This window comes from Urocitellus parryii, chromosome Y (genome assembly GCF_045843805.1).
Source record: "Urocitellus parryii isolate mUroPar1 chromosome Y, mUroPar1.hap1, whole genome shotgun sequence".
Classification (NCBI taxonomy): Eukaryota; Metazoa; Chordata; class Mammalia; order Rodentia; family Sciuridae; genus Urocitellus; species Urocitellus parryii.
Genome location: NC_135548.1, coordinates 12806398 through 12950576, shown reverse-complemented (window position 1 = coordinate 12950576; position 144179 = coordinate 12806398).

Below are 144179 nucleotides of genomic sequence, written 5' to 3'. Positions count from 1 at the left end.
TTTTTCCTTAAAATAAAAACATAGCTCCTTGTTTCTGGAAAACACATAAACTCTCTTCCATAATTCAATGCTGTGTATCCACTATACAAAAATGTGAATGTGATGCATCCATGTTGATGTGAGAATAAATATTGAGAGATGGAACATACATAAACTGTGGTACAGTGGGCATGTGTGTTGCATGTGTTTTACATGTGTGTTTAATCCAGGATGTGGAAAAGTGTTCATTAATTTATAAAACATCAAGCACACCTTGGAATAGTCACCTACATTAGTGTAAGTGTAAATGATTAATATTCTCGGAATGAAAACAAACTTACCAAATGTTTTTATTGCTCATGTTTAAGTACAGGGAAATTATATTTCAAAATCACAAATATTCTTTTTTTAACTTCTCTTTGAATGGGTATCTCAAAATTATGAATAATTTATCAAAACCAGCTAAATTTTATTTTTTATTAATATGTTTAGATTAGGTAACAATGTGGTGTCAATTCCATATTGCTATAAATACACAGTACATAATTACATTGTTACATATTCATAAGTATAAAAAATGTACTTCCCATCTTTGGAACAAGAAAGCCAATTGAATATTCTCATGATATTATTGTAAAATTTCTAGTTAACTTTTTGGAGAGAATTTGTAGAATGGTTTAACAATAAAACCTAATGAATAAATTTTTAGATAAGTGATGTTAATCAGAAAAGAAGTGGCATAAGATTTGAACAATGAAAGATCACTCTGAAAATTAGAGAATTAATTAAAAATTCTGAAGTACCAGCTCTTAATTTCCTTTATTTATAAATAATGATATTTAATGTTTGCAATTAGATTATTTGTATTATTTGTCTCCAGAGGCTTGAGGAAAAAATTGTCAGCAATTGATACAAATTATTTCTACTTTTGTGTGTATGTAATTCTCTAATGGGGTCACTCTGTTTGAGTGGAATTGCTCTAGCATGTGAAATGTCAGAACATATTTATGAAAGTGGAATTACAGACAGACTCAGTAACAACTGAATCCCTTGCCTTTTTTTATTACTTTTTTTTTAATTGTGGAACCAACTTCATGTTAATACCTCTTTATTTGTACTTATTTTAAGCAGTAGTAAAGTTATTTTTTCTTCCAATTATTTTCTATTTCCAAATAATTTTATGTAAGCACAAATATGGTCATCTAGTACATGCTATTTTGATTTTATTTTTAGTGAAGATTATGGGATTATTTTGTTGGCTCCCCCTCTTACCTTCTCTCCCTATTCTATGCTTAAATTCCTCCTCTACCACCATGGGTAGATATTGTACCCACCCTCCTTTATACAAAATTTAAATAACTACAAGAACAAAAACACATGTTCTGATTCTAAAGGGAAGTACATTATATTCATCTAATATAGTGAATTTATTTTCAAAATTAAGCCCATTTGGTAATCATTTTTTTTGTTTCTATCCATTTTTCTGTATTTTACATATTTTACATTATAACTCAAAATTATATTTGTTGTGTTAATAAGTGATAAGGGTCTCAACATTTACATTTAAAAAAAATTTGGAGAGGTCATACAATGAATTGGACTGCTTCTATCTTTTCACAGGATCTGATGCATTGTAAATAAAATGGAGATTATAGCTCCTTTAAGGGTTGTATCAGTCTCATCTGTGAACCCATCTGGTCTTAATGACTTTTTCAGTGGTACATATTTAATCTCTTTCCCAGTCCTCACTCTAGTAACAAAGCTCCTCAAGTAGTCTAATTCTTTTTGGATTAATATCAGAAACTGAATCAGAAACCATCCATTTTCTGTAAGCTTTTAGGTCTGTTGCCATCAATGAGTACAGTATTTTTCTCTTACTTCTGCTTTGTCTTTGTACTTATTTCTCTGTTCTTATTCAAAATAAATCTGTTTAGTTCCCCTCCTTTTGTTTCAATTAATGGGGCTTGCAAAGTCCTTAATCTTACAAACCCAATCTTAGGTCTCCTGCATCCTTTCTCCTGTTGTCTTATTTCTATTCCATTAATTTTAAGTTTCACCTTACTAATTCTTCCATCGTGTTTATTTTGTAAATCTGTAGTTCTCTCTCTAATTGCTTCTATTTGTGTTAAGTTCTATTTTGCCATCTTTCTTATTTAATAGTGAAAACATTTCAGACCATCAGTATTACTCTCAGTACAGCTTTCACTGAGTCTCAGAGTTTGTGGGAGGGGTGGAGAGTGTCAGCCTATTCATTACTTTCCTGCTGGTGATTTCCTTTTGCTCCAAGGGCAATTTAATCTTGTTGCTGTTAAATTTCCAAGTAAAGATGTTGTTTTGTGTGAACCCTATCTTTTAAAAAGTTCTTAAATTTTTCTCTGTGGCCAACCCTATGATGGGTTTGTAAAAACATCCCAAAAAGGCAAAAAACACACAGATATCCACATGGACATATACACACATGTTCTGTATGTAGAGATTAAGTCAAATTATCTATTTATTTTCCCTTATTCTTTATACTTTAAGTATGTTATATCTTTTCAATTACCAGTGAATTTTTCCCTAGTATATTTTATTTAGGTAATATTCAGGCATAAAAGTGGCAGGCTATTTGGTGAATGCAATATATTATTTTTTAACCTTTACTTATTTATTTTTATATGGTGCTGAGGAGTGAGCCCAGTACCTCACATGGCTAGGCAAATGCTCTGAGCTACAAACCCAACCCCTAAATCCAGTATTTTTAAAGGTAAATCACTCATATTAAGTTTCTATTGAAAATAACATTGTAATTTCCGTTTTCTTTTTGTTTGCATTTACATATTTTCAAGTTTGTTTGATCAATTTTTTAAAAACACACAGACAAGTGTTTTTTGTATTTTAATCTAATAAGGCAGTGCAAGATATTAACAGGAAAAAAAAACCACATCTTTGTTTGTTTTTCTAATGACTGGTTTATGCAGTTTTATTTTTCCCTCTTACTAGATTTTCTACTGTTCTTTTTTTTTTTTTTGAAAGCAAGAGAATATTTCCCCAGAAATACGCAGTGATTCTCAAATCCTTATACCACTCCTGCTCTATCTCCTCCCTATTCCACAACTTCAGCCAGAAGAGACCAGAAGATTATGTTAGTTGTGTCTTGCCCATCACTATTTCCCATCTCTCTACAAATGCAACAATGGGATTATTTTTATCTTAGTACCACATTGAATTTACCCAACACCCAGATTTTCTTGGATGTGGTAGTATATCATGCTATGTACCAATATTAGAGTTTCCTTCATAGTACACACTACCATTTCACTTTTTTTATTTATTACTTAGACTATATATTCTTAGAACACATATCATCGTGCATACCTGTGAGTAGCAAAGTATAATATAAATCTAATTTTTGCTGTTTTGTTTTGTGACCAACTTGTCTCTTCTTGAATGTTTCTATCAACTTTTCTGTCTACTTTTATAATTCAGTAACTTTCATCTACTATATCCAAGTTTTCTTATTTATCTTGTCTAAATTGTAATTAGCTCCTTCAACCTGCAGATTCAAATATTTCTTTATTTCAGGAAATCTTTTTCTATCCTTTGTTTAATTAATGCATCTCCTTCATTAGTCTGTTTTCCTGTTTCTGGAATGTCTACTATTTCTATGTTATATATTCAGTTCATATCATTATCTTTTAACTCAAAACTTCTTTCTCCTTATATTTTTCTCTGTGTGTTGTTATATACACTCCATGTGAACTTCCAGTCAATTCCTTCTCCTCCCCCGGTTCACCTTGCAGTTATTTAGTTACAGTAATGAACAGCTAACACAGAACTACACAGGAAATTTCTGTAACCTGGAATTTGATTGTCCCTTAAATGTCTTTAATATTTTAAATGATGTAAATTAAAATTATACATTTTAATTTTTCAGGGTAGGTAATTCATTAATTAGAGGAATATTGCTCAGAAAAATATTTTGTTGCTTTCTTTGAATTTCAGAATTTTTTGGTCATGAAGGCAAGTTCTGACAGTATATCTTGGGAAACTATTTTAATTCTTATAATGGGTGAGAATGAATACAGTCTCAAAATAATGGAAATCTAATGGATAAACTAAGGGGTCAACCATCCAGCTGAAGGAACCACCATACTTAATTTTAATTCTATAGATATAAGACTGGGCTTATATCTATAGAATTAAAATTGTAGCTGTTTTTTGCATATTACTTTGCTTCTTCTTCAATTAATAATATCTTTTGAAACTGTTAATCCTTCACTTTTTCAAATACCAGGCTTCAGATAAAAGGAAAAAAATATTTTCTTTTTTTGCATAAAATTAAGATAAAATTTCAACCCAAAAGGAGTTTTATCTCCATTTTCTAGTTTTAATTTTTTAAAAAATACCTGTGTTTTATTAGACTATAGGTCAGGTTTATTATCCTACATTTCCTTCTTCTGGTTTTGTTCCTTCTTCCAAGTATCTTAAATGGCTGTGGGAATGTAAGGAGTTGTTGCCTCTTGATCATACATGAGAATTCATCTTCCCCTAATTCTGATGTTCCTAATCAGCAGTATTTATGATGCAAGAACAAGAAAGAAAATAGAGATAGAACAATATGACTTATGAGGTCAAACCACTTGCATAGCCAGTGATTAATGGAAATCATCAAGTTGTTCTTTGCAGACAATGTACAAATTGGAGATAAAACACAGTACTTGCAATAGTAGTGCCTGGATCAGTGGAAATCCCTGAATATCAACTGTGAATATTGTTATTATTGCAGCTGACATTTATTGGAAACTTATTATGTGCCAAGCACTGTATTAAGTGCTTTGTGTTTTCCTTCTTTATAACCTTATGAAGCCAGTTGATAATTTAATTTGCATTTCTTTTGCAGAGGAAGCAAGTTTATCTAGTTTAGGAACTGTGAAACTGGTTTCGAACCTGGCTATTCTGAAACCTGCTCCTTTCTCAAGGCAACATGCCATATTTTCCCATTATTTTCATCAAAGTCATCAATAATAAATATAGTATAATTGAAAATTTGTGATTTTCATTCTATTACTTTTCAATTGCATGACCATACAATTTTACAGTAAGGAACCTGAAAGAATAACTCTGGTATTCCTTGTGATTTAAAGTTATATGGCCCTGGAGGGAGGAATGAGAACAGGTACATTATCATATCAAAAGAATAAAAAATAGTTTAATAAATAATTATTATAAGTTGTCTTCCACCCAAATAAACTGTTAATTTTGCACACCCATGAGAATCCTACTAAGAATCAACTCCTAAAATTTTCTAGATGAGAATTTTAAATGACAAACAAATTAGCATGCCATATCCCTTGTTAAATTTTCTCCCTCTTCTCCTCAAATTCAAATATGTGTTCAAAGGTAAGTTTGAGTGTGCACATATTTAAATACATATGTGCATATGAACATACACATACATATGCATACACATATGAAACTAGATGAATAATGAATGCATTGATCAAAGTTCAATGATTTCATGAATATTCTAAAATTGACAATGATTTTAAGGAGGACTTTCTTTTTAGATTTTTTGATTTAATAATAGATATCTGTGACATGAAGGGATTTTTGAATACTTTATCACTAGCAAGTTATTATTTACATAAGGGTTTAGAATACTTCACGTATATATTTATTTTCAATCTAATTAACTTAGCTTATTTTTTTGGGGGGAGCACCAGGGATAAAACCAGGGGTGCTTAACCACCAAGCCACATCCCCAGCTCTTTTTAATATTTTATTAGAGACAGGGTCTCACTGAGTTGTTCAGAGCCTTGCAAAATTGCTCAGGCTGAGTTTGAACTCAAGATCCTCTTGTCTCAGCCTTCCAAATCGCTGGGTTTACAGGAGTGTGCCACCATGCCCAAGCAGTTCAATTGTTTTTATCTTAATTATGGACACTTTTGAATAATGACAGTGGGAATTTTCACTCACAAATACTTTCTTCTTTGGTGATTGATCTTCTTTTTCTTTTATGAATGATAGCACTAAAAAGAGTAATTTGCAAATAGTAATTTGAATTTTCTTTTGGATTATGCTCAGTGACTAAAGTGACTTTTTTCTTATGTACTTGCCTCTATGGCATTTAAGATCTGTTACCTGACTTCAAGTCTCCCTTTTATATAAATTACACCAGGTTTTATTTGCAGCTGCTTGAATTGCTTCATTTTCATCTAAATCATTTTCTGACATCCTTAGCAAAATGTGTGCCAAATTCAACTTGGATTATCCAACTACGAACAATCTCTCTCCCTCTCTCTCTCTCTCTCTCTCTCTCTCTCTCTCTCTCTCTCTCTTTCTCTCCCCCCCTTCTCATTCTCTCAGTTTTCACTCAGTTGATCTCATCAGGGGATTAATTCACTGAGTGAGTTAAGACTATCATAACTTAATTATTTCTCCTCTAAACCATCCTTCATTGTTTCACACTTGAGTTTTGGGGGCAACTTACATCCAAACCATAACAGTGCCTCAATTTTTATTACAACTAAAAACCTAATAATCATCACATATGTGAGGAAAGCTGCAACGTTAAAAACAGATAAAAAAAAAACATATAGGTAGAAAAATGGATTTAGAGGGAGCAGATAAAAAGTCGGAAATAGAATGAACATTTTTTAATAAAGTTGTTAAAGTTTATTTTCAAAGTTAGAGCAGTAGTTACTAAATGAGATAAAGAAAACAGGAAGATATAAAATGTTTAACAACAAAGAACTATTGAGAATTTAAAATAGAATAATGAAAAATTTGAAAAGAATATCTTACCTGGAAAGCATTAAAATTTTCCAAGAAAACAGAAAAAAAATTATATAGAGAAAAAGTGAGAGAAAGATAAGAAAATTAGATTATCAGTTTAAGATGTTCATTATTATGCCACTATCACTTACAAAACAAGAGAAAATAGGTATGTATATGTGTGTGCACTAGTGTGTATGTATGTGTATTTGTGTCTGTGTGTGTGTGTATTGTCATGTGGAACTCAGTGGAAATGACTAACAAATTTTATAGGAAATAATTTTTTTAGAGCTGAAAGATGACAGTCATATTGATGATGATCATCAAGCCTCTAGTATCATGATTGGAAAATTAGCCTTACTATGGTACATTATTGTCAAATTTCAAACTAAACAATAGAGAAAATTCCTTATGTTTCCAGATGAACAAAAGACATAAGGGAGACAGTTCTCCTCTTTAATAGTAAGGGAAAAGGTACTTCATAGTATTTCAAACTGCAAAATCAAGAAGTAGTAGTTTAAGCACATTATTTAGAAAAATGGTGTGAAAGAGTCAGCCCATGTTGAAAGCAGGTACTAGATTATGGCAGCTGAACATTGCTAAACTTAAAGTATTACATACTAGACACAGGGGAATGAAGGGAAGGGAGGGGAATGGGAATAAGAAAGATAGTAGAATGAATCAAACATAAGTTTCCTATGCTCATATATGAATGCACCACCAGTGAAACTCCACTTCATGTACAACCACAAGAAATGGGATCTTAATCAGAATAAGTTATACTCCATGTATGTATAGTATGTCAAAATACACTCTACTGTCATGTATATCTAAAAAGAACTAAACTTTAAAAAAAAAAGAAGTTAAGGATTGCTTTATCTTTTAAACTTGAACCCTGTAAGCAGATACATTAGGATGCTTCATAGCAATCTTTTGCTTTCTTCTAGCTATTAGGCTTATCATTTACTTTTTGAATGCCTGAATGTCATGGGTTTTGCTCCAGATTCTTGAAGCGCCAGTGGTAGAAATCCTTGTATGAAGCAAGTACTCAGACTAAACTTCAAGAGGTGATAAATAATAAACAGTGTGACATTAAGTTCAGTATTTCAGATGCTAAGTATATTTAATGTAATTCCTTTGCTACCACAGCAAGCTCTTTTAAGTTTCAGAGAAGTGTTATGAAGAGGTTATTGAAAGTTTTTTCTTTTTCTCTCTATGTATTGTGTTATCTATTTTTGAATGAATCTACTGAGGAAATTTTGAAGCAAACTATAAAATTGTTCTGATAAATCACAAATATGCTTTAATAGACAAATAGAACTTTTCTAAAGTTTTTTTGAACTCATAAAAGTACTGCCTTTTGAAACATCTAGTAGAAAGCTATTTTAGTTATATGTGAACTTGATGATTAAAATATCCTTGCCTCCCCTGACTAGCAAGAGTTTTAGAATATAAACATTTTTTTTTCTTTGAAAAGTGACATATTTTCTGTAATGAAATTTTATAATAAAAGAAGAATGAGATATTTAATTAATTCATTTGTGTGATTTTAAAAAAAAGGAAATAAGCAGACCTAGAAATCAAACTAGATAACACCAATATGTTTTGGCAAAAGTGGGAACAAATTAATGTTTCAAAATTTAAGTCCTGGACTTTTTTGTCCTATACAAAAATATTATTAATTTTATGTCTCAACTCAAACAAAGGACCATGCAAGAAAAAAATATGGATCTAAGAATTTTAAAATATTCCTCTCAAATTTCAAGCACGAATGATAATTAAGTGGTTATATGTCCATATACTTAATAATCTGAATAAAATTAGAAATTCTAGTATTTATGCTACCATTATGGCAAAAGTTTAAGAGCAAATGCTAATTCTGACATTGTATAAATCTAGTATTTTCTTCATAGGTCATTTTTAACACTTATCCCTAGAATTGTAAAATATAGAGAATTATAGAATTTAAAGAAATTTTAAGTTAGCTGACCCAATATTACTGCAAGAGGAAATTATTTTATTCATCATTGCATGTACGTGGATTTCCAAATAATAATTAAATGAGTGTGTCCTTCAGGTTTAACTATCAGATACACCATTTTTTAGAATCATTTAATAATTAATATTGTGATAAATAACAGTTACTTAATAATTCCTAAAGCTCATTTGATCTTATTTACATACTTTGTTTATTCTCTGTGGACATTGAAAAATAAATCCACACTTTTTAAACAATAGCCCTTAAAATGAGTTTCTTTCAGTGCTTAAATTAATGGAGAACATTCATACCTCTCATAAACATATTTCTAAATGAAACATTTTCAGATACTTTAGTCATTAACCTGTACCATTTTCTGTAGCCTAGGGATACTTGTGACCATTCTGATTATCATTTATTTTAAAGCTTACATTTATGTGAATTTTTTAATTTGTTGAAACTGATAAATCTAATATTCCCCACAAATCTAGTATTAATTCCCTTCTCAGAAACTGAACACCATGTAATTACTATCAATTAAAACTGTGTTTGTGTTTGGCTTATTAGAATATTTCAAATCAGTCTATTTATATACTATCCAGTCTTTCTAACATAGCTTTATTTGTCTTTCATAAAAATATTTACTTTAGTACGACTTGTACATAACGAATGCTAACTGATTTGCAGAAGTCTTAGTTTCTGTATAAAATGTGGTGTTATTGACTAACAGTATTCCTTTAAATGTCAATTTTGGTTATCACATAATTTCTAAACTAGTTCCTTCATAAAGTATTTCTAGATCATTTTGATAACCTTATCTGAAATATTGTTAGAGCTCATGACAATAAATGGATATATATGTGTTATATATATATAACACATATACACACATATATGTATAAAATAAGTCACCAAGCTGTTCTTTAGGGCATAATTTTTAGTCTCTTGTGTAACATATGGACTCTCTCAAGGACCAGATGTTGGCAACCCACTAGTCTTTCTCCTATTGAATAATTCACATTCAAGTTTAAAACTCAGTTCATAATCAATCTCACAAAGCCAGATTTGGTCTTCTTATTGTAGATTAGCTGCATCAATTTATCTTCTCCTGTAGTGATGTCCTTAAGACAATGTATAGTTATTCTGTTTGGGTGATTCTCTCTTCGACTGAATTGGTTCTATGAGATCAGAGACCAAAACTTTTCAATCTTATAATACAAGGGATGATATAAAGTTCTGGTAAAATAGTTGTTTAATAAACAAATAAGTGAATGGATATTTGGATGAATGGATGGATGAAAAAAGGTTTTTTAAATGTTTAACAAAATTGAATATCTTTAAAGAATATTAACTATGTATACCTTATAGTCATTTAAACTTTGCAAATGAAGACTTAAAGATAAATGTGTTTCATCTAGAAATATATATGAATGATATGGATATTTTCAATTAAATCTTATAAATTCAAACACTTGTTTATAGTATATGAAGTCTAGAATTAAAATGGCATACATAACATGGTCAGACTCCTTAGGTATTAGGAAAGATAATAGAATGAAACAAACATTATTACTGGGTGTATATATGTGATGACACAACCAATATGATTCTGCAACATGGACACTCAGAAAAATGAGAAATTATATTCCATCTATGTATGATATATCAAAGGGCATAAATGCGTTCTACTGTCATGTATGACTGATTAAAACAAATATAATTTTTTTAAAAAAAAAGAGCTGACCTATTCATATATTTGTCTTGAAGAATGAAAACAATAGCAATATTTTTAAAAGATATTTTTAGGACATCTTTCACAAAAATCAAAGACTTGCATTCATAAGCAATTGTACTTAAATATAACAATTGTGTTTTAAAAATTACATAGTGCAATGAATTTGTTAAAATGTACCCATGTAACAATTGTTCCATAATGTATCATAATACCAGTATGCCAAAGTGTACTCACCACCACTATCCCAAATGTTCTTTCTTTATTAAGGAGGAGTGATAAGCTCAATATACCTAACTGGTTTCATACAGAAACTCCAGTGATTTAACAAGTATAGTAGGGGTAACTTAATGAGACAAATGACTTCTTCAATAACCACTTTATTTTATTTATTATTTATTTTATTCATTTATTACTTTGGGGATTTGAACCCAGTGTTTTGTGCATGATAGGCAAGCATTTACAGTGAGTCGCATCCCTGGACCTTTATTTTACTTGTTAATAGGTCATAACCTTTTCAATCACCAGCACCTTTTTTTCAAATTTCTTAGCTTACTATTGTAATATCTAACTGTATGTTTTATCATAGTTTATATGCAATTTCAATAGGGATACTTGAAAGTTAAAAGGGACAATATCTTTCATTTCAAGTACATTCTTTGACACTTCTGATGCCAGAAGTACCAGAAAGTGATTCCATGTTTTTAGAATGCATTTCAATTTTTATCTATGCTAAACAATGGAGCAGGTTTTTTAGCATGGAAAATAAACTCACTTTAAACACCTGAAAGTATCAACTAATAACTGGGATACAGCTTTTGGATGTGGTTTATCTCTAGTAAATTTCTCACTTAACTTTGATAACTTTGCTCCACTCAAACAGTGCACATGTGGATACTCATCAATGTTTCTTGCATTTTAACCTCCCTTTGAGTGTTGATTTTTTCTGTTTCTCCCATACAAAATCATTTGTGTTCACATACTTATGAAAATGGTTAAAACAACATACATATGAAGTATATGAAATAAAGCATAAAAGCACATCCCTGCCTACATACATTAATTTATCTTGTGTACTGCTACAGTTTCCCTCTCTCTCTCTCTCTTTCTACCCCTCCCACTTCCTCAGTTCCCACCCTAAAAGGGATGGATTTTATTCTGTTCTTTTTTCTATACACTTCAATATATCATTATATTTTGTTCTATTCAAAAATATATTGTTCTCCATTACAGTTTCCTTATAAATACACCTTGATGAATACCTCAAATCTGTTCATGAAAACTCACCATTCATTTTAGTATTTCCTCATTATTATTATTATTTTAATTTCATTATATGCCTTTTCTGCTGTTCTTCCTATAGACCATGCTTTCTTGTTGATAATATTATTTGTCTTTTTTGTTTCAACTAATTGTCTTTGTTTCATTTTGTCTCATATTTTGAAATTGTGACCCATTTTTCATTCTCAAGTTAAGAACCTTGTTTTTATTCTCTAAATGGTATCATTATTTAATAGTCATAAACTTTCCTGTTAATTTCTAAAGTTAATTGGACTCTCCATTTTCCATAGTCACAATCAAAGTGTACTTTTCCTGCTCACTCTTATTGCACAGATTTGGACCTGGGTTCACCCTTTGAGTGATGAATTTTTCTGTTTCTCCCATACAAAATCATTTGTGTTCACATCCTTTTAAAATGCTAGTATGACAGAGAATAGGACACTATGTTGAAACCAATTATTTTTTCTCAGATTTGAAGAAAGTTTGACATTACCTGTGGTGTCCTTGTTGCTGAGGAAAATTCTTATAATTCTGAAGCAAATCTGATTGCTCTTTCTTTGTCACATTCCTAGTTTTAAATTTATCTTTTTCCCAGGTCATTATATTCTTAGAAATTTTCTAAGTCTTATGTTTTGGTTAATATCTCATTTTCAAGCCTCACATGTTTGAAAATATCTTCCCATTGTTTTATACTTTAACTCCTCATGTGGCTATGAAATTTATTAAACACCATTTTCCTATTAAACAATTTAAAAATTCAGTTGTGATATAGTGTATAGTAACAGTTGGTGATACTTTTTTTTTCTTGCTGACACTCTTTGCAATTTATTTGCTTAAATGATAGTAGAGCCATTTTATATTCTGATTCAGATTTCCTCCAAATATGCCCAGTTTTGGCTGTCTTTATATTTACTTTGCTTTTACATAATGAGTTTTTATAATTTTTCAAACATAGTCTCCTCTTTTTCAGTCCACTAAATTTTTCTTACATCAAATAGTCTATATTATTGCTTCTCTTCCATTTTTTTTTTGTAACACCTATGAGTCTGGAGTTACAGGAATTGTCTATCCATTGTCATATGTAGTTAGTATTTCTCAATATTTTCATTATTTTTTCCTTTTGCCTCTAACCTCAGAGAACATTTGTTAAATATACCAATTATTATATTGTTTTGATTATGTGAAGTATATTTTTTACTCTCCACAGCCATTTAATTTTTTAAACACTATTTCTGTCTTTCATTTTCTACCCCTTAGAGGTATTCCTGCAATATTTGTATACACACATCCTACTGAAGAAAATACTAAGTGACAGAAATTAAAATTAAGTGATTTATTAATAGCATACTTAGCAGTCTTTTACTTTGGAGTTGACACTGCTTTGATATTGTAGAATATATTATTTTTTTATAATTTTATATGTTTTATTCTTATTGTTTGCTTGCATTTATGTCTATATCTAGAGGGAAACAAACTCCATTTGTAATATAAGACATCAATCAGTTCTATTTAATTTTCATTTACGGGATAGCTTTTTCTTTCCTATTGACATATAATGACATATCTATCATGTATCATGGATCTTTCTGAGTTCTCTCAGTGTGTTTTTAATTAATTTCAGAGTTATAGCTAGTGTTTTAAATACTGTAGCTTAGTTTCATTAACAAAATCTCTTATCTCTCATAGTGATTACTTACATCTTGTTCCCTTTCCAATTTGATTTTAATATTGGATGTTTATTCAGCCAAAGAAATTTCATCATCAGATGTGAAAATTTTGTAGAAAATATCTATTGGAATTATGAATGGAAATGGATGGATGCCATAGAATAATTTTTAATAGTTAATGCCTTTGCAATAATTTTAGGATATATTTGTGGCAATATTAATATAAAAATTTCAATGTGCAAGGTCCTTTTTAATATGTTTCCACACACATATGTATTTATTTAATACTCATAAAAACATGATGAGGTCGTTTTTTTTATTGTCTCCATTTTATAGACTGGAAAACAGACCAAGAGTGTCAATCATCTTGCCCCATGTCACACAGTTAGTAATTCAAATAGTAATTTAAACCAAATTGTCTGGCTTTGCAGCCAGAGCTTTGATGGTGATAGTACTATGCTCTCCTGGCTCTTAATTTCCCTTCCTAATATCCTATTAAAGGCATTTTTTAAATTTAACTTTGTAGGAGCAGAGTTTTTTTTTTTCTCCTTTTTTTCCCCTTCATTAGTTCTCCATCCTTGGCAGCTAGCATAGTTTGTTGCACGTATTAGACACCCAATAAATATTTTGTAGAATTAATTTCAAATGTGAAAAACTATAGTATTTTTAAAAACCTGAAAAGATGAACTACATAGAACTTTTTAGATTCACTTTTCTATTAATTTTATCTTGCCACTGTATCTATAAATGATGTAATATCTTTACAGTCTATCCAATCATCTGTCATTTACACATTTTCAAAGTATTATACATTTCTTCCTGACACTTTGAAGATAATACTCTCACATCCTGCTAAATGCAATAAATAAAAACCTAAACAAACATTTTTCATACTTTAGGTGTGAATTATGAAGAACTGAAAGGTTTGCATGTGTTTCCTCAATACAAATTCCTAATGTTAGGACTTTTACAGACAATTATTGCATTCCTCTACTGATTGCCATGTAAACTTTGGTAATGTTGAAATGAAAGGCATTTTGTTTGTTTTTTCTCAATCCAACATAAATACTTGTTAATTTGCCTTTTCAGGTAAAGAATATACTATCTCCCAATCTAATAGCTCTGATCCATTTCTTTTTCTCCATTTATTTTTTGTTATGATAACTTTAGTCTAGAAGCATCTTATACATAGATCCTCACCCTAACTGATTTAATCCTAGAACGATTCATTGACATAGTCAGTAATATACATCTTACCTGTAAGAGATCCAAGATTTTCTTGGGATCATTAAATAACTACCCAGATTTTCACTTATTCTTAATCTTGGAAAATTCTTAATCTTCAGAGGGTAGCAGGTCACTTTATGTTTTGCTAAGTTTCTACTTTTTTTAACCACTAAAACACATTATAATGTTTTATTTTTATTTTCTTTATCCTCTATTGTTTTTAATCCATTTAAAAAGCTATGTAAAGATGTTTCTTCCTGATTACAATGTGGAAAACACCATTATATATTTGATCTTCCTACAAGGACCAAAATTAAGAGGGAGGCATGCTCACTGCAGTGTTCTGAATACCAGGAATGGTGCTGTGGTTTGGATATGATTCATCCACCAGAGAGTCATTTGTTGGAAATTTATGTGCCAAGGTTGAGAGGTGATGAAGTCTTTTAAGAGGTGGGGCAGAATGTGAAGTAATTAGATGGTAAGGGCACCACTCCCAGAAAGTATTAATGTAGTTTTCATAGGACACAGTTGTTTCTTTAAAAAAATATGTGTTCCAAAGAAAAATACTTGCCCTTTCTGATATCTTGCTTTCTCATGGTATGACATCTCTCCTACATGTGCTGCTCTTGTACATGCTCTTACCAAGTGATGCCTTATGTGGTCTGCCATGTTGTGACACAGCAAAAGGCCCTCAGTAGGGACAGAACCAATGAGGTCATATGATCCTGGACTTTCAGGCCCTACAACTATGAGCTAGGTTAACGTCTTTTTTTCCATAAAAGAACCTAGCTTCAGAAATTTCATTACATCATTGAAAAGCAGACTTAAGACAAATGTTAAAAATATGGTCTCTGTCTTACCTAAAAGATCTCATAAAGGAATGAGAGAAAGAAATGTATAAAATGATAAACCACAAAGCATGATTGTCATTGCCACAGGAAGTGTTGCAATTCACTTTGCTTGGAGGATGTATCTTTGGAAGATGGGTAAAGCATTTGCCAGGGAAAAATAGGGAATAGTTAAACAGAAAGTATGACATGCAAATATAATGGAGGTAGGAAAGGGCAGGAGGCAAAAGGGAATGGTGACACAGCGAGCCATTAAGGTAGAAGAAGTTGAGAAAAGGACCAGCTTTTAATAGGACTTTTCCCCTTTTATACATGCTATCATGTCATATTCAGATTTGTTTTTAAGGGTTCGTGTGTATGTACGCATGTATGCTTGTGTCTGGTGCATTTATGTTTTTTTTTTTAATATGGCTTTTTCTAAAAAACATAAAAGACGATATATTTTTTTCTTTTTTTATTAGCTACACATGACAGTACAATGATCTTGACAATTCATACATTTGAATCAAATGGGGTATAATTTCTCATTTTTCTGAGTGCACAGGTTGCAGAATCACATTGGTCATACAGTCACCTATATACGTACAGCAATAATAATGTCTATTTTATTCTGCTGCCCTTCCTATCCCCCCTTTCCCTCCCATCCCATCACATCTCTCTATCCAATCTAATGTGACACACTTTTTTTTTCTCCTCACAACATCATACCTGTATTCTGTATAACGATGAGGGTCTCCTTCCATCTTCCGTGCAATTCCCCTTCTCCCTCCTTTTTCCTCCCACCTCTCTTCCCTATTTAGTGGTAATTTTCTTCTCATGCTCTTCCTCCCTATCCCAAACAAATGTCGAATGCCTTCTCTGATATAAAAGACGATATATTAATTTCTACATCCTAGTTCAAACAAGATTTTGTGGGATATTCTTGGAATATATTATAAAAATTGTTTTCATGGTATAACTGTTTTGCAAATTGGAATAACTTATTAACCACCTGGTAAAAACCTGTCCATTATTAATATGGACATTTTCTCTAATTATTAGTAAAATATATTTTTGTCTACCTCTTAAAATCTTTAAAGTTAAATGCCATATTCTGATCTTTAAACAATGGTAGCTTTCTTGCACATGACTCTTTGAGATATTGCTCACATTGAATACTATTGCTGCCTGAATAAGTCTTCCCTTATAGGGCCAAAGGCTTACATATCTCAACCCCACAAAGCAAGTTTTCCTCTGTCTTCCTCTGTTGCTTCATCACTCAAAGATCACCCTTAATGGAATGACTTTGACATTTGGAAATAGGCTTTGAGGAATACATGAACTGGACTCTCAAGCCTCAAAATCATTTTATTTGCATAATCACTATGTATTTTCTGATCCAATGCAAAACAGTAACAGCAATCATACTTCATGATTATCTGGAATCACTTCAACTGAAAAATAAATTCTTACAATTGCAATCTCTTTATGATTACAGAATATCATTTTGACTAGATAAAATGTGACTATTAGGCAATTTCTGTTCAGCAATCCCTTACTCACCTGCCTTGTGCTCTGGAGAATTGATGATTTACCTGTACTTTGTAGCTTCATGATCCTGTATATCACATTATGTCTATTGTGCTGTGTTTTTTTTTGTAGTTTTATCATAATTTAACTTTACTTCCATAGAGAGGTCAGCAAAATCTCCTGGGTGAATATGAACTTGCTTTTGTTCTGTCCAGTCTTATTCCTATATGTGGTAGCTGTATTCCAGAACCTGTTCCTATCTATGCTTTGTATGGAACAATGGCTGTATTCCAACTATACAGTTGTGAGACCTGAAAATTTATTTTTAATATTAGTTTATATATGCATAGGTCAAATGATTTTTTTTTGAATTTGCAAAAATAAAATGATGGGGGATTCCTTATTGCATTAGAAAAATAACATGATTTACACTACTTGATATTTGATTCTCTAGGAGTGAAATAACTTTTGTTGAACAGCTGTAATTAGAGATCAGTGATCTGAAGAGCTAATTATGTAAGATCAATGCTGATGGTATTCTAAAAGTTTGTTTCATATCAGTCTCAGATTGTTTATGACATGGGAGATTTTCTTTCTCAGCACATAAAATATCAGTACTCTCATTAGATAAAGTTTATAAAACTCAAATATCATGCAGTAATTTCAGAGTTGGCAAATGCAATATAAAGTTGGAATTTATTTCAATTACAATTCTTTTCCCACATGTTAAAGCTATTTTAACCTTTAGCAGCATACAATTATTATAGAATAGATCATTTTTAATGATTCATTATGTATGAGGTCATTTCACAATGCAATTAGCTTTGTGATGAAAATTTCTATTCTTTTGATCATTCTGTACCTATAATGAATGAGGAGAGTTTTACATCTAATTTCCTGAAATTAGAAGATTAAAGATAGAAACAGACTCTTGTATTTAAATGAGGCACAAAATAACTAGATTGCATTAGTCCTTTTGCTGTGCACCCTGGAATTGTAGAACCTTTCGGTGTTCTCCTTTCCCTCATTATTCATTCAACAGATTCGTTGGTACTGTGCTGTCGGCTTCCATTATCACCGAAATTTTCAAAGTGTGCGTTTGATTATGATCTGGAGATTAAAGAATAGGTCTTGCAAGTTCTCAGAAATGACATGCATCACTGTATTGTACACATTACTGAAGAAATGAAGCCACAAAGAGAATAGAATTTAAGAAACTATATGAATATGCAAAAAAAAAGGTTTATTGCTGTGTGTGTGCTTTTTCCCTTGGTTTTGTCTCATTTTTAAAAATTAATTGGCTAGATATTTACTGTATATCCAGTTAAGTCATATTGTGCTCTTGTATCCAAGTTTTCCTCTTGCATACAATCACTGAAGTATTGTATTTTCCATTTAAATTGTTTTCAAACCAATAACAAATTTTATAGTCTATGAAATTTACTTAGTTCTTTATTCTTTATCTTGGAAATATTAAAATAGATTCAACTAATGAGAAAACAAAATAAAATAAATTCTACACTTGTTCAGATTTGTTTAAGAATGGAAACACATCATAGATGTCTTTGGAACTTTAGTTACTACTCTCAAGTTACTTGGAGTGTTTGAGATATCATAAGAAACCATAATATTTCATTGAACTAATGTATGGTTTGTCCTTGGAATGTTTAAAGCTAGATTTGCCCGTGTATTGTTACATTTTTAAATGGCTGAATTTTGATTAAAAAAAACTACAATATTCAATTAGATAGCTTCCATATCATTTATACAAAAAGTTGAGTCAAGTAGTCTTTACAAACATGATTTGGAAACTTCTATATAAGAGGATTTTTTGTTATAAACACAAATGCCATTTCTCTATGGTTAATTCATCTTTTGAATAAAAATTGCTGTTTGTGTGTCTCTTTGCATTAGCAAATAAAATAAATAAAACAACATTAATTTTTAATTTAACATTATATTTGGGCCTGGGGATGTGGCTCAAGCGGTAGCGCGCTCACCTGGCATACAATTCTCCTCTCTTAAAAAAAAATTAACATTATATTTGAGGGAATTCTTAGTTTAACACTATATTTCAGGGAATTATTTTGGTGTATAATTCCAAAGTCATTCATACGGAATTCTCATGCATTAGCCTTTACATATAATGGTATCTGGTAGTTTGAAATTCTCAAAGAAGTCACCCTAGGACATAAGCTGATGGCCTACGTTTTCATACCAGACCTACCCTAAACAGTAGGATTCATACATTTATGTAAGGAAGTACAACAAGAGATCATCTGTTATTGAATAAATCAACAAAAAGGAATTTTCCTGTAGATTTGTGGATATGTTGCTCTAGGCCATCACAGCATAATAAAATGAAGATGTCCAGACTTTAAGGTGCTTTTCCTTCCTTGTTTTGTCTACATCTTCCTATGATAAGGTTATTGGTGATCTGGACACCATTAAACTTCATCACTCATTCTCCATGAAAGATCTACTCTTGCTTTCTTGATTCTGCCACCTGTTAATTTATTCAAATTAATTAATACTTGAATCTATAATGTAAGAGCCAGGACAATTCCAAGAGAGGTAGTTATAGAACACTGTTGTGGGTTTTATACCCCATTTTTAGACTCTCACAAGATAAATTGACATATAGATATTAAACATCATCATTAATTATCTCAAGTAAGCAAGTAGCAAATATACATGTGTTCTAGAAATGCCTTTTCTAGGGATATTACTAAATATTGTATTGCTTAGGTCTGGGATGCATCTCAGCAGGAGAGCGCTTGCTGAGAGTGACCAAAGCTCTGTGTTCAATTCCCATAACAGTATTAAGAAAAAGAAAAAGAAAGAAAGAAATTTATGCAGCTTCAGTGATCAATGGCCAGTATTATAAAAACAAAAATGTAAGGATATACTATAGAAATTTGAAAAACTTTCCATTTTGAATATTGATTTTCTTTTTCTCTGATTTTTCGTATGAGTGGTGTTTAGGACACACACACACACACACACACACACACACACACACAGTTTCCTGAATGCCTCCAACCAAAATATGGAAAGATTCTTAGAACTTTCTGTAGCATATTCTGACATTCTTGTTTTATAATGCTGATCATTGATCATTGAAACTGCACACTTTATTTACGATCTACTTATTTATTTATTGCAGTGCTGATGATTGGATCCAAGCCCTTGCTCATGCTAAGCAAGCACTCTACCACTGAGCCACATCACAGCCCTAAGCAATACAATATTTAAAAATATCCCAAGAAAAGTCATCTCTAGAGCATATATATATTTAATACTTGCTCACTTGAGATAATAAGCTATTTTGATAGGTCATTAATATATAACTAACACAAACTCTGTAAATAGAGGCAAGTCTTCAGTTTAAAATAATATTCTTTATGAAACATGCAAATATTTTTATCATTTGTATAATTACTTAAAATTTGGCTCATAAAAATTATCTTCTTCCATATCATTTTTTTCCATTTGTCCCTGAAACCTTGTTTCTAATATTTCATGGATAAGTACTCCCTTCTTTTTGGAAATGTATGTGTGCTCACAGATGTGCACACACACATCCACATCCACATGTCAAGACTAATTTCAATAAGTAGATTTTAATATTTCAGCCCACTTCTCAATTACTATTATATTTACAGTTATCACTTGTAATAATCATGATTTTATGTTACTACCAAAGCAAATATTACTATATATAATAAAGAGATTTGTGTCAAAATAATAAAAGTTTTAACTAAAAAACGCAGCCTGTAGAAAATAAAACTCATTGTTTCTTTTTTTAAAATTTAATCTGTTGGTTTAACTTTTGTGGTCCTCCTAAAGAAGTGAGTATTTGAGCCTTTGTTACAAAGATCAGTCAAACTGAAATAATATTTAAAAATCCTCACTAAGCTTAGTCTGTTTGGCCAGTGATCTCTTTTTGAATCCTTTCTTAAATTCAGGCATGAAGAGTTTGTACTAGTTGAGCTATGGACAATCTCTAAGCAAGCTTCATTTTATGATGAGCCGGAGGAAAAAGCACATGAAGATTTTTCTTTGGAAAATAAAGGGTTAATGAATCATCACTGTTTTAAATCCCAGTTAAAGTTTCCAACATACTATTTTGTGTTTTAATATTTGTAAAGCAGCTTTATTCTTACAAAAATTATAAATAGCTATTAAACAAATGACACATTTATATGTGAGGATATAAGATTAATATATTTAAAAAGGTTTTGAAAGAAAAGACCAGTGAACAAAATCTAATATCTCCATTTTGCAGAAGATTAGAAGCCATTAAAATCTCAGTGAAAATAACATTCACATATTGTTTTGCCCAATACTTGGTTGAAGTCAGGAATAATGACTTTTGAAAAATATAAAAATAATAATCATGATGTAAAAATAAAAATGCAATGATATAATTTCCAGTGAAGTACTATTTTTCAAAAAAAGGAAATAATGATAATTCAATATTCCTGTGAATTACACTTTTAAAAAACATTTTTTATAACACATAGTAGGTATTTATGAGCTCTTTATTACTCCCACTGCTCTAATGAAATACATAAATTATTTGAAATTATGGTTTATAGGTTTTCAAACAAATACTCATTCTTACTTACATCTAGAACAATTTTCAAGCACACTTGTGACAATTTGTAGAGTGGGAATAATACAAAGCATTACAAATAAAGCTGAATCAACATACCATTATCATAAAACCATTAATCTGTGGTCTAATACAGTATGTTTTCTTTGTTGACTAGGAAGTTTTCTATCTCAGTGATATGTATTCTCTCAAGCAAGGGCTGGATCTAGAGAGCACTGGGGTATGCCTATCTTAATACAGACAGCATACAGATTTGATATCAAAACTACTGACAGATCTGTGTTTGGAACCTGTGGCATGGACTGGCTACTCAGTTACAAAAGCTGTTAGGAGGAAGCTCTCCAAGTGGTATTCCCTGCTCCCCCTTGAAATAGCAGAAATTGTGATGAAACATTGATAATACACCCTTGGGTATCTGGACTGCTTTGCCCCTGGACACCAGCAGCCTGGACACCAGCAGCCTGGACAGTGTGTGTGTGTACACATTGAATATGGGCTTTGGCTTTGCTTGCTGTTTCTGCCTCATATTTTGAACATTCCTGATTAGCACCCTTGTCTTATTGATGAGAAGAGATCCTGGAACACACATGGCTTAGTGTTATCCAATGGGTAATCATGCAGACATTCCAAAATCTTAATACAAAAGGAGAGAACAAGAAGGAAGGAAAGAACTAGATTATTTTAGGCTTACTTTTATAATAAAGAGAGTTCATTTGGTCTCACAATCACAAGGCTACAACACAAGCATATACACAAGGTGTATCAAAAAGCAAGAAGGAAAGAGTCTGAGAACAAAAGAGCCAATTTACCCAATAGGTTTTATAGAGGTGCTTTTTTCCTTGATAGTTTTTAGGAAACACCCAGAACTGATAGGATGCAGGGAGGGTCACAACTGTGAAACAGCCCACATGTGGGCTGGTGTGGAAGGCTGGCCCTGGCTCCCTGTAAGTAATACCAACATTGCTCAGGTGTCCAAATCCTGGTTCCTCAGGTAAAACTCTCCCATATAGATGTGATGCTGAATTTCTGTGAAATGAAATCTGACATTATGCACATTCAGCTGGTAATAGAGAAGAAAATAATTGTATGTGGTTCTGAGGAGGAAGAAGCTCCATGCACTAGAAATTTCTTAATTTACACATTGGCAAACTGCAAACATAGACATCAAGATGAAAATGAGTCCTGTGGCTTTTTACATATAAGTGCAAATTAGGCAAGTGCTACTAGTTCTGTCATGTAAGAGGGTGAAACATATGGCACTCAGCTCTCCACTACATGGCTGATAAAAAATCTTGTTTTTTTTCCTCTGACATTAACTTATATACAGTTCCAATCCTACCTCTTTAAATTTTTCTTTTGTAATAGGCAAACACTTAATTTGGGAGCTAGTTGTGTTTGTTATTTTCAAGGTAACTTTTACAATCAAAAATTTGAGAGTAGGTAAATTTTGTAAATCTCTCAACATTCACTTGTTTTTGAAAAGAAAATATTTATGAGCTTACAATTCTTTTTCACTGAGACAAGGCCTAGGAGGGTTGAGATGTTTTTGAGAGTTAAGGGAGACATTTAATATTTCTGATAAAATTGTTCCTTTGGAATGAGTTAGATAGGATTATCAACACCCTGATGACTACTTCTATTTTATATTAGATGGAAAAAAAATATTGCTTTTTAAACAATTGGTGCCCTATTAGGAAAGCAGGGTAAATTCTTATTTCTTCACTAGTACCAGTTTGTCCATTTATTCAATTATGTGACAAATATTGTTAAGTTCCTTCCATGAGCAGTAGCAATGTTATAGTTTGGATACTAGGTATACCTTCAAAGCTCATGTGTGAGATAATGCAAGAAGGTTTAGAGATGAAATGATTGGATTATAACATCCTCAACCTAATTGATCCCCTATACGAATTAATTGAGTGGTAAGTGTAGGGTGGGTCCCTGAGGGAATGCCTTGGGGGTATATTTTTTCTCTATGATGAGTGGAGCTCTTCTCTCTCTCTGCTTCTTGGGGTGATGTCTTGAGCTGCTTCCCTACACCACACTCTTCTGCCCTGATGTTCAACTTCACCTGGAACCCAGAGGAATGAAGCCTGCTGTCTATGAACTGAAATCTCTGAAACTATGAGCCCACATAAATTTCTCCTCTTTTAAAATTTGTCTTATTCGGTCTTTGGGTCACAGCCGTGGGGGAAAAAAAAAAAAAAACTAAAACAATGACTGAAGACTGAAGATACAGAAATGAATGAAGAAATCCATTGTATTCTGTTTGAAGACACAGATGTTAAATACCTAATTGCAAATTAAGTGAATATGATTGTTGGACATTTTATAAAAGAGAAATACAGAGAAGAGAATGTAACAGGGAGTCAGAAAAAGGCTTGCTTCAGAATTTTGAACTGAGTGCTGATAGATACACAGGACTGATCTAAGCAAAAGTGGGAAGGGAGGTAAGCATAACTCTTCAGACAGTGCAACATGTGCAGGCCTTTCAGATTAGGAGGATCTGAAAATATGGAAGAAATGAGAAAAGGGATGTGTAACCAAAAAGCAGAACATACACTGGGAATGGCCCACAGGATGGTATAGTCCTTTAAAGTCATATGAAGGATTTTAGTCTTTGTTGTTTTGAGAAAACCATTGAAAAATCTTAAATATATCCTAAGCAATAGTTTGCACTGGAAAGAGTCAGGATTGTATAGTACAGTTTTACAGATAAAATAGTTCAGGATGTTAGAAGACAAAATGTCTTCTCCAAATTCCATTGCAAGTTAGCATCAAAAGTGGAACTATTTTTCCTAAACTCCTCCAAAAGTTTTCAATGGAGACTTAAGAGGCCCTAGCATCCTCTCCTCCACCACTAAGTCAAAGAGAAGGAAGGGATGAAAACAGACAGTGCTACATTTATGAGAAGACTCTTGTAATAATTGTTGGGGAATTGTTTAATCAAAAGTAATAGATATATCAAACAATTATCTGTATTAAATTAAAAGTGTATGCACATTAGGGTTTTAAATCCATCTTTAAAGAGATTATATTTTCCCTTCCATCCATTCCTCTACTTCTGTCATCCCACTCATTCCTAGATAAAAATGAAATGATCTAATTTATGAATAACAATAAAATTGCATATGATTTACACAATTTTACGTCTATCATGACTGAAGGATTATTGCAATCTGTACCAAGATCCTGTTGTCTTAGTTGAAAGTACTGACGTTGAATCCTCATTTTACTGAGTTTAAAAAATGATTCCATATATAATGAATTGGGGACCTTTGCAAAGCTGTTTAATCTCCTTGTTCTAATTAGATAGATGGATAATCTTCAAGAATTAAAATAGTTAATGGAGTTAATTAATAAAGTAATTAATAGAGTTACTTGGGATATTTTTTGGCACATAGTAAGCACATGGATAGTATTAACTAGTATAGTTAGTATTGTTAGAAAAGTCTAACTTTAAAGAATTGTCTAAGTAAATAGAGATCAACATCTTTGATGCACCTGATCCCTCTAATCCTGGGTTTTGAATTTCAAGTTCTTAAACTTATAGCTACCATTTTATGTGGCCATGGAGAAATAGATCAGATCACCTGATTATCGTTTTGAAGTTACATCTATTTCCTTTAGCCAAAGTGATCAGAATTGATTACAAGTGTTTATATTATGAAATGAAATGAATATAAACTTGTCAAACCTTTTGCCATCCTTTATCCCACAATTTACATCCACACATAGGTTTTTAAAAATTAAAATGGCTGATCATTAGTTAGCTAAGGCATGATAAAATGTTGGTTTATATAGCCAATAAAATGCAGTCTTTCTATTGCTTTTAAAGCTGGCTGGTGAAGATGTTGGAAAATGAAGACACAGGATAGATAGAAAGTCTCACATTTCTTGCCAAAACAAGTTTTGCTTGATGTGTTTTCCAAATCACTTGAAATAATTGGATAATAACAAAGTTTAATTTCTGGGCTATTCATCTCTGAGTGTCATTAAGGTCATTTCTATCTCTGTTCTGCAAGATGAAGACCCTGACCAGCTTGGACCCAGCTTACATGTCATTCATAACTGCAATGCTCCTAAATAGATGGAGAGGGAGATGATTTGTTTGATAACACTGAAGACTCTGCCTTTATCTTCTATCTCTATGACCTCAGCTCCTGTCATTAATCTGCATAATTTTTATAGAGGAATTGGTTGTTATTACAACAAAAGTGAAACAACCATTACTATTGGACATGAAATTACTGCTTCAGCCAAATTTTCCTTCTCTTTCCTCAAAATCTCACTTGCATTTGAAAATTTGAAATGCCTGTTCCCAAGGTCTTCTACATCTTAAGTTTGCACCTTGTTTTTCCCTTCTCTCTTTTATATAATGCTTCCCATAGTTTAGTACCAGGTTACATTCTATTAAGAAAACTTTCCCTACCACCATATCTCACATAATGTCTCCAGCCTCAGAATACTTAGACGTGTCTTCCTACTTTCCCAATTTAAATTATTCTACTAAATTCACACTACATGGGTAGGATATGTTTCCTCTCTAAGGGAAATCTAGTTTCTTAATGAGCCAGGAATGTTACTTATTGTATTCATAGTAACACACACTTACTTTACTTTGAAGATTACACTGAAAGATCACAGTTTGATTATAAAAACTAATTGATTGTCAGGTCAAATCACTTGTGCTTCATCTTTTTGACCTGAAAAAATGGCAGAAAGTGGAGTTTCCTCTGAAACCTGCTAAGTCCACAGGGTTGCTTATTGTTGCTTTATCCTTCAGTACCTGTATATAACTTGCATACAGACTAGAAAGAAAACAAGGGAAAAAAAAGATTTTGTATTTACACATTAGCAGCTATGTGAATAGAAAACTATTCTTATAAAACCCCAAAAGAGAGTTTTTCACATTTTTCTTATTTAAAGTGCATGAAGTCAGTAAATTCACAAAGTAAACATAAAGCTTGTTCTTTTGAGAGCAGCATCTTGGGGTTTATTCTACCAAATCATACTACATATGCAAATGTTGTTTGAATGCAATTTAGCTGCATGCTAAGCAGTACAGAAATCTCAAGGGTCAAAGATTTGAAAATGTCTGCAGCATGAAAATCATACAGGCAAATGTTTGATATACAGATGGGTGTGCTAAAATAGGTCATGGTTAGATGGATTCATCTATTTTATTCAATCCCTTATTTGGAATTGTTCATTAGGATTTTTTTTTGTATGTGTGATTTTGGTTTCAGTTCTACCATGAATTCAAACTGGTGTTTCAGAGTCAATATTAGCCCAAAATATATTATATGTTTACTATGTGAATGGTGGGAGATTCATAGAATTCTCTAGAACACCAGCATACAGTTAGAAGGAGAAAAACACACTCATGCACTCCCCACCCTGCCGCCCTCTCTCTCTGATTAGATGTTTTTTTGTGTGTTTTCTTTTAAGTGTATGAGATTTGCCTTAACATAAGTTTTTCCAGAGTTACATTATTTTTGTTTCTGTATTTGTGGAATGTAGTTGAATTCACTCCATCACAAATGTTTATGAATTATTATCACTTTAATTTCTGAATCATAATAGTTTCTTTCAGTAAAGAATTTCCTATTTGTAAAATATAACCAATTATAGCTCATATGTAATTGATATAGTTATGATAACATATTATCACAGTTAGGCATATATATTTGAAATTAAATATTTAATACCTAAAATTAAAATAACTGCATAGAGTACAATAGGTAACTTACATAAATTTATTCTACAAAGTAGCCAAAAGACAGAAACAAAGTTTCTAATATTTGTAGTATAGAGGTAATTTAGATTTTATTTAGCCATTCACCAAGCATTTCATGAGTCATACACATGGTTGTAGGAAGACAATAATGAGTAAGATCAATGCTGCTCTGAGGAAGGGGAGGTCTAGAAAAAGGAATGGTGTTTTCAAAGATGAAAAAGAAAGGATGTGTGGGATATAACTCCAGGGCTAAGAGGCATAATGTCAAAGTTTTAACTTCATTAATGATACAATGTGGAAAAATTCCATTTTGTAATCTTCTCTTCATTTACTTCTGTACCACAAGCCTCTTTCCTAACCCAGTCTCTTAGGAAGCATCCTCCAGAAGTTTGTCTTAGTAGAGCATTCCCTAACCTTGCAAAGCTCCACAAATATAATAAAAGGCATTCCATGCTCTCTGGCCAAATTGAGCACTGGACTCTAATATATGTGTATGTATAGTTTAAACAAGTCCTGAAATACACCACAAAAATATCAAAACATACTCTTAACTTGAAACTTTTCAAAATAAAACCAAAAATACTATTTTAAGTGACCACACTGAATTATGAAGCAGTCCCATTCATTTGAGAACACCAACTATATAAAATACATGTGTGCGTTATGACAAAATCTTTGAATTGGCTTCACTGATTGAAAATTTTAAGATAAAATGCCAGAGTCTTTTCACAAAGTCTCACTGAATATTCATTTTTATCTACAGAATGAGTGTGTTTATCAGAAATATTCACTTTTGGCATAGAGGTTATATTTTTTATCTGTTGCACATATCCTACATTTTCTAAGAGAAATAGATGATCAAAATAAATATTTACAGACATATGCAGACAAATCTGAATTTTGACTTTATTTTTAAAAATGTGTAATTTTTCTTTGTGAAGATTTCAGTTGATATATATACATAAAATCATTAATTAGAGTCATTATGCTTTCAACAGTTGTTCATACAAGCTATAATAAAACGTTCAGATTAGAGGAAACTAGCAAAGGCAATTTTATACAGGCTTTGCATTTTTTTCTATGCATTTAGAATGTAAGTAATACTCCTAAGGACTATACGCTAGTGTATAGTTTATCTTTTTCATAATTTTAACTCAGAAAACTTAGAATATTTAAATAGGCTTTAGTTTATGAATGGATAATTTCACTGAAAGAATAGACTTGGAAAGATACAGTTCAAAGATTAAAAACCATCAACACCTCAAAGGCAGAAAATCAAGAGTGTGATAGAAGAATAGAAAGAGAACTTCTGCAGATGATGGCTTAGTGCAATGAAAGGCAGAGTAAGTAACTTTGGAAAGACAGGGAAAATCCACATTCTTCATGGTTATTACATAACCTAATAAAAATTTTGGAATTTATTGCATATGCAATGAGAAATAAGTGAAGGATTTGAAGGAGGAGCTGGGTACAGTTATTGGAGTCACATTTTAATAATAGCACTATATGAGTCCTGTGAAGGGTGGGTGAGGAAGAGCAAGAAGAAAACAACAGTGGTTCTGGATCTAAAATGGGCAGGAGGAATGAAGAGATCCATACATGCTTAAGACCTTTTATGTTTATGTAGAATAACTAGACCTGGGTAAAGGGTACTACTTAAGTGATGGCTACATGAAAGAATAAAAGATATGGATGGTTCTATCATTTACATTAATACAGAAACCTGAGGTCAAATGTGAAAATAAGGTGGAAACCAGGAGCTACATTTCAACAGGTTACCTTTGAAAGGAATGCTAGATATTTAATTACAGAAGTCAAGTAAGCATGCAGATATTTTGTTCTAGGATTCTGAGAGTGGTATGCATCACCAAGTAGCATTTAAATGCATAAAATGTAACAGATAAGAGAACAGACTAAACTCTGAGACTCTCAAACAGAGGTTCAATGGAGTAGGGAATAAAAAAGAGAATAAGCAAAACCAACAGCTGAGTTGGACAAAGAATGAAAAATATGAAAATCTCAAAGGCAGCAAAGTCCTAGTGTGATGAAGGAACATAAATTAGACACGTGAAAACAGAAGATTTTGAGAAAGCACAAGTCTCTCATAAACCAATCTATTTTTTTTTCTGGCAGGAGGAGGTAGTTAAATGTGTTGAGAAATTGAATGAATGTTGAATTGACAAGATAAAGCCCCGAGTATCACTGACTATTATGATGCAGATGAGAAAGCAAAAGATATGTCAGTATGTGCTGAAGAATGAATTGGTCTGTGTTTGTGGTGGAGAGCAGATTAAAACCCAGACAATTTTACTTGAGAAGTTTTCTGGTAAGGATTCTGAGGACATGCTCAGCAACCTATATTGAGACTGGATGCATCAGAGCACACTTGCTGGAATTATTCCGTACAGATGGATGGCTTAGTGATGTGGACAGAGGGAGAAGGTGATCAAAAAAGGAAAGAAGGGACTTGACATGCAACAATTATTGATTTTTATGGGAACAAAATAGGATAAAACTAATCAATAAATAATTTTGTTTTTTTTTTGTTTCTGAAATAGGTAATTTTGTTTTTCATAGAAGAAGGACAAAGGTTTTGATGCAAATATGTGGTTTGAGTTGGAACCCTCCCACTGACATAATATATGGTTTGGCCCTTCACTTTAACTGTTTTGTAGATTGGTGAAAATGCATGAAATCAAGTGTCACACAATAGAGACTAAACAAATTAAGGGTGTCCTCCAGTTAGCACTAGGTTTGTAGTTGCCCTGATAGTAGTATTTTCTGAGTGTGATACCCCTGTTTACATATTTTCTTAATTTGGCCTGGTCACTTAGAAATACTAATGGAATTTTATATGAAATCTACCAGCTTGTGTAGATAGAATGATTTATGTAACATGATTTAGTTTCATTGAAAGAAGTAAAGATTTCTTTTGCCTTATTATCAGGTAAAATCATAGTTTGGTATAATCTGTCAAGTCTGCTAAGTGACAGTTTATAATATGCAACAAGGTCCCAAATTCCCTATGCCTAAAAATTTATGACCATAACAATTGGCAGCTACGAAAAATCAGCAACAGCTACAGAATTTTGATTAAAAACTCCTTTAGTGTAATCACTGCTTTGTGAAGTAAAAAATAGATAAACAACATGCCCATTTTGGAATTTTCCCAATATACCAGGCAACTCTGTCTATCTAAATACTTTTCAGAATTCCTTAAAATAATTTTAGGATGATAATTTAAAGGATGAATTTTCCAATAGATTATTTTTTTCAAAGTACATTTATGGTAGATAATTGTAACATTATAATATTCCAACATTCTAGTCAACACCTGATTATCCCTATCTAATTGCCTCTGTACAATCTTACTTTTACATTCATTGCTAATTATATTTACATATGTTTATATCTGTAGCTACTCTGTTTGCAACTTTTTTTTTGCAATTGCATCTGAAGAGGCAATCAATTAACTCCCTTGTTCCAATTAAATATTACTTGAATGAAGTTGACTTTTCTTGTTAAATAGGAAAAATGGAGTATTCATAGTTTTAAAATACATCAGATTATAAGAAGAAAATTAACTTGAACTTCCCAGCTTTTTCAAGTATATTTTCAAAGTATAGTTATTTGATGTCAGTTTTTATACTATTAGGGACAATTATACTTTTGAAAGCTATTGATAAAATTTCTTTGTCTTTTTCTTAAGTGAAATCACCCACATGCACATCACCATGATCATTCATTTAGGGACTCAGAACTGGAAGGCAGTTTTATTTATACTAGGGATTGAACTTAGGGATGATTAACCATTGAACCACATTCCCAGAACTTTATATTTTTTATTTTGAGACAGGGTCTCACCAAGGTGCTTAGAGCCTTACTAAGTTGCTGAGGTTGGTCTTGGACTTGTGATGCTCCTGCCTCAGCCTCCTGAATTGCTGGGATTACAAACATGCACCAGCATTCCCAGCTTGGAAGGCACTTTAAAGACCAGAAATTTACCCCTTCATAAAGAAGTTTGAAGCAAAACTCAAGATAGCATACCAGTCCAGTGGCAATCCCAGACCTGGAACCCTATGGCCCAGCCAGACTCAGAAGCCTAAGGCCCAGACTCCTGGCTTACCTGTTCTTTTTCTGATACCTGACTTTTGAATGCATATGATTAAAATATGCCAGAACTAAAAGGTCCTTTTGTATTAGGTTTGTTGTTAATTAACAATTAAGTTTAAATCTTATCTTTTTTTCTGTGTATCTAAGTTTAACATCAATGTCCATGCACCAAGAATAGTTTCTACATCTAGACCTAAATATACAAAAAGAAGAAAAATAACACTTATGGATATGGGTAATTCAGAATACTTGTGATACATAACTGATTCAACTATCATGGAAATATTTTATTACTGTCTGATTGTATGGGTGTTGAACAAAAGAACAATTCCTTAATAATATATTTCTTGATGATTATATTTCAAATATCTTCTGTGGTGAGTATGCATCCCAGAATAAATAATTGAAATCCAATTCATCATTGGGAAATAATGAAATCTCTGTGAATATATACTCCAAAACAGAACTGGCTGATAGAACTCTCTCTTAGCCTGACATATCTAACTTGTATTCTCCGTTATTTAAGTAAGCAATTTCTTATAGCAGATGTCATAAAAAATAAAATTATAGCTTATAAATACTGATTTCTCTTTTACAAAAAAAAATGAAGAGGTACATCAAGACTAGTAAAGTGATTATTAAATTGACAAATTTAGATACTATTTTAAAATAATCTGATTTACTAAAATTCATTTTTATATGATACATAACTTTATAAGGCACATAGTCTGAAAATTAAATTGCTCATATACTTTCCATTGAAATAATTAATAAATTTTAAATAAGTGTTCAGAGAAAAACCTATCTAGGTCATATGTACATGCATAATACATATGTATAATAATTTAAAACTATACAAAATAAAAAGAATAATTACAAAAGAGCTAACAAGGAATATTAGAAAACTTTAACTCATTACAAACTTTTAATTTGAAACACAAAAGGTTTTTAACACAAAAGTGTTCTGGGCTCACCCTTGTTGATCATGGGGATCTGTCACAGGGGAAGAGAGAGAGAATTGGTCATTATTTACACAAGATTCTAAAATACATATTTTCAATACTGGGAAAATTTTAGCAGCATCATTTATATATATATATATATATATATATATATATATATATATATATATATATATAAAATATTACAAGTGTATTTTACAGAATTATCTCTAAGAAACTCTAGTATACTGAGATTTTATATAGTATTTCAGGTCAACATTAAGTGGCAATCAATTCATTGTACTTTAAACAATATAGTTTATAATTTTCACCTACTTTAAGTGGACATAACAGGCTAACTGAACATGGTTAATTGAACTGTATTTCCTTCCTTTATTAAAAATTTCTGAAGATTTAAATTGTATCCAGTCTTAAGATGTAATACAGAAAGATTCCCTATATTCTATATTCAATTTTACTAAATATTAATATTTTAAAAACTTATATCACCGCCATGATGCTAACATTGATACTATTCAGCAGTCTTATTTAGATTTACCCAGTGTCCCATATTATCTTGCAGGTATGTTTGAGCATGTGTGTGTACCACTGTGAAGTTTTATCTCATGTGTAGGGTCATATAGTTATTTACTATTGGAGTCAAGATACTGAACATAGTTTTGTGTTGCTCATCAATGGGGACATACCCTAAGAAATGTGCTATTAGAATGACTTTACCTTGGCAGGGGCATCATGGACTGTAACTGCACAAACCTAGATGGTATAGCTTAATATGCACCTACATTTTAGGTCATGACCTCTTATTCCTGGGTTAACAACATGTACAGCATGTTATTCTAATAAATGCTGTAGGAAACTGTGACATAGTGGTAAATATTTGTGTTCCTAATTTCTAGACAGCAAAGGTATAGCAAAATATGATACAAAAGATTTTTTAAATGGTGCATCTGTATTGGGCCATGGAGATTGCAATTGTGGAATTTGCTCTGAGTCAGTGGGTGAGTGGTGAGTGCATGTGAAGGTCTAGACGTTTTTATTCTACTGTTGAATTTATTAACGTTTTACACTTAGGTATGCTAATCTTATAACTAATGTTTTTTTTTTCTTTCTTCAATAATAAATTATCCTTGCTTATGGCAACTATTTTAATGTATATTTTTTAACTTTTTTGCTCTTTCTTAGCATAGCTTAAAATATAAATGTATAGCTATACAAAAGTATTTTATTTCTTTATATAATTATTGTATGCCTTTTTTTTTTCTTTTAAAACATTTTTGTTAAAATATAAGACACAAACACAGACACCAGCTTAGGTCTACACCAGGTCAGAATCAATATCACTGTCTTCTACCTTCACACCTTGTCCTCCCAGAAGGTCTTCAGGGCCTGAAGGATGTGAATCTGTCACCTCCTATGGTAACAGTGCCTTATTGACACCTCCTGAGGGATCTGCCTGAGGCTCCTCTTGAGGTGGTACACCTCTTTTCAAAAATATGTGTGCTTGATTTGTTTATTTTTTATAATAGATTTGCTTGCAATCAGATAATACACCATGAATATCCGTCACTATGAAAACTTTCCCGTGTTGGGTCTGTTTTCAAACTTTCTTTCAGGGCTCATTGACTTCAGTAAAAGCTTTTGTAAATCCCTTCATTAAATTTTCTTAGGAGATCTTTTTCTTTTTCTGTAAGTTTCTTTTCTCTTGTTTCTTCTTCAGCTGTTCATTCCTGCTTCAGTTCCATTAATTTTAAGGGACCACCACTGTATATCTTCATTGGCTGAAAAGTCCTTACGCTGCTCATGATTGCATTTCCATCTCCTCAGAGATCCCCCTTGGTACTTTTTTTTTACATCCACATCCAGTTCCTTCATGCATATCCTCCAAACCCCCACCACCCACAATCCTAAGAAATGCTCATGTTTTTCTCTATTTGTAGAATTTGTCATTTCAAAAATGTTATATAATGGAATAACATATTAAGAAAACTTTGGGGATTGGCTTTTTCTTACTCAGAATAATACTCTGGAGACTCATTTGAGCTTTTGTATCAGTAGTTTGTTCCTTCATTGCTAAGTAACATCTCATAGTAAGAAGGTACCACAATTTGGTACCACAATTTGTTGAACAATTTTTCTATCTAAGGACATCCTGGATGTTTCCAATTTTTTTTATTATTACGATAATGATTCTATAAACATTGAGAAAGTTTTAAAGTGAAAATAACATTTCAAATTTCTGATATAAATGTTCAAGAGCACAATTTATGGGTCATGTCATAGTTACGTGATTAGTTTTCTTATAAGCTGCCAACCTATTTGCCAGAGTGGCTATACATTTTATTATTACCCACCAACAATGTATGAGTTCCTTTTTCTATAGCCTTGACTACATTAGATGACTTTGCTCATACATTTTTCTTAATATAGCTATTCTGATAGATATATAATGATAACTCACTTTGGTTTTAATTTTTATTTACCTGATAGTTAACAATATTGAATACCTGTATTCATTTTTATTTTTTCATTTGTATATTTTCTCTTCAATGAAATAGCTCTTCTTCTCTTTTTCTTTTAAAAAATAGCTTGAATAATCTTGAGGTGAAATTCACAGGACATAAAAGTAAAATTTTTTTATTCATTTATTTTTTGCATTTTCTGGGGATTAAATCCTGGGCCTCATCCTGGAAACAGATGTTCAGTAACTACACCCCTACCACTAAAAATAACTTTTTAAATTCAAGAGTTCATCTCAATTCCTTAAAAATAATCATTTTAAAGTCAACAGTTCAGTAGCACTTAGCACATATGCAATGTTGTGCAATAACCAAGTAAGTGTGGCACAAGACATTTCCATCATCTCCAAATAAAACTCCTGACCCCTTAAACAATGTGTTCACATTTTCAATCAACCTCACCTGGTTTTTAATCTGTCACATCTGATTGGATTTTGAAATACTTTTCACTATTGTGTTTGAGAGCTCTTTGTGTATTTTAAATACCTTTTTTTTTGGCCAGGTTTTTGGTTAGCAAGCATTTTCTTTGAGTCTAGCCCATGGTTTATATTTCCATTCTCTTCATGGGGTGTTTCACAGAATTTTTTTTTAATTTGAGGAAGTCTAATTTACTTATTTTTCCTTTGCATATCATGCTTCTGGTGTCAAATCTGAGAACTCTTTGTCTAGCCTTAGAATCTCAAAGATTTTTTGTCTAGTAATTTCATAATTAAAAGGAAACTGGTGCAGGACTGACCACTGGAACACACCAAATCTAAGGAAGAAGCAAGTTTATTGTTTGGAATCTGACAGACTGCTTCTGCAGAGAGAACAGCAGCAGATTTCCTCTGAGCAAAACTTCTATAAATCAGGATCTAGGTTTTTCACTGTGGGGCAGGTTTAGCCCTTGCTGTTGCAGGTGGAGAGCTAGCTTCAAAATCCCAAGAACCACAAAGCAGAGGGGCGCAGGAGGAGCAAGCACATTGACACCAGTTATTGGAACTGGCAGGCCCTGTACATACTCAGAAAGTAGGTTAATGTCTGTGAGCATTGTGATCAGGGTGCAGGTGGGTGGGGGTGTCAGCCTCCATGTGAGTGGGCTCCTTCAAGAAGTGGGTTGGGGGAGGCAAGGTGAGATGTCTAAGGAGAATGGGGTTTATATTTTCAAAAACTTAACTTTTAAATTAGCCTATAGTTATATTAACAGACTAACAATAGTTTTATGTTTCACATCTAAATCCATGATCATTAGGTTGAAAATCATTATTTGTGGCTCTGTTTTGGTGTTTGGTTTCTTTGGTCTATGGATGTTCCAGTGCTCAGCACTATTTGTTGAAAAGATTATCTCTTTGTTTTAGACTTTTGTACATTGTCGAAATCAGTTGAGCATATTTCTGTTGATCAATTTTTGAGTCTTCTGTTGTGTTTCATTGGTTATATGCTTTTTTTCTCCACCACCTACATTATCTTATTGTGGAATAAGTCTTAATACCATTTAGAATATCACCTCCCACTTCATAGATTTTGGAATGATTGCTAGAGTTCAAGATTACAATTATTTTAGGACTGGTACTTTTCCATATAAATTTTAGAAACAGTTTGTGATTGTCTACAAACTCAATGCTGAGATTTTGACAGAAATTGTACTAAAATTGTATATGCACTTGAGGATAATTGACTACTATGTTGAATTTCCCAATTCTGAAAATTCAGTAAGTCTCACTGTTATTTAGGTCTATTTAAAATTTCTTTCATCAGTGTTTTGTAATTTTTAGCATATGGATGTTGTAAATATGTATATTGAAGTTTTAAAAATTTTCTATTGATGATTATAATTGATATTATGAGTAGTCATTTTTAGTATGTAGAAATATGATTGCTTTTGGTCTTTTGATCTCATATCTTATTATTCTTGAATTTACTTAGTTCTAACTCACTTATTTTACATAAATTGTTTTGTAGATTTTTATAGATTCAATATCAATAATTTTGTCACTGAAAGTAAAAGATGATTTATTTCTTTCTTTCCATTTCATATTTTTTTATTTATTGTACTAGCTAGAATACTGAGGATTATGAATTATTTGTTTTAAATAATAGTGCCATCTGGCATAGGACAAAATTTTCTGAGTAAGAAGAATAGAATTCTTAGATAAAATTAAAACTTTATTTTATCTTAGTGAAAAATATTCAGAAACAAATTGGTCTTTCACCATTGTATGTGACATTAGTTTTAGATTTTCTGAAGATGATATCTAATCAAATTGTGATGATTCTTCTCTATTTTTGATGAAAGTTTTTTTTATCCTTGATGAATGTTGAATTCTATTAAATTCCTTTTCTGTCAAAATTCCATGATCATGATTTTTCCCTTTATCTTGTTTATAAATAGATTCTAAAATTAATAGTAATTTTTTCTTTAACTGTAGGTAGAATTCTCCAATAAAACCATCTGAGCCTATGGCTGTTTTGAGAATTTTTTTATTACAATGTCAATAGCATTAGTGGTTGTAGGACAATTGAGATTAAATACTCAGTGTTGTTTAAGTGTGTAGTTCCCTTATTATCCTTTTGACATGTACAGAATCTTGAGTTTCCTGTTGGGAAAAAGGAGTTTCAGGTGAAGGGATGAAAAAACTTCTTAGCTAAGCCCTTTAGGGGTGTGAGCCTACCTGGTTATTGAAATTTACAGTACTTCTTGAGTTGGGCACTTTGGGAGGGATTCCTTTGTTGGTGCCCCTCCCCAACGTCATCACGTCCCTCTGCTCCACAGTGAACAGGCCAGGAAGGTGAGACTTGGGCCCACAAAATCAGAGAGGTCTCCTGGGCCAGCATAGTTATTGTAACTGGATCTGTCTTGCTGGTCTTCCACCTCATAGGAGGCATTTTACCCCACCGCAGTATCTATTGACATTAAGTGGAAAATCATGCATTACAGGGAAAGAATGCTGCTTTTTATGACCACTTACTGTCAGCAAATCTTCTCACTGATCCCACATATCAGTTGTTTCTGTCTGCCCTGGTTTTGTCAGAAGGACTCCTATTCCATCCAGGAGAATAATGAGCCTTCCTGTGCCGCAGTCTGGCTGGGCACAAAATCATGGAGCCACCACAAAAGCCTTGTAGATTGCAACTCTTTATTCCCCAACTCTCACTGGCACTCTACTTACGCGTTCTGGGAAAATTACACACCCTCCACCAGGCTCTGCGTACCAAATACTCTCAGAACCCTCGAGAACTCAATGGGAACTCTAAAGGAGCCGGCACCTGAGGCAGCAGGATACGCCCTAATCCTGGAGCCGCCCTATTCCAGCAGGATCCACCCTAAACCTGGAGCCGCCCTAATCCCTGAGCAGGGTCACCTTTCAAATCAAAATGCCATGCGTCCTACTTGGCTATGGCTCTCAGCATTGCTGGGATGCCCTCTGTTGCAAGATTTGGGTCTGAGTCATCTTTATTGGGTATGAGGATGTAAAATACCCAGCCTGTGTTTTTCCTCCAGTCCTGGGATTCCCAAACCAGTTTACCTCCTTCTTACTACCTTTGAGAGTTCTCACTTATTTTCCTATGGCCTATTTTCCAGGATTTATAGTTGCACTTATCATCCAGGAATAAAGAAAAACATGTCTGTGTTACTGTATCCATACAGTAATTTTTTAGAATTTTCTAAAAAAATGACTTTATATATTGATCTAAAAATTTTTAAAACTTTATAATTCCAAAATGATTTAAAATATAGACATATGTCAAATATTCATTATATTTTATCTACAAATTAACCCCAGTGTATCCTGTCAAAGGCAACTTTCATAATGCTCACCCAGTATGAATAATAGTGGCTTCCCATTGCTTCTCTCAGGGCTACACAGTTGAGTTAGGCAGATAGAGGTAATATAATATATATATATATATATATATATATATATATAATATATCTATACAGATAGATATCTATATCTATATGAATTCCTTTATTTAGCTTTTTTCTACCTTTTAAAATATATTAATTATTGTGAATACATTATTTGTAAAAGGTATTTATTTATTTCTATTTTTTTCTTTTCATGTATATCAATATCATAGAATGAAAGGTTTAATGAGTGCATAAGCTTACAGATTTGTTTTAATGTACATTATATTTTTTAAAATATACATGTATATTTAAATATATATATATATATATATATATATATATATATATATAGTTGTAGATGGACACAATACCTTTACTTTATTTATTTATTTTTTATGAGGTGCTGAGGATCAAACCCAGTGCCTCACACATGCTAAGCAAGCACTCCACCTCAGAGCCACAACCCCAGTCCTAATGAATATTATCTTATTTAATATTTGCAATATTACTGTAATTCCAAAAGACAATGTCACCAGGTTTGGGGAGTTCATATAAATTGCCCAAGCTCATAAAGTATTAGAATGCCAGGATTCAAGACAAGTGAATTTCATGCCAGTCTCTATTATGCTACTGTGGAATTAATTGCAGAAGTTTTGTTTGCACTTTCATCATCAGTAGAAATTGTTGGACGGTTGCTGATATTTTTCCTTTTCTTTATCTTGGTCTACTCCATTTTGCAGATTTGTAGTTGTTTTCACTTAACCTTCCACATATAAAACAAATGCATAGTAGCAGCTATATTTCTCTTCTAAAAATACAAAGTTGTTCAATATCTCTTAACATTTTCTGGAATCTGACTACAACATTAGTATGTTCTCTCTGCTAAACAACCATCTTCCTAAATTTTGTTAATTTTAATAATTTTTCCAAATTTTTTATAAATGGCAAAAAAACACTTTATTTTAATCAAAATTTAGTTGAACTACCTAATATCTACATTCAATAAATTTGAGTGTTATCTTTTCTTTTTATCCCCTCATTTCTTTTTTAAGCACATTGGTGTTGATTTTTCAGAGGTTGTCTGTGTGTACTAAATTCTCATAGTCTGTTTCTGAGAAATAAACATATTGGCATCGCTTTGGAATAATGGTTTAGCCAGATTTGGAATTGAAGTTTAAATTATTTCCCTTCAGTATTTTAATATTTCTTTTATCAATTTATAATTGCTCTTTGTCCCCAACAGGTTGTAATCCATATTTTTACTAATAGTATAATCTACAGTGAGTATATTTATTTTTATTATCATTTATACTGTTTATATTTTCTCATTTTATTTATAAGAGTTTTTCAGCATCTTGTTTTACTATGATATTATTTATACATGTTGATTTCATTTATCCTCTCTGTACAAACAGTAACTTTCTCATTTGAGGGATCGTTTTTGTTTTCAATGAACAAAAAAATATTTTTGATCTTTGCTTCTCCACTTTCCTTCTATTATCTTCTGGAACTCCTCTTAGACTATCTTGATGGCTAATCAAAAGTTACCATATTTTTGGATCCTCTTACATCTTCTACTAGACTGTTCTAATCTTACTCTGGCTTTCTTCTGTTTTCAAAATATACACTGTGCATTCTTATCACGTCTTAGTGAAAATAATTTTCTCAAAATATACCCTAAGTCCAGTATCTCATCTCTTAGTCTCAGCTCAGTGATCCCTTGCCTTGACCTATTTTTTTTTCCTCTAGGTTTTCTGACTAGATCCTTCTCATTTTTTTTTCATATTATAGTTCATATCTTGTTTCATTTCTTCTTGTTTTTGTTTCAGAATTCATTGTTCTCTTTCACAGATGTTATTCATTTCTTTGCGTTTTATCTTACTCTTGAAACTCCCTTTTAAAACAATACAACTTTTTTTAAAACCTTGAATTATTTCAGCTCCCAATTCTTGATTTTGAGGGTGGTGGTATAGGAGGAATGTATTTCTTAAAATTAGAAATTTATTTGTTTTGACATTTTGATTTTCAAGCTCATGTTAAATTGATTTCTTTCTCTGCTCAGCCCTCCTTGCAGTGGAATCTAAAGTGTTATATCTCCAAATAATCCTCTAGGAATGTACATTATAATCAAGATCTCATATTAACCTGGGATTTATTTAGAGTGGTGTGTATTCTCAATTTTCCACAGGCTAAATATTCCTCACAGGCAATGGCTTTTTTGTTTCCAGGCCATTTTCCATTTTTAATTTTGCTTTAATTTCATAGAGAAAAAAATTAGTGTAACAACTTTTTTAAATATAATTTTTAATCTTTATCTTTCAACCTATCATGTGTTGACTCAGAAGTGCAATGTGGTAGACTACCAAACATGGCATATTCATGCTCTCTTGGCCTTAATACTCAGTTAACAGCTTTATTCTGTACCAGCTGTGAGTCAGAGTCACTCTTCCAGATAACTGAACTAAACAAGTCCATTGATCTCAGTGAGGTAGGAATAAACAAAAAAGTAATATAGTGCTGTGAATTGAAAATCAAACAGGAAATATGGGATGAGAAAGGACTTGTACTTTTACCATGGAGGTAAAGAAAGAACTCTGTAACAGCATAATATTTAGGTGCAGACATAAATGAGTTATAAATAAGCAGTATTTGAGAAAGAATATTTGAGAAAAAGAAAACAGCAAATCTAAAGGCCTTGCTCAGGAAACAGGAAGGGAGAGTTTCCTGTATGAGTCTAGACTTTTCTGTCACGATATCTTACTGTGACAATAACATGTTTTTCCTCATGATTTCATTCAAAACTAAGCTCCTAACTGAATTTTTAGGACACACTCTCTGTGTATCCTTGTTACGAGGTTCTTCTGGTCTTACACAAATAATTTTTTGAATCCAAGGAATCCAAAAAAATCACTACTACCTCTGTAACTGTATCCATCTCTGTAGCCAATCAAAATATTTGGGGTTCTATTCTGATTCTTGTCATGTTACTCCTTTTTATGACCATATTTCATAGAAATATTAGAGTACTTATTTGGTAAAATACATTGTTTACAAAGTATCTCATATTTAAAATATTCTGCAGTGTGGTTTTGTGTATAACCAAATGCTAATTTTATTGTCATATAAAAAGTAAAGTGTATCTGTTGATTAATACACATTAAATACCACTATGCATATCAAATTTATGTAAGCATTTTCCAGTTCTACCTTAGGAATTTCCTTCTAATGAATTCTAATCTGTAAGCAATACAGACACATCAAAGCTAGAGCACAGCATACTGGTGAGGAACATGGATCATGTGAGATAGAATGGCAATATTTGAAATTGACACTTATTTGACAAAGAGGTCACAATCCCTCTATCTGGAAGAGAGATAGTAGTGAGAACAAGGAATTTGTTTGCTCATTAAACTAAAAATAATTTAGTATTTGATCCAATATCATTAGTGGTAATGTTTTGCATGAAAGTTAGGAAAGTTAAAATATTTGAAAATAGAAGTTCTGCTATTTTTTTTTCTTATTGTTGGTTCTGGTTCTGCAAATGATGTTAAATTTAGAAACATGAAATAAATTATTAGTGAATTCCTAGGTTACTCAAATAGAAATAAAAGTAGTTTGAGGGATGAGTTCCATTGGTTTACCTTTTCTAGATCACAAAGAACTGTGGTAATGTTTACACTGGGAATCCCAAACTTAATCTACTTGTTACTTATTATAATCAATTATTGTAAGAAAAATATCTCTATGTGACACATAAGAATCTTCCTTTTAGTAAAGTCAAGTACAGTGAGTGTATCTAATGTAGTTCCTTCACTAAAGTATGTAAATAATTTTCACTTTCTTTTTCTTAAAATATATATCTGTGACAGTAATAGCAGAAAACCAAGCTGCCTTTGAGAAAGAATGATAATCTGTAGGTTCTGTAGTGAATCTAGACAAGACTATGATGCTGGCTAGTTAGTGCCCCAAACCATATTTAATTTTCCAGATTCAACTTTTTCAAAATTACCATGGGATTATCTATCTACTTGGTCTCAAAGGTTCCTTCCAACTCTAAATAGAAAATATCTAGGAGAGAAAGAGATTGGCCAAAATTATTTATTTAGGATACTCAATATTAATAAATTATGTCAGGCTTAAATTATAAACATAAACCATATAGTAACTTTGTAACTCATAAGCATAGTACTTAAAAACTGAGGAAAAAACCTATTTAACTCTACAATGTATTAACAAAGCAATAATTGGGCTCTGATCACTTGAGGCCACGGAGGACTATACTACTCAGCTCCAGATTACTACCTAGTTTGCAAATGAGAGATATTCAGTAATGACTAATGGATCTGAAATAAAACATTTTGGTTACACTGCCTATATCTTCATATATGCTCACATGTAGAATGACTGCATTTTTTAAGCAATGAATTATTGTACAGTAGACTATTCTTTTAATATTTCTTAAATTTTAAATAGTCATCAGGTTATCTTTTGAAAGAAATATTATATAAATTTACAAATGGCTGATAAAACATTTTCTACCAATTTAGTGTTTTAAAGCAACACAAATTTATCATGTTACAGGTTTGGAGGTCAGAAGTCCAAAAGAAGTCTCACTAAGCTGAAATCGATTTGTCCCCATTCCTTCTTCAGGTTGTAGGTAAAACCTATTTCATTGTCATTTCCAGCTTCTAGTGGAACTTCATTTCCTTGGCATGTGATCTCCTTTTACTTTCACAGCTAACAATAGTAACCAAGTCTCTCTCAGGCTGCTTCTGTCTGACACTGACTGTTTTACCTCCTTTTCCAAAATTAGGTCTCTCCAGATTAGGTTGGCTATAAACAGAAAATCCAAGATAATCTCCTACCAATTGATTAGCAACCTTAATTCCATATGCAAACAATTCTCCTGTTCATGTAATATGACATATTTACAAATTCCAGGGATTAGGGTGTGAACATACATCACCCTTATTTTACCTGCCATACATCTTCCTAAGGGTAATTATTTAGATTTCATGAGCATAAACTCTGTTGCTGTGAGTGATATAATAATGCTGTATATTTCCCTCATCACAGTAAGTCTGGAGGTGGGCAATCTGACATGTATTCTACATCCTTATCAATCTTTCTAGATTTGTCTCTTTGTCTCTCTATCACACCTTGGGAAGTATGCCAGATTCACCTCTATCCAACATGCTCTTGTCCTTAGCAGGAAGAAAAGGCAAGGTGAAATGACAGTCTTTCTATTTAATTTTTTTTTCCTAGCAACCCTACTTAGTGACTTCTGCTTACAGTGTATTGGTCACAACTTGAGGATATTTATAGTGACAAAAAAGTCAGAAGAGATTAGTATTTCTATCTAGGCAGCTTGTGGACCAGAGAAAAAGTCAGTATTCTTGCAATGAAACAGAGAAGGTGTTGGGTATGCAAAAAGTAATACACCCTTTTAAATTTATACACACAATTGGAAATCTCATTGGAGACTTTGGGAAAACATAGTATCTATAATATAATATGTTCATTAAATAGGTTCAAAATGTATACAAAGAAATACTGAAAAAGTCTGTTATTTTTGTATTTGGTACACCATCTCTATTAAATCAAAGTTTTTTTGCAAGTAGCAAATTATTATCTAAACACGTGCCCCATATCTTCTGCTTCAGTGACTCCAAAAATAAGGATGTACATGAAAATCAGTTGGGAATTTAATTGAAATTTGAAATTCCAAGTCTCTACCAAAGATTTCAATTCTAAAGTTCTCAAAGAAGTCTGCATTTTAATAAGCACCCCAGGTATTTCTAATGCACGTGGTCTGTAAACTTATGTTGTTTAAAAAGTCCCCAGGAAGCACACCTGCTCTCAATTTAACTCAATTACTGAGTACCTGCTATAGAATGTGTGCTGGGTATCATGAAAAATACAAAATACCACAAGACCTGATCCCTCTTTGTAAGGAACTTCCAGGATGTAGTGCAGAACCTGCTTATTCTCAGTGCTCTAAGAGGAGAAGAACCTTGAGAAGGGCAAATAGCAAAAAGATGTTTTTTAATCCTTAATATCTGTCACTAAAAATTCTTACATACATAATTTTGTGATTGTTTAGTTAATCATAATCTTTGCTGCTAGAACATATGCACCAAAAAAATGGATAAATATGTTTTCTCATCACTGCATCTCCTTCAAGTTGCAAAATGCTTTACTCTTTGTAGGAATGCTATACAGAAATAATATGTTGAGTGAACACTGTGTTTTTGAGTTCAGAATACAATAGAAATTCATTAATTGGGGAGGAAAAAAAAGCCTTCATAAAGTAGGAGGCAGTTGAACCAGACAGGGAAGGTCTCAAGAAGCAGAAATGGAGAAAAGAGCTTTCCAGGTTGAGAGAGCATTATGATCAAAGGTGTGGATAACATGAAAGCACATGGAAACACACAATAAAGTTTTCTTCAGTGATAGTTCAAAAGAAGTCTCCTTGCTATTTATTTTTAAGTTTTGTTTATTTAAAGGAAATTAAGTTTGACACCAGATAGCATTTTGAACAAATATTTAGTTCTGGCTATTATTTGCTTGACTATAGTAGTGTGTCTATATTATTACAGATTTTGTACACCTTCAAAGATGTCTAATCTATTAGTTCATTTTCTCTATAAAAATCTTGTAAACTCAATAGACTACATATTATAAAATTGTTCTACAGTTATACTCCCCCCCCCCACACACACACTTAGGCACCAAAAAGAGTCATTTCATAGTGGAATTCATATTTGTTAATCAAGGCTCAACCACATCTTCCTTTTACAATTTTTTTGAGGGGGGAGTGGGGCAGTTACCAGGGATTGAACTCAGGGGCACTTGACCACTGAGCCACATCCCCAGCCCTATTTTGTATTTAATTTAGATACAGGGTCTCTCTGACTTGCTTAGTGCCTCGCTTTTGCAGAAGCTGGCTTTACATCATCCTCCTGCCTCAGTCTCCTGATTCTTTTACATTTTTTAAACTTACTATTAGAATTGTATTTATTGATAATTTTAAGGTTTCACTGGAGTATTACATAGAGTGTGGTTATAAAATATTTGGGGTTTTTGACTAATTGGTTTTTAGAATTACATATCAATAGTCACCTTAATATAAAATTTTTTATGTTCTCACTTAAAACTAGGTAGTTACAAAGCAACAATAGAACAGCTATGTCTTTCATAACAAAATAATTATTATTCCTCCTACTTTTATCTTTTTTCTCCTATCTCTTCTTTGACATTAAAGACAGAGTGAAAAATTAGAGTCAGCTTAAAGATGGTGAAAATGATAAAAGGAAGGAGCCCTATGATTTAATAAGGAAAATTAAGGACACTTCATTTGTATGCCTAAGAGAGATGATGACAAATGTGGGAGTATGATAACTATATATAAATGCTTGTGATGGTAAGTTTTAAGAGAGGGAAGATTTATTTTAGCTGGCTAAGGTCTCTTAACAAGGAATAATGATCTGAGGTTTTAAAAAGATAAAAATTTTGGTATAATGAAAAATGTTTCTGTCATTGAGAACAATTAGAAAGAATATTCTTCCCTGTAGACATGAGCAGTCCAGAAGATCAAAAACAGACAAGATAAAACCTTTGGGGATCTAACAGATAGAAAAGGCACTTTGTAATGTCCTATTTCCTGGTCTGAGTAGGACTTTCTTCTATAATATATCCTTAATCACTTGAAAAAAAATTAATGATCCATGAAATGGGAATTCTTATTTCAATAGGTAGGTTATTCCACAGGCTGAAAAAGATCTGTGGTTGAGGCCCAAATTCCATTACCTTCTAGGTCCTATATTTCTAAGTCAACTCTTACTTCTTACCAAAATATCTTGTCTCTTCTTCATTTTCTTGGATGTAATGAAAGAAAGGCTACTTTATAGCAATAAGCAACTATAAAAGTTTCCTTAATTTCACTTTATAATATTCCCTGTTATCTATTTATATTTTTCACCAAATGTTTCAATTCTTTCTCCAGTCTGAATAAGGTCATGCCAAGATGTATGATGTAATACAAGTTCAAGTTCTCAATGAATTACTAGAATTTGCCTACTTTAAGATATGGCTAATAGGCAAAGCGTTTCTGATCAAATTACATGATTATCAAATTCTCTTGAGTTGATTTCCCTTCTCACACACAGAGATGCACATACACAAGTGCATGCATATCTCTATCATGTGTCTATATATTTCTTTTAATTTTATCTTTAAGCCCACAATATAATATATTGCACATGATAATCCAAGAAGAAAATATTAACATATATTAAATCAGTTTCTTCAGTGTTTTAAAAATAGTATTTCATAACAGTATGCAGGAATGATAATAAATAAATAAAGTCTAAAATATTAGTTCTAGTAATGATCCAATGTAAGCAAATGAGAAAAAGTCAAAATACTTTTAGCAATTGAAACAGTGTAAATAGGAGAACTTAAGAAAAACCATAGAATCATGGAGTTGATTACCTAATAAAAGATTTGCAATGAAAAGAATCAGAGTTCCAAATTTTCTAGGCCATTGGAGAATGGGAAATTGGAGAGATGAATATATCTCTTTGGATGTGTAGGTGTTTTCTTGTGTTGAAGAAGTTAATTGGATGTAGCTATTCAACATATTTCTTCATGTTTTATCCTTAAAAATTGAAATTTATTCAAATAAATATCATCTCTCCAAATTTTCATTACTTATGGACTGAAAAACTAATGGTGAAGGTAAGAACATTTCATTGTCTTTTAGTTTTCATAAAAAAACACTATCTATTCACCTACCTACCTATGTGATGTGTGTGACACATACCTATATGTCATAGGAAGATCATGGAAGTGCTACCATACTAAAGTCGATCTTATACTTAAATTTCCTTGAGGCTCCTAAGATTGTCTTGCTCTCACTAGACTGTTACTTACTCTTTCTTTTAATAATTCTGAATTTTTCCTTCATTTTCATAAATAGAGGGCCTTCAAGTATTAGAGAAATTTATGGCTCACATGCCCCATGCAGACTCTAGTAGTTGAGGTAATGAATGGTTTAAATCTGTTCTGGTCTTCAGGATTCAATTCCAAATATTTGTGTACATGCAGTTTCACCATTGTAAGTGCTCCTGTGCCCCTTGTACAAAGTGTCTCCTGTCTCTGATTAGGAAATTATATCTTCATCATGACCAGATTTCTGTTCGTCCTGAGAGCCCAGAGAGTAATAATTATGGGGTCTTCTCAGCAAGTTTTAACCTTGTTTTCATCCATCTTCACTTTTCCTTATCTTCATTTCTTTAAAAATAAAATGAAAAGAAATAAAGGAAGGAAAAAACAATAGAAATGCATCTTTACCATAATCAATGTAAGTTTGGAAAAATTCTCAATAAAACTCTACATTCTATATGGTTTAAAGTTGACTCACATTATTATTATTACCATTATTATTATTCTATTATTATTAGGAGTAATTATGCTATTATTTTATTGTATTCAAAGGACTATCTTATGTTATTTCTACTTTTTATTAATTTTTAAATATTATGATGATTTTAGTGTAATTTTAACTTTTAAGATAAACTAATATTTTCTTTAAGCATTTTAAGTAATTTATAAATTGTAGCAATTAAAAATAAACCTTAATCTATCACTATGCCACACACTAGTAGGCAAAGACATATATTTTTAATCCAGTATATAAATCAAACTAATCACACATATACTCTGCTGCACCATGTTTAACAAAAATATAAATATATAATTATAAAAGTATCATGAGTTTAAGTCTTTTAAATGTTGTTAATCTGCAATAATTGCGATTATTTGCAATTATTTTTAATTGTTGCAATTATTCTTCAAATCATAGATACAATAATTCAATAATTACAAAAATTATAATAATTTGTATTTACTTGGCTGATTATTGTGAATATGCTATAAGTTGCTCAACATTTTATACAGATTTTAACACTGTACAATTAATAAGATATTAGTGCAGTATGACTGTGGGTTTCAATTCCAAAGCATTATTACATATCTACTTTTTTTCCTTTGTATTTAAAAAAATAAATAAAAGACTGTCATTCAAAGGGTTATCTTAATAAACCTTAGAAAATTCGATACTGCTAAATTCATGAACATTTTGTGATAAATACTTTTATGAAAAGAATGTATTAAAGAATTAAAGATTCATATCAGTTACTGATAAAATAGAAACAAATGTCATTCACACAATATAGTTAATAAGAAAGCACAAATTTTATCTATGCAATAGTCATTGCCAAAGTTTGTTTGTTTTTCTTCAAAGAGGATTCCACAATTCTTGCAGTTAGCAATGGTCATAGGGTTTCAAGTATTCTTTCCTTTGATTAGATATGGTAATATTTTCTCAGCTTTCTCTCTGAGAAATCCTGAAATAACTTTTAAGCTCAAAGATAATTATGGGAATTCATTATCTTTTTTTCTTTTCATTAAACTTTTTATTTGAATAAGAAATATTAATAGGATGATAGCTTCATATACCCTTTTTTAAAGAGTCCTCTGTACAGGTGAAATTATTGAAGAAATTAAGCATCACTCAGACCTATATCCTTCTGATATTGCTTTACCTGTTGGAAGACTCCATATTCCAAAACTCTATAGAATTTTAGTCTTAAAGTTTTGTTTTGTTTATACTTTTACTTTCCTTGTCTCTTACTTTTTTAGTTATTAAAAATATTCTAAAATCACTCTTTAATATTTGTTTATTTTAGAAGAGTTTATGTTAGAAGAGTTTATATTCAGGCATTCTTTGTAAATTTGGGGGGGTTAACTAAAGATATAAATAAGAAATTATTACATACAAATTTATACATATATGTTTTAATGTATGCAAAATATATTATTTTGCTTTTGGAAACATTGACATATTTGTCAATAGTTTATAATGAAATTTATTTTCTTGGTCATGGTTGTTCTCTAAAACTCTAAGGAAATTTGCATTGCTATAATATATAGAATCTATTTTCAGAATTTGTTTGTTATACACTTTTACAGTTTCATTTATTGATCAATTATTTTGAGTGCTAATTAATAAAGTATTCACGTGAAAACAATAACAAAAAAGAAATTAGGTGTGAATATACTCTTCCATTTATGGAGAGACAAAGAAAAAAATTAAGGTAAATAATGTTTGTCTGAGAACTTAATTATTAAAATATACAAAAAATTTTAAAAAGGTCTTTGAAATTTTAACCTCACCCATTCTTCTAACCATAGTACATAAAACTAACATTAAAGATAATTTTATATGTGTGATGTTATTTCTTTGATCATATTTTTGAATCTCTGAAAATTCTTAAATAGAAAACTAATAATAAAATTGTTTCAAATAATAAAAAAATTTAGGCTGTTTGATTCTACATAAAAATGGATAAAAATGAGAACTTTGAGTTAGATTGGGATTTAAAGTTTTTTCTGGCACTTGCTAGAGATGAGCTTGTGCAACCACATAGAGATCAAAAAGTCAGTTTTCCATTTGTAAATGAATGATATTTTATGTAACTTGTACACCTTGGTGTGTACACTTTGTGGGACATATAGATTGGTAGAGAAAATTCCCAGGAGACAGAGTAAAATGTAATTTCTGAAAGACAGTACACTTCCAGCAGAAAAGTTAAGTAGAAGTACCCAAATATTTTTTATTAGAAAAAATTATTTTCTTCGATTTTAATATTTGTAGCCCTACTACTTCCATCTATCATGGGCATACAAAACCTAAATGTATTATAATCCTTTATCCTTGTGTTTGGTTCCCTGAAAATAGACTCTGAGATGGTGAGTTGAGTACCTCACAGGGAATTGTCCTTAAAGAGTGATTTCAGCAGATACACATATTAGGAAGTGAAAAAGGCAGGTGAGCAGGGAGAGGAGCAACTTCCCAATGGAATTGCAATTTATTCTCCACGGAATTCTGGAGGTGTGCTAGAATTTATTGTTGGCCCAAACCAAGATGGTGGAGCTGATTGTCTTCCTGCTTTGGCGAGTCATTAGCCAGGGGCTACCCTCATAACCCTGGAAAGGCAGATCTCTGCCACTGGGTGCCATGCCCAGTGAAGCATCAAAGGCTGATGCTTTGTACCAAGAGGCTAGAAGCACTGTCAGGGAGGAAGGGATTTAGGCAGAACTCCTCAGTAAGTACAATAATACACTCCTTGATTTGCTTGGATCTATCAGAATCTTGGAGTAATTTATTCCACCTGGGAGAAGTCTCTCAGCACTGTGGCAGGTCTTATTCAAATCACAGAAGTTTCCAAGAAGAGTTTGAACTGTTCTTGTTTCCATTGCTTCTTACATGATTGGTTAGTGAAGGTCACTGTACCAGCCTCTTTCTCCTAATAGCAGATGCTCTGATCTCTGGGCTGTTCTAGAATCATCCTGCTTGTCCTGAAGCACTTGACCTGAATGAGGGTTTTGGAAACAGTTCCTAACTGTCTTCCTGGTGAATCTGGGTTGTGTTCTGTGCCTGGTGCCAAATGCAGGGATATATGGGAGTCTGACAGACTTGGTACCTTCCACATAGATGGGATTTGCTTTCTCATCTCTTCCTCTAGAACCTCTCTTTACCTCTTCCTTTGCTTCCTATTTATGGGTCCTTTGTCAAGTCTGGGATTCAATCTTTATCCAGTGTAGTGTCAAGAAATCAGTGACATGAAAGCCTAAAACTTCTGGATGTGAAGTTTTGTTTTTTTCTTTGTTTTTAAACTTCTCCTTAGTTGAGGAAATTAATGCTATTGAGTAAATGGGTAGAAGGTGACAGGACAAAATGTGATGCGAAAAGTTTCCAGAGAGGAAACATCACACTTAAAACATTATCAGTATTATCTCCCATAAAACCTATAGAGTTACTTTTAGATTCAAATAATATAATACATTAAAGTGGTGGTTTGCTAGGACTAGTGATATTAGTATAGTAATAGTAATAGCAGTATTAGATTTCCTCTTTAAAATATAATACCAGCTGAAAAAATTAGACTTTAATAACTTTTTCTTTCTCTATAGTTGTGATACATGTTAAGTTGAAAACAAACTTACGAAAGCAAAAGGGAGCCATTCTCATGGTTTAATAGCATGAAGTAATTTTTAAAAGATACTCTATCTTTAATACTAATGAATTCAGTGAATTTTTCTAAAATTTCCAAATTTTATTAATAAATTGAAGATTCAAATTAACACATTTTTAAATGTTCATGATATACATAGAAAACTAAGAATTTTCATGTCAAGTATAAAGAGGATCACATAAGAAATACATTTGGACCTCAATTGACTTAATCAATATTCAAGTATTCTGTTGATGTACATTTTCTGATAATTCATCACTGAGTGACTTACACATGGTTTTTTCCCCAAGATTGCCATGAATTAGATGTTACAATATGAAAAATTATGCAAGTCACTTTATATTTCATTATTAATTGGGTGTTTCTCCAGCATTCAAGCCAGCCTCATTTGTTGGAATGGAATGCCATGGCTTAATGTATCTAATAATGTCTTCTAAAGGATGAAATTACTCACAAGGGAGAGTCTGAAGAGTAAGATCAATGAACTTATATTAGTGTAAATTATCACTGATTAATGAATGCAACATTGGGAACTGTCCACCCATTGTGTTATTTCCCTGATGACTTTGAAATGATATTGTTTTCTCCATTAAAAGTGAGAGAAAGAAGGAGAGAGAAGTATAGAGTACCTGGCTTGAACTCACACTGTACTTAAATCTTCCTCTTTACCTGGTTATTACCCCTTTGCTTTCTCTCAGTTCTTCCACCATGCTTTAGATGAGATATATAAAGGAGACTGAGTATTCTCAGTAGGTAATGCCTATTTAAAATTTCATTCTCAACATGATTTTTGTGCCTCTGAAATATAACCATTTCCTGCAATACATTAAGTTCCATTTAACAAATATCTGGTCTTCTACATAAAAGGCCTGAATCTAGAAAGAAAATAACATGGTAGACATTCTTGTTAAGTGGCTTACTTTTGGAATGGTATCTAGGACTAGAAGACTGGAAAGGAGAGGCAGAGCACTAGGAATTTTGTAAAACCTATGTGAGATTTTACTTTTATTTTGATATTACTTAATTATACCATGCCATTAAATATTTGGTTCTGTTATTGATACAACTCTACAAAGATAATCACTTAGATTAAAGTAGCTTCAATGCAACATAACCAATTTTATTTTCACTGAAACTGTCTGATTCAAATGATCTCATACTTAATAAAAAGAAAACAAATCCCTTCTGAGCTTTTTCTCATTTTAGACATTATGGTAAGTTTCTTCCCATAGACTCAGAAAATTCATTCAAATTATTTTTTTTCTTAATAGTCCAATAGTCCAATAGTTTCTGTCCTTGAAATATCCTTTGCAAGGGAATAAAGTAGAATTTCTTCTTCTTTGCCAGGGACTGAATAGGACAGTCATTTTGGGAGTAAATCTGTCTTTCCTGATGCCTTCCAAGAAAGAGTGGATGACTTAAAATTCCGGGCAACATTCTACCTTCCGTATTTATTTCACTTCAGTCATAAAAGTTATTTATATTCCTTTTTCCTGACTTTCCTATGGCCTTTTGAAAGTCCTTGTCATTGTACCTGCTATTCCCTTTGGCTTAAGTATTCTGACCCCTTAAGAGTGATCTGTGAATTCCCAACTTCTCTTTAGATATCAAGTGAAGGTAATTCACCCGTAGAACTTTCCTGACTGTTTTTTTTTTTCAATGTTTGTGTGTGTGTTTAAGAATTTCTCTTTTGTCTTCCTCCATAAAATCTACTAACTTTGGAGACATGTACATGATTCTGTTCTGATGGTTTGTTCGGCAGTCTTTCACTCTCTTGCTTGCACAGTCTGCCTACTATATTACAGCCCTCTAAAAAAGGAAAAATCTTCCATTTATCTTTATATTCTTAGACCATGACATACTGCCTGCAAATGGGAGGTAGTTCAAAAATACTGAGCAGTGAATGAGTAGACAAATTGCTTTACATCTCAATTTAGGTTCTTTAAGTTCTATTTCATCATATTGTATGGGAAGTTATGTTCTTTGTGTCTTATAACCTGTTTAAGAGATAGTATTTTTTTAGAAAGCAGTTTTTAAAAATCTAAACTTGCAGTTTTACTTGATTGCTTTTATAACAAGTCAACTTTAAAATAGATTGCATCATAAAATCAGTGAGAGCTTTTACCTGTAAGAAGTGGAAAAGCTGAGAATGTTTCAGGGTAGCTGTAGAGCTGATGTCTTCTGATTAGTAAAAGCTTCTAAGGTGATGCTCCACTGGGGGCAGGGGGTGGAGGATATGCCCTGAGTTTATCTGGATCCTAACTGTAAGTAATAGGAGAGTTTTATGGCAATTCAAATGGACATTTTACATTGATGCTTAATTAATGGCTGTTTTCATATTCTCAGTGAATATATAAAAAATAAAATTTAGAAAAAATCTACAAAGAAGCAGTGTGTACTAGCTTTTCTCTATGTTGTTTGTAGTTTCTTCCTCAAATAAGAAGTAACAATGGAAACAAAAAATAAAGGACTCCCTTTTATCAGAGCCATAGTGACGTTTTATATATATTTTTGAGAAATGAGTACAAATAAATATTTTTGAAATATCAGCCAGTGTTAAATTTTAGAAATAAAATTATACAGTCATTGAAAAGATTTTAGATTCTATGTATAAAGCATTAAAATACATTAAAACTAAATTCAAATGACTGAGATTAAATGGTATTAGATAAAATACTGATTCATAGTAATGGAAGATTTAATAGAGAGTAAATTTTTTATCATTTTCATTAGCCACGTGTGATTTTTTAATCCACATTATGTAGATACTTTATATAGTCCAGTATTCTCCAAATATGAAGAACAAAGAAAATCAGTTCATAGAATAGTTTTAAATGTGTATATTTAATACATGTTTATGGTGTTTATATTTTTTAAAAAGTAATGAGAATTGAGAGGATAATTGTTCTTCTAATCTACACAGTTGGTGCTCATCTCCTAGGAATCTATAAACATATACCAGGGAACAGTTGCACTGTTTGAACACATGCATTTAGAATTGAGTTAATATTAACTCAAAAAACACTGATTGGGTTACATTGTTTTGGATGGCAGCCTTATTCACTATTACTACAATTTCCAATCACATTCATCGTCTCATGTAGTTGTCACCAATCTCTCTAGCGTTATTTCCCATGTAACTAAGTGGGAGGAAGCCAAGTGAACTCAGACCTGGATGACTTCACAGTTCAAGTTTTCCACCATGCTGAAAAACTTGGTTTTGATAGGAAAGACAGTGGAATGAATTGGACATGACTTTCCTATGCTTTTATATAAAAACACCACCAGGGAAACTCCATATCATGTAAAACTACAAGAATGGGATCCTAATTAGAATAAGTTATACTCCATGTATTTATAATATGTCAAAATGCACTCTACTGTCATGTGTATCTAGAAAGAACAAATTTTTAAAAACAAAGAAAGAAAAAAAAAGGAACTCTGTTTTGGTACAATCTAGCCAACACACTGTTTGGTTCTGTCATCAACATCCTTGTGAGCCAAAAAGCTATGTAAAATGAGGATAAACCACAAAACAATAAGGAAGACAGGAAGGAGGAAGGAGGGTGGTACTGCAGAGAAAGTGCAAGTGAGCTTGTAAGAATACTCAGTGTTTTATAAAAGACAGGTAGGCAAAGCCTAAAAGTGGAATTTGTGTTACTTATCATCAGGGAGACACTCTAATCACAACAGAAGGTCATGAAGGGAAAAAGCTAAGTCACAAATGTAACGTCCATGGAATTACCCTGGAGTTTCTATCTTTATATCAAAATGTTATAATTAAGCTTAATGAAAGATGAAAATTTGATCCTGCAATGTCAGTGAATAAAGAATACTATTGTTATGATTAAAGTTTAAAAGCCTATCTCCATATTGCACAAGCTCTCATGAAATGTAAGAGCTCTAAAAAATAGAAAAAAAAATAGGTAGCATAATTATAGAACATTTTTTTCCCTTTTTAAAAGTTGTATTCTGTGTAAAATAGTCCCTGGAGATGCTCATAAGTATTACTAAAAGCAAGTGAAGGGATGACTTCATGCCTTAACTGTAGAATTTCCCTTATACTAGGTATTGTTTCCCAAACTTACTTTCCTATGGCAGGATTTTGGTGAAGACCACCACAAGACAGAAATTAGGAAATTTTGTTCTAAAAGATAAGCAGGATGAGAAATAAGCTGGGGGTCAGTTTGCCAGTAAAATACTAAATGACAGAGAAAATTGAAGTATGCCGAGCACTATAATTGGAGGACTTCTGATTTCAACTCCCTTAACGTTAAATAAATATTATGCCTGAGAACTTTAGTTTTATTAAAGGGCAATTGTTAGTATAGCTGATTTGTTGGAGAGAAATTTAAATGAGACTCAAATGTAATTATTGTAGGAATATAATTTCAAAGAAATTTTGGGGAAATAGGTTTGCTTATGTATCCTCTCAGGCTAAGGAGATATAATCAGTAATTTTTTAAAGTGGGAAAACCTACAAAATTTATCCAGTTTTCTCATAATAGTGTTCATTTAGTCAGATCATAAAGATACTGGATTTCATGCTTTTTTATAAGCGAGAACGATATTATTTTCATTTGTGGAAACAAAAATCAATGAGAATTTATTAAATATACATTTGAATTATTATAATTATGTCATTTATGGCAAAATTTATATCTTTTTGCCAAATTTAAATATACTTAAATTTATTTAATTTAAATATACTGAAATAAAATTATTTTGTTTATTCACTATTTGGTAAGCAATGAATTAGGCACTGAGCAAACAGCTGTAAAACTGAAAAGGCTCCTATTCCATTAAACTATCAGGAGTTATCACTTGCATTAGTCAGGTAACACTGAGACAAAATACCTGAGATGATCAACTTAAAAGGAGGAGAGGTTTATTTTGGCTTATGTTTTCAGAAGTTTCAATCCTGGTTGCTTAGCTCTGAGGCCTGGGTGCCTGTAGCAGCACAGTACACACATCATGAAAAGTACACATGACGGAGGAAGTCCATTCATCTCCTGGTGGCCAGATGTGAAAGGAGAGGGAAGAAGCTTGGGGCTTTGGTCCTAATATCTTCTTTAAGGCATGACCCCAGTGACCCCAGTGATCCCAGTGACCCAACTTCCTTCCAACAGTGTCCACCACTTATATGCTCCACTAACCTCCAAGAGTGGAGGTAACCAAGTCTTCAAAACCTGGACCTTTGAAGGATACTTATACAAATCATAACAGTCGCAATTACCAAATATTGTGTAAATACCATTATAATTGCATACTTTGAGATAAAGAACAGCACTTTTAATAGGTGAAAATTATTAAGTTTAAAATTAAAGTAACTGAAGTTAACTGTGGCTGTGTTTTTATAATTGACTGTAGCTCTATTTTTCTTTTTTTGTGTGAAGAAGTTCCTTAGGATCAATTATCAAAAGTGAAAGTTTAAAACTAGAAAAGATTTGGATTACATAAATACATATCATGTGCTGAAATGTGCACACTTATGAGTGAATTATTGGGGTATCCAGCACCACAGCAGAGCAACTTCCTGCTAGGAGGTGTGAGTTTGCTGGGAAAATAAAAAGTCTGAAATAATCAGTAAAAAAATAAAGACAACGCCAGAAGTTAGATTTAGGAAGCAGGACACCTGATGGGTCTTCAGGTCCTGAGAGGAACTGAAACTGAACAACTGAAAAAGGTGAAGTACATCAAAGGCAGAGACAAGTTTGAGTGTGGGAGGAGTCTTGTTTGGTTACCCTTGGTAGGTGATGCCCATCTCTCGGAGGCAATGTTTGATCCTAAGGTTTGTGAGTAGACAGGGCTCCAGTGTGATCTGGGCTTTCTCCAACTGGGAAATTTCACCCAGGAGTTCCCAGAGATGGACTTAATTACCCTAAGTACATGTATGAAGACACAAATTGTGTGACTCCACTTTGTGTACAACCAGAGACATGAAAAATTGTGCGCCATATGTGTACTATGAATTGAAATGCATTCTGCTGTCACATATAACAAGTTAGAATAAACAAATAAAGCAGCTTCCCTGCCTCTTCTGGGCTCAAACAAACCAAATCATATGGCTTCCAACAAATTATCATAATGCTAGCTTCTCTAACAAATAAGAACCAATCTTAGGAGCTTAAAAAAGGATGCTTTCTTTCCTCGATGTGGTAATAATCCAATGGAAGTGTTTCTGACAGAGGGATTTCCATCATGGACTCAAATACCACCTATCGTGGAACTTTTATGCATAAGTCATATGAATTCTCAACCACCTTCAGTTGATAGTTTAGGGAATGAAGCTTTAAAGGGGAGAAAATCATTCCCTTTCACATTCCATTGGTTAGCATCACATGGTTATTTACTCATATACCCACAAAGGATGGTGATTTTAATTCTTGGTTCTACATTAAAAAATAGAAGCAATATCTGGGCAAGGTGGCACAATTCTGTAATCTCAGCATATTGGGAGGCTGAGGGAGGAGATCACAAGTTTAAGGTCAGCATCCGCAATTTAGCAAAGCCCTCAGCCTTAGTGAGACTTTGTCTCTAAATAAAGGGCTAGGAATGAGGCTCAGTGGTTAAGTGCCCCTGCGTTCTTTCCCTAGTACTGAAAAGAGAAGTAGGAAGGAGGAAATAAAAAAAAATAATAAATAAATACAAGCACAAATTTTGTGTGGATAGTGAGTGAGCCATTGGCCCCATAAAGTATGTGCTTATCAAGCTAATTCTTTGAAAAAGGATTTCTGCTTTTCCTTCCTGTTAAGAGATAAATAACCTTAGAAAAAAAGCAGGACTGATTGTCATTTTCCTTATGATATAAATCACCCCTCAATAAATGTATTGGCCGTCTCAATGAGTTATTCCTTCAGAACACTTACTGATTGCTTTATGCTGCATACACCATCTGGACAAACTATGTGATGTCCAGAATGGAAGCAAAACCACAAACTCCCTGCTTTAATACAGCATCCATTCTGGGGAGGGAGAAAAGTATTTAAAAAGGAAGGAATTGTGGGGGAAAAATTAAGACTAACTCTTAACAAAAAAAAAAATGTAAAGAATGACAGGAATGTTATAGGTTTAATTGTGTTACCCCAGCATTTCTATGCTGAAATCACATCCCCAGGCCTATGTTGTATTTTAGTTACAGACAGGGTCTTACTATTTCTTAGTGCCTCACTGCTGCTGAGGCTGGCTTTGAACTTGCAATCCTCCTGCCCCAGCCTCCCCAGCTACTGGGATTACAGGTGTGTACCTCCGTGCCTGGGTAATTATCTTTTTCTTTTAAATATCCATTCTGAGGCATCCTCTATGGGAAGTCCTCCAAATATAATGCAGAGAAGTTTGGAGGCATCTTACTTTTATATTGAGTATAAAGGGAAGGCTTCCTGGGATATGACAGGTAGGCTGAAATGGAGAAAAGGAAAGTGAGTGTCCATGGTGACAACATCAAGAAGATACCAGGCAGAGGACATGGCATATGCAGAGGCCAGAGCAGAAGACATCTGGAAGTCTATAGAAATAACCAGGATTTTTGTCTTCAATTATTGGTAGGAAAATTTAAACAATTATTAACCTCAAGATTCTAATTTTTAGTTAGTTAAGGTAAAAACAAGACTTAAGACAATAGGAACCTAACAACCTTTAAAAAAAAATTTCAACACATGCATTTATTTCTCATGATTTTTAAATTGAACATTGCATTTCTACACTGTAATCATCATTTTTCAACATTTACCAAGGTTTAGAGATGAAATTATTTTGTATTTATTTTTGTTACAGAACTATGTAAAACAATGATAAATGGTAACCTATGAAATTTCAATTAAGATAAATAAAATTAAGGAAGTAAATACTTGAAATGAAAAGAATCAAACATAGTTTTTATTTTAAAATAAGCATGGATATTTATTTATTTATTTATTTTTAACATTTCCATTTTTAATATTATAATTTTGCTTTTTATCAGAAATTTATTAGTTGCTCAAAACATTACATTGATCTTGACATATCATATATCATACATTTGTTTCAAATGGGGTATGAATTCTTATTATTCCCATGTGTACAGATTGCAGGATCACATTGATTATACAGCCACGTTCATACATCCTGCCATACTAGTGTCTGTTGTATTCTGCTGCCCTTCCTATCCCCTCTCTGTCCCATTCCCTTCGACCTCTTGTCCCTGTTTGATGGTAATCTTCTTCTCAAGCATGGATATTTAGACATAAAATAAATTACAAGTATTTTACTCATACTGATTCTTTTAATTTTATTTTTTGTTTTGCATCATTTTCCTATGATGCTGACTTTAATTCATTTGTATTTCATAATTTTAAATTAAAAATTGTCAACTTGAAGTTATAGCTTTTGTAGCTAACAAATTAATAATGGCATCATTGAGCATTTTGTTCTTCAAATTATTCATAAACAATAACACTACATGGGTTTTTGATATTTTACAAATGCATAGTAGTTTATGCAGATTTTGTTTTAAATAATGAATAGCATGCAAGTAAACATCGAATGACTGGAATGAAATACCTTTCTCTTCTTATGACATCCTGTGGTATTACCTTCCATCGAGAAGATGAGGTCATCTTTCAGTTCAGTTAGTTCTCAGAGAAGGATAAGAGAAAGGGTGTCTAAGGAGTACTACAATTATTATCTGAAAGCAGGGCCATATTTATGTTTTGTAATAGAGACATTGAACGAAAACTCATCCTCTAAAATGGAAAATTCAGATTCATAAAAGGCAATGACTTTTTATAAGCTCTGAGAATGAAGATCTCTAATGTTCCTGTAGCTTAAGGACCAAAAACCAAGATAAGTTTTCCTCAAACTCCTGTATATGTACACATTGCTCTTTTAATTGGAGCCAGGCAGAAACCAATTGCAGGCTTGGGTTTTTCACAATGTATATTCATTAGACTTCCAACTGCCTGCTGTTGTATTACCTGAATCTAATCATCATGAAATATCAAACAAATTTAAACTGGGGAATATCCTGTAAGATAACTAGCTTCTATTTTTTAAACATGCAAAGGCCATGAAAGTAAAAGTCAGAGAGATTTGTTCAGATTATGAGACTAGAAATAAGTGATAAATAAATGTAATACATAATCCTGAGCCACATTTTGTACTGTAGGTAAAAGAACACTATCAAGGATATTAGTAGAAAAGATAACAAAATTGAGATAGGGACTCTCAACTCTTTTATCAGTGTTGTTGCACTTTGGGTCCATCAATAGCAAAAGCTTAGGTAGATAGTATAATATAGAAGCAGAATACTGATTAAGAATCAACACCTATAGATCGACTGGGCAGAGAAAACATCAATATATATATATATATATATATATATATATATATATATATATATATATATATATATATATATATATATATATCTTCTCAACAGCACAGCCTTATGGAGAGCTTATATGACCACAAATGATTCCCACTGGGTCAAAATGCCTCTTTTGTGATCAATCATTGGATGTGCATTACCCCAGAAGGGGTGCTTTTACTCAAGCTTGCTCTGTATAGCTAAGGCAAACCCTGAACCAGTGGACATCTGGTAGACTGCCAACCAAATCACAGAAGGTGTGGCAGCAGCAGATTTTTTTCCTCTTTGATGCTGGATCCATAGGATGCACCTCCACACCAACCATAGTATTCAATCTCTTTATTTTAATGTGTGTACTTAGATCCTGTGACACAACATCCTACTTAAGAAATACACACAATGGCATGGCATTCAGGGTATGTTTGAAATTAAAAGGTTAAACTACAACAACTAAAGAATTAGTGTCATTTTCAGGCTTACTCAAACATGGTTTGAAAGTTTCCTCAAGGTGCTGTATTCTAAAGTTTCATTTCCAAAGAAGGAAAACTTGATGAAGGAGGAAAAAAAAAACAAAACACGTGAACAAAAAGGCTGTATTATATCCCAACAATTCAATAAATCATGAAGCATTTTGTAGATAACACTACATTATTTTGTAGCAAGGACAAAGGACTTCATCAAGAAATTAAAACCTTGTCAGAGCAACAATCACCTCTGATAGGAAGGCTACAAAACAGTAAGTAACAAAGGAACTACAAAGATAGAAGGGAAGAAGGTGTCTCACAAAGGATAACTGGGAAAGGTGGCATTTGATTTAGGACTGCAAAGAAAATGGAGCAGACTTTTATATACCACTGAAGGAAGCACAGGTGATACAATTTGCACACACACACATGCACAATGGAAAACTCTCAATTCTATTTGTATACAAACTCAAATTAATTACATTTGTAAATATCTCCTAAAATGTGAATGTATATCTGAAGTAAAACATCTATGTCATATATGATGAAGATATAACTATATTTTTTTTCCCTTAAAGTACTTTGTAATTGTTCCATAATCAAATGTGATCCACTGTTGATGTATAAAGATAAGTACATTATGTGTATAGAAATTTTGTGCCTATGATATAGAACCTAAAAATATATATTCTGAGTTTACTACTTAAGAGAACAGATGTAGTTAGGCCTGTTACCACAGCAATTTGGAAGATTTAAGTCCTGCCTCATCTACTTAGCAAGCCCCCCCCTTAGTAACTTAGTGAGACATTGTCTCAAAATTAAATAAATAAAATAAAAAGGACTGAGTACATAGCTCAGTGTAAATTGCCCCTGGGTTCAATCTCTAGTACCCAAAAGAAAACAAACAACAACAAGAACAACAAAACAGCACATATAAATAAATAAGTGTTTGATATCTTTACAAATGGAATAAAAGAGCTGAAAGACACTTGTCAGTTTTTGGAAAGGAGATTAATTTCCATTTGTCATTAATTCTTTGCATTGTCATTATAACAATTTCTCTTGTGGGAATGGTCTGGACTGTATTAAGGGTAGCAGGGACTGAATAAATTCAGAGAATTTCTTCTAGGCTTTGTCCCAGCCAATAAAAAAAAAAAAAAAAACCCACACACACACACACAAGAATTTGATTTCTTGGTCTCATGTATTTTTTTTTCTTCTGCTATAAAGGAAATTAAGTGGACTGTCTATCCCATTTCCCTCCTGGGTACAGGTTGCTATAATATTTGTGTTTGATAAAAGACTTTTTATCTTTCATAAGGACATAGTATCTAATTTATCAAACAATATATATTGCAATTCTCAGCTGAAACATATATCAAAAAATGAACAGTTTGAAATAAAATAAAATGATACAAAAGGGAAAAAAAGCAGAGTTGCCCAGAGAGAAAAACATTGAAAAAAATGATTTATCCCAGGTATATATGTTGCTCAGCTATTTACTCCCTAATATAAACATCCGTGGTACCCTAGTTTTTCATCTTATTTTATATCTGCAATAGATAAAAATCAGCTGAAGGAGATAATGATTTATTTTCTTTTAATATGTATGTAATCAAATACTGACAATTTCCTGGTTACTATCACCATAAATACAAATGATTATAAACCAGATCATAGAAAATATATGGTTGCTGAATTCTGAGATCGCTCTTATCAAAATGTAACTGATCTTCAAGATTATTAAATGATCAAGATTCAGTGTAAACAACTAGGAATATGAAACATAAATGATAGTGAGAAATCATGATATCATTTTTATTTGACCAGAAGGGTATTAATGAAGCTACTTCTCTCCAGTAAATAATAACCACCTAACCCCTATACTACTTTTATTTCTTATCTTTTTCTCCTTTTCTGAGTTTCCTTTTGCATTCAAAGTAGGTATGTGAGTGTGTGTGTGTGTGTGTGTGTGTGTGTGTGTGTGTGTAGTGCTTGTGAGGGTCAGCCTGTGTTGGAAAAACAACAGAACATTTTCGTTTGAATCCCTTGATGGTCACTGTGCCTGCGAAAAGGGAGATATGATCTTTAACTAGCATTTCCATCTAGAGAGACATAGCATATAGAATCAAACTGTACCCATGGTCATATATAGATATCAGTTCATAATTTATATATACATTAAATGTAAATGAAAACATGTATTTATATGTATTGCATACATACATATTTTTTTTTTTTGGTCCTGGGGATTAAATCTAGGGCACTTAATCACTGACACACCTCCCCAGCCCTTTATTTTGAGACAGAGTCTGGCTAAGCTGCTGAGGCTGGCTTTGAACTCACAATCCTCCTACTTTAACCTCCAAGCCACCATGTCCAGTACATAAAATTTTTTAAAAACAGACTTATCAATCTACTCCCTAGCATCTTTTGTTTCCAGCTAACTCAGTATTTTAATGGATAGCAGTTTTCATTTAAAAAAATATCTTGTTCTTTGTGTGTATTCTCATTGAATAGCTGTGAACATGAAAAAGGCATAGAGATTTTCATTTCATAGAGAGAATCATGTAAAGATGTAATTGTCAGTAAAGTGTACTGTCATTAATGCATTTGACAACCAAGGATTGAGATCCTCCCTTTGAAGGATATGATGCTAGATGATTGGGATATAGAGGCAAATCCTTTTTATGTGTGAAAATCCTCTTGGCATGCTAAAACTTGAACATCAACAACCTCATGTAAGGAAGAAAGCACCCAGTGCAAGAAGATGATACTGTTTAAGGGGAAGAGAAGAGGAAGGGAGTACATTATAGTGTTTAGCACATGACAGACACTGTCCTATCTTGCTTTCTGAATGTTAACATATTTTATTCACAAACACAGGGCGATCAGAAGTCCCATTGCCCTGTTTTCCTGAGGGGTAAATTGTGCCTTGGACACATTATACTATTGCCTCAAGTTCACACAGCTACTTAGTGATAGACTCTAGTTCTGTCAATGGAAATCATCATTTTGTAGATGTTCTGTAATCTTAATTCAATGAAGGAGAAAAATATGGTGGTATGTGGAGCTTCCCATAGGTTGGCAAGGACTGAATTCATTGACTAAATTGCTGAGAGAACTGAAAAGGAAGATGAGACACAATGACTCTGGGGACAGAAGGAAACACAGGGCACAGAAAAGGAAGAAATAAAGATGATTCTAATGACCCAGTTTTGGAGAACTTGATGCTGTGATGCTACTAATGGAAAAAATGACCAAATAAAGATGAGCATGATTGGGAGAGAAACTGGCTTTTGTTATTAATCCATTAAGTTTGAGGTTTAAATGAAGCAGGCATAAAGTTATAAAGGCCAACTTTAAATAAACATTTATTTATTACTAAGAATATCCAGTATCAAATCTCTCATTGGTATTTGAGAGAAAATAAAGTACACAGTAAAATATCATAAAGGGAACTCACTAAATTGTTTTACTCCTATCTCCTCAGAGTGACTGGCTAGCAAGTGAAAAGAACTTTAAAAAAATTATATTACACTGTAAATATCTGCTGTGTTTTTTCACCAACCTGTCTATTTAAAAAATTGGTATTATTTCGAATAAACACTTCAGTGTCATTATTTCAGAGAATGCAAATGTCAGAAATTATCATCAGGTCTGAAATTATTACCCTCTTCCAGGGCTTCATTAAGCAAATTTAAAATGAATAAAATTTTCTGTGATTAATAGCAACATTTATGGAATTTCTCAAGAAAACATTTGTGGTTTATTATTATTTATAGTGAAGTAAGCAAAAACTGCTTCTAGCTGTGTTTTGTGGGTTACAATATTATATTTGGATGCAAATAAAAATAGGACTATAAATTTAGCTTGTATAATATAATTTAACTAAGTATGTAGTTGTTAATATATTCAGTTATATTAGTTATTAACAGATGAGAAAATACAATGTTGATTTCATAGTTTAGAAGTATGTACTTGATACCCAAATTTTCTTTTCCTCAATTACATAATTAGAATGGCATCAATTAAACAAGGTTATGTCCCATCTCATTTCCATATTTTGCAGACTTTTTTCTGGAATATTTATAGACTAACAATAACACAGATGGAAATACTAGTCCTACAAGATATGTTAATAAAGCATCTTGTTTATGTTTCTCTAGTTATAAGCCTTTACTTGTCATTAAACCATATGGAATAATGGGACTTTGCAGAATGGTAAGGAAGAAGCCAAGATTTCCAGTCCTACACGTTCTCCATGATTGTGTTTGGTGGTTTCCCTATATAAAGCACAGCCTTATAAATACTGATGATTGTCTGTATGGGATCTTTACAAACCAGTTTATAGTTGATGAGATTATAGAAGCTATTTACAAGATTTTTCTCTTTTGTCTTTCTTTTCTTTTTTTTGGTACTAGGAGTTGAACCCAGGTGCTCACCCTAGGTGAGTCACACCCTTTTTTTTGGAGGCAGAATTTGGCCAAATTGCCTAGGCTGGCCTCAAATTTCTAATTCTTCAGCGCCAGCCTCCCAGGTTGCTGGAATTATAAGCGTGTACCATTGCGCCCAGCTCTATTTATAGGATTTAACCACTGTGACTATGTAGAATATTTAACTTAGTTAAATATTAGGCATATTAGGTGATTTAGATATTGCTGAAAAATAGAAAAGCTTATATTATTTTGCAATTCTTTAGTAACTTTGCCACCCTTTTTTTCCCGGTTTAGGAAAATCTGATAAGGTCACTTCTAACAAGTTACTTGGGAACTGTCACTTGTTTCAGGAATTTTATATAGTAGTCTAATAATTGGATGTTTTAAAGGTTTAATGAAAAAAAATTGTAATCCTTTGATATGTGAGCGTATATTTCAAAATGTAATGACTACACTACTATGTCATAAAATTAAGCACATTGTAATTTGTATGCAAGGATTAAATTCTTAATTATTGCATAGTTTAAGAACACATTTAAAAATAAGATTGCACCTATGTCGGGCGTAATGGCACATGCCTGTAATCCCAGTGGTTTAGGAGGCTGAGACAGGAGAATCATGGGTTCAAAGCCACCCTCAGCAAAAGCGAGGGGCTAAGCAACTCAGTGAGAGACTCTGTCTGTAAATAGAATACAAATTAAGGCTGGGGATGTGGCTCAGTGGTTGAGTGCCCTTGAGTTCAATCCCCAGTACTCCCCCCACAAATAAGACTGCACCTGCGTACATTCTTTTACAGATGCCTCTGTTTCCATACTGCCATCTTATTTGACTTCTGCCATGTTAAAAGGATTAGCTCTTTCTCCTCAGGGGGCAATCTCTTTACAACTAGCTCAACCACACTCAGCGCAAGCCCCATTTTCCTCTAGACCTAAATTAAGTATGTGGTGAGAGGATAAGGAAAGATAGCCTTACTAGGTTGAACTAAAAGCATCTTCAGGTTTCTTTTTATTTATGTACTCAACTTTAATTTTTCTGCCTTTTCCCCTGGATAGCTTATCAGAACCCAGCATTTCAAGGGTAATATATTTCACAAAGTATGGATTATTCATTACGAATAGCATGATTTATGAGGAAGTAACACAGTGCTTCAGGATGCCTATATTTCTGTTTGGACCCTTCAAGCTCGAAGCACAGCTAGCAATTCCAGCACAGTGTCCACTTCCCTTTTGCTCAACATCCAATCTAAAATCCTGATCTTATGCAACCAAACTTCTGGAAAATTCCATATATACATACACAGGCTCATCTTTTAAGGACAAACACCTATTTTTTTAGAATAAGTAAAGTTATATTTTACTATATATTTAAACATTTTATTTTCTTGTGTGAGATCTTCTGTGGCAAATAAGGTCTGATTTTCGAGCAAAAGCTTTGACACAATCTTTACATTTGTAGGGCTTCTCTCCAGTGTGAGTAGTGCTGTGGCGAATAAGGTTTGATTTGTGATGAAAAACTTTGCCACATTCTTTACATTTGAAGGGCTTCTCTACAGTGTGAGTTTTGCTGTGACAAATGAGGATTGATTTTTTACCAAAAGCTTTGGCACATTCTTTACATTTGTAGGGCTTCTCTCCAGTGTGAGATCTGCTGTGGCAAATAAGGTTTGATAATTTTAACTCTCATAGCTTCTAGACCTAAACAATTTTTCAATGAGACACATGATTCAATTATACTCTATATAGGGTTGACATCTCCATCGCTGACCTCTCACCCTCTTTATGAGTCTATAATTCTTATCTCCCACAGGATATTGTCTCCTGAATATCCTAAGGATATTTGGAAATTTAACAAATCAAAATAGATGAATTTTACTTCCTAAAAAATACAATTTCCTTGAATTTGTGATTCTATTTCACCCCCTCGATTTCTTTTCTTCTCTCTCTTCTCTATCTAAAACATAAAATTCAACAAGCTGTTAAAACTAGTCATTAATTATCTCATAGTATTTCTCAAAGCAACTTCCTAGTCGAAGTTTTGATTAAGACACTAAGGATTTCATTCCTCAACTATTCAAACTTTCAGTCCCAGATGGAATCTCTATCTTTTCCAACAGTAGTAATTGACCACCTTCCCCATCCTAGGATTTGGGGTAACCATGATGACATTCTGAACAAGGCTCACTTTTTCTTCTTTCCTCTGTCCAGGGACATCCGAGTGCCTATGACTCGTATAAGTTATTATCCTTAAGTTTCTTTTAGGTGTCAGAGAATCCTTTCAAAAGGATTTAGAGATAATTAAATGTTAGGAAATACAGCTTAAAGAGTATCCCTTCCTAGGGCATGTGAACTTTAAATGTGTTTGATGTGAGGGGAGAGATTGCCTTCCTGGAGTGTTCAGTTCACATCATACCAGAGTGTGTTCTCTCAGGAACCCAAGAGCAAAGACAGCTCCCCCCCACCTCCATCCCTGCTGGCTTGAAATGAGTGGCCATAGGGCAATTTGGTCTGTCTCATCTAAAAGTCATATTCCCCTGCCTGGATGGTCCCTGCTTCCCTATGACCATGTGCAGATCACCTCTCTCTTCCATCCTGAACTGTGCCTTCCCTTCCCTGAGAGGACTACCTTGGACCACCCATTAGCCCTGTTAGTCCAAGTCACTGCCACAGGCCCAAGTGATTCCTTCTAACTTCCCCTAGAATGTAAGGGCTCAAATAACCAGACCATAACAAAGCAAATGTAGGTGTCTGAAGAATGCAGTTGAGGGTCACTCTCTCCTGGCTCAGATTAGGAAGCTGTGTTGAAATTACTGAGGCTATGAAAGCAAGGTAGGAACAAAGTTAGGCCCACAAATTTAAGAAATTTTCAGTATTCAACTTCGTCATTGAGAGGCTATGGTATAGAGTCTGGTTAACAGTGGGGTCCCAGAGTCAAAAGGGCCAAGTTGATTCTTTGTTTCTTCACTTCTGGTAGTCATAATTGAGAACATCACTCAATTTCTAGTTTCTTCATCCACAATATAGGGACAGTACGAACATCACAGGCCAAAAGGTTCATGCAGACAGTTAATAGTGTAAAATGTTAGCTGTTCTCATGGATTAGAAATAAGAGGTGGCAAATTAGAGTAACATTTTCTAGACCTTTGGTTCTGGAGAGGAGGGAATAGGGCAGATCTTTCTGCAGCATAGGAGTGGCTGTAGGAGGTACAGAGTCCCTGAGAATCTGATGCGTATTACATTGACTTAGATATACTTTATTACATAAAAAGGTGTAGGTTAGTGGTTGGACAGGATGGAGGATTGAGCAGGAAGAAAATAATCAATATAATGGAAGATAGTAGGGGAAGGTAGCTTTCACTTAATATATGCAGATAGGAAGAGTAAAGAAAAATATAGTTCGATTAATTTATTGTTATTGACAAATAAAACCATATAATTTTTTAAAAGAACTCTACCCCTTGGCTTTGGATTTGAGTTGAAGTAGTTTTGGAGTAATCCTCATTTTCTTGACTGATATTAGCAGATTGTCCCAAAACTGAACTGCATGATAGCACTCTTGTTCTCCTTTCACTCATTGTCTGTTTAGTCCTCACAATTATGTGAAGTAGATAGAATTATTATTGCTCTTTTCCAATGAAGGGAACTGTCACAGTCAGAATCTCAAGAACCTGGGGATTTCCTTAGGTCTCTGAAGGCATCTCTTGAAAAGCTGAGGATATTCTATTACATTCTGTGAATGTAACTCCTTTGCATAGGAGTCTGCTCATCAGGTAAATTCTTAAAAAGACCATTCATCCATAAGAATGATGTATCACACTGAAACTTTGGCATGGCAAGAGAGTTCAATTCTTTCCCTTTCTTCTACCCAACACAGGTAAAAAAATAAAGGATTATTTTCCAGTTTCTTTTGGCAAAATTTGCATCCAAACCTGACATTCTAATAATTTGAGCAAAAGCCGAAAGCAAATTTTTCCTGAATTCTAATTCTTGCTGAGCCTCTAAAACCCTGGGGTACCTGAGCCTACTTACTTAGCCTCTCTGAACTTCAGTCAATCAATGATAAAAGTGGACAATATATTGAATCTCAATGAAAAACAAAATACAAGCCAGATTGTCTTTTGTATAAATGGAAAGGACAAAAACTATATGGAAGAAGCAGAATATATACTGAAAAAATTGAAATAAAGGTTACTAATGGATTCAAAGTGGTTTATGGAAGATAAATACACTTTCCTGTTGACAACATATACTTGATTAAAAGAATCTTAAGCATTTGATTGGAATGGACTCATTTGCTATTTAGTTCCCAGAGTTAATGACATTTACTCTGCATTTCATTTTTTTTTTTCGGTCCTGTTTAAACAATACTTTAAAAAAGAAAAGAAATGAAAACACAAGACCACATGCCCTTTTTGCCTTGCTGGAGGGAAAGTGCCATGCTAAATAGTCTCATTTAAAAATATATTATCACATTTAAAATAGAGTTTTCTCTCTAAATTAAATTAACCTCAAAATCTCAGTAGCTCAGTGTATATTCTTATTGGACTATGTGATTCCTTTCCCCAAACATTTTGTCTGATAGATGAATATGCAAACAATGTCAAAAGCTTCAGGCTGTGGTATAGAAATAAGAACAACAAATAAGAGATAATGCAAAACAGAATTGAATTCAGAAGCTACATTTGTTTTCTCTGCATACTTAATGTAGTGTCTCGTTGTTGGAAACTGTAAATAATAACAGCTTTAAAAAAGAACATTTGTCCATCTATGAATTAAATACAAGATACTCTGTGGCTTCTAAAGCAGTAATAAAAAAAACAAAAACAAAAACTTGAAACATACATGTTTGGTTACCCAGTTCTGCACTTTTCCTACCCATAGGAAAAGCTGCTAAGCTAGTTAGTGATCAAATCATATTAATGAAGATCTTTGTTGGGGTAAATGATTGGATGATTGGAAAGAGGAGGAATCTTTCACCACTAGACATGTTTATTTGGTCTTACTCCCTTAATTTGACTACATGAGGATTCATACGCCTGGCTGTACTGCATCCCTATGGATTAATCAAGTCTAATAACAATGCCAAAAGAACCTATCCATTATGCCCTAGCCTTCTACTGCTGAAGATATAGTCAGGTTTATTCGAAGGGAAAATCATGCATTAGGAACTATGTTTGTGCATGTTGCTGTCATTGCAGATGAGAGAATGAGGCTTTATTATAATTTCAAAGAATCCCTGAATTTTATTTTAAAATCTATAACCCTAGTATTGTTTAAGGGAGAAAAAGATGGATGGAATTTTGAGTCCTGGAGCAGTACCTATCTGGATTTCTTTCACTTAGGGTCAGGAAGGACTATAATAGAAATATTAAGTTTTCTGCATTAATTTAGAATGTTTATTTAAGTAGGTGGATGTTTAAAACGAGAAGAAAATTCTAACCAATGAGAGCATTTGGTTTCTGTTATTCCCCTTATTTAAATGGGATATAATTTATGCAGCTATTAAATGGCAATAATAATGCAACTTAAAAATAATAAGATTGGCATTAAAAAGGGTTAGCTGGGGGTGGGAGGCATTTAGTCACCCCATAATCATCTTAGTCATTCCCACCCCTGTCCCACTATTCAGCATGGATAATTGTTCTCCTAAAGTAGCTTTGAGTGTTTCCTTTGAGATTGCCATTCCTAATCACACAGTGATGAAAATATCAAAATAATTGTGTTATGACAAAAGTGTTGCCATTAAGACTAAGCGTGGGTATTGGGATTACAAAATGGAAAATGAGCTGAGTAGAGGCTGATCTTGACAGGAAAGTTGGAGGACCGAAACCAAATGATGTAACAAAGCCTTCTTCAGGAGATATACATGAAGACAGAACAGCTTACCCCTGCTTCACAAATTTAAGTTCTTTTGACCCATTTGTTCAGGATTTGAGTCTTGGGGGAAAAATGGGCCACTCTTTTGTCTCCCCAAACTTTTAAATTGTAGGGTATATGTGTGAGATTCTAGAGGCCCTCTAATGGCTTTTGGAGCAAGATATTGCCAATACTTTGTGTCTAGCAATGTGTCAGCAGTATTAATGAAATGTGCTTGGTGCTGGAGAAATACGAAAAGCAAACAGGCATGCTCTCTGGCTGAAAGGAGCTTAGGATATTGGAGATACAGCTCTTAATCAAATAAATCTTTATAAACAGATAAATGCTTTGAAAGGGGCTATGAGAGTAACAAGGGAAATTGATTTAGGCTAAGGGGACAGGGAAAGCTTCTGGGACGGAATGGATATTGAGTTGAGAATGACAGCAATGTCTATTTCTGAAATCTGTATTAAATTTATATTAGTGGTAGAAGGATATTATTAGAGGAATTACACAGACATTTGGAGTTTATGTGTGTCCGAATGTTTTGAAAGGACAGACATAATCAATGACAGATTATGATTACATTTCTAAAAAAGGTAAGGAGAGTCAAAATTTAAAATAAAACCATGGGCAACTTTCCAATCCTGTTTTTCTATGAGTATAATTTCCCCTGCCTCAGAAGACCATTGTGTGGCCATATACATTAAATCACATAATGTATATCTTCAAAGTACCTATTATAGTGAGTAGCCTGTGCTCATTTTATTTTTTACCTGAAGTATAATTTTCAAGGGTAGATTAAATATACAATGAACATGCCACATAGCTATTCAGAACCAGAGGAACCAGAAAATTTGTTGTCTAGAACAAGACATTTTTGAGCATTCTGGGACAGAAGGTATAAACTGAAAATGTGTACTGTACTGCCCAGAAGAAATAATGTTGAAAAGCAATTAACAAAAATTCCATGTTGTATACATAAAGGGTGACCAAATCTCTCAGAACCATGTTTTATAACATAGTTTGCTGGAACTCTGCCTGGGATATTCTGAAATAATAAAACTCTGATAACAACAATCACTTTAAATTAGATGGATCATAGGAGGAAAATCTCATGGCTATTACTGCTTCCCTTTTATTATGAATGTCATACCTGCAAAAGTAAAAAATTTAAACACTACAGAAGGGTATAAAACAAAAAGTAAAATTCTATTACTTTTCTTAGTCCTTCTGCACAGGAGGACTCTTTAATATCTGCCTGAGTGTGTGTATGTGTGTGTGTGTGAGTGTGTGTGTGTGTGTGTGTGTGTGTGAGTGTGTGTGTGTGTGTGAGTGTGTGTGTGATTAATGCTACTGCTACATATGTAATAATTTAATTCATACCTCTTGCAAAATAAGCATATTAAGAGTGAATTGTATTTGCTCAGGACAAGTAACTTTCATCAAAGGTGAATTAACAAAATCTTTCCTACTTCAAGGCCAGTGACCTCACCAAAGGGGTGGCAGCTTTCCTTTTCACACTCTGAGGACCTTGGACACCAGTAGGGGGGAGTCCTTGTGTAGCCCTGTGCTGTGACCCTGTGCTGTTCCTCTTAGTTCCTTTCTCACTACTGACAGCAAAGGAGTCTTATTTCACTATCCTGACGGTGGGATACTATTTTTGTAGATTAAAGTCACTGCAACTTTGTCTTGATTAACCTAGCGCACCTGTACCTGTGTGGAGTCCCTCCAGTTCATTTCAGTCAAGTGCATCCATATCAGACAATTCAGACTCATTCTGGAGAGGGAGAGTCTAAACTAGCACTTGTTCACACACCAGTCACAAATGATTTTTTTTCCCTCTCTCTCTTCATTCCCTCTTCTTTTTCTCAATGCAAAGCATGTACAACAGCTGTGAATGTGAGAGACAGGCCAGTGCCCTGTGCAAAGAAAACAGTCACCACTACTTGGAAACCATTATGGTGCCTGCCATCACGAGCTTGTGAAACCAGGAACAAGGAATACATTTAGTCATTAACAACTTTATTTCAAAAGCAAGCATATGTGCTTACAAGATGAGCCTGTGTGCATTGAGAATTAATTGCTTGACAGAAGTAAACTTAAGGCAGCAAATTGTTTGCAAGAGGGGAATGGGAGGAAGAATTTCACAGCAGAAAGTAGCAGGTCGAACATTTTTCCTACAGGCCCTACTAAGGAGCCAAGGATTTGTTCTGCTAAATTTTTAATCAATGCAGTGGTACTTTGAGAGTTTGAGAGGGGGAAAAGTCTGGTCTTTTGTGCTGCTTCTTACAAAAGACTGCTAAATGCAAGAGAGTATGAAAAGTGAGGTCTTTGAAGAACCAACTGAGGCTTTCTTGCTATAACTCCTCCTTCTTCCAATTAGCTTCCTGGGGCTACACTTGCCTTGCTTTGCTGCGGATACCATAGCTCCTATTTGCTTCGCTGAGGAGCAGAGGCGGAAATGATAAGTACCTGGTTATGTGCCCTGAGTCTTCAAGAAAAAAAATATAAGTACAAGGCAACCTGGCCCCATAAAGTATATCCAATTATAAAGTATCAATGAAAGATGAAAATGTTATTTAGAAAACACAATTTGGTCACATGGGTAGTTTTAGGCAACTAAACCAAACACATATCATTTTGTCTCTTACTTGGCAAAAACCTCCCCTCCTTATTCTTTGGCTTTGAGCAATTCTGAAGATACGTGGACTACCAGTTTTGGTAAGAATGCAAAGTTTACTAAGAGAGGGTACAAAGTCTGGGTCATGTCCTGCCTGGATGTATTCTGAGCCAGATTTATTTTGCCTATGCATGGGGCCAGGCCCAGGCAAAATAAAGAACATGAGGCATCTGTTTTTCTTCCTGCTCCTGTTTCTCTTTCCTCTCCTTTCTCTTTGTCTCTCTCATCACTGTAACATCCTCTAACCCTCAGGGGTGTCTGGGACTCCCATGTTACCCCCTTTCTTGGCTGGCACAGAAAAAGCAATCTGGTCATCTTAGGCATGGTCTAAAGCTAGGGACCCTAAATATCATCTCTGAGCTGTTGGCAAGGGTTTAATCTCATTTCCAAAGCATCATTTACTATTAGGAGACCCCTTCTATGAGAGAGTTACTTTACAGAGAGCCTCTTGGCTCTCTTCCCTCAGGTTGGTGTGGAGAGGAGGTATTCAGTCTCCAAAACCAGGATTAGAATACTGGAGAAGACTTTGCCTGTGCTCAGGAACTTCTGAGGAGTGAGAAGTCACTACTATTTGTCCCTCTACCCTGGGGGATATTTCAAAGGGGGAACCAGGGTAGTACTTCCTCTCTACCCTGCCAGCTGTGGGAGTGTCCCCTTAACCCAAGTGATTAGATGGGGAATTAAAGAATAAAACATCTCCATTTTTGACAGACCTACTCTTTTATTCCTGAAATGATCTAAAAGAAAAAGCCACTCTAAAATTCTGCCTTAGGAATTCCCTTCATTCTCAAACTTTTTTTTTTTTAAATCTGAAGGCTACTATTCTTCTGGCCATCTGTGTGTTTCTCAGAAAAGATGCTGAGTTGAAAGTTACTATAAGGATTTGGAGATAATCTACATTTCAAAATTCCAAGTGACCAATTTGGTGTGGTTATGAAGATTCACTGAGCAATCTGCATCTTATCAGTTTTTCCTTGAAGTTAAGATCCACTACATTCAACCTCCTCATCTGATTGTCTGCCTACCTAACTCCACAAAGAATATTATCAATATGCAAGAATTAAAAGCATTTGTGAATATTTTAGATTTTCCAGAATTTTCTCTTAAGACATAGCATATCAAATGCTATTTTTCAGATTTCTACAATTAAAAAATTCAAGCTAGGAAATTTTTTAAAATCTCATTATGGCTTCAAGTGCTAAGAATTGATTGAAAAGGAGAAAGAATAGATGTAGGGAGATATGTGAGAAGCTTCTCCTATATGAGCCCTGTGTCCATGCGTGTGTGGGGGGGTATCCTCTGCCTGGGTCATGGTGGGCTTAGCTGCTCACTGCTGATCTTCACTTCCCTCTCCCCAGTCAGCAAGTGAGCAGGCGCCTGGCCTGGATTTGAACAAAGCAATGAAGAATCATGGAGAGAGAATCAAATGAGCAGGACATTCAACCAAAGCCAAGAGAGGGAAACTGTTTTTTTTTTCTGTGACTAGTAATATCCACATTTACAGGCAGTTCACTATCTGCAGAGACTTTTTCAGAAGCTTAGGGACAGAATTGTTACCTATACCCCAAATTTATATCAATGTTCTACACTTCTGCAGTTTAGAATGGTGACTGGATTTGCAGATACAGCCTTAAAGAGGTATTTAAGAAAAAAGAAGGTCTTATGGGACAGCCCTAACCTAGTATAACTGGTGTCCTAGTAAGAAGAGATTAGGACAGACAGATAAAGAGGTGACCATGCAGGAACACAAAAAATGAGATCTGCCAGCCAAGGAAGGACTGAGTTGGTTCTGCCAGTACCTTGACCTCAGAATGCTCACTTCCAGTACTGAGAAATTCGGTTGTTGTTGTAAGCCATAGTCTGGTGCCTTGTCTTGGCAGTCACAGCAGACCTAAGACCTGTATTCAGCAGTTGAGTCCCTATTACAGTTCCTTAATGTAGATGCTGAGATGAGGTCCTTCAGAGATGCAAAATGTGACACACAGAGATGAGGAAACTGGGGAAGGTCCCAGCCCTGGCAAGTGGTGAGTCCACTCTGAGTGCTGGCAGCCTGGTCTCTGGGAGCAAGTCTGCCCTGATGCTAGCCAGGGCCTCCATGGCTGACCGAGAGCCCTGGGTGGAGCAAGCAGGAAGCTCCTAGAAAAGCATTCACTCATGTTGGAAGAGCCAGATTCTGACACTTCTCCCCCAATTCTCTGCTTTTGCTGTGGTAAGCTGGGTGAACTGCTTGGTGTGGAAACCAAATCAGAGGGTTTGGGACATTAGGAAGAATCAGGGCAGACTTCCAGGGAAAGGCAGACATGTACACTGGGCCCTGATAGAAACAGAGAAAAGAAAAGGCATCTTCCCAAACATAAAATGTCCCTAAGAACTTTATCCCCTGAGAAAAGCTTTCCTTATTTGTTCTTTGCTGACAGAGTCACGGGTCTCTTGCTGGCTCCCTGGCTACCATAGAGGCCTGGCTGGCTCACATGTCTCCTTACCCAGAACTATGGGTGTCCCTCCTCACCTGTTAGTGTGTGGGCTTGTTGGGGGAAGACCCTGAAACTATAGAAAGCTATGACAGAAACTTGTTTCTCAATCGACGTGAAAGAAAGATGAAGGATAGGCAGAAACTTGAGGGAAATGAGAAGGATAGAGAATAAAAACAGAAACAGCCCTTAGAGAAATCTGACGTATACCTGGGAGCTGAGAGAAACATTGTTAAAACTTAAACAGTTTTCAGAGGAGAAAATATCCATTGAAAATAGATCAAATTGATATTAGAAAGAAAAAAAAAGGAGCAGGGTAGAAAGAAAGAAGTCTTGGCTATTAAAAATTGTACTCACCAGCCTCTCAAGTCCTGACAAAAGGGTAGAGAGAGAATAAAATACAAACAGCTAAAAACTTTGTTGGATAGCTCAAAGATAAAGCTGAGGCCGTCAGTACCAAAATCACAACAAAAAGACCAAGGGGTCAGTGTGCAGGGATGGAGGCACATTCGAGTTTAACATTTATCTGGTAGGCATTCTAGAAGAGATGAACGGAGAGAGATAACACTGGGAGAGGAAACGGAAAGAACAGTAGAAATGTTGCCTTCAATCACTTTAACTGAAAGAACCCATCAAGTTCTGATCAGGATGCATGAAAAATTAAACCTAGATGTGTCAAAGCTATATCTTGAGACATTTCACAACTCCAAGGACAGAGAGGAAATTCGAAAATGAAATAAAGTTAATTTTTAAAAATCCAGAAAGGAAAAGAATGGTAGCTGCTATAAGAAATATATTGAAGCCTTTTATATATTTTTTGTCTTGCTAGCATTTAAAAACACTATTTGTATGAGTTACCTCTAGAATAAAAATTACCAGAAAACAATCCATTCAATTAGTAGTAATAACAACATCTTAAATGTCTTAAAAATAAAATTTGATGTGAACTTCTTCGAAAACTGTGACAATATATTGGCATCTCCATAACTGTTTACCTAAACCTTTGATTCTGTTGCAACTAAACCTGAATCTAATAATTTACCTTCTTCAATACATTTTCAGTTTTATAAAAGGAAGTTCTTGATCTAAATCATCCCAAATTCCTGCCACTGTAATTCTGAGTTTCTGTGACTTCTATAGAATGATGATACATTACAAATAAAATAATTCTCATTTAATAAAGGAAAACAGGTTGGGCTGGGGATGTGGCTCAAGCAGTAGTGTGCTCTCCTGGCATGGGCGGGGCACTGGGTTCAATCCTCAGCACCACATAAAAAATAAAATAAAGATGTTGTGTCCACCGAAAACTAAAAAATAAATATTAAAAAATTCTTTAAAAAAAGAAAAACAGGTAATTTTATTTTATGGTGGCATAACACAACTTTTCATCTTTTCATAGGGAGACTATCTATTGTGGCCTTCACTGAATTGATTTACTTCTAAATCAATGATCATATCCTAATAAATAAGACAATATTTACATGGACATTAAGAGGTCTTTATTTTCTTTGATTGACAAGACCTCAAAAAAAGTGATCAGAAGCTAGGTGCAATGGTTCACACTTGTAATCCCAGCTGTGAGGGAGGTTGGAACAGAAAGATCCCAAGTTTAAGACCAACCTCAGTAACTTAAGGAAACCTCATCACAAAATAAACATAACAGGGCTGTAGCTCAGTGGTAGAGAGGCCCTGAGTTCAATCCCCATTAGCACAAAAACAAACAAAAAAGAAGAGTAATTGGGCAGGAAATTCTGAAAGAATTTTTCCTCAACTGAGCAGAAGCATTAAAGCAGGCATCGGCGGTAGCTGTAGAATCAAAAACTGTGTGTTTCACAATATTAATATCTTTGAGGAGTTTCAATTTTATTAATGGCCTCTTTTCTAAGTCCTCAATTTCTGTAGGATTTATGAATACGTCTCCAAGTTCCTCAGTGTGTAAACTATGCCCATATGCTACCTCGAAGGTTTGGGTTTGTTTTTTTCCCCCTGCCTGTGAAAGCACATTTCTTCAAATTCCATCAATTTGTAATTTGAGATATTTGGGACAGGTTCATTCTGAAGAATATACTTATAGCAGCAAGGGGCTTGCTCAGCGAGCAGAAGGTTGGGAATAAGAGTATAATTTCAATGCTTATCTACTTTCAAAGAACAAAATATTTTAAGCACTTAACAAGTGTCTATTAAAAACTAAAGCATTCATTTTCTAATGTAACTATGTGTATTACTGGGTGGGTTAAAATTTTGACAGTAAATTCTTGTGCATTAAGACAAAGTGGGGAAGGGAGAAAAGCAAAGTAAAGTGAGAAGGAGAGCAGGACAGAAAAAGACAGAGAGGGAGGGTAGAACTTGGCCAGGTGGCACTTGAGTCTAGTTTCTTAAACATTCATTTTCAATATTTTCTTCTTCTTCTTCTTCTTTTTTAATGAATTCATGTTATCAGCAAGGATTCACAGTTTTATATGATCTTACCAGATAATTATTTTCTATTTGAATAAAACAATGATTAGTCATGTGATCATTGCAAACTAACTTAAAAATTCACATTTCTTTGAGAAAAAGTATTTAAAGAGCATATTGCTGTTTTCAGTGATAAGGCAGTTATAAGGAAACTGAAAACAAATTTTTTAATGTGTTTTTTCTTTTCCTAACTGAACATAAACATATTGTTGCTTTGTAAACTTTAGTATTTTATTGTATTTGTCTTCTTATTTTTAATGTTTCCAAATAGGAATAAAAAGTTGATAATACATTAAAAATAAAAATTGAATCCTGTTGGTATTTTCTCTCTGAGCCATTGTGGGAAGTACTGAGAATCTTGACACGTTACTTCTCATGAAACTCAGCCCATTTGTTCAGGATTGATTTTAGGAAAGTTTTATTGAAGCATTCAAACTTTGGGAACTGCTAAGCAAATCTCCAAAACTGATAGCAGTTTCTGAGTAGAAAATTGTTTATAAACTTGCTTAATTTCATGTTTTATACTAACAATAATTTATTTATTGTTTGCATGCTTTTGCAGCGTTTCTGTAGATAAAATACAAGATAAACTTGTGCTATTGCCATAAAAGGACCCACTTCTTACTTGGCCAATATTAATAAAGAGACTTATAATCATAGTTGCTGAACATACAGGCATGTTCTCTTTCTTCCCTTTTAATTCTCAAAAAGTAAAGGGAAGATGACAGCAATATGTAGAACATGAAAGTGGAATTTCTGGGCTATGTCTGTGATGTCATAAATGTAATAAAGTCTCATATGACATAAAGGATGGAACAAAATACACAGAAATTTATGCTTAGTGAAAATAGAGATTGGTATTAGGAAGAAGAAATTATTTGCTTTATCATTTTAATTATTTATTATTCAAGAATATACAGTTCTATTTACTGAGGATTAATAACAAGAATAATTTTTGTAAAAAAAATCAACAGCATTTAATGGATGCATACTCTGTTCACTGACTCAGAAATGCTTTATCTGGTGAATGTATGCAGCCCATTCCTAGTCTCTTACTTTCCCATCTCTAGCTTCCCACCAAAGAAATTTGTACCTTTCAGATTCTTCTATGACGAACACTTGAGGAACAGCATTTGCTATGATCTCTCTCAATCTTCTCTCCCAGTGAGCCCATAAATCCCCAGCATGCCCCTAGACAGCCCAGCAAGGGACTAGTATCACCCCATTCCTAAAGGACACAGACTCCTCAGCTGTACAACTTGGGCTTGGAGTCTCCCATCAGTCTGGCAATCAAGGTGTCATTCAAAGTAAGACATTGTTGTCCAACGACCAGTGTTCCTGCCTCTTCCCTCTGCTTCGCAGGGTCAGAACTTCATAGTGGCCTCAAGTTTCCCCCCAACTTCTCTTGCTCCACCTCCTTTTCCCTAAAGAGGGGATTTTCCCCAGTCAATCTCTTGCAGACCTCATTCTTTGTTGGATGTCTGTGGAGGGAAAGATTCCAAATAACACCAGCCTTTTGTGACCTCTGCCTTAGGGTGCTTGCTACCCATCTCTGCCTTGCCTACCAGAACCTTCCTTTCTGATCATTACCACCCCTCTGTTTCCTAACCCCTTCTTGTCTGTGTGTACCACCAAACTCCACTATTCCTTCCCTGTTTTAATTAGTTCTGTCGCTGTTAGAGTTCTCTGATGCACCCTAATGCCTAAAACTGTGGCTAATACATAGTAGGTGCTCAATAAATAATTAGTTACCAAATAAATGAATGTTCAGTCCTGGGAAAGATTAAAAGACATAGTTCTGGATGCTGTTCTTTTCGGATAATGCAGATGCAAACTGACTCTTATTGTTCCTGACATCTAGTGGCAGGATGAAAAACTATCCTGAGACCAAAAGTAATTTCATTGGCTGGCAGAAGTCCAAACAATAGAAAATGTCGAAAGGCCTGCTCTTCAGGGCTTCAAAAACTTCTCAGGGTTAGTGTGGCTTTTAGATACTTAACATATGATGTATTCATCAGTGAGAATTCAGGAAAATACTACCATGCAAGGCAGAAATCCAAAGAGAAAGGGGAAGCAGCCCAAGGTGGAGGAGTGAGTTAGAGACCAGGCCAACTCTTCACTACAAAGATTCGACAATCCTCACATACCCTCATGGAAATATCCACTCACGGAAATAAACAGATGCACACTAAAACACACAAAACTTTCCAAAGTTGCAGTATAGGGGCAGCAGGATTTAGAATATGAATATCAGGTTTTAATTCCCAGTTTAATAATGGCCCAAACATCCACTTGATTTCAATAAGAAGCTTAAAAAAGAATTTGGTGAATGATATCCACACATTCTTACCTTGGAGGGCCAGAGAGCAAAATGGGAAAGAACTGGGTGACAGGGAAAACTTGCTTTCAGAATCTTTGTGCTTTCTGTTACTGTGCATTTGAGAAATAGTTTTTAAGTGCAAACTGTGTGCTAGGTACTTGGGTCATACCAAGGAACAGAAGAGACAACAACAGTCCTTGTCCTTGGAAAGCTGAGGTCTCTTGTTCCTATCATCCCACAAAGTGTTCTGAAATTACAAGATGCCTCAGTGTGACAAGGACATGCTGTTCCTGTAAGAGGAGACAAAGCCTGCTCCTAGGAGAAATCTTGGTAGCTCAGAAGGGATTGTGGGAAAGGGTCTGTTTTACAATTGAATAAAGCATCAGACTTTTTTGTGAGGGTTCTAGTGCCTGAGGCCAACATAGAAATCAGCAAAAGATAGTTCCAGAGGGCAGGAAAAGTTCCTACCAACCAGAATTCCCAGAGGAGTTTGGGTGGGATAGGAAGGGTCAATTTTAAAAAAAAGAATTAAAAATGGGGATGTGGTTTGTAGCTCAGTGGCAAAGTGGCAAATTCAACCTCCTATAATAATAAAAGGGAGGAAATTATTTACTGTTACCACTTGTGGAACCAGACAGCATAAGTTACAAGAAAGGTTTTGCCCTAGCAAATATTTTGATACAAATTTGGAACAAAAAAAGCCATTTCCCTTTTCTTAAATGAAACAGGCTGTCCTGGTTCATATTACAAATCCTTCCAGATAGGCTCATAAGAGTAATAGCAATATATTGTTGTGTGGTTAAGTTTAAAGGACAATGACCATTTCTCCTGAAGTGGGAAATTATTCAAAAATGATAGAGTAAAGCCATTGAAGACTCTGATTCAGTTGATACCAAATCAAACTATAAGGGATGTTTTGGTATCAAGGTTTACCTGGACTTTCCCTGGCAGAAAAGCTGTTATTAAGATATATTAGCTTGGTTGTACAAGAAGGAATTCTACCGGTTCTGGGGGAATCACGACTAACAGTAATTCAGTCCTCCTGGGATCTTGGCAGAAATCAAGCAGTACTTTACAACAGCTATGAAATATGCATGGGACACCTCTACAAATTGTCAGTGATGAATGACCAATAAGGGCTTTAACCAACATAGGACACCTGTGAGTATGGCAAGGTGTTTTGGGGATAGCAATGACAATTTTTGATTCTTTAGTCCTATAACCTCAAGTTATATTTATCGATTGGAATAACTGAAAAAAGATGACTCTGGCATCTCAAAACGTTATTGAATTTGGGGGATTGTTTTTTTTTTTTTTAATTTTCTTTTTTAAATCTCAAAGCCAAAGTCTTCACTTTGTTTTAAGTCCAAGGAAGCTACTATAATTTTTAGCTTGACACTGATGTTTAATATAAAGGCTGAAATAAATGAGTCCATGTTAACTTTGCTAACTTGCCAAGTGCTACTACCTTCTCCAGATGAGTTGGATTGCATGGAGGAGTAATTTGTGGAGGAAAGTGACACTAGGGATGTGTGGTTTGCTTTTAAACTGCATGGCTGGGCTTCCAAGGCTAGAGTTCAACCCATTGTTATTCATATCCTCCTGGCTAGTGGCATCTTCATTAATTCCATTGGAAATCAAAAAGGGTATGCATGTCCTTATTTGTTAAGTGACTTGATTATTCAATGGCAGCATTACCTATTTTTCAATTTTGGGGAAGATTGAGAAAGCATTTGTTGTAACTATAAGATAATAGGTACTGAATACACATTCAGAACATACTTATAAATTTATTTGATTTATTCATGTCATTGCCTTCTTTCCTAATGTTTATCCCTATGTACATTAAATGTTCAAGCTGGTAGAAACTTTTCAATAGATCCTGCCTTCTCTTTTGGTTTCAATAAACTGGTTCATTATTTCAACAAATACATCCAAATAATGTTTAGGCCTCTACTTATAAATGCCCATATTTTAGATTTTATCACTCAATCAACAAATGCATATTTAGCTTCTACTTTGAGGTCTAGAATTTTCCAGACTTTCTGAGGAACAAAATATATAAAGGGTATAGTCAAGATGTGTAAATAATCTCAGTCCTGAGAGGAAGTAAGGCTTTCACATATGCTGTAAATCAGCATTTTCCGAAGTGTGTACTGTGAAATAGTGGTGGGTTTTGCAAGATATTCTTGAACAAAAAAGTTGAGAAATGCCAGGCTAACTATTCTTTTTGAATTATAGGACCTCAATGGCATTTAATATCTTGTGACTTCTATAAAAATCCACTGGCAATGGGGAGATTATATTATACAGTGACCAGGAAACACTTATTTTACTAGAATTCCTGTTTTCATTTATCAGAACCTAGTATTCCAGAAAACTCATTTTGGGAAATGATGTAAGGGCTGGGAATCAAAAACACCAGTGCATTTATCATTTTTCTGCCACCAAACAATTATGGGGCATTAACTATGTTGCTTAAATTTTCTGTGCCTCTGTTTCTTCAAATTTTAAATAGAGGAAGTAAGACCAAATTCCACTATTCTCTGAGTACTGCAGAGGAGAGGAGAGTAGGTAGTGGAGGTAGAAAGATGAATGTTAAAGTAATTTTGAAAAGTTAAATTTGTATATAATTGCATGACCTTGTATGTGAACTGGAAGAAAATAATAGAGGATTTATAGACCTAGTTTAATGAGTGATTTCAGCTGAAGGATTCCCTGTGATGATCATGAAAACAATGCCTTTTCATAAAACATAAAAAAGAATAGCTAAGAATTGTCAGGAAAGAATTATAATGCTTGTACATTTATCAATGTCTGCATAAAAATGATTCTGGTTTCTAAACTATTCTTTGGCAACTTGATAGAAAACATTCAGAAGCAGATGTACAAGAGTCCCCAAATAGTTTCACATAAATTATGGTGAATTTATATAGAACAACAGCTAAATATTAAATTTTGCCAAAAATGCTTTTGTCAGCCACCCATCAGACCAAAAATGCTTTGTCAGCATATCAGACCAACTTCCTGAGCCATGTGAAGCCCATAGACTCTATGGTTCATTCTATATTTTATGAAAATTATAATCTCCAACCTAAATATACAGTAAAAGTTTCTTCCATTTTTGTATGACTTCCTTCCCCATATCAATATTCACTATTAAGAGAATTGGGGAATAAAATGTGAAAGATGTGACCTACTTTTTTTTCTAATTCTATGTGTTTGTGGAAAGTAAAATATAATCACTGCAGTCATGTAGTCACAAATATAATATTATCCCTATAATAAAACTTGCCTTAAATTATAAACTGTTTCACATTTTAAGGATTTTAAGTATAGTCTGTCTTGTCATCAGTTGGTATAACATTTTTGAAAAGCAATTTGATCTGTGTAATTAGGAGCCAAAAAACTTTGGTTTTTTCTGAACCAGGTTTCTGTGCTATGTATGTGCGTATCCTGAAAATTTATGCCCTACATAAGAGCAAAGGACAACTACTTAAATATATTTATTATAGTACTAGTTACATTATCAAAACTTGGAAAACAATGGAATTCCCAAGGATAGAGTGTATTTTTGCTTGTTGTTTTTCTTGGGGTACCAGAGATTAAACTCAGGGGCACTTGACCACTGAGCCATATCCCCAGCCCTATTTTGTATTTTATTTAGAGACAGGGTCTCACTGAGTTTCTTAGCTCCCCACTGTTGCTGAGGCTGGCTTTGCATTTATGATCCTCCTGCCTCTGCCTCTCCTGCCTCAGCATTCCCAGCTGCTGAGATTACAGGCATGTGCCACCGGCCCAGCAGATAGAGCATTTTATGTGATGCAGTTTTCTTCAGTTTGGTCAACAATAAAAATATATTAAAAATGATAGTCATACAAATTATTATAATACTCAAAACTATGCCAGTATCTATGATGATGTGTCTTTCCAGAATCAAACTGGCACTTACCCATATTCACAGTTATGATACTATTCATATATAGGGGATAAGGTGAAAACTGAAGATAGTTACTTGATTTAAGGTAAGAGTTACAGGTAACTTTTTCCTTCCTTCCTTCCTTCCTTCCTTCCTTCCTTCCTTCCTTCCTTCCTTCCTTCTCTTCTTTTTTACTCCCTCTGGTATTATTAAATACTATTTGTAGAATAAATCATATTTAATAAAAATTAGGATAAATGAATCTATGATATTTTCCCTCTTTGAAATGTCTTTATCAAGAAGTTTCTATTATGTTTATATGTAAAATGGAAGATTGATTAGCTGAATAATACCATACCTTAAAAAACCTTTCACATGAAATACTATTAGAGAGATGTGGTGGCACATGCCTATAATCCCTGTGACTATGGAAGCTAAGACAGAAGGAAAACAAGTTCAAAACCAGGCTTGGCAACTTAGCAAAACCTGTCTTAATATAAACTGTTGGTGATGTTTCTCATGGTATAGTGCCCCTGGGTTTAATCCCAGTACAAAAAAAAGAAAGAAGAAAAGACAAGAAAACAAACATAACAAAATTCTAAATATTGAGATAAATATGCAAATATTTTTATTTTAATTAGTCATATAATTGTTTTCAGTTTTCATACCAGGATCTCCAGGATCTTTGGATTAACAAAAGGAAGACATCCAAAAACAATCCACACACTATGGAGCAGCAATCAATGAGACAAATTGTTCCCAAATTCACTGCTCCAAAGAGTACATAATATCAAATTAAATTGAATAATACAATAAATCCAATTAACAAAAAGGAGTTTACAGAATAATTATATTTAAGATTGATACATATTTTCCAGGCCAACCAAAATGTTTTCAGTCTAAGAACTATTGGAAAAAATATTTCAAAGGCCAAATTCCAAACATCTGTTAACATGCTGTGTATCAAAATTTTCTAATTTTATGTGGTTATTTTATATTTTATTAGAAATTCCCAATTTAAAATCAGGAATGGCATAAAATATTTTCTTGGAGAGAAAGCAAAGTCCTGGGTTCTAAACCCAGTCTGGCACAGCCTATCTCATTGCCCATGGCTCACATCACATATCTTTCTGCAACTTGTATTCTGTGACCAAGAATTCAAACAGAATACAATCTCCTTTTAGGCATTTGGATTTCCAGTATTCACTAAGAGAACTTAAAAAATGAAAACTTTATTTGTGTTGGTTCTTCCCATGGATGAAGCAGATGACTATATAATTAGTTCATAGAAAGGACCAAAAATTATCTTTTTAAAAATAGTTTTAGAACTTCACAGAATTGTGGCATGTTATTTTCTGAGAGAAATCAACTAAATTGGATTAGATATATGGTTGCTGGTTATGTAATTTATTCTTTTATCTTTTCTTTCAGGATTTTAGGGCCCTGAAGTCCCCAATATAAATATAGACTATCAGTAGAAAAATTATAGTTCTGTGGTATTTGGGGAAATAGAATTTAATAAGAAATGTGATTAAATAGAAATGGATGCAACAGGACAACACAAATATTTCCAAATGTTGCATTTGCTAACCTTTTTCCAGTCTGCAAGCAAAGTAAAAACAGAAGTCTGATGGTTTTGAGGGAAAGTCTCTGAGCAAAAAAAAGTGAATTAGAAATTTTGTAAACATTAAAGTCTTTCAAGGGCCTACAAAGGCAGAGAGATACACTGAATTAGGTAAATTACCTCCAAAATAAAATCACATTATTCTGTCCCTGACTAAAGTTTCCCCAAATATATTTTTCTTCCCAATTGCATGAAATTGTGTTGTAGAGACATTACCACAACTTGCTTTTTTCCAACTTGGCTTCCTGATAAAGCAAACATCCCATTTCACCTTAAATGACTGTAATAGTAAATGCTTCATTGGCTTTGAAGAATAGTCCGGTGTTTATGAAAATTTAGCAATTATTCCCCAGCTGAAAGGGATCTTATTGTTTTCTTTTTCTAATTCTCTAAAGATAAAATTCTCTAGGACCCCAATATAAATGATAACTTGCTATAAAATTTTATTTCTCCAATATCCTCACATAAAAGATTTAGCTGGGCACAAAAGAATCAAAGAACTCATTAAATTTTTAAGGTTTCTCCCTTTATGCTTCAAATTCCTGTTTATTATATAACTCCAATTTTAAATTCATCTAAAAACCAAACCAGAAAGTCAATTGAAAACTCTAGTTCTGTTCCATAAAACACGTAAATGCCTTTAATTGCTCCAGCACTACTATTAACTTGTATTGGAAAAAAAAATTAGTAAGGTGAAATCCCATTACCCATCAATTCTTCTGTTTAAACAGATGCATAGAAGTCAATTTGGATCACTTGTAGCTTATTGGTTTCTTTTCTGGTTAGCTTAAATAATTCAGGAAGAATTTTTCTTTCTAAATAACGTTATGTGAAAATTCTAAAATTTACCAAATAGTTATGTTGTTTTCTAAGTTTCCAACTCCATGTATAACAGTTCAGTTAATAATTTGCACAGAAGAAAATAAACAGCAAGAGATTATTACAGTTATGAAACATATACAGTTGTTTAAAGGGTTAAATTTTATAGAAAACTATTTATATCAAATTCGCATTACAAAAGGCAGATTTTTAAATTCATATTATACAATAATTTTATTTTTGTGCAAATAGATATTTATACAAAGTATGTAAGTGATAACATCATGAGTGGTTTTGTTATTAATTTTTTGGTTCTGAATTCTAAAACTTATGCATTTATGAATTAAAGTATTCACTTTTAGTTATCTATAAAAAGTATTTATAAAGCAACTAAGTTCATTATAATAATTGTGAATTTTTACAGCTACTTTATGTTTCTACTAGATAGTATAGTCTTGAAAAAGTTGCAAAAACAGGTTAAGGACAGAAAAGTAAAATTTTTACATATGAATCAAAAGGATATTTTTTTTTTTTACTTTTGTAACTTCCAAAAATGCTTGTAGTTTTTTCAAACATAAATTTTGCATTTCAATTCTAATGAAAATTATGACTTAAAAAAATCTTACAGAAATAACTTATAGAAACATTGTAAGCTAAGTATCATATATTTAACATCAAAATAGATTTTGATCAGATTCACCTGTTGTTAACATTTTCCACATTTGCTTTATCACTTGCTCTCTGGTCTCTTTCTCTTCTCCTCTGAACTATGTTAGCAGAAGTTACCTACATGCTGTCCCTTTACTTCTAAGCATACAATGTATATTTCACAAAGATATCCCACATATTCACAGAACATCTATCAACTTTGAGAAATTTCACTTTCACATAGTACTTTATAGTCTGAATCTCAATTTTGTCATTTGTGTTAAAATTCATCTTTATATATACTGAACTGTTCATTTATGCATTAGGATGCTGCCTTTAGTCCTTCAGGAATGTTAAAATAAAAACAATCATATGAAACTTTCTGTGATAAACATAGTGAAGATGTGAAAGATGTCATCCACGATATTCCAAATATTCCAAGGTGTTGCCTTTGCAAAGGGCCATAGCAAAACTTGGATTGAATCTTCCCACCAGAAGTAGTTGCATGTTTTCCGAATATTCATGCACACAGAGCATGTTTTGATACTTATTTTGGCTACCAAGAAATCGAAAGCCAGAATTAGCTCACAAATCTGGCAGGAATATATGGTGCTTTGTTTTGCTTTGTGCTATCAATAGGGGACAGACAGACGTAAGTGGTGGGAACACAAAGTTAATGGAATAATTCTATAAAATGGGCCCACTGTGTTGACACCCCCCCATACTTTCTTTTCTCAGAAGTAATTTTCTTACAGCCCTGCTTGCCTTAAGTGGACAGGATAAGTCACATTCCTCAGTAAAATACCTGTTACCTAAATAATGTTGATAAGAGAAACACAAGTTACCCTGATGGAGGAAATTTTGTGATCCTCTTCATAGACTAGATCCCAAAACTCAAAAGAGAGATAAGGATAATTCCTCTTAGCCATAAAATTTGTAAGAATTTGTGGTTAAGAATTCAATTAGAACTGGTCAGCATAGGTCAAAGTGACCTAGAGTTGTCATGGCAGTGGGGATTGAATGTCTGATGTCATCTTGCTGTCAGTCAAAAGTCAAAAGATGGATCTGTGTGTGGACTCTCTGGAAATTTCTCTGGGATCCCTAATAAACGTGGAGTACACCAGAGGCTTGCTGTACCTTTCCTCTCTGAGAGGACACATTCTCTCTATATATAGTGTCCTTGAAGGATATAATGAATAACATTCCCCAAGACAGCCCCCAGGAAGAAAGGAGGACACAGTGGCCAGGAAGGTGGGGGGTGGTGAAGAAGACCCAGGTTCATCCCTTCCCAGTGGCAATGGATCCTGAAAGGAGGAGGTGGGTACTAGGCACTGGGCCCTGAACTTTTACCCTTTACCATTTCCAGTGAGTTCTGGAAGGAAAAAAAAAGCAAAAAAGTGAAGCTCTGGGTAACAGTGGATCCAGGGGGAAGAAGAGAAGCAATGAGTATCAATTTCTGGGCTTTTATCCTTTCCTAGTAACATTGAGTCCTAGAGAGGAAGGCAAACAAATGAGCTCTCCATTCTGAATGTCTATCCCAGTAACAGTGAGTTTTGAGCTTTTACAACCATTTCCTTGGGTTAGAATGAGTTTTGAGCTTTTATAACTGTTTTACTGAGTTAGATTTTTAACCTGTACAACTAGTTTCCTGTTGGCCAAGACTACTTCTCCTTCATCTTATGATTAATTCACACTAAACATTCTGCTAGGATCAACTCTCATTAAGACCCCTCTTGTAACCAGTTGTGCCATGTTCTCCCCTGACAATGTGCCATGTGCCATTCTGCTGACAGCTGTTGATTCATTTGAGGCTGCTCCTGTCTCAGTTATTTGTGCATACAGTTCCCTTTTCCTTTTCCTATCCTTTCAATAAACTCATTGCCTGTTACTCTGAGTGACATATCTGAACTCCTTCTAACTTGATCAAAAGAATTAGGGTTTGAGGGGAGGTGGGGACCTTCAGGCTGCCTCAGTTTTCTAGAAGGTCCCAGTTCTGTGATACTATCACCATATTTGTAATTTGTTCTTACTTTCCATTTGTTCACATTTCCTCATCTATTTCCTTTGTTCTTTACTGCTAACTGTAAAACCACTTTAATTCCTTGTAAGACAACTCTTGGACATAAACAAGTAAATGGGCTAAATACACATGCATACATAACTGGGTGAGGAATATGTCATTTATTTAATATTGTAATTGGACTTAGGACAAGTACATGTCCTAACGCCATGTCTGTGAGGCAGCATGTTACCATATGCTTCTTCCTCCTTCAGCTGCTTATATTTCCAACAGAGAATCAGGTGCCGTTATGATATTTCAGTAGGTTATCTTGGTGATCCTCTTACTAGTCTCAGGATTCCCATCAACTAATTGAGAACTAATGACAACTAATGGCAACTTTAAGAATGTGCATAGAGGTGACAGTTGTGTACACATATCAAACCCCTCTACAATGATAGTACATAGTTTCAGAAAATTGGTGTTTCTAAATTTAATTCACATTCTAGGCCCAGCCTAGTTAGTGGCCTCATTTCATACACTAAGCCCTTCTATTCTGCAAGAATTAGAAACCTTTTGGGCTTCCATAACAATAGCTTTTGTTCTCCTTTTCCATTTTGAAAACCTGTTTGGCTAAACCTCTAAATGAAGCTGATTAAATCCAAAATTAGAGTTTGCTAAATCATATTTTAATATATGTTATTTAGAAAATATTTTCTTGAGACTTCTTTTCTAAACAATCTTACTACAGGTCAGGGTGCTGTTTTGTGGGAAGGGAATTCCATGCTGATTGCCATAAAGTTGTCTCTATGGCAAAAGTAGGGGAATTTGAATAGTTCTATTGATTCCTCACTTTGGGAATAGATTTGACAGTTGAGAAAATATTGCCACACCACATGCATGACTTTGCCCGGTTTTCATAGCAACCCAGTGAGATAATCACAACATGAATGGTGCCTATTTTATAGATGAGGAAATTGTGATCCAGAGAGTTTAAAGAGGTCCATGATCAGGAATTTTCTGCCTATATAGTATTTAGTTTTTTTTTGTTGTTGTTTTTTGTTTTTTTTTTTTTTTTTTTTTTTTTACGAACCCTCAACCAAACTCATAATTTACCCATTTCACTGATGGCATCCTCGTCTTCCAGGAAAACAAAACTAAACAAAACTTGGATTAATCTTCAACTCTTCCTGTTGTGGCATTTTCTGCACTTGGTGAAAGCCAAACCCTGCTGTCTCTGCCTCCTAAAATCTCCTGCCATCTGTTCCTTGCTTCTGCCACTTCATTATCCTGACAGTAATTGCCTTGTTACTGTGGATCCAAATTACAGTGAGCATTTCTACTGGTCACTTGACTACCATCTTCTCTTTGATTTGCAATACAAATTCACTACCAGTGTGGTTTCTTTGCTGTACGACAACAATCATGACCTTTCCTGCTATAGGATCAGCCATGGATTTCTACTACAATTAAAAAGTTCAGATGCCTGAAACTGCCATAAAGACTTCTCAACTGTTTTTAATCGAATTTTATAATGTTATTTTCTGCTTTCACTTAATATTCCCAGCCTATAATAGCCATTACAATTGCCACATTTTACATGCTATTCTCCAAAAGCATTATGCATTATTTAGCAGCTGGGTCTCTGATCAAGTTCCTCATGCCATTCCCAAACCCCATGCTTAAAAATTTAGTTCAAATATTCCCCAAAGAAGCATATAAAGTGCCTATATTTCTCCAGCTGCAATTCATCTCCTTCTCCCACATTCTCCCATGACTCTTGATTCAACTTCTATTTTAGCACTCCCTGGAATTCAGTCTTTTAATCTTTTCTATGTGTCTGCCATCCACTCTAGACTACAAATTATGTAAGGAAAAAAAAACAATTTTATTTCATATAAAGATATGACTTCCTCATCTATGTCAATGCTGTGCATTAGTAGATATACAATGAATGTTTGCCAAACTAGTTCACTTGAGAGCCTCAACACTTTGTTTTCAACTATTGCCTCTATTTTCATTAAAATGAGATTGTCACTTAAAAGGAGTGCAATATATTGACCAAGTATACCTGATTTTCTCTAACTGTGGTCAAGTTTTCAAAACAAAAGAAGGCAGAATAACATTCTGAGAGATTTTTAAAGAGGAAGTGGGCAACTTAGAAGTGAGAAGTGTTGGTGCCAGTAGCATTTTAAGGTAGCTCAATGAGAAGATGGACCAGAGTGTTCTGTTAGTATATAGGAAAAACATTATGGACAGAAGGATAGAAGAGAAGGAAAGAAAGAAGCTCACATTTTTTTAAAGTGCTAATCCTATAACAGATACTGCAGCATAGGTTTATTCTGAGTCCTTTATCAGCCAGAAAAAGTGTTTTTATGCTATTGATTTACTTATTTAACACAAGGGAAATTGAGATGAAGAGGTTTGCACATTCAAATCCAGGTACATCTGATTCTAAAGGATATTGTGTTCTGTGCTATGTAGATTTGGATAAGATGGATGCTTGGGAGAGGTGCTCAAGGACAAAAAAAGAGTAGATGGTAGAGAGGAAAACTGGGCACCAATGGAAGTTTAGGTTTTATTCTGATTTTATCTCCTCCTCCTCCCTCCTCCTTCTCCCTCCTCCTCCTCTTCCTCCTCCCCTTCTTCCTCCTCTTCATCTTCCTCCTCCTCCTCCTTCTTCTCCTTCTCTTCTTTCTTCTCTTCTTCTCAATAAGACATAAAAGTACATTGTGACAAGAAGAAATAGACTTCAAATCAGATTTCAAACACATCCGTTTAAGCATCTGCTGTTTTCTTCATAAAAAGCCTTCCCATTTCCACTTGCACAATCTGCAGCTTGTCCTGGATACAGAGAAAGAAGACAAGTGGGCAAGGTGAAAGGCAAGACTTTTTTATAAAATATCTTTCTTTTATGGAATGGACTATGCTGTGAAAAATAGTCTTGTATCTTTTAGATAATAATTCTGAGTGGGGCATGCTGTCTTGGCAAAAACCAGTAGCAATGTGCAAAGTGTTTATTGCCAAAAGCAATAGTATCATGACAGCAGATAATTAAGAACAGGGCTAGTGAGCAGTACTGGGAGGAGATGGTTCAGAGGAGAAGGGAGTGAGGCCCCTGAAGGCTGAAACCAATCAGATTCTCAATCCATGGCCTCTGTGCTTCCTTTAAGCTCAATCACTTTCTCTAAATAACAAAGGTTTTTTTTTTTTTTTTTTTTTTTTTTTCTGGAGAGATGAAATCCCATGAGAGTCATCTGAAACCAGGGATGAAGTAATGATTGAGGGTAAAGATGATTTTTTTAAAAAAATAGTAAACCCAAAGCATCTTCCCACCCCATGACCTGTAAAAACTGTTGGAATTCCAGGGCAGGTTCCTGAGGATTCTTATTATTTAGGATTTTTCATCCAATTTCTCTTGTGATTTCTACTGGACACATTTTATTAGGTGCAATATCTGGATGCTGCTGTCTCTTTCTCTTGATCTGGAGTCAACTTATGAATGAGGGCAATTCAACCCCTGCAGCATGGTTAGGAGAAAATAAGTCTAATGAATTCAGGATATGAGGGAAACATCTGCCCTGGGTCTCTTTCAGTGGAAGAGGAAATAAAAGAGGCAGTCAGGCTGCTACCTGGCAGTCCTCTGCAGGCAGGGTGTCGTCTGGACTTGGGTTTCCTGATGGAGTGAAACAGGCTCCTTGTTATGTAAGACCCTGCTGGCTCTGTAGGCAAAGCCACCGTCTGGAGGCCACACCCAAGCCATGCTCTAGGAGCCTTTGCCTTGGTGTCTGTATGCTTACTTGGTTCATTTCGACAAACCACTCCTGTTTATAAGACTTCTTTTTATCTCAATCTCTGCCCTTCTGGGAACACAATTCTTCTATATGAAGCAGAACTACTACCCAATCTAGCCTCATCAGGGATTTCAGTGTTTCTACAAGTGAACTGTACAAATGAATTATGCTTTACCACTTGATTTGTGCAAAAAGCTTTATTCAAGGAAGATCAAGATTGAAATACCTGCAAAATATTACCTGCTTTCTTCTTAGAATATTCTGAATCTAACTCAACACTTTCCTTTATAACCTGAGGTCAGAATTGAGAAGCATCAATTTATTATTAGAGTACATGACATAAAGATTCCCTAAGGCCAAAGTGAGAGGTAAAATACTTATTAAGGGCATGTAACAGGAACTAATCAATCCAAATGGATTAAGGCCATGAATAATGCATTGGTCTAATTATTGAGTCATCCTTGATGACTTGTCCTTGGAGTTTACTGTCCTCAAACGTAATGCCCAATGGGTGACTGATATTTATCAAATGTGTATATTACATATATCATCTAATTTAATTCACAAATGGTATTATGATGTAGATCAAATTATTTTCATTTTATAGAAAAATAAAAGTATAGCGAGGCCAAGAAAATTGCTTAGGGTCACACCACAAGTGAGTGGCAAGGCAAAAATCTGGACACACCTCACCTGCCCCAAGTCAGTGTTACCTACAACACTGCTTAAATTATTACCCTTGCTTTAAATTGTCTGCTAAAAGGACACCACACAACTCAGTGTATTAAATTTGTAGTCTTATTTGAATACCACACAGTTCTCTCTCCTACATTATTCTAATAAGTAAGACTTTATTGAATGCCTACAATGCACAGAAAAATCAAATAGCTCTTTCAGCAAACAAACTGCTAATACTCTACCATGTTCTATATTCACCTGACTCATGTAAGTTTTACCAAAACTTATTTGGCCAAATATGAGTTAGGGAGGAGAGATTTTTCCTAAAAATAGGAGTGCTTATATGAGAGAGGTTTTTCCTACAAGGCAAAATAGCAAATCTTTGATCTCAACAGAGAGAAATTTGGTTTCATTTCCAATTTCATGTTTGGCAAATGAGATAATTGGAAGTGTAATTCTGCATTTTAAAAAAAAGGTTATTTTAAAAAGTTCTTCTTTGTTCCTGCCCACCTGCCTGATTCCCCTCTTCAACCTATAACACAGCTAAGGTAAAGGTGGTGAGCAATTCCTATCTCTCAGTACCAGTGGAGGTGGGCAGAAGTCTCTCTTGATCTCACTTCATTCCACATGTGTTTATTGAATGCCTACTATGTGTGGAGAGCTATGCCAGGGGATGTTCTTTCCAGGGCTCACTGTGCTGCCTAACCACTCACCCATTGGAAGCCTTTTTGCACTTTCGTATTTTGTAGGCTTGACTTCTTCAGGCCTTTCCCCCAGTTATAGCCAAGACCAACATGACGTCTTTGAAGCAGGGTTTACAACCTTGTTTTCCTATTACTAATATAGCATGCTGTTCTCATCAGCAGCCTGATTTGGCTATTGACATGGTGACAGGCTGGAATGTTTTCTCAGAGATCTAACAGCAAAAGGAAACAAAAACAACAAAAAAGGACAAGGAGTTCAGAACAAGCAGAATCCTTCCATAAAAGTCTACAAAAAGAAATTGAATTCCACCAGTGCTCTAAGAACCAAGTATTTGGCACAATAGAGCAAGCCTGGATATTTTCTGAAAATAAAAAGAGGAAACCTGTGAAGAATACAAGGTGACTCTCTCTCTCCTCCTCCTGGCTCTTTCATGTCACCTTTCATGTAGATACAGACACCTCAGTGCATCACGTGGAACCTTTATGATACTATAATTGCTAATCCCTTCAGAATCAGCTAAATAATCCCCCTTTTCCAAAAAAGGTTTTGGGTCAACTCTGCCTCAGTAAAACGGGCCAGTCCTTCTTTTGTGTTCTTACTCTAACTTACATTATACTGAATTTCAGTGTTGAGTCATTGTGAGACTACACATTTGATTGCCTGGGATTAAAGGTTGACTTCTACACTTAGTTGTCTGACTTTCAGCAAATTGCACAACATGTCTAAGCCTCAGTTTCTTTATTGGTTGAATAATAATAATCTAAAAAAATGAGGATCAAATGAAATAACAGGTTAAATTAAATGTCACAATTTAATTACACATAAGTCTCTAAATATCTTACTCCTTACCATAATTGCATGATTATTTTTCCTATTAAACAGTGAATCCTTTAAGTGTGAAATTTATGTCACATATATTTGAACTTAGTTTCTCATTGTGTTCTTAATTAATGGATAAAAGCTTCATGAAGTAGGATAATATATTAGCTAGTATAACACTAACTGATAAAAATAAAAATACAAAAAGCAATACAAGTTATTTTTTTGTTTCTGTAAAATTCTAATTTGAATAATTGTGCATATTTTTGAGGTACAGAGTGATAATTCCTATACACAGTGTGTAATGATCAAATCAAGGTAATTAACATTTCCCTCTTCTTTATCATTTGTCATTTGTGTTATAACTTTTTATTTTTAATTTTTATTTTTTTGGTAGTGAGGACTGAACATGGAGGTGTTCTACCAATGAATTCCCAATTCTTTTTATATCTTATTTTGAAACAGAGTCTTTCTTGTTAAGTTGCTAAGTCTCTTGCTAGTCTGGAACTTGAGATAATACTACATAATCTTACTGAGTTGCTGGGCTTATAGGCATGCACCACTGTACTTAGCTTGTAACTATATTTTCATACCCATTATCTAACCTCCTTTTATTCTCTTTCATCTTCCTATCTTCTTGTGACTGACTCTTTTACTCTCTATGAAATCAACTTTTTTTTTCACATATGAGAAAGAGCATGTCTTTCCAAGCCTGTCTTATTTCACTTGTCATAATGCTTCCCAGTTCCATTTATGCTGCCATATATGATGGAAGTCAATACTTGTTCATGCCTGAATAATACTCTGGTGAATATATACACCACATTTCTTAAGTTACTTTTATATTCTGGATATTTACTTCTTGTTAGATGATTAGTTTGCAAATATTTTCTCTCATTTTGTAGACTATTATTTTTAACTCTGTTGATTATTTCCTTTGCTATGAAGAAGCTTCTTCATTTGACATAATCTTGTTTGTACATTTTTGCTTTTCTTGCTTAAAATTTGGGGTCTTATCCAGAAATCATTGCTTGTACAGATGCCTTGAAGTGTTTCCCCTGTTGTTCTTCTTGTAGTATCATGTTTTACATTTTGGTCTTTGATCCATTTTAAATTTATTTTCATATATGGTGAGAGATATGAGTCTAGTTTGCTCTTTTACATATGGGTATCCTGTTTCCTGGCACCATTTATTAAAGCGAGTGTTCATTATCCAATTTCCACCTTTATCAAAGATCATTTGGCCGTGGGCATGTGGATTCATTCCTGGGTTCTCTTTTATTTTTCATTGATCTATGTGTCTGTTTTTCTGCCAGTATCATGTTATTTTGGTTATTTTAATTTTGTAGTATGTTCTGAGATCAGATATTGTAATACCTACAGCTTTGTTCATTTTGCTGAAGATTCCTTTAACTATTTGGGGTATTTTGTAGTTCCATCTAAATTTTAGGTTTGTTTTTTCTCTTTGTGGAGACTGCGATTGGAATATTATGTGTATATCACATTGAATCTTTAGATTGCTTTGGGTAGTAAGGATATTTTAACAATAATTCTTCCAATTCATTAACATAGGATATCTTTCTATTTTTTGTATCCTATTTGAATTTTCATAAGAATTTTGAAATTTTTATTTTAAAGATATTTTCTTCCTTAGCCAACCATGTTTATTGACCATCCTGTACCTCTCCAAAAGTGTGACAGAGGAACCAAGGATCCTTCAAAGTTATGGCTCCACAAATGGCTTCCAAGGTCATCATACTTTATGTATCTAGATGATGAAGGGTAAGAAAATGGAGAAGGTCCACTTAACTCTCAAACACCTTGGCTCTGTAAGAACATACCTCAGTTCTGCTGAGATTCCACTGCAAATCCTCACCATTTCTACACAACTTTATGCCATAGGATAAGTAGAGAATCAGCCATTATAGATAGGCCTTATAGATAGGCCTTGAAGGATATTCAGGAATCTGATGGGTAGAAGATGATCAGAAGGATATTCAAAGGAAAATAAAGGAGATCAGTCACAGAAAGGGAAACGTAAGAATTACAGAATGTAATTGAGGCTTCAATAGGAACACAAGGTTCATGGCCAGGAGTTTAGAGATAGAGTGGAGTGAGAGCTCAGTTTGTAAACTTCATGTGACTCTTCACTTGGTGTCACACTCAGCCAAAGGCTCTGTACTTCTAAAGCCTGGCTTCCCTTGCTGCCTCACATTCCAGGGCAAAACTGGTAAGTCTGAAAATAACTGAGGCCATTAGGTAACTACTTATGGTATGAATCTCAGGAGATAAATGGTAGATAGGAATAAATATTTGCTGCTTATCTAAAATTCAGATTTAACAAGGTGAACTATATATCATCTGAAAACTTCGATTTTAAGGATAAGATGAGGAATCTAAATCATATTTCTTTTTGTTATAATTATAATTCTTTATGATTTGAAGAGATATTTTTGGAATTTCCCCTTCCAAGTCATTTCTCTTGTTTCTAGTTTTTCACACACAAAATCAAACTCACCAAGTTATTTTTGGTGGTATAATTCCTTCTGACTTTCCTTTTTAAATTTTTTATTTGTTCTTTTTAGATGTGCATGACAGTAGAATATATTTTGACATATTATACATACATGGAGTATAACTTAATTAGGATCCCATTCTTGTGGTTATAAGTGACATGCAGTTTCACTGTGGTTTTTTATATGTGAACAAAGAAAAAATTATGTCTTATCAGTCCTTTTAATACCTAGTTCTTATGGCTAGTTATCAATGTTCTTTAGTTGCTAAAGCCCACTAACTAGCTCAACTTGTTATTAGTGCCAAACTTAATTATCCTAAGAAAGTTTTCCTTTGCTCCTAGACCAGGGTGGATCACCAATAAAAGGCAGTTATCTTATAAACACATAGAGATAGTAAAGCAATGTTAATACAGTAAAAGTAATACTAGTGTAGTAGTAGCAATAACATCCTTATGGGTCACTTTAGGAGAACCACTTTTACATTTTTAATGCAAATTATTCCATATAATCTCAATAAAAATTAACTTTGTAACAGAGAGGTTAACTAACTTGCCTATGTCTGACTAGCTGGTAAAATGAAAAGCCAGAGCTACTGGGTTAAGGATTAATGTGTCATCATAGTAGTTAGCTGCATTAATACAAATTATATTCCCAATGGAATAATGACTCAAAGCATAAACTTTTCTATACTGAAAGACAGTCTTGAAGTGAGTCAGCTGACTCAGGTTTAAATAGTGCCTTTTGCATTTTCTTACTCAGTACTTTGGGTAGGCTATTTACTTTCTCTGTCCTTTAGATTCTTTGTCTCTAAAAGTAAATGAAAGTACCTACTTAACAGATTAGTAGTATAAAATAAAGTACATTTAATCAAAGAAACTAACACACATAAATAAAAATAATAGGTATCATTATTACTATAAACCTTCACTTCCATCTAAACTGCTTTGTACAGAATTTACTTGTCATAGAAATGAGGTTCCAATGTTCACATATAAATAAAAATTAAACATCCAAATGCTTACTATTTCTGTATCTCCTATTCATCCTATTATTGTAAAGAAATTGAGATGGAGTTATATCTATGAAACTAAGCAATAGGGGAAATAGGAAACTAAGCATGCCTCAGTGCTTGTTAGTTCAAAAAACACCATAATATTCTTTAATTTTGCTTCAAAATGAAGGGTAATACCTTTCTTTCCTTATAATGACTTGTAATGTTTCCTACTAAACAGATTAAAACAAGACTATTCTTGTTTGATGATGATAAATGTGTGACTGTTGTTTTGGAAAGAAAGTACTGAAAGCTTGACTTAACACTTAAATAAAAAAATAGTTGGTATCTCTTCTTTGCTCTTGTAATGAAGACCATTGTACATCCTTGATTTTTCTCTTTAGGTAGGGTATTATCTTGTCTTTCTCTTTTATGCATTTCTTCCCTTTATTCTAATTCTTGCTTCAAGTTCCACCCCATAAGAGAACAAATAAAGATTTGATCATTGTTCACTGCCTAGTATTTTCTAATTCCTTGTCTAAAGTAATGTAGGACTTGTGTCTTTCCAATGATTTGGAAGTTATCATCATATTATTGCATAAAATACATACAAATTAAACTATCAATGAACAAAACATGAAGCTTACATTCTGATCCCTGATTGTTCCATTTTTCTAGAACTCAGAGTCTATCTTATTTCTCTTTCTTATAAACATCTCACTGTTGAAATATTAGAGACATTTAATAAATGCTTACTCAATTTATATATATATATATCAGAATTTAAGTAAGTAATATATGGCAGAAGTTGACACAAAATAGATGCTCACAATGAATTTATTTCTCATTTTTATGATTCTTCCCTGACCGTGCAAGCTTCATGGATTTTTTTAAATTTATTTTTTTAGTTGTTGATGGATCTTTGTTTTATTTACTTATATGCAGTGCTGAGAATCGAACCCAGTGCCTCACACATGCCAGGCAAGTGCTCTATTGCTGAGCTACAACCCATCCCTTCATGGATCTCTTATGAGGAGTTAAAAGCTTGACTCTGTTCCCAATTAGATTAACTCAACAATCTAAAAACTGAGCATCTAAAACATTCTAGTTGACTTAACAAGTTCTTAGTCAACAAAATGTTGTTACTGTGAGGTATTAAAAATCTGCCATCATAAGTAGAATATTATTATTTTTGTCAGGGACATATTTTCTGGAAGGATGTCACATTTTCCAAAATGACCATCTTATATATTCTTACAATGTAACATGGTTTGACTTCCTCCTACCCCTCCCCTCTATCTCAGGTTGACTATTGTCACTGCTTCAACCAATAGTAAAGTTACACTATTTGTTGCACAGCCATGGTAACTGGAGCAGGGCAACTGGAAAAAACAATTGTCAGCCCAGTTAGGTCAAGCTGTCAGAGAGATGAAGCATGTCTTAGAACATTCCATCCTTCAGTGTAAATGACCACTGTGATGGTAGAGCAGAGGTGCTGCTTAATTTGTGAGGTTCCATTGATTCCTGGGGTTGTAGCCACTGGAGAAGTCTAAGACAGTTTTGCCTTAAAAACTCATAGCTCTGGAAGAATAAAATATTCTTTCTTCTTAATAGTTTTTCCAGTAATGAAGGTTTTATTTCCACATCCTTTTTAGTAAGTGTAAAAGTATACTCCAAATCACTCTTTCTCTCATAGTGGTAAAGGGTGTGGGGAGCACAGTCCATATGTTTCCACATAAATCTAATTACTATCTAAATACTGGCATTCACTGAGGTCACACACTTATACTGTGGAGGGCTTCAGATGGTAGAGGAAAAATTTTACATCTGGAGAATATCAAGTCTTGTCGATTGTAGCTTGTTGACTGCAATTGCCATGCCAATTTTCTTGTTGTTAATTCCTTTGTAACACTAAAGAAAAAAAAATGATTCTAAACTTGTCATAAACTGGAATTAGGTAATAACTATGGTGGACAATAGGCAACTCAGACTTGCTAAATATTAAAATGCTTCCCTCACTGTTACTGAGGTGAAACAAAATGTGAGGTCTACACATGTGAGTAAAAAGGATAAAGAAGGATAGCTTTGCTTATGGCCATTAGTAATAGAATGAAACAAAATATGCAAATCCCCCAGCTGCTGAGAGTAAGAAGCTCCATGCAGTTCATCAGTGAAAAGGTGCTAAATGGCTACTGAGTCTGTTTGGAATTGTCCATAGCAAATGGATTCCTGAGCCTTTGGTCTGACAAAGTGAACAAAATATTGCCAATAGATGATTAGTAGGCCTTTAAATAAGGGAAGTATTTAAGAAGGCAAATGGAGAAAAATTATTTTTCCATGTGTTTTACCCTGCCAGTATGCAGAGTCAGGAAAAGAGACATCATGATTCTCCAACACAATTTGGGATTTTACATCAGAATGTGTCATGAACTCCTTCGAATCTGAGGGCAGAACAGACGGATGGGGAATCAAAACTGTTTCAGGTTTTCTACTTCTTTGCTCCAACAAATAATGAACTTTGGCTTTTGAATAATGCATAAAAGTCTTTTAAAGACCTTTTACCCTAAGCCATTTTGGACTAGATGAGCAAGTATTTTTGACATAGTTAGTATTTTGGAATGATCCTCCAGATTATGTAAAACAGTGCTTTACTTTATCCTTGATTAATTTCAAAACATGATTAAGAGGAGGGGTCTTGGGATTATATCCCAATCTCTCACTTCTTGATTGCTTATAACAGGTTGCTGAATTTCTTTGTGCCTAAAGTTCCCCATCTTTAGAAATTAATTGTATGTACTAGCTCCAGAGTACTTTGTGGGAATTAAGTGTAATGAAACACTTGAAGGTCTTAGAGTAGGGTCTCACATTTGCTCCTAGTTAGTATTATTATGTTCATCTGTGGCTTTCTAACTTACTATAAGTGCATACTGTCTTCTAGGCTGGTTTTCAGTTTGTTTTCTTCATTTACTCTGTTGACCATGACCACTCATGGCATTTGCTATCACAAATCATAACTTATAATTTTCTGTCTTATCACCCTCCTTCTTTTCTCTTAAACTTTGAGACAATTTGTTTGCAGTTTAATAAGGTCTTCTTTTCACATTATATCTTACAAATAGCTTTTTAAAACTATTCCTTTATAAAAACCAAACAAAGAAATACAAATATCCATATATGATTAAAAGGTAGTTGTTTAACCATAAGCTTCACAAGGCCATGGGGCCATGATTGCTTGCTTGCTTACTTGTTTGTTTTATTTCACAATTTTAGAGTACTTATAATCCAACATCATCAGGGTTCTTTTTTATTTCTTTATTATTCTTTTTTCCTGTGCTGAATTCCAGAGTAGGGTAGCCCTTGATAGCATTGAAAGCTATGTTGATCAGGGTCCCATCAGGAAACAGATGGTTTATTCTAATTAGGTAATTTGAGTAGAAACTAATAAGGCACTATTTTGAAATGTGTGGGTAGGGGTTAGTGACAGCAACCAGGTCTTGTGTCTCCTTTCAGGGCCAACAAGAGGGTATAATTCATTGTAATAGATATCAGGGTTGAGATGGTGTTAGGCACTGCAGGAAATTCAGCAAAGACTTCTCTTATGATGAGAGGCAGGGGAAGTCAAGAAAAATTTTATGAATGGTAATAGTTAAAATGGATTTTGAAGAAAAATTAGATTCCTTGGTTATTTCTCTCAGGGATTTTATTTTAAGCATTATTTCTAGCTGCTTTTTTAGGAACTCCCTACATCTGCTAGACAATCTATATCACAAGTATCTAATATTGGATCCCAGTGTTCCTCACCTCCTGATATTCATGTGCTTGTGTAAGGTAGATGTTGTGACTTACTTCTAACAAAGAATATGACAGAAATGATGGGACATAAGTTAAGAGCTTCAGTTACAAAATGATTCTGGTTTCTTCCTTTCTCTACCTCCTTCCCTCCCTCATTTTCTCTGTGAGAAGCCAGCCACTGTGTTGTAAATACCTCAAGTCAGTCCATTGCTGCTGCTGAAAATAAATATCTGAAACTAGGTAATTTGTAAATTATGGTTTGCTTTCTTGTTTCAAGATGGTACTTTGTTGCTACAACCTGTGGATGAGACAAAAGCTGTTTTCTCACAGGTAGAAGAGAAAGAAAAGCCAGGCATCTCTCTTAAACCTCTTTAATAAGGGCATTAATCCCATTCATGAGGGCAGAATTTTCATAGTTGAATCCAAAATGGTTTTACCTTTTGGTATCACCATTTTGGGGATTAAGTTTCAACATGAATTTTGGAGAGATACAGATATTCAAGCTGGGCATTCTATTCCGTGTACTGCTAACTTCATATCCTCTTTGCAGTTCCAATAGTTCCAATATCTCTGAGCCTATGTTGATTGGTTTATTTAAAAATATTTTTTTCTTTGCTTATTTGTATTTTTTGTAAGATCTTACCAAATGGCAGAAATCAAGGTGAGGAAAGATTTAAATTATATTTATAACTGGAGCTCAATACACTTCTTCTTTCAGACATATAAGATGATGGTTTGGGTTTGAGTTTTATAGTTGCAAAAGTTACTTTTAGTCTACTGTAGTATTCAAAGTCCTCTATCAAAAGCCTGACTTTGAACTAAGGTAAAGACTGGAATGTTAAAGAGTTTCACTCAGTGCTTACATTATATAAATATTAGTAGAATATTTATCTTGCACTTTAGTATTCTAAATTTTGTAATTTAGCTAAACATGCAAAGCTGTTTGTTTACAGAATAATTATTTGTAACATATTTATACCCTTTAAAAGGTTAATAACTGGAACTAGATGTAAATCAGAGATGGAATTATAAGCCAGACCTAATTCAGTGAAGGTGTTCATTTTTACCTAGGAAAGAATTTCAAAGAAGGAGCATCTTAATGCACTATCAAGTGAACCTACATTTGTGCCCATTGCTCTGATTTATTAACATATACCTGAGCATGATTAGAAATTTTTTTGTTGAAACTCAGTAATAACATGGTTTCTTGTATTTAAAATGTAGTCATAGAAAATGACTCAACATCCTACTGTATCCAGGTCTGTTTTAGGTTTAGCTAAATCTCCCATATCCTAGGAGAACCCTTCTTAGTTGCATATGAACTGTGTATGTCTGTCAGTTAATGACTGGACACCAACAACATTGATGTTACCTGGGAGTTTGTTAGTAATGAAGAATCTTGGCCCTACTTCAAACCTACTGAATCAGAAATTATTTTTGCCCAAGTTCCTGCTTCTCCAGTGGTGAAATTGAAACATGCTGTTTAACTTCCCATCTCTTTATTTTTGGAAGGTGACTATGTGTGTGGGGTGATTTTGTAATCTTGGTCTTTCTGTATCTTTCCTTCTTCTATACTTCTCAGTTTTGGTTTGATTTTTTTCCCTGTTCAGATTTTCTTAATCTCATGGCTTTTTTTCTGTCTTTTTCACCCTACTTGAGTAAAAAAGCTCACCAAGACCATCTTGTTTATGTCTGCCCAATGGGTCATATTTTCCAGATGAAACTGGAACTTGCCTGGGTGCTTCATGCTTTTTTACAGTGAGAACCAAATCCACGAGGAAGCTGCTTATGTTCTTATAATTGTGTGTTGGCTCCAAGAGCAGGTACTGTGGTCAGTTCACCGCTCTATCCCAGATCCCAGAGTACACTGGGTGCTAATAACTATTGGGGGGGGGGATAGAAAAAGAATGAATGAATAAATGAATAAATAAATAAATAGAATTACTTTTTAGTTTCTTGACAGTTTGCCAAATCAGATGTTATTTGCATCTGACCTGATGCAAAGCCCACGCCTGGGACCAGGCATTGTTTATTTAGGGAGAGTGTTGGAGTCCCTCACGCTCTACAGAAAACCCATGCACTGCAGCGAGTATTTGAGCATCTAGTGAAGGAGAAGTACTTTGTAGGATTCCTTTGGTAATGCTGTAGGTTTAGTCTTTCCTTTGGAGGGCTTGTTGTCCCTAGAGTAGAGTTTACTGCTTGATCAGTGAAGATGCTTTTTGCTTCAAGTAATAGACCTCTGAAGGGAAATTTCCTCAACAATGGGGAAGAGGATTACGTTGCATGGTGGGAGGTCCCAGGAGGCTTCAGAGGGGGTTAACTGAACTCAGTGTTGTCATAAGGGACTCAGATTGGTCCCCTGCCTTTCTCTGTCTTGGCTTTTCCTTTAAACCTGGTAATTTCTGGGATCTGAGGATAAGAGCAACAAGTGTATCCTTATTTTCCTCATTTATATCTCCTGGGACAGACTGGCCTGCCTTTCTTTAAAGAGTGAGTGAGAATTTCTTCATATATCATTGGTCCACAGTGGCTGCAGGCTGCTCTCTGCCGAGTATGGGCAGAGGAGGTGAAATTACAGTGATTGGCTTGGGATAATCATTTTGAGTGACATGGATGTTGGAATCAACTGTGACATTCACTAAAATCCCACATGAATTAACCTTTATAAATAAGTTTCTAAAGATCGTTGATTTCCTGAGCTCAAAGTTAAGACTTCCCAGAATAATTAGGTTCATAACCAAAAGGCTGCTGGGTGAAATCAACATTACATGATAATTACTTCATTAAGGCAATTACAGCATTTAGCATTAAAAAATGCAAGTTTGGTCTCCTTAAATTTAATAAATCTGAGATGCATCATTGTTTTTGTAAAGTAGAAAGTAGATACATAAAAATCAATTGGGACTGTGGCTCCACTAAAACACGTTTGAATAGGTAACTCATATTTAAATTTAAATAAAATGCAGTCATCCTGCCTGGAAGGAGATAAGTAGGACATAATGAAGCTCACTCAGAAAAATAAAAGTCCATGTATAAAGCAATGTGAGTTATGTGCATCTCTCCTTAACTTGCCGAAAGGTTTTTCATTTACTTGAATATACAATAATGGATTATTTTTTGTTTGGCCAAACTTGGAAGCATTATGAGATTGTGGAGAAGCCCTGAATTAGGAATTGGAATCTAGATGTCTGGTTCTGGGTCTGGCTGAGTAGCTGTGATTTCTAATAGAACATTGGGTCTCTGTGGTCCTTATTCCTTTACCTGTGAGTTCCCATGTGGCTTTCTCTCCCTGGCTGTGACCACTCCTTTCCTGGGAACTGGGGGCCATGCCTCTGTTCTCTAGAGGTGTGGCGCTTAGTGGAATCAAGGTCACATGTGATGTGAGTTTATTTGAGCAGGGAGGGGCGGGTCATAGGTGCAGCAAGGTTGTGCTCTGGACGTGTCCCCTGGCACTCAGTGATGGCAGACAGCTTTAGTTTTGAAGCATGTCAGTTCATCCAGTAGGGGTGTGCCTGTAACATCCCACTACCTCTAGTACCTCAGAGCCAAATATGAGCTGCGGTGGCTCCTGGTGTCGGAGCACTGTCACAGCCATAAGTGTGCAGATACAAGATGGCAGCATGGGTTTCTGGGACCACCTGAGTACCATCAAAGGAAGCGTGGTGGGGAGCCTGGCCCCACTGGCTAAGAAAGCTTGATGGCACCATAGTTATAAAGGGCACCAGAGTTAGACGGGGTGTCCGCCAGTGTGGTTTCACAACTTGTGTTGCTACGTTTTGATGGCAGGAAGTGATTTCAGCTTGATTATCTTTGGCTGTACCTAACAGACAACCCATCAGCTTGACCCATCAGAGTTCATCATCTGGCATAAGGGGAAGTCCGAAGACTGGTGGTCCTAGCTTGATGAACTCTGTGGCTCCGTGAATTTAAGGTGGCAAGGGGCCTTCTGCCTCTGGGTTCTGACATTCTTACTTGTTCTGGAATCTTCCTCCATGGTGGCTGTAGTGCTGCAGTAACTGCAGTTTGATGACATGTGCAGCCCTGAGGACAGCTGATGAGAGGTCCCTCCCATACTTGTCGTCCTAGTTCAGAGGAAGACCATTCCCCAAGGATAGACTGCACACCAGTTGGCTGAGTAGGATCCTGGAGCTCCAGACTTGGGCAAGAGCTGTTCACTAGCCAGGGAGTAAGGACTCATGACTGAGTTAGCCCACTTTTTTTTTTAAACCCAGCTTTGAACTTTGGTGTGGGGAGGACTCTTTCCTGAGCACAGTGCCTCATAGGACAGATGACAAAATGAGACCACTGCTAGGAGGAACCAGGTGTGTCGAGGAGACAATCATAATTGCCTGGAGTCTAGTGCTAGACAGGCACATAAACCAGGAGAATTGAGCAGGGCACAGTACTGTCTAGAGGAGCTGAACAGGGGCAGCAGGAGAGCAGAAAGGGACATCTCAAGTCCAAAGTTGCGGTGATCAGGACTGGAGGAAACTCCCCAGTTATTACCTGAAGACTGAGGGGGCTTCAGGTAACCCTTCCTCCATGGTTACCAGAGTGCAGAGCCAGGCTGTGCTGGTGTGTCAGCGCCAAGTCAGTGGAAGGTGTAAAACAATGTTGGATTAAGCACTCAGTCAGATTTAAGCCCCTGGAGAGCGAACACTATAATAGCCATTGTTCAAACTGACACTTGGTCTTCAAGAAAAAGTAAGATAATTTTAAAAGTGCTATTTATTTGCAGTATGAAACACTTTTTCCTGTGTAAGATTTTAAGAATCAAAGACTTTCACTTGTGTGGCCCTTACCTCTTCCAATCAGCTTGATGTCTGTAGCAGAAAGAGCATGTTTAATTATTTGGGGAAGCACAGGTAAGAGGCTTCCCTTCGGCCTGATGCAAAGCCCATGCCTGGGACTAGGCATTCTGCCATTACTCGCTTCCTTTAAAGCTGTTTCTTCTGGAGCTTTGGTTGGATTAATTGTGGAATGTGGGTAAGAGCTCACTAACAAGGGTTTTTTTCTTGTGTAGAGGTGAGTTCCCTTTTTCTGTCCTCTACTGACATTCCTAGTATCTTAAGGGTTTTTTTTTAAAGAAATGATGGGGTGTTTTTAAGATGGGAATGGTGAGGATTGCTCTGGACTCCTGATCCTCACCCTCCAGAGTCATACCTACCACGTCAGGAGGTTGACCACCTTTTTCATTACTCGAATTCATGGGCGAGTGCATTCATGGAGAATGTTTGCAAGGCTAGCCAACAGGGTTTTCAGGGTCCCCAGAAAGAGAGTGGTAAGAGATGGTACAGGTAAATACTAGAACTAGAGTTTATGTAAGGTATGATGATCGAACTTTTGTGATTGACTTCGATTTGTGCATATTAACTTTTCCCGCTAAAAACAAAGCAATCTAAGCTCAAGAAATGTAATAATTACAGTTGAAATATAAAATTTAGACATACCCTCTACCTGTAGAGCTTTTTAGTTCAATAAGTTATTACACAATAAATGTGTTTGAAAAACGACTCACCTGCTTGGTTTGGTTTTGTCAAACCAAAATATGAGAGAGAAATGAACCTGGCCTTCAGTTTTTTCAGGGTATTCAAGCAAGCCAGTGATGTGAGCTTTGGTTACATTTGGACTCCCAATAAAGTTACTCTGTTTTTCAAAATATAATTTCAAGGAAAATGATTCATGGCATATCATTTTAAGAATTTAAAAAATGATTTTATTTTTACTAATCAGTATTTTTATCTTTTTTTTTCACTAGCTTACATATATTTCTTTTGTGAAAAATAAGTATTAAAAGAGACTTCATATTGGAAAAAAATTGGAGGTGTTATGGACCGTGGCATTTTGCTGTGGTATAGGTTTATTTTACCATTTCATTTGTAATCTTTAAACTGAGATGTAGAATGTGAGGCGAGGGCAGGCTAGAGCCTAATCATCTAGATGGGAAGGGATTTCCTAGACTGCCATGCGTTTTTATTTGGCATCTCGGGAAAGGGTGGCCCTGTTCTGGCTGTACATATACTGTGATGTTAGAGTTTCTCACCCACATGGGGGTGGGAGATGTAAAAACCCAAACACTTAAAAAGTATCTTTTGGGTTTTGAAAAGCTCATCAGGCTTAAACTATGAGTGGTGGAGTGTAAGGGGCTGTGTTGTATGGAGTGGTCAGGGCAGGCCTTCTGAGGGTGGTGACATGGGAGATGGGACTAATGCGGCAACAGCAGAAATTTGTGAAGACCTGGAAAATAAGATTTTTGTTTATTTTTGGTACTGAGGATTGAACTCGGGGACAGTCCACTACTGAGCCACATCCCCAGCCCTATTTTGTATTTCATTTAGAGACAGGGTCTCACTGAGTTGCTTAGTGTCTCACCTTGCTGAGGCTGGCTTTGAACTGGGGATCATCCTCCTTCAGCTTTCCCAGCCCCTGGGATTACAGGCGTGCACTACTGCACCCGCTGAAGAATAAGATTTTAAGATCATTCTGCTCATGACTGGAGAGCCCACCCAGAGGCAGCTGTCTTCTGGAAAGTGGTGGTGCTGGAAGGGCTTTCTGTCTTAAAAGGAGTCAGTGGCCTTTGCAGGTAGCTGGTGGGATATGAGCAATGCGGCGTGACTTCTAGTTTCGCTTTTGGTGGCAGACAAGTTGATATTGGGCATATGTTGGTGTCATTCATCTGGGATGAAAGAACGGGGGGAGTTTTTCCAGATCTTGTGTGGGGTGGGATGAACATGGAAGGGGAACCCAAGAGTTCTTTGGTGTCTGCTGCTTGAGCTGCTCACTAAATAGCTCAGTTGATATATTATTTGTGGTTGGAGTTTGAGATGCAAATTTGGGAAAAGTCATCTTGTAGGTGGTGTATAATGCCATGGGACTAAAGGACATCATTAGGGAGTCTGGTTGGGCAGAGAGATGACCTACAATGAGAACCAGCAGAGGCGACCGAAGAGCACTGATCTGGAGGCCAGAGTGTTAGTGAAGGATGTTTCCAGAAGAGGGTGATACGGCTGTGTAATATGCTGGGAGACTGAGTCCAGTGAAGGCTGAGCATGATCTATTGCATTTGCCAAGAGGGCGGGTGGTGGTCCTTTATGAGCTGGTTTAATGGAGAGTGGGGATGCAAGACTGATTTGAGTGGGTTTGAACAGAATGAGGTGAGGCTGTACTTGCATTCAGAAGAGGTTTGCTACAATGGCAAGCAGAAATGGAGCTAGAATTGGGTAGGGTGAGGTGTAGGATCAAGAGGGAGTTTTTATTATATATTTTTAAGATGGATATTTGTATACTGTTGGGTGTGATCCATTGTAGAGGGACAGAATGCCTAGTATAAGGAAAGAGAGTGATCATACTGTTCAAAGGGCTGGAATCTTGTTCACAGGCAGAAGCATCGGGCTTCCGAGGAGTAAGGGCAGGTGATCTGTAGGAGATCAAGTAGTTTGTTAGATACAATGGTGTGAAGAAACAGCAGCTCTTTCCATTTCTGTTTCCTGAGACTCTTAACTGGGGAAGGCCATGTTAGAAAGAAAATGTTTTATTTTCAAAATGATACATTGGAAGCATTCTTCACATAGTTACAGATTTTTTGTTGTTGTTATGGTGAGCAACATGCACCCAAACACCTTACTGAGAGAGGGAGAGTTGAGTCTCACTGGGGCCATTTATGGTGTAGCACAAGCCCCCCGTTTTTGGTATGGGTTGTTGGAAATCTAGAAGCTGTGTCTTTTGCCTTCTCCTGGTTCTCTGTGAGCTATCATGGTAGAGTAGCAGACGAGGCCTTGAGAGTTGAGCTTCACCCCCAGATGGTGAAGTGTCCCACCTTCATGAACCTCTGAGGCCTCCTGTTTCTGCACAGGTGACCTGAATCGAGCTGTTCTTTTCTCAGGTTTTAATGTGAAGTCCTATCTGTGTCAGCAGGGGGGATCCCCTCCTCCAACCCCTTGGGTGAGTCCTCCAAGGATCCCATTTTGCTGGTGGTGGGGCGCAGTGTTGGTTCATCTCTCATTCTTGCATCCCGTGTCCGTTCATGCCCCTGGCCTGCCCTTACCTGGTGTGTGAAGTACGTGTCCCTCCTCTAACTCCCAGGTTCTGCCTGAGGAGCTCAAGAGGGAGCACATGATTCCTGTGAAGATGGTTGTGGCAGAGCCTGTAGCAGTGTAAGAAGTGCAAGCACGACACTGGGTCCTTGTTGTCCCTCTCTCGGGGACACTGCTGGTTTCACAGGACCACTCCCTAAAGCCTTGCCTTTGATCCTACAGAGACATTCGGTTCTCATTTTGTGCTCTTCTGTTAGGGCCTCAATGTCGTGACTGGGGATTGTTGAGGGTCTGATGTGTTGGGTTGACATTGGTACAACACAAACTTGGGGCAAAAGGAAGGGAGCTGAACTCATTGTTTTGTTTTCTTTTCTTTTTAGTTATAGATGGGCACCATATCTTTATTTTATTTTGATGTGGTGCTGAGGATCGAACCCAGGGCCCCGCACGTGCTAGGGGAGCGCTCTACTGCTGAGCCACAACCCCAGCCTCATTGACTGTTTTCTAATAGCATATTCTTTTAGCTTTTAAAAACCATTGCCTCTTTTACAAATGGATAAATGAAGAAAATACAACTCAAGATGTTAAGATGACTTTTGTTCTTACATTTTTGTTTACTAATTTTCAAATATACTAAGGATTGTCTCAACTGGATGTGGAGAAATTGTACACAGATTGCAGCTTTTTGGGGGTGGGCTCAAATAAATTCTACCTTTTTCTAATTAAAAAACATTACTATTTGGAAAAGAAAAAAATTAATAATGTCATTTGCTACTGTGGTATTTCTTAATCCTATTTGATTTTGGTGGCATTTATTGCCTGTGGGAGCCAGTGTTTCCTACCACAATCATAGATTCTTCAGTGCTGGAACAAGCTTCAGGGTTCATCTTATTTAATCATTTTCATTTAAAATGTGAGAAAACTAAGACAGAAGAGATTTGCTTTTCTGTTATTTCCTGGCAGCGCCAGGATCTGAATTGAGGTCTTCAGATGGTCAGTGTGGGCTTTTCCTTCTTGAAATGTGCCGAGCCAGCCTCCCACGGCTAAAATGAAACACCCAGGACCGTCAACTTGCAGCTAAAATGAAATACCCAGGACCGTCAACTTACAAAGAGGCAGTTTGGGTTTGGGAGGCTCCATTCTGTATGGATTGGCCCCCTGCTTTGGGCCTTGCCAGCGCATCATGGAGGGATAACATGGTGCAGCAAAAGCAATTCCACCAGGAGCTGGGAAGGGTGTGTCCTCTGACTCAGAAGGGTGTGTCCTCTCACAGGCCCCTCCTCCTCAGGATCCACAGCTCCGCCCACTAGAGCACCCCCAGGGGGCTGAGCCTTTCATGTGCACCTTTGGGGTAACTTGGCATTCCAACTGTCACACAGCTTGTCTTTGAAGCTGTTTTATTTTCAGAAAGAGTACCAATGACTTTGCCCAGGCACACACAGCGTGGAAGGAGAGCTCCCGAGCTGTGGGCCATGAACCTTTGTGCATTTGCTTTTCCTGACAGTCTTCTCAATAGTGTAGGTTTTAATTACCACCGAATATAGAAAACAGGCTGGTTTGTGGTGCTCCTTGAAATCCCCATCGTGACAATTCTGCGTTAATTGGTTTCTTCAGTGCCATCCTTGTCACTTTGGGGATGGTCAGAGAACCCAGTGCAGTTTCTGTGCCTCCCAAGAATGTGCCTCAGGGTTCTTCCAGCGAACTGTGACATCCTGTTTATATGCCATGGGCAGAAACCACGTCTGTGTGGGTTCTGAGATGCATAGGAAGGTTCAAAAGACTTCGGAGGCAGGTACCACAGCTTATTTCTCTTCTTCTTTTTGTTTTGTGGGAAGTCTCTGGTTATCTAGTTTTAGAGTAGTTTTTATGAAAGTATTTTATTTTTAAACTTTGTATTATGATGTGCAATAAAAATTTAAAGTCCCCCAATAATGTATAGTCTGGTGAATTATTTTAACTCAAACACCTGTGCAACACTATTCAGGTCAAGAAGTAAGACATTGCCATGACTCCTAACACTTCTGAGGTCCCATGAAAGTCACAGCTCTGTCCCAACCTCCAAAAGTGGCCACTCTTTGATATTTATTATAACTATTCTTTGTTTCATCTTGATTTTTCCCCCTAAATGTTAGTTCTGAGGCAGTAAAGCTAAATATTTTTGCTTAAAAAAACCTGCCATATATCTTGACTCTCTTAATCTACAGGTTTTCTTCCATTTTTTTCCTTTATAATTTACCTTTTAAAGACCCGTGGGCTTTTCTGAACTTTGCCAATTGCATCTCCAAAGATGACAAGATCCTGGGATAGGAGATTGGATGGTCCCCGAGGTGTGCTTTTGAGTCCTGCAGTGTGCTAAGTCATGTGGAGATGCTCTCCTGCTCCCCTGGATGTGTGTGGGCACTTCCACTCCTCTGTTGGGAGATGCACTTGGGCGCTCAGTGACTGGCTGATTCTGTAAGCTGCTTCCTGTGAAGAGGGGACTCCAGTAATCCCCTGTCCATTTGTAATCATGGGTGTCAGCTTGCTCAGCCCCTTTCACCTTTGATTTGTGACTTTCTTTGTAAATGTCACATTTAAAAATCTTATATGAGTTGCCCTGTAATTTGGGCTGCTCACAGTCTCTTCCCCCTAGTTTTCCATCAGTGTCACAGAATGGCTCCTACTTCTGTGTACCTTTTTTGTCTTTGTAATTTTGGGGAGACACAGGTACTTACTTGTGTTTATTTGCCTGCCACTCCTTTATAAGTTCAGACCATGTTATTTAGCTTCACCTTTTAGAAGGATTGAGAAGCCAGTCCCCTGCACCCTTGCGTGTGTTTTCAGGCCACTGTAGTTCCAGTTATAACTTGCTCCACCACAGTGATTCCTGAGGTAATTCTGAGTGTAATTCCCCTATTTCTTTGAAAACTCCATTACTTTTATTTCTAGCTTCAAATTAAGAATTTTAATGTCATTTATATGGCTGTTTATTTTTTATGTGTGTAGAAATGAAAAAAAGTGGCCAATTACTAGTTCTGTGATTAATCATTGTTCAGCAATAGTGTCCATTCTCTCTCTCTTCCTAGGTCTTGTGTGTGCACGTGTGTGTGATGTGCCTGTACGTGGCGCTCACCTCTGTTCACTAGTAGGAAATGCAGTTATTTAAAGGACACATAATGATTAATGTCAGTAGAATTCAGAGAAAAATCTCCAGAGACAAATGGCATTTTTAAATCAACCACAGATGTCAGCTAGTCCTAATAATTAAAAAAGCATCATCCCAAGAATGACATGCTTTGTTTGCTTGGATAATTAATAGGACTGTGTCGTTAAACCAGCTCTTTAATCTTATCCTTAGCATACATTTTGTTCTTCATGTGGTGCTCGTGGTGCTAGAGATCGAGCCCCGGGACACTCTTCCACTGAGCAGCATCCCCGGTTGTTCTTATTTTTTATTTTGACACAGGGTCTCATTAGATTGCCTAGGCTGTTCTTGAACTTGACACCACCCCGCCTCAGCCTCTCGAGTCCCTGGGATTCCAGAGGTGTGACCTGGTGTCCTAGAGCATGTGTGATTTTTGATCCTAAATATCATGCCTTTCCCACAGGGATCACTCGTTAACTGTTACTGACCAGGTAAAAACGTCCTGCTTGCTGCACGTGGATGTGGTGGGCTTCTTACTGTGGCCACTGCCCAGGGAGGTGGGAAATGGAACCCAGAAGAGGCCTTCTCCCTGGTGTTTGTCTTCCAGAGCTGCCGGGGCCGAGGCCGACGCCTTTTCTGAATGGTCGCTGAGCTCAGTTCCTTCTGTGGTGGAGACACGGGTCCTACTGAACCTGGTGGGCAGTGTGGCCTGCATCAGGCTGCCAAGTGTTGAGTGCAGCCGTCTTGGTTACTTCAGTTGGTGCTTTGAACTGGTGTCTGTGTTGGTCCTTCACCTGGCATTGCCAACAGACAAGCTGTGTGTCCATTCATGTGGACAAGGGACATTTTCACACAGTGGTGGGCAGCGTTTCTTTAACTAAAATTGCTATGCTCTCTGGGACAGGGGAGCATGGTGACACTACTGCTGTTAAACGAACCCCTTTCCTTCTCTGCAGTTATAAAAATTTGCATTAAGTTACTTAGCTTGTGACAAATGACTTTCTGATCTGAGGACAGACTAGTCATAACCTGTAGTTGTATTACTCTTGGGATGACAAAATGGAAATAGTTTTCTTATGTTGTTAGGGAAGGGAAAATGGAAGGGGCAGAAAGGAGAGGGTTGGGGTGGGGTGGTGTTTAAACATCAAGAAAATAAATTCTCAATAGTTCTACAGTAATTATAAACTGTTTGTGAAAATGAAGTTGAAGGATTTGCTGTAAGATTCAAATGTAGATAAATGAGGTTGACCCTAACCAAATAAACTTTCTTTCATTGGATCCTCTCTATTTCAAATGATGAAAAAAATGGATTCCTCTTTAAGGGTGACCTTTTTTTAAAAGAATTTTTATTTGTTTTAATTGCTATACATGACCGTAGATGCATTTATGCACTTTGATATATCATACACAGATGGGATATAATTGCCCACTTTTCTGAGTGTACTTGTTGCAGAATCATATTGGTCATGTAGTCCTATGTACACATACAGTAATAATGTCTGTTTCTTTCTATGATCTTTCCTTGAGAGACAGAGCACAGCTGTTAATCACAACTTGAGTTAATAATTCTAGTTTTATTTTCTGGTCATCAGCTTTTCTTTCATTTGTTAAATTGCAAATATTTCTGGAAAATGTACTCTTGAGTCCTGTAAGTCTAGGCCTTGCCCTTAAGGAGCTTATGGTCAGGTAGGGGAGAGAACTCTACAGAAAGGGCCAGTGAGCCAGGGGTGGTGACGCATGCTTATAATCCCAGTGGCTCCAGAGGCTGAGGCAGGAGGATTACAGGTTCAAAGCCAGCCTCAGCAGTGTCGAGGCACTAAGCAACTGAGAGGTTGTCTCTAAAGTACAAAATATGGCTGTGGATGTGGCTCATGGCTGAGTTCCCCTGAGTTTAATCCCCTGTATCATGCCCCCCTCCCCCAAAAGGATGAGTGTTCTGAATCAGTGCAGAACCTTTTCAATGATTTCCCCATAACACCAGTACTTTCTGAATTAGCTAGTTAACCAAGAGCATGTTAAAAATGAGTTTTAAAAAGTGTCCTAAAATATATATGGTCCTCAGTGACACCTCTTGATCCTGCAACAGTGGTGGATTGCTGAAGGGGGGTTGGTCTCTTTGCTTCTGTCCAGTAGGTGATGGGTTTCATGGTTAGGTGAAGGAGCCAAGGACACCATACCTGCAGACGCTGGCCTTTCCAAGGAGAGGTGACTTCTGGGAGAGGCTTGCCTTGCTACTTTCTAAAGCACTTTAAATAACAAAGGGCTTTTCACTTACACCTTTCTCCCAAGAGATCAGCTTTTACATCAGTACCTCTTTGGAAAAGTGACTTTGAAGAAGGATGTGAAAAACTGAAAGTTTTGCTCATAATTTCTATGGGTTTTAAACACATTTTAAGTTCTAAATTTGGCTGGGTCTTCCACCACAACCTGGACCGGTGTTTGATAGTCCTCCAACTCATGTAGTATTCAGGTAGGGGGAGCCAGAACAAAGCCCAAGTGTACATTTTCCTTCTAGAAAACAATAGAATTATCTTACAAGCTTTAGCCTTTTAATTCAAGGAGCCAGAACTATAAATTTTCCCCCTAACATAAGGTAGACTGATGCCTTCATTTAACTTTAGACATTCTTTTTTTTAAAATTGGATCAATTTGCACAGCAATTCTAGGAAATAGTATAGAGGTTTATACACGTATGGTTATTCCAAAGATTTTTTGTTGTTGTTGTTGTTGTTAAAGTAACTAACAGGAGTCTTTCTTTGTCTTCATCAACAGACAGCTAGTTACATCTAAATTGTCATTCATTCCATACATTGCCATGCAAAGGTAAAAAGAAAAGTACCTGTACAATGTGCTGGTCTGGGAGGATCTTGAATATGTATTATTTTAAAATATAAACTGAGAATAGTTGAACGTATACAGGCTCATATTTGCTTTGAAAATAAGCATTAACACACAAACCCAGCTCTCCTTTTCATAGTGAGAACAGTGTTCCTATAACCTGTTCCGAGTTTGCCTGTCTGTTTGCAGAAGAATAAATGTATTAGTTGTCCACTGCTCTGATTCTGCAGTGTCCAACAGTCAGTCAGTCTTATTGTCAGATCAGAACAAGAACACGGTCCCAGCCCAGAAGCTGGAAGGAGTCGCTGCCTTGGTGACTTTAGTCATTTTTGGCGATCGTGGTAATTACTGTAGAATGAGATGTGCGAGTTAGACGATGAATTCAGTAAATGTGGCAGTTAGACCCAGGAACAGGGGCCTGGGCTTGCTGAGGGCTTGCACTGTGGAAAAGTAACTAAATTGGGGTGAATAGGGGTCATGGGAAAGTTTTATTTTTTTAAAAATCAGATTAGGCTTGGTCTTGAAAGTATTCATTTGTATATCTGGATTTTGATACTTTAATTTTTTGGGGGGAGGGGTCTTCTCAACTTCATGTGTTCCTCCAAGCAAAATTCCCTTGTAGCTGGTGGGCCTCTACGTATATCACATATACTATAACCAACAAATAAATATTGGGTGATGAATTTGCAAATGCAGTTGTTGATTTTCATTGTTTACTCTAGAAATTTCCATGGATTCATTGCATAGTATTCAGGAATGGTGACATAGAGAGTCAGGAATGGTGACATAGATTAGAAGTTGGCACATTGAGGAGAAGAACATACACCTGGCCTACTGAGATGAGCTCTTATGGGGCCTTAGAGCCCCGTGGCTTGGGCAACCCTTGGTTGAGGGCATCACTATATCGAAGCAGAGGGCCAAAATGGCGGACTCCAGGCTGACCTTGTCTTCACTGAGGCCTCTGGCTGCCTAGTTAATCTTTGTGATTCTCAGCTTCATCTTCATTAAATGAAATGACAAGACTAGAAAGGTCAGGTGCCTCTTACGGAGGGGGAGATTTCCTATATACAGGGATTATCTGAGGTGATTGCCCACAGGCCCCTGGGGCTCGCTGTGCTGTGCCTGAGGGGGATGGAAGCTCTTCGGGTTTGCAGACATTTCCTGTAGAATACTGACATTTTTTTTCCTTTTTGACTAATGATGAATTGGGATGCAGCTGAGTGCAGGGGATGAAGGTATTTGATAAATCAGTGGAAGCTCGTTGGGAGGTGGAGTTGAATAAAAGAAGGGTTTCCACTGGTTTACCAGGAAGTTTTGGGTAAGGAGGACTCTGCCTCTGAGGAAGGGAAGTGGAAGCCTCATTATTTCTAAAGGATATTGCACAAAATGTGGACCATTCGGGTCAAATCTATTCAGTTGGGCAAGCTTCTTGCCCAACACTGGGTGTTGGAGGCTCAGGTCTGTGTAGCTCACTAGCAAGGTGGACGGGAGGCGTGTGACTCCTTGGCCTTCATAGACTGGTCTTGGTCTTAGGATGACGCCCGTGGAGGGGCTGTGGGATGGATCCCTTCACAGCTGCCAGGCCCGGTTTCTCTTGTTTAAGAATGATGTTGAGGTGTCATCTTTATTTCTTAATTCCTTATAGTGGAAATAGTTATTCACAATTTGGAGTATTTCCTGTCACAGTTGATTCTATGTGTCCACCTTTTTGATACCTTCTGTATAACAGTAAGTCAGTGTGCGTCCTGTGTTATAATTAGCTCCTTTCTCATAAGCATGTTCTGTCCAACTTTCCTTGTTAGCACTTGATCTCCACAATTCTCTTAAATAACAGTGAATGTTGACCAAGCACTTCCCAAGGGCCATCTCCTTCTAAATGCTTTTCATATATTAGCACATTAACCTCTAAATGTATGAACTTTTATTGTAGATGAAGAACCAGAGGCTCAGAGCAGTTAAGTAATTCCCCTGTGGTTACAAAGTAAATAGCAGAGCCGCTGTTGGAACCCGGGCGTCTGGCTCCAGTCTGCAGTCTTACCTGCTCAGTTACCCTGTTGCTCTTCTCAAGGACCATGGTGTTCCTTGCTCTTTCTTTCTTTTTTTTCTAGGGATTGAACTTAGTGGCTCTTGACCCCAGTACTTTTTATTTTTTTGTTTTGAGATAGGGTCTTACCAAGTTGCTGAGGGACTCATGAAATTGCTGAGGTTAGCCTTGAACTAGTAATCCTCATGCCTCGGCCTCCTCAGTGCCTGGGATAACAGGGGTGCACCATTACACCTGGCAAGAACCTGCAGTTAACATTTGTGAGACAATGAGCTGTAGACATTGAGGGGTGGGGTGTTGAATTCTGGCTTCTGTCTTGGTGGGACCCCTCTGCTGCTGCGTGGGGACTGCCCTCTAAGGGCACAAAGGTGGCAGCTGGCAGGGTGGGGACATGAGTGCCTCAGCCAGGGACCTGGGGGAAGTGGTTGGAACCTGCCCATGTTTCCAAGGTACCCTCAGTGGGATTTCTTGGTGGACCAAGTGGGAGGGAGCAGATATGTTGGGAATAATTCTGAGAGTTGGGAAGAACTGGAAGGATGACGTGCTGTTTGCTGGTTTGCCTTTAGTTTGCACAAGCATGTTACTGCTGGACGTCTGAATCGGAGAAACCCACGGCCATCAGCTTTTCAGAAAACAGTTGTTGAGCTACATTTAGAAGGTGGACAGTCTGCACACTTCATTATGAAGGATCTGGGGTTTCAGTTTTGGAGAAATGGAAACGCATGCCACAGAGGCAAGCTGACTTTCCAGGTGACGCAACTAGGTGTCCCAGTATTTTTCCAGGGTGTGATCCTGCAGGTTCCGAAACTTGACACTGTAGGGTTACCTAGAGCTAAATGAGACCGCACCAAGTCACCAGCCTCACCACTCACTAAGTTGTGGGTACCCGTCTGACCATTGCTAGCCTCCCAGGATTACGTGGATTTCCCCCTGATTTTGGACTGTCGGGGTATCTGGGGAAAGTCAGGTTCCTGATGTCCATCCTGGCAGGCTTCAGAGATGAGCACCATCCCAGAAGCCCAAGGAATCATTACTGATGTCTACAGTGGGTTCCCTATGGAGCCCCGAGACTGCCTCACCCCCGGGGGCTCCTCATCCACTTCATGTCTGTCACCCTTGACCAGCCTGCAGGCACCACAGTTCATATTTTATGATTTCTCAGCCACATGTTGCCACTTCTTCCTGGCTTTCCTGTCTCTGGTCCAGTCATTTCCTCTCCTCTGTCACTTTCACCAGTAACTGCTTTTAAAAACCTTTCATGTTGAAGTGCCATCCTAAAGTGAACCAACTAAACCCCTTCACAGAAGTCTGTGTTTTTGTTATTTTCCCTTCCCTTAAAATAAAGCCACAAAATCCTTTCTTCAAACAAAGTATTTCACAGCCCCTTGCTACACCAAGTGGGCAATAGCAGTGACAGATTGTGCTTCGGTGGAACAGGACTCTGGTCTCAGCCCTTCACTGCTGTACCTGAGCTTACTGGGAGTCTTCGCTTCAGGGAAGCCTCTGTCCATAATCATGCTACCCTGAGGTCTGGACAGTGCTGTATGTGGATTGTCGCCAGGGCTACTTTTAGTCCTCCTTGCTACCTTTGGGTATTTCATTCTTTCCTTCCTTTTTTTCCCCAATTGTGAACATTATTTATTTAATTCATATATGACAGCAAAATGCATTACAATTCATATTACACATAGAGCACAGTTTTTCATGTTTTCTGGCTGTATACAAAGTATATTCACACCAATTCATGTCTTCAGACATGTACTTTGGATAATGTCCAACACATTCCACCATCATTTCTTTTTTTTAAAAATATTTATTTTTTAGTTGTAGTTGGACATAATACCTTTATTTTACTTATTTACTAATATGTGGTGCTGAGGATTGAACCCAGGGCCTCGTGCATGCTAGGTGCGTGCTCTACCAGTGAGCCACAACCCCAGCCCTTCCACCATCATTTCTAACCCTTGCCCCTCCCTTCCCCTCCTACCCCTCTGCCCTGTCTAGAGTTTGTCTATTCCTCCCATGCTCCCCCTGCCTACCCTACTACGAATCATTCTCCTTATATCAGAGAAAATGATCTATACCCAGAGGACTTAAAAATATAAAAACAGCATACTACAAGGACACAGACACATCAATGTTTATAGCAGCACAATTCACAATAGCTAAACTGTGGAACCAACCTAGATGCCCTTCAATAAATGAATGGATAAAAAATGTGGTATATATACACAATGGAATCTTACTCAGCAATAAAAGAGAATAAAATCATGGCATTTGCAGGTAAATGGATGGAGTTAGAGAAGATGATGCTAAGTGAAGTCAGCCAGTCCCAAATAATCAAATGCTTTTGGGTCTTTCTTGTCCTTCATGTGAGGGAAACGGCTTCCAAGCCCATTTCTTCCTTCTTCCTCTAAACTGAACTTGATTTTATTGACTCTTTATCTTCATTTTTTTCTTGTATCTGGCATGAAGTCCACAAATGAGTGGTAGAATGAAAATAGAAATGCTGAATTACTTTTTATTAAGCAATAGTTCCTACAGGTGTTGGCAGTAAGCATAATAAAGGAACCTGGTTGAACTGGGAATCAAGGGGGAACTTGGTCCTCTGTGTGCATGCCCCCATGAGCACCGGGGATTGACCCCAGGGCCTTGTGCATGCTGAGCTCACACTGTGCCACCGAGCCACACTCATGGCCCCCAGGGGAACTTCTTCCCTGGTTCATGTGGCCACTTCATCAAGGTGTGGCAGTTTGTTCTGTTGGGCACAGCATCCATTTCTTTAAAAGTGAATCTAAGAGGACTGTCTTGATCATCTGTGGGAGGCCCCATTTAGCTGCCCTTGTCACAGCCATGGAGAAATGACTACCTTTGGGCTCTTCTTGGGACACAGACGAATCCCCTTACTATTCAGTATCATCTCACATAGCACAAAATATAGAATCATGTCTTGTGATCCTGAGATTCAGTCTTGTGATCTTGGGTTTGAACAGAACCCCAGTTCTTGGGTTTGAACATTCACCCCAGTTACATGTATAACTGTAGGTAAATGGAGGAGTTTTTCAGATGGAGAAACCCACCAAATCCTGTTGTGATTTTATTTCAACTGTGGGCAGTTCATAGCCTAACTCTCCAGCTTCTAGAGCAGAAGGCAGTGGCAGGCAATTGCATGAATGCCAGCCCCCCTCCGCCCCCGACGGGTTCCAGAATTCAGAGAGGACTCCGTGGCCAGTTCTTACCTGCTTCCTGTAGAGAATCAGCCTTTTTTTTATTAGCCCATGAATGGATGGCTCTGTTAAAGTATTGTTTTGTGAGCAAGAGCTGCCAAAGGTTCCACTGCGTTTCTTTCTACCTGGAAGTCAAGGCATGTGTCTCAGCTCTGTCGATTTCTGCGCTGCTCTAATGAAGGGATGTGTCTCCACTGCTGGTCACACAGTGAAAACCCATGTGGGACCTGTGTTTAGAAAGGTGCTCTTCAAGGAACTAGGATGTCCTGCTGCAGTGCTGACCACCTCCATCTCTCTGCATCGTAATTTCCTGACCTGTGGAATAAGGGGGTGGTATTCGGGCAGCATTAGGTAGTTTTGATGATGCCATGAATTTAAAGATTTACTGCAAATTATTTCTTATATGTGATGCTTGGAAGAGGAAAGGCTTCTTATCTCTTCTGTTATTCGAATTAGTGCTCATGACAAGGGTATGCCATATTTTTATTTGGAAATGTTTCAAGAGAGTATGAAACATTAAATTAACTGTACATTCAGTTTTCATTTTAATTAGCATCGGGGCCTTATAAAGGGAGATATGGTAATTTGTATTGTTTTAAGCTTTCTTAAGATATTGTTCTTATCAACATTCATATTTTGAAGGATAAAAGCTTTTAAAAATGTCTGCGCTGGGTACCTATCTAAATAAAAAAAAAAAATCAGGCTTTTATTAACCCAAACAAAGCTCCTAAAGAAAAAGAATAGGATGTATGAAGAGAATGTTTAAAGGAAGACTCTTCTGAGAATTTGCATTTAAACTTTTGCCGCCCTGCTTGGTCCCATATACAGTGTGGCATTACTGCTCCATGACTGGGCTGTGATTTTTGGCTTCATTATAGTTCTGGTCTGCTCTTCCATTTTCAAGCCAAATTCAACAAAAGCCTGAAATAGTGTTTTAATAAACTGTGAAGTCGGGCATCTCTGTTCCGAAGCTCCCTTCCTGTGGAATTTCTGATGGTGTCCTTCCTACCTCCCGGTCATCCCTGACTGTCCCACCACCTGATCCAGGCTCCCAGGGGCCTGCTTTCTGCCTCGTGTCTTTGTCCCTGTGGCAGCAAGTCCCTGGTCCACCTTCACCTCTGTCCTGTGCCCTTCTCCCTCTGCTGATGGACGCCCTCCCAGGTGTCTCCACAGGCTGGTTCCTGTCTTCTTGCCACACAAGTCTCGTCCCCTCCCTGTTGGTTCATGATATAGTCCTGCTTTTCATTAAGGTGTAAATGGTGTTGTCTTTTCACATCTTAGGTATCTATTGACGTTACCAATAGTCTAATGACAAGGAATAAAATATTAGGATGTGAAAAGAATTCATGAAGCATTATTCCCATTACTTGAGCTGAAAGATATTTTTTTTTGCATTTTCTTTCTGTAAAGTCTTCTATATAGTTGGAAGGTCTTATTCCACCCAAGTGTTGTCGTTTATGTTATTCTTGTTTTCAAATGCAATAGCCACGTAGTTCTCCAAGGCATTTGGTTCAGTAGGTACTTTGTCAAATTTGCTTGGTAATTGTTCATCCTGATATCACTGCATTTCACAATAACCAGGCTATCACTTTTAATTAGCCAGGACTCTGTTCTAAGTAACAGTCAAAGTAATTGCAGAATCCCATATTTTAAGATTAAGTTTTTTGAACAATTTCTGGTACTTAGTAGTGAATTAAGCAGGGTCAAATCAAGAAAACGGAATCCTTTTTGTCATTTAAGTAGAAGAATTCACAATGATTCTATATTGACTTCAATGTTATCAAAATGTTCCTGATATTGTCTTGCTTGTGTATCCCAGAAGAGACAAGCATGTTCATGATGAGATGTACGTAGGTCCATAGGAATTATTCTGTGTGTCAATTAGAAGAACTAAAAAAGAAAATAAGAAAAACTCAAGTGTTTCTTAGGTGTCTACAATATTCCCAGGTTAGCTAGGAAGTTTGCATACATAATATCCTTTTTATAGTCATCTAATGAGCACGTGCTGAGCTCTATTTTAACATACACTCAAGAGGACAAATGACTGGTTGAAGATCAATCTAAACCACTTTCTATTGAGTCTCTGGAAAATCAAGCCGATGTCATGATTATCTTGAATTCCACAATTTGCCAAGAAATTTATATGTATCATTCCTATAAGCAGAGTAGTAAATCATTATTGATACTAGTAGCTATTAGACAAACCAATATAATATTTAAAATGTGCATTATCTTATTTGGTTTACATTCATGTTGAAGTTAGTCTGTGTAATTGCTACCATTCATTAAGCAAATTATACAATTTCAAAAATACAAGACCACAAATAAGTTGTCTATTTATATTTATACTTCCTTACTCTTCATTAGTTATTTTTAAATCATACATGGATTATAATAGTACTTTATTATCTAAATACTGTTTTATGTTTTTCAATGATAGATAAAAGGAAGTGTAACTTTTTTTCCTAGAAAATGCAGAAAGCCACTGAAATAGGAGGTCTATGCATATTGTTTTCTTTCACCTTTAAAATGAGCCAAAGCCCATCTGCACCAAAAGTAGGATTACATTCAGGGACCCAGCATCACCTGGATGCTCCGGGAATCAGTGTCAGGAGATGAGTTTGATATTCTCTCAGAACTGTGAATAACCTGTGATTACCAGATCACACATCTTCCAAATTGGTTTGGAGAGTATGTTGTCTTTTGTCTGAGGATCCTTAGCTGCTACAGAGTGAAAATTTTAGGATATTGTAAACTGAGGAGCTGTACCCATGCAATTCACTCTGAAGAATCAAGGTGAAGAAGAACCTTTCATTATTATTTTTTTCAGCCCAAAGTGTTGACTGGCTTTTCTTATTTATAGACTCAGAATAAAATGAAGAATCTGGTTTCATGAAAGCCTTTAGTATAAATATCATTTCTATGTAACAATAGGAAATATGACTTTATTTCCTTTTGTTTGTTTCAATTTCTGTGGCTTTATATTAGAACATATGCAATATACCTAACAAATTTTGCAGAATATGTTCTTGGAAGACACCTTCAATAAAAATTAAAATTGTTTTGTCTAATTTTAATGAAGAAGCATAATGATATTTTTTTCAAAACTAAGGAATACAGTATTGCCTTTTGGAGCAATAATTAGAAACTAGAATCTACATATAATTGTTATGAAAAACTTCAAATTTATCTTGCAATAGGATTTGAACATAATAGATTTTTTTAATGAAAGACACTAAAGCCAGCCAATTTATGAACCTGCTGTATTTATTGTTGGTTTGTCATTTAAAGAAGTTGTTTTTCCAGAAGAAGGTAGCAGAGCACACTCTTCTGCCCATACATATATACATAAATGCACTTAATCATTTTACTCTCCCCTTCCCCCAACACATCTTAAATAATGCCTAAGAAAAATAGATGCATTTACATGTACATGAAGCAGGTAATTCATAAAAAACAAATAAAATTGACATTAATTTTTATGGTCCTATAAAAATATTAAGATATCTCTCTATATATGTATCTCTCTGTTTCTGTATCTCTGGCACATATATGTGCACCCAGACACACACACACACACACACACACACACACACACACACACACATACACACAATACACAGAGAGAAAGATTGACCATATAAACTAAATAAGCCATGCACGACCAGAGCTGTAATTAGAACACACTGGGGAAGGTGGAGGGGCAGAGGGACAGACTCTAGGGTTCAAGGATGATTTTATTACAAAGAAAGAAACTGGCTGCAATGAGCAGGACTCCCAACAATGCAACTTGTGGAACAGACGCCATCTGATATTTTTGACAATGTGGCTATTGCTATTTGAACTCTTTCCAACACTGTCATCTCAGAAGTGTGTATAAATCTTGAGAAGAATAGATAGAGGCACATCTAAAGGAAGTGCCTGTGAAACTGTGTGACACCAAGCAGCCCAGAACCCTTATTGTGGGGAAATTCTTTGAATGCAGAGACTCAGAAGCAAGAGAATCATTCTCCTCTTCAATTTACCACAGCTCTGACAAACTATGCTCAGGAAGTCTTTGTAGGCAAAATGATCAGCAGGGATTTGAACCTCGATTTTATGTCATTTGCTCACATCTGTGGCATCAGACAGCAGACTCTGTGGGGAAGTCAATGGTGGCCAGACAGCAGCAGGTGATCACGACTTTCATGCTAAAGCTGATGTTGGATTCCCAGGGATACTGCGGGGAGAAGATTGAAAAGCTCAGTTGTCCAATGCAATCTACTTGTTGATTTTAATTAGAATTATTAAGTCCTGGAGACTAATAAAATCTAAGCACTTAGACATATTTAAAATAGTGCAAAAAATCACAATTCCAAAACTTAAATGGTTTCCCATTAGAAATTGTTATCTTTTTAAAGTAATGACTATGTAAAATGCAAAAAGATATTTTAGCAGCAAAAATGTAGAAAACCTCAAAGTTTTATGTAGCATCACTTTTTTCTGTTTCAGGATGGCATCCTAGCATTTTGGAATGAGAAAGAGAATCAGGGTTAAGAAAATTGTGGAGACCTCATAAACCAGGGAGTGGGTTTCAGAGAAGAGTCCTTTACTAGAGACTCCCTCTTAATGGCTTTGACACCTAATGATTCTTCACATGATGAGTAAAAGCACTGCTTAGCACTAGCACTTTACAATAAATAAATGATAGAACTCCATCAGTATAACTTAGTAAAAACAATATGATCATAGGATTTAAATGAATATGCAAAAACCCATTTAAGAAACCAATCACTAAAAAATGTCTTACTGTCTTCTTTTCTAAGATTTCAAAATCTTTTCTCCTGTTACATTTTGGTGAGAAAAGAGGACTAAGAAAAGAGTTTTCAAAAACAAATTTAAATAAAGAAAATATTTATTTTAACTTTTCATAATAAATATCTCCTTAAAAATAGCCAATATGAACCAGGGATATAGCAATGCTGTATGTTCTTTCTAGCACTGTTGTTAAGATACTTGCACTTGTGTTTATTTCATGGGATGGCATTGACTTTTAAAAAGCATTGTACACTGATGATGTGTCCATCCTGGATAAACAAACAAACCAACCAACCTGAACAGAACACCAGTTCTTTCATTGTTGTTAATCAAATGATGTGAGTAGAAGCATTTTAGAATATCCTTCAGAGATGGCTCTTCTTCCTTCATAAAATAGAAGAGAGAATGCATTGTTCACATAAGACTAAGGGGAACTGGAGTTGCTTCAGAAAGTGGACAAGGGAATACAGAGATGTGCTTTAGCATATAGAAATGCGTTGGCTTCTCCAGAAGTGAGAAAGATGTGAGAACATGTCTCTCCCAGAGAGAAGTCCAGAAACACTTCAGAGACCATTGTCCAATCATCTAGAGGGATCAAAGTGTCAGTTTTTACGGAATTGATCAGTACTCTTAGAACAATGTCTAGTGCACAACAAATGGTTAATTTATAATTTTTAATGAATGAATGATTACTAAAAGTCTAAATAATATACAATACAGTCTCATATAAAATATATAACATCACATAATCTCTATATACAAATATTCATATTGACTTCATGGAATATATATGTATTATATGTACATGTATGTATATAATATTTAAGAGAATGCTTAGTTTCTTTTATTTAAATTAAATCTATTTAAATTAGATGTATGGTTTAATCATTTATGTAGGTTTATACCAAGATTTCTAGAAAAACTGACCCATGTGAAAAAGTAATTTACCATATTCATTATAAATTAGTAGGACATAGGAAGAAGAAGAAGAAGAATTCTCATTGTACTTTACAAATCATAGAGAATATTTTTATAATTACTAATTATTATTGTATTAGCAGGTATTCTCACAATTGTGGATATGGAACATAGAAATTATTGAGTGTCAGAAGTATAAGTTCACAAAGATGTTCTTGACCAACTTGCAATTTACAGGTAAGACTATAACTATATAGAAATATATAAGACTATATAACACAAATATAAACTATATAACACAAATCTAAAAAAATCATTCCCTTCTTAAAAAAGATCAAATTCTGTATCCCAGATAAGAATATTAGTAGTACAAATGAAAGGAAAAGTGCAAAGAAAAGGAGAGGAAGAATTTGTGTGGAGATTACATTTCACATCTCATAGAGTAGTAATTTGTTAACTCTATTAATTTTTGAACACAATCAGAACACTAGATAAAGATTTTCAAAAGTATTCAGACATGTTCTATTCATAACCTTCAAATATGTTTTCCTTTATAGCAGAGGTCCTTGCTTCGTTATGGAAAACAGAAATTATTTCTTTGCTTCTATTTGTAGTTTACAACAATGCTATAAAATCTAAAAAGAAACATATGCATTAAAATATTCCTCAATACTTTTTAATGTATTTTGTTAGAATGGATTTCTCACTACCTGCTCATATAGTTCTAATACTAGACATGAAGCAATCTAGCTGTAGTTTAGCTCCTAAGTGTTCCCAGTGAGTGGTTCATGTGATAAAGGGCTGGTCCTCAGTGTGGTGCTATTGGGAGGTGACACAACTTTTAAGAGACATGTCCTAGTGGGAGGATGGTGGCTCATTTGGAGCATGTCCCTCCTTGGAGGGGATAGTGGGACTCCAGCCCCTTTCTCTGTTTCTCTCTCTCCTTCTCTGGCTCCTCGGCCAAGAGGTGGTGAGAGCTTTGCTCTGCCAAGCCCTTCCTACATAGTGTACTTTCTCTCCATGGGCCCTAAATCATGGGGCCAACCAATCAGAGAGGGCAGTCTCAAATCTATGAACTTAACTAAACCTTTTTTTAAATAAATCATATCATGCATTTATTTTAGTAATCAGAGCTATATAACACAAGTCTAAAAAATTATTCTCTTCCTTTTCACACATTCTGCCTAAAGTATTTCTTTTTTTATTGCTGCCATTTTGTTTTAAGCCTATCAATCTAACACTTATAAGCTATGGTTTTTGCTTGTTCTATATTTACTTTAATTTATGTTTACTTTTATGTACTTTAAAGTGTTATATTAATTTGAATTTGAGTTAATTTGCTGATGAATAGAACCCAACCACAATAACTGAAAAGATCAGGTTTATGCTTTCTAGCAAAAGAAGTTCAGAGAATCAAAAGCTGGCATTGCAAGAAACTCTGTGGAGTCAATAAGCAGGATTTCTCTATTTTTCTTCTTTGATAAGTTTAGTATTTTACTTATTTGCCTGAGGTTACCTGATGGCTTAAGATGCCTGCTCTAACTCAGGGCAGCCAGTCAAATTAAGGACCGTAATTAAGGAATAAATGCAGAAATTTGTGGCACAATTCAGTATTTTTATAAATATTTATTGTCCTGGATCACAGATACGCAGCAATTAGTCCACTTAATGAGACTCTTTGGAATAAAAATATAAAAAGGCAGCAGAGTAGAATAGCAAGATATAAGTAATCTAATCATGTACTTTTTTTTTCCTTTTCAACTAAAAAAAAAAAAGAACCAAAAGAAATCACTATTTATTTAATACATTTTAACAGGTTTTGCTTTCTAAGAAAGGTCAGCCAAAGATTCAAAAATGTAAATTAAGAAAGTTGAGAAATGAACTTTAGTCTCAAACTTTAGGTAGAATCAACATCATAAATAAAAAGTGTTATGTAGATTGTTTTAAAAAATGGATTTAAGTGTGACATATATTCAAATGGTCAAAAATATGTTTTATTGTAAATTTCACTCTTATATATTCAAATTTTAGAGATCCTTAGAAAAAAAATAGATGATTTTTGACTCCAGAGAAACAACCAACCTATGAAAGATCTATAAGGCCAAGTTTTCTCTATCCTCTAAGAATTTAGAGTTGATAGATAAGAAAATGTGTGAATTTATTGCAAGCAAAAGGGCTACTGGAAGATCTGGTTTACCAAATTAATAAGAAACATAGAATTAATTATCAAGAACTGACTGTTTTATTATGTCATGTCGAGGAGAAAGTGAGTACTTCAAAAACTCCCTATCACTTTTTAAACTCCTAAATGTCATTGGCTATAAATAAAAACAAATGAAAATACTCTTAGAAATATAGAGCAACTCTATTCTCACTTAAGCTCATCTTCATAGAATAGGACAATCTTGAGAAAACATGTTAAGATAACTTGAAAGAAATAATAATGAGAGCAAATGAGAATAAGTATAAAGGGGAAGAGAGAGTAATTTTCACTTTTAAAAAATCTGGTTGTACCAGATAATACTGAAAACAGAAAAAGATGAGATTTGTGAGTGGTCAGTTGCAGAGAGCTTAGAGGAAATTTATTTTCTCTACTTTTCTAGAACCATTCGAGTAGCAGAAATTTGTAATAGACCAAAATACTTTTCAATTTGCAGCATGGTCTTCAATTCCAGGACCATTATCAGAAGAATATTTCTTTCCTGGTGACACAATTTGTAAAATTTTAATGAGCATGATTTACTCTGCAAATAGAACGGCTAGATGAAATATATTAGAACTTTCTTTATCTGTGCATACTCAGATTACCATTGATCTAGAAATTAGAATAGTTAATATTATGTGGATGAGACATAAAAGAACTGCCCTGAATTGAAGAATCCCTATGGGGAAAAAACTAATGAGGCATAGATGAGTAATTAGAGCAAAGTCAACAGGAATCCAGATTAATTCTTAACAGATTAATATAAGCTGTTCTTTTTATATAGATCTGAAAAATTCTAGATTATACTCTTATAGAATTGATTTGGTGTCCATATCAAAGACCCATTATCTAGGACAACTGATACCCTGATCAGTAATCAAAGGTTCTACTTCTAGCCTTAGAGCAATTAGAATCCTCAATTAATATATTCAAAGAACCTCCACTTAATGTATGAGGACCATATTTAAACCCAATTCTATTATATTTAGTGAACACACATGGGTAAGCAAATCATGCTTATTTTTTCACTGAGTTAATCATTCCAATTTACCACTACATTTTATTTCCTATTCTGCCATTCACTTATGTAATACTCTTAATTAAGCAACCAATAAATTTTATAAAATGATAAAAAATCTTATATATACAAAAATCTTACACATATTATATATATATATATATATATATATATATATATATATATATATATATATATATATATCATGTATATATATTCAATAGTTAAATATCTGTGCCTAGGAAAAATTTGTGTCCCTTCTATAGCAAAAAAAAAACTCTGAATGATTTTATTCATGGAAATTATCTTAATATCCAGAAGATTTCATTGACTATGCATAGTTAGTATCTTGAAAAATCCCATTTCTTATCAGAAGTAAAATTGGTTCAAATTGTAAAATATTGACTCTTTCTAGGATATGTTATCTTGTCATTTACAAAGGTGATAAGTATATACACTGAAAGCAAACATATTTAAAATAATAATTATGTTATATCATTAATAATTATGTGATTATTAATTTAAAGTTAATAATTAAAAAGATATAGAATCTACAGAAAATATTTTAACTGATTATTATACCATTTGGACTTTTCTAGGGTAAATATTTGTGCAACAAACTTATAGAATGTTAAGAAAAATCCATAGGAAACAAAACAATTCTATCATATATGTGCAAAATAAGGTCCCTAAATTTGAAAATTGATTGTATTGAAAACCCATGAAGATGGAATCTGGAAATGCTAGAATAGACATGAGATTGTCCCGGGTAAAGCTTCAAATGGACTCTCAGGAAACCTTTTCTGAAATAATATAATAGAGACTATATATATGAAATGTTAAGCTAACTAACCTGTAAGAAAAGTTTCCTAAGACAGCAGAGCATGGAAGGGAGGAATTCTATACTTTTCTGTAACTGACAAAATTCAGGAGAAAGTAGAGTATGAGACCCAAACTAAAGCTATGTTCTAAAATATTCTCTAATCCTCTCCAATTAGATTTTTCCTATCTTCTTTCCTCTATGATTATAGAAATGTCCTAATAAATGCTTGTTTATTTTATGAAATTATTGGGCCATTTTTGTTTAGAAAAATAACAAGCCTTATAATGTTTAAAACAAAAATAGACTTTGTGTTTACTTTTTGGAACATTCCATCTTATCTCTCCAGTGATAGAGGATAGGTGGAGAGAGGACAACTGTTCATGAGTTATGCAAGGGATTGCTTTTCTTATTACCACAAACACTCTAGGAAAATAGAAAAATAAGTGTTAATACTGAAGTTGACTGAACTATCAGATACTATTGAATTTCCATGGCTTAAAATAGTATGTTTACCTCATAACCTCATACAACTGTGTGGTCTTGATGTTCAGATATTCATGAGTTACAAGTCTAAGTTTCAAATGTCCTATATCTCAATTCTGTTGACAGAATGCTCACCCAAAAGGGAAAGAATAAACAAATAAAACCAAACAGCTGACCACTGCTCGAACTGAAAATCCTATTCTGCAAACAAAGGCAGATCTTCAATAAAAGGCACAACACAAACAAGATCTGAACAATACCCAACTGTCTTTCTACAGCATTTTCGGAGAAAGGGTCAAAAGACCATGTTTTAGCCAGCTTTTTGCTTCTATGACTAAAAGACCTGAGAAGAACAACTAGAGGAAGAAAACTTTACTTGGGGGCTCATGGTTTTAGACGTCAGTCCATGGACAGCCGGCTCCATTTCTCAGGTAGAACATCATGGTAGAAGAGTGTGGTGGAGGCAAGGGGCTCATATGATGATCAGGCAGCAGAGACTCTACTCATCAGACACAAAATACATACCCCAAAGTCATGTCCCCAATGATCCACCTCTCTAGCCACACCCTACCTGCCATCAGTTTCCACTCAGTTAATTACATCAGGGAATTAATTCACTGACTGGGTTAAGACTCTCATAACCCAAACATTTCTCCTCTAAATCTTCTTGTGTTGTCTTACATATGAACTATGCGGAGACACCTCACATACAAACCACAACAGGAACAATCTTTTAATTAAATTTTGTGAACTCTAGGCCAGAACCAATTGTACTGTAGCTGACTGAATTGGTTTTAAACTGATCTAGCAATTGAAAACAAAACCAAGTAACCTTAGTGTGTATATTTACCAAAAGCAAACCAATCAGTAGTAGTCCTTTGCTTTTGGAAACTAGCTAGGTGGGAATGAGTCATTCCAATGATGCATTTCAGAATAACAACCTTCAAATAGTCTTATGGGAGTATTGATTCTTCCACCTATTTAAAAATATAGCCTTGCACCACATGATATTTCAGTCAGCTAAGGACCACATATACGTCAATACTCCCACAGGATCATAACAGAGGTGAAAGTTTTCCACCCACCTAGTGATGATTTCATACCTGCTGGGGCATCACAGAGTGACATATTCCTCATGTGTTTCTGGGGATGCTGTTGCAAACCTGCTGGGCTGCAGGTCATGTAAAAGTGTGGCACATGTTAGGTTACTGGTTTATGTATCTATCTTTCTATTTATTGCTATTTTCTAGTGTACTTTTTTCTAGTCTTCAAAAAATATTTATGTTGGCTGCAATCTCCGACATCTTGTGTTTACCTTGAATATTGATGTCATCAAGAAGCCCTGGTGAGCAACCTAGAGAGCATTTAAGTGTGAGGGTGGACACTCTGGGATGTTCAGGCAGCAAGGACTCATTCTCAGAGTGGATCCCCATCCCTGAATGACACATTTTTGTGGACCAGGCTCAACCACCACATTTTCCATAAACCCATATAAGATCAGCAGTCTTTTATTATGACAGACTCTACCTGACAGCATTATTTCCACTGGTATAGTAAGAAGAAAATTCTGCATTCTATTTTCTTGTTTCAGATATTGGGTGGTAGTTTTTCCATCCTTACATACAAATATAATTCCTAGGCTTCTAGACCCTTCAGGTGCATAAATGTTGGGGTAAAATACTCTCTCAGTTCCACAGGAGAAGCTTGACTTCTTTGAAGACATCCCTTGCAGTTAACGACACCCTTTCACATCCAAAGACTTCTAGTTTGGATAAGAAGTTATGTATGCATGCTACCAGTGGTATCCCTGGAGATAATAAAGTAATGCCATCCTGGAAATACTGTGTTAAAATTCTCGGTGAAAGAATTATGCAAGAAGTCTCAGTCAGTTGGTCTATCATCACAACCATATGGTGAGTAGCATGAATTCACAGGGTGAGGAGATCACAAAGAGACTAAATAAGAGCAGGGATTATCATCACTGAAAAAAAAATCAAAAGGGGCCAGAGGTAGACCTAGGAATCAGAAGACAACCATGTTATTAAATCAGGAGAGGAATCTTTTAATAGGCAGTTCAGGAGCCGCATCAACACACATTGCAGAATACTAAGTGATGCATTCCTAATTGTCTACACTGGCATTTTGAGGAAAAACAAATTCAGTGCCATCGTTAATGAAGAAAAAACCCCAGTAACCAGGCAGTGATGTTTCAGGATAATTAGGAAAAAAATACACATCATGTGTATAAATTGTGATTTTCAAAAATGCAGCTTTGAAGAGATAAGAAAAAGATCAGACCTTAGCTGAAGGAATGGACATAGTTTTATCTTTCTTTTAAAAGTATGAATGAATGAATTTGGAGGAATTTAATGTTAAATGAAGTAAGCTAGGCACAGAAAGACACACATACTGCATGATCTCATTGTGTGCCTATCTGACAAAGTTGAACTCAGAAGCAGAGAGTAAAACAGTAACTACAAAAGGGGAGGGGAAGAGAGCTTGGAAGACATGGTTAAAGGTACAAAAATTTATTCAGATTGGAGGAATAAATTCAAGAGATTATTATACAATGTAGTGAGCACAGTTAATAGCCAAGTATTGTGTTCTTTTTATTCTTTTTCTTTTTTTGGTACCAGGGACTTAACCCAGGGATACTCGATCACTGAGCCACATCCTCAGCTTTTCATTTTTTTTTTTAAATTTTGAGACAAGGCTGGCTTTAACTTACGATTCTCCTGCCTCAGCCTCCTGAGCCACTAGAATTACAGGCATGTGCACCCTGCCATAAATATATATAAAACATCGTTCTTCATATCATCTTTATTTGTAATAGCCAAATATGGGAAACCACCTGGATTTTCTTCAATAGGTGAATTATTAATAAACTATTCTATAGTAAAATGAACTATTTCACACATAACAACTTGGATGGAATCTGTAGGGGATTATGCCAAGTTAAAAAAAAAGCCAATTTCAAAAGGTCAGGTGCTCTATGATTCCAATTATACAACATTCTCAAAATGTCAAAATTACAGAAATTGTATTAGTTTGCTAGGGCTGCCATAATAAATTATCACAAACTTGATGGCTTAAAACAATAGAAATTTGTTCTATCACAGTTTTGGAGGTCCCAGTCTGGAATCAAGATTTCATCAGGGTTGGTTCCTTCCAAAAGCTCTGAGGGAGTAAGCGCCACACCTCTCTCCAAGCTGCTGGTGGCTGGCAGCAATTCTTTGCATCTGGCTTCTAGATGTGTCACTCTAGTCTCTGCCTACATCTTTTTATTGCTTTATCTTTACTGTGTCTTATATATTGTGTTCTTGATCATTGCCATAAGACTAGATTTTTAAATACTAAAATCCAGGTTTAGAAAAAGTGGTTTCATATGTCTAACGTGTATGCTAAGTAGCTTGATTTGATCATTCCAAAGTCTATTATGTATTTCAAAAAGGTTGGATTTTTAAAAACATATTCCATACAGTAAATATATAAAAAGTTTTATCAATTTGAAAACATTAAAAAGTTGAAGAAAGAGCATTTCTTTTGTGTAACCATTATGAGAATTAGTACAGTACCTTGTTGCCCTTATGAAGCATGAAAATGTTCATTGTAAAAGATAAAATCCAATATAGAAAGAAAAGGTATCTAAAGACCTAACTGAAGTTACAACCCTTGAATTTATGATGGAATAAGAGATCTGCTTCACCGACCTGCATAGGAGCCAGGGCCCAGGGCAGGCCCAGGTCCATCTGCTACTGGCAGAGCCCTGTCAGAGCTCAGCCCAGCCCAACCTCTCCAACCTGGGTGGGAGCCAGGGCCAAGGTTAGGCCTGGGTCTGCTCAAACCAACACCACCATCTTGGAACCCATATCTAACAAACTTCCATCTTGAGGCACTGCAGCCATCCCCATAGCCCTCCCCATGCAGTAGCCTCTACCTTGGGACAACAGACAGGGTCTTGAAGAAGCTGTATCTTGGAGCAGGTATCCCAAAGCCAGTGTAAGTCCTACCCTTTCATCCCCACCTGTGAAAGATGTTGCATCCATCTTGGGGCACTTCCACTGCTATCTAGACTTACCTCCTACTATTGTTGCCACCACCTATAGTTGCAATAGCAACCATCCTGGGACACTGGCAGGGTCTGGAAGCCCAACACCAAGATGAGATACAGATAATCTGCACAAATACCACAAGATTATATGTAGAAACTGTAATAACTCAGAACCACATTGCAAGAAAGGAAATCACATAGACAATATGAAAAAACCAGGGAAGAAAGTGCCCCAAGTAAACCAGGATGCTACAATAACAGAACCCATGGACAGAGCAGTTGATAGAATGTCAGAGAAGGAGGTCAGAATGTTCACAATTAAAAACAATCTGTGAATTAAGAATGACCTAAGTGAGCAAATACAGACAAAAAATGATCACTCTAACAAAGAGATAAGAGAGCAAATACAGGCAACCATTGATGACACCAATAAACAGAAAAGGGAGCAAATATAGAAAGTAAAAAAAAATTACCTCAAGAAAGAGATAGAGATTCTGAAAAGAATATCTCCCATCTCTCATGCTGCACAAAACTCAACTCAAAATGGATCAAGGACCTAGGAGTTAAAACCACAGACACTGTCTCTATTAGAAGAAAAAGTAGGCCCAAATCTCCATCATGTCTGACTAGGCCACAGCTTCCTTAATAAGACTCCTATAGTGCAAGAATTAAAATCAATATTAATAAATGGGATGGATTCAAACTAAAAAGCTTTTTCTCAGCAAAAGAAACAATCAGTGAGATGAATAGAGAACCTACAATTTGGGAACAAATTTTAGCCACATGCACACTAGATAGATCACTAATCTTTGGGATATAAGATAACTCAAAAATCCTAACACCCAAAAAACAACCCAATTAATAAATGGGCCAAGGAACTGAAGAGACACTTCTCAGTAGAAGTTATACAATCAACAAATATATAAAAAATGTTCAACATCTCTAGCAATTGAAGAAATGCAAATCAAAACTACTCTAAGATTTCACCTCACACCAGTCAGAATGGCAGCTATTAAGAATACAAACAACAACAAGTGTTGGCAAGGATGTGGGGAAAATGGCACACTCAAACATTGCTTGTGGGACTGAAAATTGATGCATCCAATATGGAAAGTAGTATGGAGATTTCTTGGAAAATTGGGAATGGAACCACCATTTGACCCAACTATCCCTGTCCTTGGTCTATACCCAAAGGACTTGAAAACAGCATACTACAGGGACACAGCCACATCAATGTTTATAGCAGCACAATTTACAAACTATGGAAGCAACCTAGATGCTCTTCACTAGATGAATGGATAAAGAGAATGTGGCATATATACACAATGTAATATTATTCAGCATTAAAAGGGAATATAATCATGCATTTTGCAGTTAAATGGATGGAGTTGGAGAATATAATGTGAAGTGAATTTAACCAATCCCAAAAACACAAATGCCAAATGTTTTCTGATTTAAGGATGCTAATTCATAATTGGTTGTGGGAGGGAAGTGGGAGGAAGAACTTTAGATTGAGCAAAGTGGTGAGAGGGTTTGGGAGAGGACATGTGGGTAGGAAAGATGGTGGAATGAGACAGAAATCATTCCCTAAGTAAATGTATGAAGACCTGAATGGTGTGACTCTACTTTGTGTACAACCAGAGACATGAAAAATCATGCTCTAATGTGTAATATGAATTGTAATTCATTCTGCTCTCATATATAACAAATTATATATATATATACATATATATATATGTATATGTATATATATATACATATATATATATATATGTATATGTATATATGCACAAGACTACCAGGTTGAATGAATTTATTTATTCCAAGATAGAAAAAAGGGGAACTATGATGGTTGATTGATAAGACTTTTTTCAGGAATGTTTAGTAAAGATACAAAGGGTTATGGTTGAAGTTTGGGGCCATGAGAAAAGGAGGAAAGAAAAAGTAAAGAGAGAGATGGGGTAAACAATAGATATCAAAGGATTTTAACTTCTTGTTTGATTAAAAAATAATTGTAATCAAGGTTTGGGAGGCCAAGGGATTTTTTTCAGAGAAAGTATGATACATTTGATAAATGATGATATTTAAAGTATGGATGCATAATGGTACCACAGCCAGATTCTGAGGTTTTAAATCTAAATCTGCCTTAAAATAACATATAATTTTATAATAGTCAGATTAGATTAATCCTATTGTATTTATTTGCTTTTATTTAGCTGCTATAGCTTCTGCCACTTTAAGAAACACCACTGCTCCTCATGTAGATCGTTCTCAGGAAAGTTATCTGCAAATTAAAGAAAACAAAATCATAGCATTCTCCTTTCAAAACTATATGCCAATATTGTAAAAACTATTAAATTGTTATAAAAACAATAATACACAAATATTTACAGTTAGCAGTGTCATTGCTTTTTCAACTGGTGCAAGCAAATTTTAATGGATACGTAATTTTATATTAAATGAGTAAAATTTGTTCATATTTGGATGACTGTATAATAGGTAAGACAAACAACAGGCAGAAGACTCCAGCCTTATTTTATGTGCACTCAATATTGCAAGAATAATTTTTACCTCTTTCTAGTTCATGTTATGTTCAGTAAGAATTAATTAAAGAAGGCATTTGTCATCAAGGTCAGTACTTATGAAACTGCAAAGAAAAAAGTGAATATCGGAATATTGAACATATCTGAAAGGATTTTTATTTTATCTTCCTATACTCTACTACTATCTTCCAACAATCTTCATCTCATTCAGAAATTATCAGGATTTATGGGTAAATGTTAAGACTGTATATTTTGAGAAAATATCTACAGGTGACAGGCTGTGTAGCTCTGGATAATAATTACTCCTTCTCTGGTTTCCTAAAACAGAAGCTCATACAACCCCAAGGGGTCCTTCACTCTAACTTCACAGCCACTTTCAAGATGTAGCCCATGCCCTAAAACTTCCATCTATGGCATAATCTAGCCTGGACTCCATGCCCTGTGAGAATGCTAAAACAAAGCAAGTAACAAGTTTCTTTTCTATTTCCAGTCATTTGAAATTTCCATTTACCTAAAATATAAATATAAATTAATATAAAAATAAATATAATATATAATATAATATGAAATATAAAATATAAAATACAATATAAAAATTAATATAAATATAAATTGAAAGAGCAATTACTTACAACATCAAAGTAATACTTTAGTGAATGCATTTAATCTTTAAAGTAAAAAATTCATAAACCCTAGTATTGTTTAAGCAGAATGCATTTTCATGACAGGTGTTAGCTCAGCTTAACAGTTACTTAGGATAACTTATTAAAAGGAAAGGTTAAATTTGGTTCATGGTTTTGGAAGTTGCTTGGGTCTGTAGCTTTTGGATTATGGCAGGAGCATGTGGCAGAGCAAAACCATTCAAGCCACAGCCAGGAAACAAAGGAGAGGAGAAGGAGCTGGCGTCCTACTTTGCCCTTCCAGGCAAAGTGATATAAAGACCTGTACTCATCCTCAACTCTTACATGTTTCACCAGCCCCCAGGGACCAAGCCCTTAACACCTGAGACTCTAGGAGACATCCAAGAGCCAACTTCTAGTGCCAAGTGACTAATCAAACTAAGACTGAAGATCACCAGTGAGCCTAGTAATATAAAAGATACATGGCAATATCCTGATATTCATAGATAATTAAAATATACCCCAAATTTTTAAATATGTTAATCAGTCTCACTAAAGTACAAAATACATTATTAACCTTATGTATTATTTTAAAGGCATTTTCCATAAGAGAAGGGCACAATTTCTGATCTTTTACCTCTAATTAGTAGTCATGAGGTATGTAGTCAATGGTTTCTAATCCCTTACACATAAATTGCTCATATGTCCATAAAGTCCTATTGTCAATGTCAAGAAGCAACTTTCAACATTCCTTCACAGCCATGAATGTATACTTGATACCACTGAAATGGTGATCATTGTGTTCCTCGGAAGCTCTTTCCTAATATAAAACATAGAGAACATAATTATGGTTTATTGGCAATAATTTTTGACTTTTAAAGTTTAACTCTTTTATGGAGTAAATTTCATATTCACCTAGCACCAATGAAATCCTTGCAGAAGGATAAGTAATTTCCCAACTATTATAATTCCCTTTTTCCATATATAAAAATAACAACCAGCAAACTATATTAGGATAAAATTTAGCATACCTTTAAACAGCATCTGCCATCTAAAATTTAGCTACCAAATTTTACAAATAATTTAATTATTTTCTTTGCCTACTGACTCCACATATTAGTAAAACTTGTGATCAACTTTTTTTTCCCAAAAGAACAAATTGCAAAAGTCTAGTATAAGACTGAAGATAAGATTTTGTTTGATACATAAAGGATCATGTGGATAACTATTATCAGAAAGAATAAAATTCAGCTTATGGAAATAATTGACTTCTTTGAAGAGTTTGTATCAATTGAGTAGGCTACTGGACACAGACCTTTGCTCTGATAGGTAGAAAAACTGGGCAGGAAATTAGGTTCAGGGATCCCCATCACTACAAACAAAATCTTTGTTAAGTGACACAGGATTGCGACAATGTCAGCCCCCAATCAGATCCAGGGAGCACTCTCTTTATGATCCCTAATACACTGACAAGTTTTAGATAAATAAGTTTCTACTCAGCCTCTGAGACAGTTTTAGGCAATGAAAGAAGATCTGAGTTTTCTTATTCATAGATTACTTTTAAACACTTTAGAAAAGCATTATAGGAGATTAGGAAATAGAAACATTTATTTTAAAAATTATGACTTTAAAAAAAATAACATTTGTTCACAAATCCTGTCCTCTGTGATACTATAACTAATTCTGGCCTCCTTGTTTTCCTCCTTATTTCAGATTATTCCCTTATAAAATGAACACATGTTATTGAATTTTCTATTTGTGGGGAGCAAGTGATAAGTAGGACATTGATTGGCTCATGTAGCCACAAGTCCATGTAAATGGGGAAGGCTTTGGTTCTGGCCTAAGCATGATTCACTGTTTACTGGACCTCTATTCTGTGAATGCGTCATTCTCAACTTGAAATGGAGAAAGCAGTTCCAGACTTTCCACATATTAAACTGTCCAGATATGGGGAAAATTTCTTCCTCTGGGGCTCAAACTGTAAGACTTCCTTCCTAATATAGTTTTTGGCAAAACTTCCTTAGTATCACATATGTGTGAACTGTCACAAACCAATTTCTGAACCAATCTCTGTATCAAAGTAATGGGATTATCCTGGATTGATGAGGCTTCACCCTTGGAAGTGATAATGGAGTCAGATTCCTGACCAACTTCCTGAACAAAATTTGAACAAAAACCTACACAAAAAATATGTATCTTGGAGACAGAAAGAAAAAAACATTTTGTATCCTGGATTTTCTCTTCACAAAACATCAAAAACCAATTTATGAAAGGCATTGATTTTTTTTGTTTTGGTTTTGATGTTTTTGCATTGCTGGGGATCCAACTCAGAGTCTTGCACATACAAATTCATTCATACTTGCCTTTTGTTTAAACATGTTAATGGTAATGTTGCTTCCTACTTTGAATAAATGATTGTTAATTTTAAACTGTGTTTTCAAAGCGTGTGTGTGTGTGTGTGTGTGTGTGTGTGTGTGTGTGTGTGTTGAAATGGCTCATCTCTGTTCCATATAATAGTATTTTTATAGTAGTATTCCAGGCAGTTTCAACAGGGACTGGAAGGTTCACTTTCAAGATGACTCACTCACAAGGTAGAAAATGCTAAGCAACTTTAGCTGGAAGTGTCTGAAAGTGGCGGAGAAAGGCACATGGCCTGACTGGACATCCTCAGAGCAGAGCAGTTGGATTCCAAAAGCAAATCTCACAAGAGAACAAAAGATAAATAAATGGCAGTTTATCTGCTTATGATCTCCTTGGAACTCAAATAACATCAATTCTAGCACGTTCTGTTCATCAAGATAATCACAAAGAATCATTCAGATTTATGACTTCAGGACCTGATGCAAAGAGTGTCAAGCTTATGGGATGTAAGGGTAACATGTGATAGGAGATATGGCAGCCCCACATCTGTAAAATACTACCTTACTCAACTCTGAATGCTTCTTTCTTTTCCCTCTCATTCCGAGCTTTTTCATGTTCACTACAGATAATTGTCCCTTACCTATTACATATTCATACAGACAAAGTTGAAGATAATTGGTTGAGGAGTCACAAAAATAGAGTGTAATAAGCAATCACTGCCACAAACCTATAGTCCACAAACACTCTTTTCATAATCCAAGTGCATATTTAAAACTCTGCCTGCCCTCTGTGTTCCAATGACCATGCCTCTCTGCAGCCCTACAGCCACAGGGATGAGATTGTTCATATATAAACATCTATATACATTCATTCAAACTGTATAAAAAAAAACAATTGCACAATTT